Here is a 144,179-nt window from a genome sequence, read left to right as displayed (position 1 = left end):
GAGCTCTAGCTCTGTCACCAGCAATGCTTTCTTTCACTAAATGCCTGATATCTGCATTCTTTCTATCTCTTCCCTCTATTGGTTTTAACTCCACTTCCTTTCCTGATTCATGTACATCGAATCCAGCAACACTGTGTCTGTTTCCCACTGTGCCCAGTCAGAGGCAGGACAAGTGATACAGTCATCGCTGGCCTCCTACCTGAGCTCAGAAAAGACTGCTCCCTCTTAGAGATTGTCTCCTCTGAGCAGTGGGATTGGGCGGGTCCTTCCTCACCCTATTTCAGATCACATGGGAGAGGGGTAGGATAATGGGGATACTTTTAGAAGACTGACAGCTCTTGTTAAAAAAAGCTAAGTTAATTTGTGTGTGAAATGGCAGGATGCCTTGGGGCATGTGCAGCAGTTAGGGGGGAAAAAAAAGAAATGATAGGTCTCATAGAGAAGAGAAAAGAAAATGGGAAAGAGAAATGAAAACAAAACAAAGCAAAAATCAAAGGGAAAAATAAAAGCACGTCACAAGGAAATAGATTCTCTGAGAATAATTAAATCATAATCAGCAGCAGCATCCCTTACAGGCTACAAAAGAGAAACAGGTGTCTTCCCCTTCTTTCCTCCTTTCTCTTATAAAAGACTTTGTTAGATAAAATGCAACAACAATAACGACGACAAATCATTAAGGTTTGCTTTACCTACTAAACTTAGAATATATTTCTTATTTCTACATTTTCATACAATAGGGATATAACTATATAAATGAGCATATTTACTCTGCATTTTATCCTATTTCCTGATCAGAAGAAATGAAAATATGAGAAGAGCAGACCCACTGAAGGTTAGTTAATATCATTAGTCACTATATTAATGAAGCCAAGAGATGCCACAGTGCATCCCGGGGGAAGAAAATGCCTGAATAATGCCAGGACAACACTGGCCATTTTTAGCTCTTAAAAAAATACAATGAATCAGAGACAACATCTAATACTCCATTGGACTTCAGTAATTTTAGGTAATAAGCACATAATTTTATTCATTCGTATTTGTACCTAGGCAGTGAAATGCTTTAAAATAGAATTGTTCCCCCAAATACATTTGAAGATCATTTGTTTTCCGGGACCTTTCAAGGCTCCTTTAGAAACAGTTTTCCTTCTCTCCGGTAGGAGCCTCTATTGTGAGATGGAGGCTCCCTCTACTGGACATATGTTTAGTTGCAGGTATGAGTTCGCACCTGCTTGGAGTTGCTAATTCCTTGTGATGAGTGTATGATTATGACTAATGAAGCGAGCACCAATGATAATGTCTAATCAACATACATACATACCATTCTTCTCCAAAAGTCTGGAATGTAACAATTTATTATGAATAATTTAGCATCATTTACTCTCTATCTTCTTTGTGCTTGCTCACTATAGATGTCTAGTATTTTAATTTTTTCTTCTTATTTCTATAACTAGACTGTAAAATTTAAGGGTTGGGTTTTCATGTCATGCTGGCCAAAGCTCAATTTACAATTTTCTACTTATTGGATTAAAATCATGTTTCTCCCCACCACCAATTATTTGTGTTACCTTAGCTAAGTTAATTAACTTCTCAGAGGTTGGTTTCTTGATGCTAAGAAAGAAAGAAAATAATGGGCATTTTTAGGCTTGTGAGAATCAAAAAAGAAAATATATATCAATATATACATATTTTTTCCCTGGCACAGTAGGTATGATTGTCTTGTTAACAAATGCTAATTTCAGGTTCATTAACTGACCTCCTCTTGGGGGGAGGTCAATGGATTTAACCAGAAAAATGTTACTCATAGTAACTAAAATAGTAAGAGTTGAACTTGTCTCAATATTGACAATTTCTCCTCCCATGAGCAATCCTTACTGGCCTCTTTTCTGCCTAAGCCGCGTGTAGGAGCACAGGCTGCGGCAACGGCGGGGGTCGGGGGGCGGGGGGCCGCGGCCGGGTTCCCCTCTCCCTCCCTCCAGGGCCACGTGTGGAGAGAAGGTCATGTCCAGCCTCTGGCTTCATTCCTGCTCTGAGGCATTTCTAGTACTGCTCATTGCAATTATTTAATAGATGTTTATTGAAATAAACTTTACCATCTATCTTGGTCTTTACCTTTCCCTCTGTGAAGTGTAAAATACATATTTAATACAAATTTATTTTTCTACTTCACATCCCTTTTTTTCCCCACTCCCTTCTCTCAACCTTTTAAAATTTACTGTAATGGTGCTGGTTGTCATTTACTACCTTTCATGTTGGAAGTTTAACACATACTCTATTATTAATCCCCATGCCTGTTGTTAATGATTCTTCCTTTTGAAGTATCTTATTCTATAATAAAGACCATGACATAACAGCATAGAAAAATAAATATGTGAGGATTAGACTCAGCCAGACCTATAGAATGCAGTTCATTCTCTTAACCTGCCTTGAACAAATAGCAGAAATACAACTGAATCCATGATAAACAGAAAATCTCTGGATTAGTGTATTGCCACCAAGACTCAGGAGTTTGTATCGTCTGGAGTAATAGGTAGCATGGTAAGCAAAGTCTGATACACATGTCACTCCCAACAACTTTCTTTAAGATATAACATAAATTGCACTTTAGAAACATGCCCTGTATCAGTGTGTTGTAAAAGCAAAACAATAAAAATTATGTAAAGTGTACACTCGGTCACACATCTAAATAACTCCTTATCGACATATGCCTTTGATAAATCAAATAGTTTTCTCTGATGTATTGACTGTTTGTTTCTCCCCAAATCCATACACTGAAATGCTAACGGCCATTGTGATGACATTAAGATGCGCTGGACAGGGTGGGCTGTGGGGAGTGATTAGGTCAGAAGGGTGCAATTCTTAAGAATGGGATCAGTGTCCTTGTAAAAGAAATGGGAAGAGGACCTGAATACACATTTCTCCAAAGAGGACATACACATGGCCAACAGACATATGAAAAGATGTTCAATGTCACTATTTGGCAGAGAAATGCCAATTAAAACCACAATGAGATATCACCTCACACCTGTCAGAATGGCCATCAATGAATCAACAAACAAGTGCTGGTGAGGATGTGGAGAAAGGGGACACTTTTGCACTCTTGGTAGGAATGCTGATTGGTGCAGCCACTGTGAAAAGTAGTACGGAGATACCTCAAAAAATTAAAGGTGGAACTGTGTTATCACCCAGTGATTCCACTTCTGAGAATATCTCTGAAGAAACCTGAAACATTAATTCAAAAGATAAATACCATATGATCTCACTTACATGTGGAATCTGATAAGCAAACTGATGAACAAAATTAGAGGCATAGATACATAAAACAGACTGACAGATCTGAGGATGGGGGGTTGGGGGGCTGGAAGAGATTAGCTGAAGAACATATATACCTATATGTATTATGCATGGCCCATGGACATAGACAACAATGTGGTAAAGGCAGGGAGTGGTAGGGCTGCAGGGGATGGGGCGAAGGGGGAGAAAATGGGGGACATCTGTAATAACGTAAACAATAAAAAAAATGAAGTTTCAAATAAAATAGGATTATACTAAAAAAACCTCACAAACAAAACAGAAATAGACTCATAAATAGAGAATAGATTGACAGTTGTCAGAGGGGAGGATGGCTTTAGGGGGTGAGGGGGACAGAGTGAAAAAGGTGAAGGAATTAAGCAAAGAAAAACTCTCATAGAAATAGATACTAGTATGGTGATTTCCAGAGGGAAAGGGCGGTTGGGGAGGTAGAAGAGGGTAAAGGGGAGATAAGTGATGATGAAAGGAGACCGGACCTGGGCTGGTGAACACACCATACAATATAGAGATGATGTATTATGTACACCTGAAACCTATATAATTTTATTAACCAATATTATCCCAATAAATTCATTAAAAAAAGAAAGAATATATGCACCCCTATGTTAATAGTAGTGTTATTTACAATAACCAAGATAGGGTAGCAACCCAAATGCCCATCAACAGATGAGTGGGTAAAAAAACATATATATGAAACCAGCCATATAAAGAATGAGATCTTACCATTTGCAACAGCATATGGTAAGATATATATCAACAGCATATATATATATACATGGTTTCATATGTATATATGAAACCAGCCATAAAAAGAATGAGATCTTACCATTTGCAACAGCATAAATGGACCTAGAGGGTATTATGCTAAATGAAGTAAGTCAGACTGAGAGAGACAAATACCATACAATTTTATTTATACATGGAATCCAAAGAACAGAAAAAACAAACGAAGTAGGAACAGACTAATAGACACAGAGGACAGACTGACAGTTGATGGAGGGAAGGGAGGTTGAGAGACTGGGTGAAAAGTTGAAGGGATTAGGAAGTTTGGGTTGGTAGTTAAAAAATGGGGAATATTGTCAATAATATTATAATAACTATGTATGGTGCCAGAAGGGTACTGATAATATTGGGGGAACACTTGGTTAAGTGTATGTTTGTCTAATGACTATGCTGTACACCTTAGAGCTCATATCACTTGTTTATGTTGCTAACATAAATTTCTCTAGAAAATACATCTTAAATGCCATCTTGAGGATTGGACTGCAGACCTCAGGAGGGCAGGCCTGGTGTGAGCCTCCGTGTCTGAGTGCTTAGCACGATGCCTAACCCACAGCAGACACACACTCCATGTTTATTGAATTCAATTGAACAAAATTGAATATCTTTCCTTAAAATATTTTTTTTTAATCCGGGCACAATTGTGTGATTGTGTTAAGAGCAAGATTCTGAAATAAACCAGTAGAGGCCTCTAGGGCTTCGAGACAAGCTGAATCTAGAACATTTACTAAGGTTTGGTTTAAAAACCTTGGGTGATTGGGGTGAGGGAAAGAATCTGCTATTGCAGAGATTTTCTGTCATTTACTCCTTCATGTCTTTCTCCTTGCAGTCTTTTGAGTTTTTATATTTGTTTTTCTCAGGTACATATAACAACTAGAAGAGAACAATTGAGTCAGACATCTTCTGCCACAGTTAGAATTTCAGCAAAACATGCTTTAAATATGGTTCTGATGAAGAGAAAGACATTCAAGTCCACACTCACTCTTAATACCCATCAAAGTTTCATCTAGCTGTACTAATTGTACCTCTGTAGACTGACTATGTGTCTCTCCTGATGCTTCTACCTGGTAACCTTATTTGGCCGGAAACTATTATATTTTCTGGCATTTTATCCCTGCACAGAAATCACAAAGTTCAAGAAACACTTCTCAAACCCTGCTTTTATTTGATTTCTAAGCACCTTTCAGCAGAGTTGCTTTTCCCTTTCTTCTTGCAGCATTTTCTTCACTTGGTTTATCATGTCCTTTCTCCTTACCCTAACAAGGGTAAGACTGGGAACTAGGAGAACCAGGGAAGGGGCTGGGCTCCCCGTAGGAATATCAGCCATGAGATATTTTGAATAAATTCAAAGGTCTGGGCAGGATGAAGAGCATTGTTGACATAGCAAAGCCGAGAGCCTGGAGCCAGTCTAAGGGCCATGGTCAGACCCGAGCTTAGTATTAACAACGCGGGAGGCGGAGCCTCACACACAGCAATGAATTTTTTACAAGACCTGTTCTAAGTTGGGTTACAGGGAACAGAATTAAGAGGATGGCACCTCACATCCATTTTTGACTCACATTAATATTCTATTAATCTTTCCACTGACATGCTTCCTTTCCTTTTCTGTTTTCTGGCCTCCCAACTTTATATAATTTCTTTAATTTATGCCTTCCTGCCTTCCCCTCCCCCACCTCTCTCATGTGTCTGTACCCGCATGTGTGCCTGTGTCTGTGTGTGCTGTGTTTTGTGGAGGAAGTGTTCGTTCTCCACTTTCCCAATATATTCGTCATGCAGCAATCATTACCAGAAACACCATGCTTATCTGGGCCTCAGGCTGTCAGGGGTTAAAACTAATACCTCTCCTAAGAGACATTCAAATGGCTAGGATAACCATGAATAAAAATTAATCAGAAGAATTCAGAGAGAACAACCTCTGCTAATTAGAAAAGGCACCATCATTGGTTAGTCCATTAACTGTAAAAAATCGCATTAACATCATAGCTATCATGTAAAGGAAAATGGCAGAGTTGCACCGAGAGGAAAAGCATTCTCCCTTTCTTCTCAAAGTCATTGTCATTTATTCTCAGAATTACATAGTTCTTCTAGCCATCTACCTACAGCGGAAGTCTTCAATTATCCAAACAGCCCTGAGCATTGAAACTCATGTAATTGACATGGTTGTTGAGGAAGGTGGGTATTGAAGTGGTTTTCCTTCTAACCTATAGGCGAGCCCCTGTGCCCAAGTGGACATAACACATGGAAGCTGGAATTGTGAATCTTGAGCTCAGAAGAAAACTGAAGAAAATGCAATATTTTGGCTTACATGTCATCTATAAAAACCAGACGAGTGGGTGATATGGTCCAATAAGACAACGTTGTTCAAAAAGAAAAAAGGATGCCAAATTGAGGTCTGAGGCACTTTAATATTTAGAAGTTGTGGGGAGACAAAGGAACCGGCAAAGAAAACTGAGGAGCAGACAGAAGATGAAAATATCATGGCAACAGGACATGATAAACCAAGTGAAGAAAATGCTGCAAGAAGAAAGGGAAAAGCAACTCTGCTGAAAGGTGCTTAGAAATCAAATAAAAACAGAGTTTGAAAAGTGTTTCTTGAACTTGGCAACATATTAGCCTCTGGTGAATTTAGCAATAAACATGTCAATGTAATGGTGTGGGTGTATGCCAAGTTGGAGAGGAAAAAAGAATGGGAGGGAAAATCATTCCTAATTCAAATTTAAAATAATAATAATTTTAAAAGAACATTGCCAATAATGAGTGGGGAACAGCATGTAGCAGGACTGCAGCTTGAGGGAATGGCATTGTAGGGTCAAGGGTTTGCATTTGCTTATCTTGTTAGACAGAGTTTATTTAAATGTGAATGGAAAGATAGTAAAAATGAGAACATGAGTGAAGATTTAGAAGATCATGTGTATAATAACTGATGGAATTATTACTCTCAGAATGAGGAGGGTTTTAAGATTCAGAAAATTTAATTTCAGGTGAAGGCAGATTTGTAGATTAGGTAATGGGAAGGCAGATAAGGAGCTGGTATTTTGCTTAGGGAGAGTGCTGCTTGGAATAGGACTGTATTTCCCCATAAAAGTACATGCTAATACCTCCAATATGGTTACAATGCCATGTGGATAAGCAAAATAAACGTATTGGAATTCTAAGTGGTTGGGATGTATATAATTTCAGAACTTTGGTGTTAGCATCTTACCTAACCTACAGCATTAAAAAAGGAAAGATAATAAATATTAAGAAATACTTAGCAGTTATACAGCAGGAGAGTTTTCTGAACTTTTCAGAGTATTTATTTTTGAGCCCAGTCTTCCCCCTAAACAGCTTCCCACCACTATGTGAAGGAGTCTCATTTGGTGGTATCATCAAATGTTACTCCAGTAGGTGCCCATTAACCACGCTGCCCCTTGGTGTAAGCAAACAACAGCATGCAGCGTGTGTGCATGTGTGCGCATATATTTTTAATCATGTGCTGATATGTCAGTGTGTTGTGACTGTTCAAGGCTGGACAGGTTCATGGGATTCATGCAAATTTGGAAGAATATTCACAGAGCTATTGGGATCCCAGGCGTGCCTTTATTCAAGGGTGGACAATCCGCACATGCTGCAAGCTGTGAGTCACACTGCATGTCACCTATCCCCTCTGTGTGGCTCCCAGTGTCACATGTGCATTCCCCCTGAGTGTCTATGTCTGTGCATAGACTGGGAAGCCCCTACCTTCTTAAGTACTAGAACAAATAAAGCCAGCAGCAGGCCAAACTGTGAGGTAACATAGTATGATTCTGCGCATGCGAGCCCACTTCCTGTTATGGGAACCGTTTATCGGACCCAGTCTCAAGGCTACGAGACTCAGACTCAAGGCTATGAGAACACTACTTTATCAGACCCCTTCAAGGTTGTGAGAAGCTGCTTCCCTTAGTTACCCAGATACCTGGGTGAGGGAGCCAGACTGCCTCTGTTTACCCTACAGTCAGCAAACAGAATTTTAGAACCTGGAAACTGTAATCATCATGTAATAATTTCTACTTATAGAGTATATTCATAGATGGATAAAAACCATTTGTTCACTTTTTCTAAACCTGTGATTACCATCAATTTACTCAAAAAGGACAAAGTCATGCTATTGCTTGTCATGCTTATAATGTGGAAACAAAGTTAGTCGTTAATGTTTTTACATTTTTATGTTTGATGATATCATCTACTTATATTTATCAGAGGACCAAAGTATTATTTAAAACATCCAATATTTTTATAACTAATGTTTCATAATGCAAACATTATGGTATTATTAAAGATTCAACTTTGAGTGTGACTGAATTCCTAGAATTATATCTGAAGTTCAACATTAAGAATCAGTTCAGGAATAGAAAAACTGCCCAGGACTCATGCTTATGGATAATTCTGATAAAGGTAGTAATAGTGATGATGGTGGAGATGTTACAGCTAGGGATGATTATATAAATTATACAAGCTCAGGGTAAACACTTGTTTCCAAAACACTCTCATAAAAACAGCCAATGTACTGAAGTGCACTCTTCTTTCACAGCCAATCCACAATCTCCAGGCAAAGGAGACAGAGTTAGGAGCTGAAGCGCCTCCATATGTTCTGCAGATTTATAGATAAAAATATCCCCATGCTGCTGACAAAGGGCTATTATTGGCTAACCCATAAGGAAGGGGAATTTTTTTAGGTGACAAATACATCTTTTGAAAAAAAAGATACTTCAGACTTTGATTTAATACGCTTTTCTCTAGAAAGGCTGCCCTACATACCACCAAGCGTGCATTACACCTGGTCTTTATTCACTGTGCAACTATAGGGAATAAGTGACTGTCCAGAAATTTAGCTGATAAGAATGTATTTCCGGGGAGGAAAAAAATAGGTCAACACATAGATTCAGTTCTGAGACGGTGTCAATATCTATATCTGGAGATAGTAGATACAGAGTCTAGACACTGTCATTTTCAAATGAAAATGAAAATAATAAATTATCTGCAAAACTTCAATTAAGACATTTTTATAACATTTATACCGGAAATAGTAGAATTTGAATGCTCATTGACAAATATGGATACATAAATTGTGGAATATTCACTTCATGAAATATTATACATTTACATTGATGAGAATAAATAAGCATAATGCTGAGTGCAAACAGAAAGTCCCATAAAACTACATATATTTAATATTATTTATCAAGCTTACAAATAAAATTTATTATTTTAGCATATACATGTATACATATGCACATTTGATATATGTGTATATATGTACATACATATATACATATAAACAGGTATTTTTACCAAAAAGCAAACAAAGAGTAAATGTAAAATTTCAAAAAATGATTATTTCTGAAGAGAGGAAAAGGGATGAGATATGAAAGTAGCATATAGATAAATGCAAATTTGGGCAATGTCCCAGTCCTTGTGTTGGTTATTCATTATAAAATATCCCTTTATAATTTACCTAGTATATACGAAGTCTGTCTAGAAAGTATCCATTAATGTAGAATGAAAAATTGAGGAACTTCAAGATGGCAGAGGAGTGAATGGAAATCACATGGACCTCCTCCTGGGACCAATCTGGAATTACAACTTAATTGTAGAGAAATCACATGGAAAACAACTGAACAATAGTGAGAGAGGAGCCTTAAGGCGTCAGACAAAGGAATCGGCTTTGGTACAACGCAGCTGGTAAGGAGTGCAGCAGAGGCTCAAGAAGATGGAATAGACACCCACAGGCTGCAGTACCAGAGGGATATTGAAACAGCCAGCTGGATTCCCCTGAGAAGAGTGGGGTCTAAACTATAAGTGGGGCTCTCTAGCCCGCAGCACCAGAGCTCAAAAAGCACACAGATAACAGCCAGCTGTGAAAAGCGGCAGGATTGCTCTCTGCCAGAGACAGGCAGCTGGAGACACAAGAAGCCATTTAAAAGATCAATGCAAAAATTTGTAGTGGCAGGCACTGCTTCCCGTGGGCTCTGGTGGAGGTGGGGGCAGCATGGGCTGGAGCAACCTGAGGAGAAACTGGAGAGGGAGGCTTTGGGGAAAGAACTGAGAAAGTGGAAAGTGGAGTCTCAGTGCTGACTCACCCCCCCATTCCACAGTTGCCATCGTGTTCAGGCAGACCACTTCTCTGAGTGCCAGCAGCAAGGAAGGACACAAAGCCACACTCCCAGGAAGCACGGCCCTGGCCTGGTGTTGTGCAGGCCCAGGTGCTGAGTACAGAGCAGCAGTCACAGATAGTAGATCCTTGGCACAAGGGGATGCAGAGTGGTCTAGAGATACTTGAGGAGAGTCTGGTGATGGAGGTGTTGGGGAGAGAACTGAGGGAGTAACTGGTGGTATCCTGGTGCTGACTCCTCCCCTATATGGCAGCAGACATCTTGCCCAAGAAGACCACTTCCCCCCAAGTGGCAGCAGCATGAAAGAACACAATAACCCTGCCCACAGGAGGGATTCTGCCCCACCTTGACTAGAGTGACTAGATTAACAACTGGAGGACACTGACACAGACAGTAGATTCCTGAAAGTTTCTTAAAGAGTAAAGTCAGAAGGGGTCATTAGCTGACAGCATTAGAGGCATATCAAGAAAGACAAAAAAAAAGTAGTCTCCTACCATAGAAGTTCACACCACAAAGTCAAAAAATCAAGACAGATCAATATAAGAAGCAGAAGCAAAAAAGGAGAGTCTCACAAAAAATGGGAAGGAAAAGAAATGTCCCCCAATTGAAGGGAAAGGAGGAATTCTCACAAAGAGAACTAAATGAAATAGAGACAAGTAACTATCAGATATTGAGTTCAAAACAATTGTTCTAAGGAAGCTCAGTGAGCTCAAAGAGAATTACCAAGAACTACAGGGAAACTATGAGGAACTTATTGCAAACTATATCAGCATGAAAAAAGAAAGACATGAAAACTATCAATAAGAAGCAAGAGGAAATGAAGAATATGATTTCTGGAAGGAAGAATGCAGTAGAAGGAATCAAAAGCAAGCAAGATGAAGCAGAGGATTGATCAGTGAGCTGGAGGGCAAGGTAGAAAAAAGCTCCCAGAAAGAGCAAGAAATTGAAAAAAGACTCAAAAAGAATGAAGAGGCATTTCAGGAAATGCAGGACAACCTGAAACGTAATAATATCCATACAATAGGGATACCAGAAGAAGAAGAAGAGGAGCAAGTGATAGAGAACCAGTTTGAAAAAGTAATGATGGAAAACTTCCCTAACTGGAGGAGAGAAAAAGTCACACAAGGCCAGGAAGCACAGAGGGTTCCATTTAGGAGGAACCCAATGAAGCCCACTCCAAGATACATTTTCATTAAAATGGCAAATATCAAAGACAAAGAGAGAATCTTAAAGGCAGTAAGGGAAAAACAAGTAGTAACAGACAAGGGAGCCCCGATATGGCTAGCAGCTGACTTCTCAACAGAAACACTGCAAGCCAGAAGGGAATGGCAAGAAATATTCCAAGTAATGAAAGGTAAGGCTCTGCAACCAACAGTACTCTACCCAGCAAGGCTCTCAATTAAAATGGAAAGTGAAAAAAGGAGGTTCCCTGAAAAAAGGAGTCTAAAAGAATACACCTCCACCAAACCAGCATTGCAAGACATACTAAAGGGACTGCTTTAAGAAGATGAAGAAAAAGAGTGAGAAAGAGAGGTTCACAGGTACAAAGGGCAAAAATGAATAAGGACCTATCAATAATAACTTTAAGTGTAAATGAATTAAATGCCCCAATCAAAAGACATAGGATAGCTGAATGGATAAGAAAATATGATGCACACATATGCTGCCTACAAGAGACTCACCTCAGAACAAAGAACCTAAACAGACTGAAAGTAAAGGGATGGAAAAAAAATATTCCAAGCAAATGGACAGGGAAAGAAAACAAGGGTAGCAATACTTATATCATACAAAATAGATTTCAAAACAAAGACCATAAAAACAGACCCAAAAGGATACTTCATGATATTAAAAGGAAGAATCCATCAAGAAGACACAAACATTCTAAACCTATATGCACCCAACATAGGAGCACCCAAATATATAAGGAAAATCTTGGAGGACTTCAAGAAAGATACAGATAGTAACACACTGATAATAGGGGATTTTAACACCCCACTGTCAACAATGGATAGATCTTCTAAACAAAACATCAACAAAGATATTGTGGAACTGAATGACACGTTAGATTAAATGGGCTTAAGTAACATACATAGAAACTTTCATCCCAAAGAAGCAAAATACACATTCTTTTCAAATGCACATGGAATATTTTCAAAGATAGACCACATGAAGGACACAAAACAAACCTCAACAAATTTAGGAATCTCGAAATCATAACAAGCATTCTCTCAGACCACAAGGGCTTGAAACTGGAAACCAACCGCAAGGAAAAAAACAAAAACATTCAAACTCATGGAGACTGAATAGTACACTATTAAACAATGAATGGGTCAACAGTGAGATCAAAGAAGAAGTCAGAAAGTTTCTGGAAACAAATGAAAATGAACACACTACAGTCCAAAACCTATGGGACACAGTGAGGGCAGTCCTGAGAGAGAAGTTCATAGCAATACAGGCCTATCTAAAAAATAGAAACATTTAAAACAAATGACCTAACCCGACAACTTCAATAACTGGAGAAAAAACAGCAAAGCCCAGAGCAAGTGTAAAGAAGGAAATAATCAAGACCAGAGCTGAACAGAATAACATAGAGACTAAAAGAACAATTCAAAGGATCAACAAATCCCGGAGCTGGTTCTTTTAAAAGATAAACAGAATTGACAAGCCTTTAAGCATATTCATCAAGAAAAAAAGGGATAGGACCCAAATAAATAATATCAGGAACAAAAAAGGAGAAATTACAACTAATATCACAGAAATACAGAAGATTGTAAGAAATTACAATGAATAATTATATGCCAAGAAATTTGAAAATCTTGATGAAATGGACAAATTTCTAGAAAAATATAACCCTCCAACAATGAATAAAGAAGAAGCAGAAAGCCTGAACAGACTGATAACAGCTGGTGAAATTGAAGCAGTAATCAAAAAACTCCCAGCACACAAAAACCTGACAGTTTCCCAGGAGAATATTACAAAACATTTAAGGAAGAGCTAACCCCTGTCCTTCTCAGACTATTCCAAAAAATCCAAGAAGAAGGAAGACTCCCTAACTCTTTTTATTAGGCTAGCATCACCCTAATCCCAGAATCAGATAAAGACACAACAAAGAGAGAAAACTCTAGGCCAATATCTCTGATGAACATAGATGCTAAAATCCTCAACAAAATATTGGCAAACTACATACAGCAATACAGTAAAAAGATCATCCACCATGATCAAGTGGGATGCATCCCAGGTATGCAAAGATGGTACAGTATTCACAAATCAATAAATGTAACATATCACATAAACGAAAGTAAAGGCAAAAAACACATGATCATGTCAATAGATGCAGAAAAAGCACTTGATAAGGTACAGCACCCATTTATGATAAAAACAGTCAGCAAAGTGGGAATAAAGGGGGCATAACTCAACATACTAGAGGCCATATATGAAAAACCCACAGCCAAACTTATACTCAATGGACAAAAACTAAAAGCTTTCCCACTAAGATCAGGAACAAGACAAGGATGTCCATTTTCACTACTTCTGTTCAACATAGTACTGGAAGTCCTGGACACAGAATCAGACTAGAAAAAGAAACAAAAGGCATCCAAATTGGAAAAGAGGAAGTAAAACTATCATTGTTTGCAGATGACATTATCGTGTATATGGAAAACTCCTCCAAAAAACTACCCAGCCTAATAAGTGAATTTGGCAACACAGCAGGATATAAAGTTAATATTCAGAAATTGAAGGCATTTTCATACACCAACAATGAAATATCAGAATCAGAAATCAGGAAAAAAATTCCCTTTGCTATAGCAACAAGAAAAATTAAGAACCTAAGAATAAACTTAACCAAAGAGGTAAAAGACCTGTATGCAGAAAACTACACAACACTGAAGAAAGAAATTAAGGAAGACACAAATAAATGGAAGCATATACCATGCTCATGGGTTGGAAGAATTAACATCATCAAAATTTCCATCCTACCCAAAGCAATTTATAGATTCAATGCAATCCCTATTAAAGTACCAATGATACATTTCACATATATAGAATAAACATTTCAAAAATTTCAATGGAACCATAAACGACCCTAAGTAGCCACAGCAATTTTGAGAAAGAAGAACAAAGCTGGGGGGATCACAATACCTGACACCAAACTATATTACAAGGCCACTGTAATCAAAACAGTCTGGTACTGGCATAAGAACAGACACATAGATCAATGGAACAGAATAGAGAGCCCAGAAATAAACCCATGTCTCTATGATCAATTAATATTTGACAAAGGGGGCAGAAGCATAAAAAGGAATAAAAATAACCTCTTCAACAAATGGTCTTGGGAGAGCTGGACAGCTAGATGCAAAAAATTGAAATTTGACCACCAACTTACACCATCTCCAAAATAAGCTCAAGATGGATAAAAGACTTAAATATAAGTCACAACACCATAAAAGTCCTAGAGGAGAACATAGGCAGGAAACTCTCAGATATCCCACACAGCAATATTTTCACTGATATGTCCTCTAGACCAAGTGATATAAAGGAAAGAATAAACAAATGGACTTCATCAAAATAAGAAACTTCTGCCCAGCTAAAGAAAACATCAGCAGAATGAAATGGGAACCAACCAAATGGGAAAACATATTTGCCAATGATACCTCAGCCAAGGGTTTGATCTCCAAAATATAGAAAGAGCTCACATGACTCCACTCCATGAAGACAAACAATCCAATTAAAAAATGGGCAAAAGACCTGAACAGACACTTCTCCAAGGAGGACATACACAGGGCCCAGACACATGAAAGGATGCTCATCATCACTAGCCATCAGAGAAATGTAAATTAAAACCACAATGAGATACCACTTCACACCAGTCAGAATAGCCATCATAAATAAACCAACAAACAACAGGTGCTGATGAGATTAGGGAATAAAGGGAACCCTAGTCCACTGTTGATGAGAATGTAGACTGGTGCAGCCACTGTGGAAAACAGTTTGGAATTTTCTGAAAAAGCTAAAAATGGAACTGCTTTTGACCCAGCCATTCCACTGCTGGGATTATAGCCTAAGAATCTCAAAACACCAATTCAAAAGAAGCTATGCACCCCAATGTTCATAGCAGCACAATTTACAACAGCCAAGTGCTGGAAGCAACCTAAGTGCCCATCAGTAAATGAGTGAATCAAAACACTATGGTACATTTTCACAATGGAATACTATTTAGCAGAAAGAAAGAAAGAGCTACTACCTTTCTTTACAGAATGGATGGAATTGGAGAGCATTATGCTAAGTGAAATAAGCCAGGCAGTGAAAAACAAATACCATATGATCTCCCCTATAAGTGGAAACTAATCAGCAAATCAAGCAGGCAAGGAAAATATGACCAGCAACATTGAAAGAGAGAAGAAACTGATGGGGACAGGAGGGACGAGGAGGGTGGTAGCCAGGAGGGGAAGGGGAAGGGTCAGATCAAGGAACAGGTGTGAAGGACACATGGATGAAGACAAGGTAGGGAAGGAGTGAGTGGGGGAGGTGGCAGTGGTTGGGGCAAGGGGTAGTGGTGGTGGGTAAATGGGACAAATGTATTTGAAAAATTTAAAAAAAGAAAAAAGAAAGAAGAAAAAATTGAGACATTTATCAAAGAAGATACATAATGCAGGGAACATTGTAAATAGGATAATGATACCTTAGTCCCCTTCAAAGTAGGCACCTTGGGACCTCACCCAATTCTCCCAATCTCTATCAACTACCCCATCGTATTTTCCTGAATCTAATTGATAGTCTTAAATCTCTTCCCTTTCAAAGGTGATTCTAGTTTTTGGAAAAGCCAGAAGTTGCAGGGTGCCAAATCTGGGCTGTAGCAGGGCTGAATCACCTGGGTGATTTGATGTTTCACCAAAAAACTGAAGAAGATATGGTACATGAGTGGGCACATTGTCATGTTTAAATTGCCAATCACCAGTTGCCCATACCTGCAGCCTTCTGAATCATCGAAATAGTTTCCGTAGAGGAATGTTCAAGTTTATATTTGATGCAGATTCCTTGCTCTACTCACTCATTCATTTTGAATGCAATGGCCTCATAGTACACATGCTCACTCAATGACATATTCCACCCCCAGACTAGTACAGTGAGGTTGTCATTGTTCACTGTTCACACATGCACATTCCAGTCCGTTCTCCTCGGCTACCAAGTTATATCAGTGTTGCACAAACTGTTCTCATTATATTAACAATGATTGGAATTTTCTGGACAGACCCCATATGTGTGTGTGTAATATATATGTGTAAATAAACATAAATGTATGTGTATCCACAATTATTTAAACACAAAGTAAAGCAACGTCTCAGCATTAATAGGTATTTCTCTAAAATATGAAAACAAGATATGTTAAAACCCTTTAGTCACTATTCTCAGTAACTGAGGATTTACTATAGAATAAGCAATCAATGAGCACATTGAATCAGCAAAGTAGCATTTATGTCCCATCATGTGTTTTGCATCATCCTGTTAGCATCTTTTCCTAAATGTCTGCAGTATCCAGTATGCAATACTTAGCACTACATAATGATACCAAAGAAGCACATGTTTCATTGAGTACTCTGATGAAGGATGATGCAATCCAGATGCTAAAATACAATACTCCTAGCAGTTTATTTTCTAAACCATTTATGCAGCAACCGTATATGCTCCAGGTTAAGGTATTATACTGTTTTGAGGCTGTTGACTTCCTTTGCTATTCTCTAAAACACATAGCATTCTGATTGCATGTATTTCCTATGCTAGACAGTCATTTCCAATCTGGATATGTGATTCTGGAATTGGGAGATTAGGTTGACAGTAGGCACATGTGCATAACTCTACACATAGGACACTAAAATTAGTACTGCATTTCTGTCATAGCCGAATGAACTAGAAATTGCTCCCCAGCCCCCAAAACACCTTTAGACCAAAGCCAATCTCAGAGGCTGCCTTCCCAGCAGGGCTGTACCTTACTAGAAAGGTACCTGGAGGACCTGTTCAAATCTTCCCTTGGGGTTTAAATTCAAAACATAACAACAAAGGACTCTTACAGTAGCCATATTCAGTAGAGCGTAAACTCCAGCCTTAAGACATAAAAGAGTATAGGATCGAGAGGACACAGACCTCCTTTGCCAACAGACCCTAATCATTGCCTTTGGTGCTAGGAGGTTTCTGCAGGCCTGGGCAGCTGGCCAGGGACATTATTTTTCTTACATTGACCATAGTCAGCAACTGCCACCATATAAATGGGAAATTCAGGTGCATCATTTCACATAGGTAGGTCTATCTGCTTTTAAAATAATTGACTTCTTGGTTCTGGAGAGTTCATGCAACATTATTAAGCACCTATTGCATGTATGTCAAACACTGACCTATGACATTTATAGAAAGTTAAAAGATATAAAGGAAAGTGTTATTGATTGATAAAATCACATATTGTAAAAGTAGAGGCTAGTACCAAGATGTAAATTATTAAAAAAAAAACAATGTAAGCTTATGACATTTGAAATAAAATTTTGTAGCCCTTTCTTTGATACTAACCTCAACTAAAGGGAACCTGGACTCCATGTAAGGCAGCTGATTCTATTTCTTGGGATAGGAGAAGCCAAAATGTGTCTGAAATATCTGGTTGCCAGAAACAAACACACACAAAAATCCCCCTGAAAATAGCAGGGGTGATACTGAAAGAACAAGAGTCAGCTTCAAGGGTGTCCCACTGTCTAGTTTGTGATAAGTTGAATACTTTTTGGATGCTCCGATGGGTGAGCAGACATCAGTTTATAATGATACTCAGAGAGAAAAAATCATTTAAATTATGAAAACGTTACAATGCAAAAAAGGATGAAAACAAAATGTTAATGTTTTATTAATGCTATAGGTATGTACATATTTATTACAGGAAAAAAAGACATAGTTCCTTAAGAGTAAAAAGTTATAGGAGTATTGAATATACCCCAACAATCTTCTTAAGAGTTAAGATAAATTGGACTCTGCTGCTGTAATGCATCCCAAAAATTCCAGCACCTGCTGACCAGACCAAGGGAAGCCAATGAAATGGGAATTTTTCCATGCTTCCTCATCCTCACCTCTGAGAGACTCTACTTCTAAAATTGTATGAATTGTTACTAAAATTCTTCTGAGAGAGCCATGAAAATTACCACTGCTTCTGCAGAGTTACAAATCTACTACCTAGTTTTCAGCCAAAAGAGACATGATTCAAAAAATCATTTCTCTTGTATGTAAAGCCCTGACCCAATTATCCAGGAAGACTGGCTTCCCCTTGGTGGAGAGTTAGGCACTAGGGAAACTCTTGCAAACTTGTAGTGCAGCAGCCTTAAAATATAGGGAGACTTCCCTGTGAGAATACTTTGTATGTACCTTCTCAGTAAACTGCACATACCTACAGGCACCAAATGTTTTCACTTTCAGGGGCTTAAGTGTTCCTGAAGCTCAGCTCCAGGCTAAGGATCTGTGGACTTCCGGAATGGTTTTCCTGATGACTGCATTTTCTTTGTGTCAATGTGAGTAATAAAGGTGAGGTTTAGATTGAGTTTTTATCATTACTTGTTTGAATTGTCACAACAATCCCTTATTTGGTCTCTCTGCACTTCAGTGCCATCAATCTCTTGAAAATGAAGATTTAACCATTTGACATGCATAAAACTACCACTCCCTGATGAAAGTTTTTCAAAAGTTCTTTATCATCATTAGGGAAAAAAAAACCCAAAAACCCAAAAATTCCTTTGAAAAGTATCCAAGATTCTTGATGATCTAGCCCTTTCTTTCCTTTTGAGTCTTTGCCCATCAGACCTCATGTCCTATGCACTTTGCCATGTAATATCATAGTATGGTCCTTTGTACATGTGTTCCCTCTGGAATATCTCTCCATTCCTTTATTCTCAAGAAAATAATGATTAATTATCTACTTTCTGTACATCTCAGAGTGGGTTTCATCTCTTTCAGGGAGCCTTCTCCAGCTCTCCCACTGTGTGTCAAATTCTCTCCTACTCTGTGCCTGTACAAACCTATGCAATCTCTTATTATAATGTTTATCAACATGCCTTATAACAGACAGTCTCACTCTCCAGGCTGTGAAGTTTTTAATAGTATGGACAATATTTTTGTCACTTTATCCACAATGGCTGCAGAAGTATGCTTGTCATAATAAAAATGAAAAACAATGTTTGCATGCAGTGACTAAGGGAAAAAAGTAGCTGTCAGGAACAATATAGTTTAGAGAAAAAATAACTGAACAAGTTGTTTGAAGATTTTTTTTCTGGTCTGGGATTAGCTAATTCACTGAAAACCCTTGAAAAAGGCATTTTCTTTCTGAGTTTTCTTCCCCTTTATGGAAAAATGAAGTAGTTGAACTGGATACTCTCAGAAGTCTCTTTCAACTCTAAATTCCAATTTTTATAAAGCTTTCTGTTTAGTTTCTTCATCTACCTAAGATGTGCATTACTGGTATGTTACATGATTTGAGAAGAGGGAGGAAGAAGATGGTTTACAATACATGTACTCAACCAGAAGACACCCAATACTGCCCCCTGGTAATACTGATAACAAGTTTTTTTCCAGTTATTTTTTCCTTCTGTGACACAAAAATAAAAAATAAATTTTTTTCTGTCATTTTTTTTATTTGAAAGAAGTAATCAGAGGGGGGAAATATAGTTAACAAGCTTACAGTCCTCAATTCTTTTTAAAACAATTATTTAGTTTCAAAAATTGGAATTTATGACATAAAATAAAATAAAAAAGATATATTCTTAGCATAAAGCTTTGTGAGGAAAGGACCTTTCTGTTCGACTATGTTTTCCCTGGTACCCAACATATATTGGTTGCTCAGTAAGTTTTTATTAAATGACAGGTATTTACCACCATTCTTTTCAAATGGGCCAAGGAGATCACAGTTCAGGTGAGGCATGTAGTACAAAATAATTTTATTAATTTGATCTCAAATATTTCAAAATAGATGTTTGGCTATGACCTGGATCCTTATAAAGGGTTTGCTAAACTTACCTGGCTGTTTTTGATATATTTCAGAATGCAAGTTTAAAAACAATAAAAAGGTGATCAATATACTAACTATATTTGCTTTTAACCTGTTCACTAAAGCAATCACCCCAAATAATTGCCTTAGCTCCCCCTTTAAAACCTTTTTCTGTATAAGATGCTAGTATATCTTTCAGCAAGGTATTTAGTTGAAACTCCTGATTTATGTGAAGGATAAATTAGAATATAAGTATTTTCTTTATAAGTGCATTTTTTCCCTGAACAAGTAGATTCAAATTAACAACATAAATAACTACTTCAGATTTAAAGAGCACTAAATATTTAAATGCTTAATAGAATATCAGGATGAATGCATGAGTCATTGTCTCTGGCTTCAAATACATACAATCTAGGTGGAAAATGAGAGATACACTCACAGGATAAAATGCAGCATATGTAAGGCATAACAAATATTACTTTTTTTTTTTTTGGATAGTAGGTCGGATGCAGGGAATGTGGAATCTCTTTCTTTGCATGGCATTCAGAGAAGTTATTAGAAAGGAGGAAGCATATAAATATGTCCTTGGAGAATGGGTATAGTTTCAGTAAGTGAGAGGGGACATTTCTGATAGAGAGAACCTCATGGCAGAAATCTGGAATCCAGCTAACAGAGATGCATGAGGAGCAAGTTCACATAGGAGATCACAGAGCAGGAACTTTGGCAGCAAACACAAGATTCTAGAACACATTGAAAACCTCCTTTGGAAGACTGACTTTCATCTGGTACTTGGTAAGCATCCAGTAAGAATTAACTATCAAATGCAGAGACCAGAGCAGCACTGAGTTACAGTGCTGTTCCATAAACTGGTTACGGACCTGGAAGGAATTATAGTGGAGGCAGTGTGAATGGGAAAGTGAGGATGGGGAGAAAATTTGAGAAGAATCAATATAACGCAGAGATCTTTTTGGATAATAGATGCAAGACAGAAAGAGTGGTGAAAAATTAATTCATTACTGAAAAAAATGATGAAACACAAGTCAGGAAGGGATGTGAATTCACCAGGAAAATGATAAGACTGTTTTGTTCATTTTTTAATATTTATTTTCAATGTGCTGAATTTCAGGTTTTTAAAAAAAAGGCCAGTTGGAGGGTGTTAGTGTAGATTTAGGTCAGGACTGATTATAGCAATTCTTCAGAGACTTGTGACAACATGCTTATTGTCACAGCTCAAGACCAATTACATGGCACAACATAATCATATGTCTTGCTAGGGAAACATATCTAACTGAGGGCTTAACCCCCCTCACATCTACTACCACATTTTTCTCCTTAGTCACTAAATTTTTGCCTAAAGTAGTAAATCCCATTGTAAGTCCAAATGAAGGCATCATAATTCAGCAGTTTGAATTAAAGTGTACATGTGACATTTGAAAGATAAAAGTATGAATGGCTTTTAGGAAAAAAAATAACAGTTGATATATTATTGATATGAGCACCTGAGGCTATCGATGTCTGGCTGCTCTTAATGACAGCCCAGTTGCCCCCAGTTAGCCCATAAAGAAAGAGCTCCTGTTTCCCTTCCCAAACAGCCTGAGGCCCCAAACAGAGATCTCACTGTGGCCACTGTTAATGCATATTTTGAGTCTTCCCCTCAGTGGAAGGGACTGACTTGTGGTTTGGGGTCCCTCAGACTGCAGGGAGGACCCCTACCATACTTACCCATGGTCAGTGTGCTCAGTATCTTTCCTGAATAGTGAGAAATTACATCTTTTCTTCCCATTCAGTCTGGGGATGTCAGAAGCAACACACAAATGCTTATTTCCATCTTAAGATTTAGAAAGTACTAAATCAATTTAATGCTGATTTCCTCCTAAAAAGCAGACAGGTGAATTAGAGAGCCAAATGAAAAATAGTGATGAGTCATTCTCTTATTCTTTTCAGAGATTTTTATCACGGGCCTGAAACATGCCTACTAAGAACTTATACCTCTGTCGACTCCATTTAGCTGACTGTCTGGAAAATGCCAGTGATAAGCAGTATTCGTTGAGGGGCATGGTATATATCTTTCTTCTGCTCTTTGATAATTCAAGAATACCATGGAAGGAGTAATGATATCTACAATAATGAGCATGCCTTGGGAAACTGTTAAACTTTAGAATTCTCAAGAAAAACACATTTTCACATATCGGAACAGATTCTCTCCTGTTTGCTATGCTCAAATTCAGGGAACTTCAAACTGTCGCCATCTCTCTGGCCAGCTGAGGGCGCAATTGCTCTGCTTTTGTACAAACATCCCAGTTGGAAAAGCGTTGACCCCAAGCCACAAATAGGTCACAAAGAAAAAAGGGACTGGGAGGTGGGGAAAAGTAGGCAGGCAAATCTAAAAGCTGCAGCACGGAACGGCCCCACACAGTTTTGAGGAGTATAAAACATAATAGTTCATACATAATACTCAACAGCTTTCATGAGATGGAGTGTATTAGACTTACAGAGCAAACAGGGTGATTTTTTTTGGTTTTGTCTCTGTGTGTGAGCAGATATAATAAACACTTATTTTATGTACTTTTAAACACCTACCTGACTTTCCCATATCCACATCAATTAAAAAAACCAAAAGGCTGACTTTGAGTTTCTCAGCTGAGTAAATACATTGATAAGAGCTTTATTGGTTTGATAACTTCTTATCTTAATTCTGGTACGAAACAATGTAAGAGGGAAATCTAGTGTGTTCTGGGAGTATGTATTTTCTCTCACTTTGGAAGTATACCCTGGCTGTTCATAATTCGTTAATATAAAATTAAAATAACAACTTTCCAGATCTCACCAAATATCTTCATAATGTACAATGCCTAAAATATTTATTTGGTGGTCTTCATTCCTAGGGAGAGTTGAGATTATTTGCAGTTGGTCAGTATTTGCCTAGTGTATACATGGCTGCCACCATTCTCAGATTCAGTTCCAGATGACAATCTGGAGCAACCTGGGTCTGACAAAAATCACTTTTGCTACTGGAAACTACATGTTTTTGCAGAACAGTGAAGCCTATGAATTTTTTGGTTTCAATACTTTTTGAAAGTCCATGGTATACCTGTTGAGTCATGAGGTATACATGCAACTGAGCCATAGTCTTCCTTTAAAAAGTTGTATCTGTTGAATTGATTTTGTGTCCCTCTAGAGAAACCCTTTCAGTAACTAGGTTGATCATAGACCCTGGAGCCCACTCTCACTGAGGAAAGCAATATTGTCCAAGAAACTTCTGCAAGTCTCAAGGTCCAGGAGGGGTAAAGGTCTATAAAGATACCAATTCATCAAAATTATAGATGTGAGGCCAGAACTGAGACTATAGGCAATTCAATTTATATTCTATTGCCAGACTAATCTTGTTGAAGTGCAGATCGATTCATTTTCCTTCCCTTCCTATTACGCACAGCATAAACCCTCTGGCCTTGGCCTAATGTTGACAGCACTCTCTGAACTGGTACAAGCCAGCTCTCCCAACCTTCTTCCTACTGCCCATCACACTGAGCCGAGGGGTTTCCACATTTACGTGCCTGCACCCTGACCCCTAGGTCGGCCATCTTCTCTAGAGTTCAACTGGAGTGAAGGGTGACCTGGGTTTGTAAAGCTGTTTACTTCCCCGGCTGCATGCAGATGCATTCTTGTTGACCCATCCTAAATACAGCTTCTGCTGTGTTTCCCCTAATGCCCTCAGTTTCTCAAAGTGCATCACACCTAGCCTCTCTTAATGACACTTAAGTCTTCCTCCCTAAAAATATAGATCTTTATGGACATACCTTTTCTACCAGCCACAACTGATTGAAGGGAGAGTACATAGTTGAGGCATTTCTTTATCCTCTAAGATTTATTTCCTGTAATTCCCAGCACATGTAGCATTCAATAAATGTCCACTGAATGAATTCACAAACAAATTAATTCATAGTTTCTGCTAAACCAAAGTTACTTCTAGAGGGGTGTCTGAAAAACCTAATGGTGTTCAAGCACAAAATTAACTAGAAGTCAACTGCAGTTTCTTAATCCAATGGGTAATTTCTCATGCAGTTCCTTTGACAGGTGAGGGCTCAAAACACAGACACACACAAAAGTCTAAGAAGCCCTTTTACTATAAACCCTCAGCCTTCTTTAAAAAATTATGGAGAATTTAATGAATTACTGCTTGGTACCCACAAATCCTTACAGTATTTAAGTTCTCAACCATAGAATCAGCAATAGTTCTACTTGAAATGCTTTTCTCCAAGTCCTGTGTTTAGGAAACAAATAGAACCTTTATAGAATTTTATATATATATGATATCATATATATATATATAGATAAAAAACATATATATTATATATATATATATGTAACATACGGGTTTCAGCACAAATAATGCTCCTTTTTATTACAAAATATTTTATTACAGAACCATAAGCATGTAATTCTGTACATAACAATATTGCGCTCAAGCACAACATATGACATTTTAGGTGAAATGTTCAAATTAAAACTATAAATTATTAAATCCATATTATTACCCTACAAACCATACTCAAGTAGTCGTTACTTCGCTAGACTCTGTATATCATATATATGATATGTTACATATAATACATTATATATTAAATATAAGGAAGAAAAGAGGTTCAGTACGATTTGAGATTTAAAACATTCTTCAAAAGGAGACAAGTAAAAAAAGTAGATTTTAATTTGGCAATAAAGTTGAGTTTTGAAGTTGTGTTCAAGTCTTCTTTTAGAACCTTAGGAGAAATTGAATAAGTATTTACTTGCAATATCTAGCCTCTTATTAGCCAAATATATAGTTTTGTGTGTTTCTTTACTACTTTCAAAATAGATGCATATTTGAGCACCTAAAATCAAATATTACATTTTTCCATTCAATAGTTATTTTGGACATTGTAATGTGTACAATACAATAGATATGCAAGATACGACCTCAGCCCTCCTCATTTAGGTGGAAAAACAATTTTATTAAGGAAACAAATTAGTACACTTTTATGCCAATATATAATGAAAAAATGGCATGGATCAATGTGCACTCCAAAAAGGAAGAGTTATTGATGATTTCAAAGTTTTTAAGAAAATTGATTGGAATTTTACCTGAGTCAAGATGGTTGCTAGCAGGCAAAGACTGGGTAAGAAAAGTATATTATAAGGTGTGGTCAACTGACTAAGGAAAGGTTGAAAATGGCATATTTATTCAATAATAAGGAAGTTAAACGGATATTATAGTAAGCATTTATTGAGTGTTTATAATGTTGTAGGCATTGTACTAAAGAATGTGAGTGACTAGATTGTGTTAGGGTTAATTGTTCTTAAAGTGTGGTGTCCCTGGGACACTGGCAGCCCTGGGAACTTACAAATGCATATTCTCAGGGCCACCCAGACCTACTGAATTAGCAATTCTGGGGCTGTGGCCTAGGGATCTGTATTTTAACATCCTTTCAGCTTACTCTGATGTTTGTTAAAGTTTGAGAACTGCTGTATTAGAGGAAAAGAAGAAATAACCCTGACCAGATAGCATTAAACCTAAATTCCAAGCAGTACAATAGCATTAAATGTATTAGAAGCAGAAAGCCACAGATGGATTTTAATAAGACAAGTGGCATCAGGAACCTGATGTTTATTTTGTTTAGGTCACTCAGAAGAAATATTAATGGAGGCTAAAAGCTTGAAAAGAATTATTATTAGGAAGTCTGAAATCTTATAAAAGTTCTTTTGAGCCATACAGACAAGTATAATGAAACTGTGCCATCTTTTAAGAAAAACAAGTCACTCTTTTAAAAGAAGTGTTGTTAAGATATCTAATTGCTTTGATTCTGTATTGTCTTTACCTTCTTTAGAGCCCAATAGAGCAGAGTGAAGAACTCTGCACTCTACTTAGAATGACGGGAAGGAACTTCTAGCATATCATTATTTTTTAGTGAACTTACAGTTTTTACATCAACTTGAGCTACTAACATGAGGGACAGTTAATTACACTGCTTGGAATTTATAGGTTTTTTAAAAAATTAAATATTAAAATAACTCTAAATCTTAGTTATTTATCGCAAATGCAACTATCTTTTTTATTATATCTACTTATAAAGTATATATTTCTGTCTTTAATACACACACACACACACACACACACAGGCTTTAAAATCCCCCTCACCCCCACCACTGTAAAATACACTGAGGAAGGGTGAGGATCTGTCAAGGGTATGGGACTGAGGGGGAGGGCGCCTTTCTAGAGAGCCACAAAGGATAGGGGTGATTATTGGTTATTTCAGGTAGGAAAGAAAAGCAAGCTTTAAACTAGCAATAAGCTAATTCTGAAATGCAATGATAAACAAAATTTTAGACATTTAAGTAAGAAACAGGAATTTTAGAAGCTAAAAGCTGGATGTTACTGCTACAAGATAAAGGTTAAATCACACATCCACCAGACAATGGATAGTTCTAGATACCCTGTTGTCTGCAATGCTTAATTAACTTTCTTTATGAGTCCTGAGCTATTTGGAGAAGCCTCTGTCTCTTGAAAGGGTTTTCTGGGAGATAAAGGAGATTGACCAGATCATGCAGGGCTAAGGAGGTGGAGATCATCTATTCTGTAGGAACCTGAATTGTCTGGCCCTTCAGTCTACATTGCAAGTTACACTTGATCCTCATTATTGGGGGCCCCATTACTTGCAAATTTTCCTTCTCACTAGAATGTATTTGTAATCCCCCAAATCCATACTTGCTGTACTTTCAGGTCATTCATAGACATGCACGGAACAGTGAAACACGCAGTGTATATACATGTTCCCAGCTGAGCATCTTTTAATTCAGTTCCCATACTATAAACAAGTATCGTTTTTGTGCTTGTTTAGCACATTTTTCAACATTTTTGTGTGTATTTTTTTGTTGTTGTTGTTGGTAAGTTTGCTGTTTAAAGTGGCCCCCAAGTGTAGTGCTGAAGTGCTATCTATTGTTCCTAAGTGAAAGACGTGGTGGGTCAGATGAGTTTCATTCATGCTTAAGTTATAGAGATGTGGGGGTAAGTTCAGTGTTAATAAATAAACAATATATTCAATAAGATGTCTTTAAAGAGCAATACATTAACCAAGATTATGTATTGATAAGTGGAAAATGTTGTGGCTGAAGGCTTGCAGGACCTTTATCTTGTATTCACCATAGGATCAATCGTTCATTATCTTCTAATTTAGTGTTTATGCCAATTTTATAGAACATAATGAGTGTGAATAATTATAACCAATTGTATGTTGCATGTAATTTTGAGTCTTAACTCAAACAATAAGTGCCCCAATTTTATATGCCTTCAATCCTATATATTTTTGCCATCATGGTTCACAATTCCTTGGAAGGAACGGGGCCAGGGGAGAAAATACTGTGTAGAGGGTGCTTTGCTGACGTCCACCTAAGTGTTTGGAGCATTAAGAATTACAGTTTTGTCCCTATTATTGGACTGGCATGGAGACCTAAATCATGATTTATGGGTGCCTTTGTTTGTAATTAACATCTTAGAACCTTAACCAAATATTAGTAAGAAGAAGCCTCTGGGAGTTTTCTGATTAAAAAATATATATACACATATACACAAAACAAAGCTTTGATACATCACTGCCCAGAGAGTAAAATAAACCTCATTATCTTAAAAATTTACCACACACAGTCCAGTTGGGACCCTCAGTATCACAATGACTACTGGAGAAATACCATTAAATGTTTTCTTGCAGGCACCAACCAGCAACCCCTAGGCTGATTTTTGTACAGAAAAGATACAGACGGATGTAAACATATTCATATGTGATTAAATGCAATAGCTAGAGACAAATTCAACCTGGTTCTGCATCAGACAGTTAGAAAGTCCCCATGAGTGTTATTCTGATCAGCGTTAGAACAAATGACAGTATGGCAACTAGTATGGAGAAAAGCACAGGCCCAAAGCCCACAGCTGATGCACTGCCTACAATTTGGAGGCTTCCTGAAGCAGACCAAAGTTCCTTTAAAAGCTCCAGAACCACAGTGAAAAGGAAATTAAACAAATCAAAATAAAATTGCAGTCCCTATGTGTGGTACTTGTTAATCTCCCATTCACAATAAGAAATTATAAAAGGTAATTTTATCTTTTTCCTGCCTTACAGTTTTCTCTCTATATGAACACTTTAAAAAAAATGACAGTATTAAAATCCAAATCATTTCCCAGTAATATCTCTGTCTCCATAATCTCTAGAATTTTTAACAGTCTGGGAAACCAGACACTGGTGAGACAAGTCTCGGTATGTGTATGCACGCATCTCTTGTCTTGGTCTCTCCTCCTTCGCCTTCACCCCCTTCCTCCCACACATACTTCACACCATCTTTGTAATCGAAACTCTGCAGACCAGTATAATGGTGCTAAGAATCTGGCTCAGTTAATATGGTGATTTAGAGCATGTGTGTGAAATACTGTTGCCTTTTCCAATTTACCAGTGAGAAATATATTTCTGGAAAAAATTAATCTGCAAAATCAAAGGGCTCCCTCAGATTAAAAGAGTAAGGATAGTGGTGAGGGGAGCCAGCATTAGTGAGGCATTCTGCCTCCAATTGCTCGATCTGCATTAAGGATACTAAGACAAGAGGACTTTAGGGCTCATTCCATCTATCGAAGACCTAAGTCAGGGGGATTAGAAGAGTGACACAGCTCTGTTTACAGGGCTTTGGGAGTTTATTTAGTCTGCTAGGTCATTTTGTGGTGGAATGAAACCCTTAGGATGAATATAGACTTTTAAAAATGATCACAGAGGGCAATTTCCTACTGAAAAATTTTCTTTTCACTGCATTGCTAGACTATACTGTCCAGCCTACTCACATCAGATGTGCCATTGAAATTTTACAGGATAGAAACTTAACATACTAGTAAGTATTAAGATAAGGGGAGGTGTTCCAACTTTATAAAAGGTGGTGACACACAGTATCTAAGGAAGAGCTGCTGCTCTGAGAAAAGCAAAAAGGGAGCCATATAGGCTGGCAGAATGCTTCAGCTCAGAGAGTAATTTCCCCAACAAGAGGTAGAGGTATCACCCTCATGGAAAAAAGTGAGAGCAAGAAAGCCTTTCCCCATGGTGGAGGTGGCACAGGGGGAGTGATGCCTTTGAGGTGTCCTAGATAAAGGGAAGAGTCTGCTCATTAGATGAAGGTGGAGGAGGGACACAGATCTGCTGGAACCACCAGGCTGCCACTTGGTGCCACCGGGCTTATTAATAGGGATGTGTCACATCAGAGGACTTGGCCACCGAGATCTGTTTCAGAATTTAGGCCCCAGTGTTTTTCAAGCAGTATCAGAAAGATCAGGATTTGGAGAAAGGAAGTAATGAAAGGTGTCCTTGAGACATATTCTTTAAAATTTTTTTTTAAAAATTTTTACAAGATTTCAACAATGACGGAAGAACAAAGAAAATGTCAGAGGTGGGTTTTTCTTCTACTCTACAAACTACTTCTCCTTTTCCAGGATATCGTAACTATGCATAGAGGACTTCTTTTGCAAGTGCATTATTGATATTCACAAAATAACAGATGTTCTTACTTTACAGGGAAAGAGATATAATAGAAAAGAACCTAAAGTAGCCTGTATTTTTTTTTAACTATTTACTTTTTTAGAATAATAGGAGAGGGGAAAGGAGAGAGAAAGAAAGGAAGAAAAGCATCAACGTGAGAGACAAACATCGGTCAGGGTTGCCTTTTGCACAGGCCACAACCAGACACTGGACCTGCAACTCAGGCATGTTGTCCTGACTGGGAATCAAACTCGTGAACTCTCACTTTGTTGGATGGCACCCAGCCAACTGAGCCACACTGCCCAGGGCATGTAGCCTGTATTTGAGGATAATTTTTAAATTATATTTTACTTTGAAAGCATCTCTAATTCCAAATGCAAACACAAACATCTATAAATGCTCATGTTCACATAAATGTTTCATGTATACCTTATGTAGTAGTTAAAACAAATTTAGTCCTCAAGGACATTGTAGTCTATGATCAATATGATCTGCATTATAAAGACACTTTTCCATAAAAATAAATATTAACTATATATATTTTTATATTAATGAGATCTATCATGATAAGATGTTTTGACCTATGAGTAACACAAAAGTGAAGTAATGAACATTGTCCCTTAAATAGTCAGATGGAGCTGATTTCATGGACTGCGTTTAATTGGTAAAGTGTTTTAAAATAAAAGTAAATAAAGTAAAAGCAAAAACTTTCCAAGTATAGAGGAACAAGTAAGAAAAAGAAGGAGGTATGATGAGTAACTGTGACTATCAAAGGGTACATAATAGTTAGGCATATACATAAGGACCAAGGAGATAAAAGGGTTTGGTTGGTACAGAATCCCCCATGAGACGTTTTGAAGATGAGGACAAGGATATTGCTTTTATACATTACATGCTGGAAACTAATAGTACTGTTCAAAAGGATGGAGAGAGTTGCTGGGCTTTATAATGCAAGTCGTAAATAAAAAATTAAAATATAACTGTAATATTCAAAACAAGAGAAAGTTTAGATCTTTAGATGTAATACATAGATATAAACAGACATATTGCTCTAGAGCTACAAGGTATTTTGGCCTCATCTAGGACTCATCTCACATTAAATATTGGGTCTTAGACGAGTAAATGGCTAGTGTGAGGTCACAAAGCCAGTCCAAGGCAGAGGCAGGGCTAGAACCCAAATTTCCTGATTTAAAGACCTGGGCTTCCTTCTCTTCTAAAGGCTATTAAATGTTTTAGAACCAAGGGACTTTTCCTATTAAAAAACCTTACACTGGGATCCAGAATGTAAGATAAATGATGCCTTGCTTTGGTTAAACAGGTGGGTGAGTATGAAGGGCTGAGAAGGAGCCTGAAGGGGAAGGGAAGTAAAGTCTGTGAACCCACAAACTTTTTCAAGACTCTCAGAGCGCTTCCCAAGCCTCTAAGATAATTGAAAGACCTTGAAATACAAAACCTTTTCTCTGTCTTCTGTTCAAATGACAAATAAGCCAGAATCCCTAAAGTAATAGCTTCTGAAAAATATCTTTTGAAAAAATAAAATTGTATTTAAAAATACAATTAAGTAGCACCATATCACCTTGAAGAACTGTAATATACAAGATTTATCTTTTATCTGTCTTTCTTTTAATATTCAATTAGTTTGCTGTATTCAATCATTCTTTCTTTCAGTTGATTCAACAAACAGGTAGTTAGCACTTATCACCTGCCAGCCTTTGGGCCAAGCACTTGAAAAACAAAGCCAAGGGAAAGATTCTCTTGCCATCAGAAACCACACACTGAAACAAGTCTATAATTCAGAGTGCTAAGGCCTGGGCTTGAGGTCAGAGAAGATGTTCTCAAAACAGAGAGAGGAATTCAAGTCAGGGAAGTCTTCCTGGTGAAGTTGGTGCTTGGATAAGGATTTGAAGGATATGAAGAAAACAGCTGGTTACAGAATGAGGGGGCCTATTCCAGACAGTTAAGGCAGTAAGTGCCAAGACTTGGAGGGAGGGAAGGCACAGTGTATTTAGGGAGCTTCTGAGTGGGGGGGGGGCTTTTGAAGCCCATGTGGTTCTGTATTGAATGCAATACTGAATATAATAAGTTTAAGCACTGAAACTTTACTGAGTAGTTATTTAAGGATAGTAGGTTAAATAATTAAGCTAGAGAGTGTCTTGACTCAATCTCCCCTCCATAAAGAGGTGAAGAATAATAGAATTTATTTCCCAATTATACTGGGAGATCATTGGCCAGGTTCCCCTTTTATATAACCCTCCTTCAGGTAATGAGAAACACAAAACTATAAGGAGATGCTATTTTTCCTTTATCAGACTGGCAAAACCCAACAAGTTGATGTCGACAAGGAGATGAGTAAAAAGGCACTAGTACATTGCTCGTATGGATATAAATTGCATACCTCTATGAATGTAATCTGTCATTGTGTCTTATTTGTAAAATCATACAAACCCTTTAAGATATTTCTCTTAGGAATTTATCCCATAGACTCAGATATGGAATAAATGTCATAGGCCTCAGCTTGTTGCATGGATATCTAAATATTTTTTTATATCATTTTTGGTTGAAATTAAAAAGATGCTAGAACACCTCATTGAGTTTTATCTGCTAGTGTTCTCAATCTTATAACTTACTTTTTATGTTAAAGAATGCAAAGTACTCTTAGTACCTAAAACAAGGAAATGGTGAGGATTCAATGGGGAAATCCATATAAAAATGTCTTGCTTGGTGTCTATACACAGGTGGGCTCAATAAAAGACCTTGTTAGTTTTAGATATTTGCTGAAGCTATTAGAAGTCACTTAATGACTTCAAGCAGAAACTGATTCAACAATATCTGGGCTTCAGAATAATCACTTGGGCAGTCATGGAAGGACAAGGTGGAGACAGGTGGCCCCGGTGGTCAGCAGATCAGTTGGAAGACTATTAAAACTGTCTAGAGAAGAAAGTACAGCATCAGGGACTGAGAGAAGACAACAGGTTGAAAGATAGAAAGACAAAAAATCTTCAATATATAGTCCTGACAGAAGAGAAGGTAAATATGAGGAATATTTGCATATCATATGCATATTTTGTAGGCAACTTTAACATTAAGGAAAAACATGGGGAATGTCGAATAAGACTGAATCAAGTCAATGGAATGACATCTGTGCTAGCATGATTTTTCCTGGGCAGGATATTTTTATTTCTACTCAGATTTTTTCTCGCCACTATGAAACTCACACTCACAGCCACACATGCATGCACACACATGCACTGACTCACTCATGGAACGTGTTCTCTCCTTTAAGTTAGGATGACCCTAGTATCATAGCACCTCAGGGTCAGAATCCTTACCAAGGTATGTAATCTCCTCTCCACTTATATCAGGAGTGGCAGGGAGATCTTTGCCCTAAAGGGGCAATGTACTTGTGACATTCAGCCACCTGTACTAAATCTGTAAGTCCAACAATTCAGGAGGGTTTGTCCTGCCAGTATCACCATGGTCGGTTACACAATACTTTTTTGTTTTGGGCTTGCTCTATTCCTAGTCTGCTTCTGATGACAGGCATCAGCTCCATCTACTCACTGTGAGAAGGATAATTTCACAACATTTGAAAAGGAGTATAAAACATGACTGTGAACTTGGCAATCCAAACCACCGCAGCTAGTCAGAAAATTGTACTGATAATGTAATGAAAGAAAAAAAAGTAGACTGATTCATATTTATGTCTATTCCCAATCGTGATTTTAACATTATTCTTAGAAAATGTTGCCTTGATTGCTTTCTACCTCTTAACTTTCCACATGCCTCCTTGAGCAACTTCTCCAGTCTTTAATGGGCTCCAGACAGAGTGCGTGTGACAAGGAGGTGATGCTGGTCTCCCACCCAACCTATCTGGGAGAAACTTAAATAAACTTGTAACCCCAAACATTTGCATTCAAAATAAAAAATCTCCCAGAGTTAAGTCATGTCAGGAAAAGTATGGTTCACAGAAAAGTACAGAAGCTGCAACCAGACCAAGCCTCAAGAGGGCAATACACTCTGGGCTGTTTAATCAATAGTTGCGGGTTGACTGACTGCTGGCCCCTTTCCAGCACTGAGGGGCTGCCGTCATCCCTGAGCACATATGCAAGAGCAGAAAACAAACCATTTAGAATGCCGAGCGGCAGGGCTGGCCTCCGAGGCATATGGAATATCCGTTTGACTCTGCAGTTTGATTAGGGGGCTGCTCAAAAGACTACTGCCCCCAAATAGCATTCTTGTTTCAGCACTAGACATGTATATTTCTTAGGTTAAGCATCCAGGCTCTAGGAGTCTTCTGTCATAATGTAGAATCTCTGCAGGAGTCACATTTTAGGCTGAAATACTTCGTAGTGCTTTAAAGTGGGGCTTATCAGGCTGCTCTCTAGTCAGCCAGAGTGGGACACTGAAGAGGCTACAATGGTGAAGGTGAATGAAGGAGAAGGTTGAACCGCTGGCTGTTGTCCAGAAAGTGCAAACCAGTTTGAGACCCCAGAGGAATCAGGAGAAACACTGACCCAAGAGTTGTCATCTGCTTCATCATTTTGCTTTGACAGTACAGTTTTGCCAAATGTACCTCTTAGCAAACATATCTAGCATACCAATGTTTGGAGAAGCTGTTACATTCTCCTTTCTCATTACTTCACCTAGTATAATGGGCAGCATTTTAAAAAAGATTTTATTTGTTTATTTTTAAGAGAGGGGAAGGAAGAGGGAAAGAGGGAGAGAAACATCAATGTGAGAAAGAAACATCAGTTGGTTGCTTCTGGCATGTGCCCTGACTGGGGACTGAACTCACAACCCAGACATGTGCTCCTACTGGAATCGAACCAGCGACCTTTCACTTTGAAGCATGATGCCCAACCAAATGAGCCACACCAGTCAGGGCAGGGAAGCATTTTTTATTTTGCAGGTTACAAATCTGTGGTGAAAGAAATCAAGTACTTCGTTGTTGTTTAAATCATCTAATATAATATAATTTAGGGACACTGTTTATAAAGAAATAGCTATAGGGCAAATCAATATCTATACTCCTCTCTAACTCTATTCCTAATACTTAATTGTAAGTGTTTTTTTCACAGAAAAAAAAATTCCCTTCAAGAGAAAGGAAATCATAATGAGTACATGCAGCCAGAGAGAGCTAGGTAACAGCAGATATACAGTAATAATCCTGGTAAAGGTAGGGTCTACACAATTACAGACCAGCCTTGGAGTGATTACAGTGGTCCTGGATACTTTCTCCCTCACCAGGTAAACGTATCAGGAATTGTCTCCTCACACATTAATCTGTGATCAGTCCTGGAGCCATTTCCATTTGCCTTGGCTCCCACACTAGTATAGCCAATCAATGCATTGTGTCTGGATACTAACTGCTATAGATTAATTACTAATATCATGTTACCTTCTCTTCCATCTTGGAAAAATCGAAGCGATCTAAATATATACAGCAGACCTGCTGTCTTCCAGCTTTAACCTGTGTAAAGTTTCCCCACAGCTCTTATAATAAGATCCCATATCTGTACCTACTGTGACCTGCAGTGGCCTGTTTAGGTTGGCTTTCCCAGAGTCTCCAGGGCCTCTCACATCACTCTCCCCTTGCCCAAAGCACTCCACACATTTTGGCATTCTTTTGTTCCTCAAGTAGGCCAAGCCCATTTCTTTTTCAGAGCCTTCTTGTTCCTTTAGGCTTCAGCCCATCTTCTTCCTTTTCTCATGGCCAACTTCTCATGCTCAGTCACGTTTCATCTCCTCAGAAGTAATGTTGACTCTTTTTAAGTGGCTAACACCATCCCTACCATTATTCTCTATCAAGGCACCCTAATCTTTTTGTTCAAATATTTAACAACATGTAAGTAGATATTCATCGATGTGCTTCTTGCTTAACTTGTATCTTTTGTTTAATTTGACCTGGACGGTAGCTCCTTGAAGGGAGGTAGCTCCTTGTATAATTAATAAAATTCTTAGCCAGTGTCTAGCACAAGCCTGGCATATCTTATTTATTTTTTAAGCATTTGGTCAATGTGTGAATCATGTCAGCTTTTCTCAACAGCTATTCTGTATGATGTTTGGTCAGGACACACAAAATTAAGAAAATCCAAGCATAGTGTTCTGCTCTCCACAGACTGAGCAATAAGCAGAGCTCTTAGATGATTTTTCCCAAATTTTGCATGCTATAGCCAATTTAAGTCAGATTCTTATTAGCTTACATCCCACACACAAGTATAGTAATTCTTATTCTGCTCCTTTGTTCTGAATTTTGATCTGTGACAGTTTCAGATAAAAGAAAAGGAAATTAAGAAAATAAATGAGGCTTGGTGAGAGAATAAAAAATTACTTTTCTTTACTGTCAGCAGTTTATAGATATGCTTAAAATGTATGGTTTTCAAAATAAAATAAAATAAAATGTATGGTTTTCAAAAATTCTTTATTTAAAAAGTACCAACAACACAAGTTAACATAAAATTGTCTAAATGTCTGATGTAATTCTTTATTTTTTTAGAAGATAACTTTTTTTTAAAGATTTTATTTATTTATTTTTAGACAGAGGGGAAGGGAGAGAGAAACAGAGGGAGAGGAACATCAATGTGTGGCTGCCTCTTGTGTGCCCCTTGCTGGGGACTTGGCCCACAATGCAGGCATGTGCCCTGACTGGGAATCAAACTGGCAACCTTTTGGTTCGCAGGCCAGCACTCAATCCACTGAGCCACACCAGCCAGGGCTGATGTAATTTCTAAATGTGCATTTATGCCAATAGTTGTGATTTTATCTTTATACAATGTTTTATTTTGTATAAAAGTGTATTTTCATGTATCAGGTTTCTATAAAGTAGAGAATAACTGGAAAAAAAATAAAGCAAGACGGGATTCTGTTGAAGCATGCTTTACCTTGGCTCTTTATCCTCTTGCTTGACAGTTGCACAGTCTTGAACTAACAAGTTTGGACTATCTCTGCTGAGTTTCAGGTACCCGGACTGTACAATGTGTTTCCATCAGCCTCATAGAATTATTGTGAAATTTAGATATAGGATAAAGTAGAAATATTCAGACCATTGTCTGGTATGTAGTGGGCACTTAATAAAGGCTAATTCAATATATACCTAAGTCTCTTCTCACTTTTCAGGAGTTTTTAATTGGCCCCTCTGCTAAGAATCACCTCCATCTTTCAGTAAATCCAGTCATGTATTTGGGTTCCTTTGAGACTGTATTCCTGTATTCTTAATTGGGTAGTTCAGCCCAAGGTTCAGTATAAAAGCCAGGACTCTACAATCAAATTATAGATCAATCAATAATTATAGGAAAAATAATTAATGGCCAGCAGTGGTTTTGATTATGCAACTGCAGACTTGCCTGATTTGCTTTGCTTTCTCTGATATCAGATGTGCCTATGTGAAGAATCTGCAAGTGCTCAGAATGCACTAGTTACCCCTCTTTACTAAATTCATCTACTGTGGATATCCACCAATGTGATTCTTTCACAACGTATTTCATCTAGGACTGGGAGAAGATGTGTGTTATCATTGTTGGGTGTTTTGACTATAAGGAGAGTTTCAGCGATGTCCTGCGCCACTTTAGAACAGACATACATTCTCAAGAAGGGCAGCGCCATCCTGAAAGGGGTTAAAAAATATCCCAACTGTTAGATTGATTTGTGGCTCACAGAACATATGTAAGAAGCTATACAGTGCATTATTGTATTAAATTTCATGGGGCACAGAATTTTGTTTAAAAAGGCTCTTTGGGTTGTATGATAATATTGAAAAGATTGGGAAGCACTGCCTTAGAAGAATAGCCTCTTCTCCTCTTGGAATGCCTCTGTTTTGAAGAGTATGAATGTAGAACAAAGCTCCTTGCAGAGACTAGATGGATACCAAAGGCCTATAGTCTGGTTCCACTCTTCCTTTGAGTCATGGAAAGAACAGAGTCATTGGGATCAGGCTGACCTGCATTTGAATCCTTGATCTGCCAACTCCTACCTGTGTGAACTTGGACATGCTATTTAATGTCTCTGTACAATGTTACTGATTATTATAGTGCACCAAAAATGCAAGATTAAGTCAGGGATTAGAGGTAGCAGTGCCCTGTGCCTGACTCAGGGTAGGCATGCAGCAAATGGTTACCGTAGTTATTTTCATGAGTGTTGTTGCCAGGGGTAATGGCTAGGAACCAGCAGCTCAGAGTCCTGTAGTGGGAGCAGCCTTGGGTCATGCTAGGTGGGCAAAGGTGCTAAGAACCTGGACTTGCCTTGGCTCCTTGATATTTTCCCTTGCAATTTAGTTTTAGCTATATTCAATAGCTGTAGGCCATGGAATTACTTTATTACTCTCAAATAATTATGTTTTACCATTCTTTCCTCTGGGCCTATAACCTTGCCACTGTGCTAGTTTTATAATTGTGGTGTTTCTGTATATTGCATGAGGAAATTATTTGAAGCACTTGTTTCTACCCAAGGCTGTAGCAAACAGTATTTCAGCCAGGGAAAAGTCATTGCAATAAACGAGGGGGGCTGCTGCTAGCATTTCCCCTGTAGTCACCTGAGAATTGGAGCAGTGCCGATCTCCCTGACTTCTCCCACAGAATGATTTATAGAGGACACACATAGCATAGCAAAGAGATATATTTCATGCTTAAAAGGTTAATTCTTGATTTGATTTGTTTTAGCAGTCCTGGAGATTCAGTGGAGGACGAGAAAGACAGAGGAATTACAGGGCTCGTGCTCTTCAAAGAGAATGATGGGAAGAGATAAAGAAATGTATGGAAAGAATTATTTGGTGTTTTTGTAAATTTATCTGTTTAATTTTCTTATAATCCTCCTCCAATACTGCTTTCTTTTTGCACATCTTTCCTGCTCAGGTACCAGATATCCTTTCTTTACGCTGTCATTTCTCTCTAACTTCTCTCAAAACATATTCATTTTCACAAATATATCTTGTTGAAGGGTGAACAAAGAGAAAGACAGGAATAAGAAAGTTAGGAAAAGTGAATTTTTTTATGTGTAACATAAGGACGATATCTCACATTTTTGGCCAAATATTTTCCAATGCATTCTTTTAAATCTCAATTAAGGATGATGCATGCACATTTCCTGCAAAAAGAGATGTCCACAAATGCCTTTGGTGAATTTCAGAATGCCTTGTTCAAGAACTACTTAAAGTGACAACTGACTTAAAAAAACAGAAAATGCTCTTACAATCACCACTAATATTTTATTCATGTGTTTGCTTCCTTGTGCTGAAAAGTAATGGCATCACTGGATATGTTGATTATAGAAAGTTCACTTTTTCCACCCCTGAAGGGCCAGAGGTTGGGCTATAGATTTTCACAGATATACTGCAGTAATCTCACATCTCTACAGAATCTTTCACCCCCCTAGCTGTCACATATATTTCTCAAAAGTGCATTGTTGCTTCCATGAATTCAAATGAAGATAGTAGTTCAGACATTCACACTTTCCTACAGTAGAGGAGGAAGAATTTTTTAACTAATTGAACCTGTTGGGAGAAATCAATTTTGGAAGCCAAACAGAATTCCCTGGTTTTGAATTAAGCCAAGATATTGGAGCACATTTCTTCCCTCACCATAAGTCTTAGAACCACTGGTAGGAAAAAGACAGGGAGGAGTTTTACATCATGTTTGAAAGCTCACTGTCAAGTATACTTCAGGAAAAGTGGGGATCTTTTAAGAATTTACTTTCCACTAATTATAATTATATATATTATATAATTGCCTCTGTGTGTGTGTGTGTGTGTGTGTGTGTGTGCATGTGTATGTGTATGTGTATAATAGATGTGACCTGGCAGCCAAGGAGAGTGGATTAGAACATGCACGCATGCACAATTATGACTTCACTGTACTAGTCAGTGGGGTGGTAGACACCATTGAGTGATCATGTATACTGTGTGACCATCACAGTCAAAATGACCGAGCAAGCAGAGCAACGAATCTGCATCAAATTTTGCATTCAGCTTGAATATTCCTCCACAGAAACTATTTGGATATTTAGAGGACCACAGTTATAGGCAACTGGTGATTGCCAGCTTAATCATAACAATGCACCCACTTAAACATCATGTCTCATGCAGAGTTTTTTGCTGAGACATCAAATCACCCAGGTGACTCAGCCCCATTACAGCCCAGATTTGGTGCCCTTCAGCTTCTGGCTTTCCCCAAAACTAAAATCACCTTTGAAAGGGAAGGAATTTTATACCATCGGTGAGATTCAGGAAAACATGATGGGGCAGCTGCTTGTGATTGGGAGAACTGCATTAGGTCCCAAGGTGCCTACTCTGAAGGGGACTGAGGCATCATTGTCCTATGTACAGTGTTTCTTGTATCTTTTATCTTCTTCAATAAATGTCTCTTTTTTCATAATACATGGCTGGATACTTTCTGAACAGACCATTACACACACAATGTTTTGCCAAAAAACTCTCTATGAGACATGATGCATGAATAGGTGCCTTGTTGTGATGAAGCTGTCGATCACCTGTTGCCCATAGCTGCATCCTTCTAAGTCATCCATATAGGTTCTGCAGAGTAATGTTCAAGCTTAATGCAAAATTTGCTGCAGATTCGTTGCTCTACTCAGTCATTTTGAATGCAATGGCCACACAATACACGTGCTCACTCACTGGCATCTACTGCCCAACTGACCAATACAGTGCAGTCGTCATTGTTCACACATGCACATTCCAGTCCACTCTCCCTGGCTGCCAGGTTATGGCAGCTGTACTGGTTATGTTAATAATGGCTGTACTTTTTCTGAACAGACCTAACTCATATATATCTCACTGTCCCTGATGTTGTTTATTAGTTAGCAGGCACCATCCCACAGTTCTTCCTTTTTAGGAAAGCAGCTGGCAGCCAGTTTTTCCTTTTGGGCACCCAGATCTCAGTGGCAGAGTCTGTAGAAACAGCCTCAAGGCCCCTTTCAGCTATCTCTAGTAAGCAAAGGCCCTGCATTAGTAGGAGCACCTGTAGACTCACATGAGCTGTTTGTTTTTTTTTACCAGATTACTTCAAGGATGGCTCTATCCTCCGAACTCTTAATTCATGTATACTCCCTGTATACTCCCCTTTTAACCTGTGATAGTAGCTTTTGAAGCCTGAAAAAATGCCTGGTTTTCTCTGACTCTCTCTCCTTCTTTTTGTCTATTGAATTATCGTAGCAAATACTCTCACTAACCAAAGTTTAGACTTCTTAAAGAAATTAGGAAAAAAGGCTTTTTGTTTGGGATCTTCATGATGGCAGGCTGATTGATGCTCTGCGGGTTATTATTGACAAAGTCAGCCTCACACATTTACACTCCATTTTCTTTTTAAATAACACCTTGGTCTAAATCCTGCTTGTGACACTTGTTAGCCTACGGCTCTGAGCAATAATTTCACTTTATTGGCTCTTAGGTTTTTCTTCTATAAAATGGTAATCATGAGACTAACTCTTTCTCATGTTGGTGAGAATTCAATGCAATAATACTTGTAACAAGCTGAACACAGGCTGGTGCATAGTATATTATAATTATTTATTATATTATTAATATTTATTTATAATTTTTTATCACTAGCATAAACTTATAGTCTCCCTTGCTCTTGTTTCCACAAGGCTCTTGCATAAATCTTTAAGAGACTTTAGGGATCATCTAGGACATATTTACCAATATTACTAAAATAACAGTCATTCAAAGCCTACCATGAACACTGTTATAAAAACATCAAAGAGAATTAGATGCTTCCAACTATGTGTGAGACATCAGCTTCAGTTGAGTATGGGATCCTAAGCTGTTTCTTCTCCAATACAGTTGTTCCTAATGCCTACTCCTTTTTCCGAGTGGAAAATGTTCTCCTTCCCGCCATGCCAGGGTACAGTTCTCGGAATAATCGTCCACTCATTTGCCATTGAATTGAATCTAAATTGTTCAGTAGTCATCATCAAAGTCACATTATATGGCATTCAGTGTTTATTGAATAAAAGAATAAAAAATGAAATTGAACCAGGAATGAATCTCTCTTTTCAGGATTCCCTTATGATTCCACTCACTGGGTGTTGCCTTCTCCACAAATCATTCTTAGTTGGGGTATGGTTAGACTTGCCCAAACATGGATAAACTGAGTCAATCTGTTCCTACAACAACCAGCCTGCCTGCCGTACTGCTCAACAGGAAGCAAAGACCATGGGGCAGGATGAGTGGCCAAAACACAGGACTGAGATAGACCTTCACATGGATTAAGTTCAGCCTTCCGTTACTTCTTAGAACAAACAGGAAGAAAGTTTCCGTATCTCTCAGCCTTAAAGCTAACACTCCTATCTACCTAAAGTCTTTTGTTTTAGTGCCTTGGAGAGCTGTGAAGAGCAAATCCAATGTCTCCACTAGCTGATGGTGTTTATCTTATTTTAAAGAACACAGAAAAACTATTTTGTTGGAGTAAAGGGGAAAATACAGCATGAATCAAACTTAAATATTAAAAAAATTGGCCAAAGTGATCCAAACTGAATGGCAGCTGCTATCTTTTGTAATGATGTATGTCTGGAGCTTGATGAAGAAGAAAGGGGGAAAAAATCAGGTCTGAAAACACTTTCCTTAGCTGTTAAACACTTGTGGCAATTTTCTCCTTCCTCTCATTACAGCTGTAAATTACAGCAAGGTGAGAGCCCATTTTCAGTCTCACAGAATGAGCTTCTTGCTACCATCCTATTCACAACTACCCCAATTAGTCACCACCTGAATGACTACACAACCACAGATTTAGTAAAAAACTGTTTTAATCTCAAGAGTAATTGTCACAGGAAGAAATGTTCCTCTCCTCACCCCATGACCCTTCAGAATGCCATTGCTACACAGGGAATAAGATAGGATGGTGCCTGCTCTCGGCATTTGTCTTATCCTGGACGTCAGCAAAATTTGGAGGAAGGTGAGGTCAGAGGTGGGGGAGCAATGTTCTTTCCAATTTTTGTTCTCATTCTAGGCCCTCAGCCAGTGCATGTGGACATTGCAACACTGTGCTTTGTGGATGGATACAGAAAGAATTGAGTAGGTGTGTAGAACATAGAAAAAGAATGCTAAAAAGGAAAGTAAATCTTTAAGAGCGTGTTTTAATAGTACCCAGCCAAGAACAGAAACATGAATGACTATGGATGATGCAAGAAGCAAAAACACAGAGTCAGAAAAACAGGGTGTGAATTCCAGCTTTCTAAATACATCACCTTGAGAAAGTCACTTAATTTCTCTGATGCTCAATGTTGTCTCATATAAAAAATGAAGATTATTACACCTCCTCTGTCTTCATCATAGGGGTATTATGAGGATAAAATGAGAATATGCATACATAATAGTGCATTTAAACATAAACAGCTATGCAAGTATCAAGCACTTTTATGATCCTTCAATGCAATGCCCCACCACATAGTACTACTTGTAATTTTAGAGTTTAAGGAGATCTCAGATACCATCTGGTAACACTCCAATGCATGCTCCCTCCACTAACATAGATGAGCAATAGAAATCAGCCTCTGTGTAGATGCAACCAGTATGTGTAAGTGGGGTAATTCAATACCTTATAATTAGATACTTTGAATATTGAAATATGGTTCAATACCACTTAATTTATTAAGAAATGCTTTTATTTTCCTATACTTACTATGTACCAGGAAAGGGCTCTACTGAGCAGTTTACAAATAAGATGTACTACAGTCATCTCCCCAATGCTAATAGAGTATATCATTTCCACTATTTTAAATGTGAGGAAACTGAGGTTTGGAGACTTAAAATCATTCACCTGAGATTACAGATTAGTGAGTGTTAAGAGATGTAAGCTTTTTAGATTGTGACAAGTTCAAAAGAACAAATAATGCCGTAGCCCCAGGGGTCTGATGAGATGTCAGGAGAGGTATGTAATTGTTCCTTTCTTCTCCCTGCCTCCCTCATTTCAGTGTGAACATAAGAAAATGTGGCAGTGTTTTTCTTCCTCCACTTATGAAATGAAATGAGAAAAATAATACTTTCTAGGAGCCTCAGAGGGATGCCTGAACAAATTAATGAGTTAATATTTGTAAAGAACATTGTGACTCTTTAATAAAAGCATGTTGTAACTGAGAACCAAGTATTCCATTACATGAGTGGGTAGGCAGATAGCTCAATAGTAACACTATAGCCTGGTTTTAAGTTTGGTTTTAATAATAGCATTGTATTGGGTTAACAGAGAACAAAGCACCCACAGGAACAGAATCCAAGCAATTAGAAAAACTGAAGAAATAGAACCATAGGATACTACCTGTGATTTTTGTTGTTTGCTGGCTGTTAATGTTTAAACCATAGATCTCTGTTCAGACCTGTCAGTATTTCAAATTGTATACTGCCTTGGAAGTTGGTAGAGGAACCCATGTAAATACATGTGAAGCCTGACCTTTCAGTACAGTCCAGACCAAATGCTTCTATCCTCCTCTGGCTCCCTGGCTTCCTACCGGTCTTTGAAGATGTCATGAGGCCAGTACACTACAGTCAGATAACCAGTAGACTTCAAAAAAGTCCAGACAACTGGGACATAATCTATACTCACAAACTGGGTTTACACTTCATTTCAAACTGAGATTAGACTGTCTTCTAGCTTTTAACATCCAGGTGGAAAGAAGTTATTGTATTATTTCCTATATGCCTGCTGTAGCCTTAAATATCAGAATTCTTGTCTATTTTAATGATGACAAAATATACATGGAGGGGGATTATCTCATATGTAGTTCACCATGATTCCTGGTATTTTTCTGTTCAGTCATCCCTAAGATTGAGTACAGAAAGTTCATTCTAAGGTCACGTCCTCCTTACTTCAGAAAAACTAGAATTAAGGAGTTGTCTTTTAAGATAAGACACCACCAAAACAATTCAAGATCCATATTCAGCTTTAACTCCCCTCTTTTGTTTTTTCCTCACATTCACTGAAATAGTTAAGGCATGACATCAACAGCAATAGTAGTTGTATAAGGAATAGATATAATAATGTTTTTAAGACAAAAGAGGAATGGAGATATTTAAGAATAAAATGTGTAAAATACCTTGTCTCTTAGTCCCTCTTTAATCTTATGACTTTTTCAATATTATTTAGAATCCTGGATATTAAAAATTAGATTAAATATACAATAGAACAAAATCAGAAATGATGTATCATTTAAAAAGTCACTATAAAGTAAGATCTTCTGTCAAATTAGAATCAGGAAGCTTGTTAAGCATCTCTTAAGTGCCCAAAAAGTAGTAGAAACCACAAAGATTTGGTTTTATAGAAATTAGCATAAGGCTACAAAGAAATTGTTTAAAGAAAGGGGAATAGAAAAGAAGAGCATTACTCAGTTTGTAATGTTTTATTTATAAAAGCAATTAGAAGTAAATATGACAATGCTAACACTTGTTCACTTATTAATTCTGCATGGTAGTGAAAATTTGTGATATAAACTTGGCAATATCACATACATAGCTGGAGATATAGAACTGCTGTTAATTTGGAAATTAGGATGAGCTATTTACTTTGGAGACACCCTTCTATTCTCTAGTATTCTAATTTCTTTACCAACGTTGTACTCATTAGTACATAATTCCTAAGAATTGGAATTATGAAGCCAATGAAGCTGTTTTTAATTTAAAGCAACAAGTTTGCCTATCCTTGAATTTATCAAAACCCACACATGATAGTCATATAATTCTAATTATTTATTTACATTGACCTTTCCTAGGAACTGGATCCTTCTTGATCTCGTATCTTTGACCTATTTTTCCCCATGGGCAATTTTGAAGAGGGAATATCCCTCTCAGTAAACCCTGCAAGAAAGGACCATTGGGTTTATCAGTCTTCTTTTATTTTATGCATTTTTCTTTTGATACCTTATCTTCAAAATTTCCATGTGAGACAGTTTAAGAAGGTACGAATTAAGAGATTTGGGGAAAATAAAAGTAGAATAGGTAATCTTATTTTTCTGTGTTTGAAATTAAGAGAACTGAATTCTATTCCTGACTTATCCACTATTTTGCAAGTGAGTGTGGGCATATAACTTGATTTATTTAGGTGATAGTTTTTATCACATATTATAATGAAGATGTTATACTAAAAGCTAGTTAGAAATTTTTTTGCTGGGATATTATTTTATTTCCATAATATGTGAAGTATACTAGTTAAATAATCAAAGAGCAAGCCTAGTTTTCAAGACAAATGTTAGCCTCAGAAACAGTTTACAGTGGATTTATTTGGCTTTATGAACCAAAATTTAAAAAAAAAAGATTAGTTCAACTTAACTATATTTCCAACTTTTGGGGGTAAAAAGTCATGAAAATTTTATTTACTATTCCAGCAACACTACAAAGTGGATAACACTTTACATATTTTACATTTGAGAAAGCAGGTTGCCAAAGTCATGGCCTGCTACAAGTCCCACAGTTGAGAAATGGCACTGCTGAGATTTTAGCTCAGATTTTTATTTTGGTTGTTTGAATGAAAGAATGGGTGAGCAGATACAACAGAAACACTGTGTTAGGGCTAAAGTTTTTCTATAGCTATTCAAAGGCAATTTTCTGTTGTAAGAAAGAAGACAGGCAGGATTAACTAATCTTTAATATCTATTATTTGAAGAGCATCTAGCCTTGAAACTAATAAATATAAATTTCATAAATATTATCATTATTTGTGTTACTACTTTTTTTCAATGGCTTAACAGATGAATAGTCCCTTGTAAAAATGAAAATGGCAATACCTGTTATCACCAAAAACATGTTTCATTTATTATTGCAGAATGAAATACTAAAAAGCTGTGGACATAAGACTGTTAAGAATATCAACATAAGTATAAATTAGAGGAATGAGGAGAGAATTAAAAATAATTTCTGAGTAAAATTTCTAGTCATAAGGACAAATATGTAGCACATTAGCTAAGAATAATATGCTGAGCTACAGGCATAGGCATTCTGAGTGGATACAGCACCTAAAATTTCTCCAGCTTCAGCTTTATTCTTGGAAATCTGCTTCAGATGCAATTCCACAAAACAAAATATTTTATATACATACATATGCTCTGTGTTTATTAAAACAGGAATATGGTATGAATGAACAGTTGATCCTTAGAAAGGGTTGATTTGAACCATATAGGTCAATTTACACCTGGGTTTTATTCAATAACTACACAATCAGCTCTCTATACCCCCAGGATTTACATCCATGGATTCAGGCAACCATGGATCAAAAACAGTATCTTTCTGTCTGAGGTTGGGAATCTATGGATATAGAAAGCTGACTGTATACATTGTTCTATGTATGCCATTTTATATAAAGGACTTGAGCATTTACAGATTTTGATATCATCAGAGGTCCTGTAACTAGTCCTGCATGGATACCAAGGGATGACTGTATTATAAATTTTATTTATTAACTAATTCCAAGGAACTTTCATAGTAGCTATTTAATTATATTTTATGTCTTAACAAAAGCTGTTTTTCAAATATTTCAATATTCAAAGGTGAAAAGAGTAAGCATTTATGTATCTATCACGAGCCAGGAATATGTCTATCTATTTAGATATATTAATTTTTTCTAATTTTAAAACAGCTCTGTGCATTTTTCATTCCCATTTTATAGATAAGAAAACTGAAGCACAAAGATAGTAAGAAACTTGTTAAAAGTTACACTGCTGGGTAGTGATGAAATAGACTGTCACAGGGAGACCAATTTCAGAGTTTCTTCTCTTAACCACCAGTGGGCTAGGTGTTTGTAATGTCCAGGCATTCTATTTTAGGGCACATGGTAAAAAATTTTGGGGATCCAGTAAGGAAAGCATAAGGCGTGTCTTAGTTGAAACAAGTCAAGACAATGAAAAAAATCTTAATAAGACAATGAAGCAATATTTACTTAAAGTAAACTATATTAAAAAAAAACTTAGTTAAAAACCAGATGTATTGTACAGAGATGACTACTTTTTTATCTTAAATTTATAATTTCTTTTTCAGTGAATTAACAAACCAGTGGAGGAACTTACATTCTCATGGAAACAATCAACTCTTGTCAAATGTGTATTGCTAAACTCCTATGAAGAGTGCTATATTAAATTAAAAGGAGGAAAATGCCATGAAATCAAGATTGTTACTATTTCTTAAGACCATGTATATCTAAAATACCCGATTAATCCTGGAAATTTAAGAAGTATGTAATCTAATATATTTTTTATGGACAATTACATATCCTGACAACCTTTTTTTTAAAAGAATAATTCATTGGGTTTCCCAAAAATGTCCTTTTATTTTCTGGAGTCTTGGTCATGGGATTTTTCTGTCTAGTGTCATTCTAAACTGCTTACCATGAAATTTCCATCCACCTTCCATTCTACTCCTGGCTCATAAGTAATTATTTCATTAAGCTTTCTATTCTTTTATTTCACAGAACCAATATAATTTTTCTTGCAGTTACAAGGCTCTACATATTCTTTTTTATATACATTTATGTGTTCTACATTATATTATTTTTATATATAGGTCTTGCTTATCTCCAACACTTTATTTATAAAAAAAAAAAAGACTGTGCTACTTCGAAACATTTTTATTTTGTTCATCTGTATTTTCAACAGTACCTATCATAGTTCCCCATGGTAAAAAAAAGTTTATTAAATAATCGTTGAATTGAATATTTCTGATTTTAAAAAATGGTCTAAAAAGTTTATTTTTAATATGTAATTTCACCAGCATTATGTAAAGAGAAATAATAATTATATTTGTTTATTTAATAACGAAATAATGTTAACTATTGAACATTTTAGCCATCCCACCTCCTATGCGTATATATGTTATGACATCTATATCTATATATAACTATACATTATGATAAATATAGATATAGACATAGACTTTTAATTTTTTTATTGTTGTTCAATTATAGTTGTCCTCATTCCCCCCCCATTACTTTCCCCTGCCCTGTCCACCCCCCACCTTCCACATTCAATCCTCACCCACCATTGTCTTTGTCCATGATATAGATATATTTCATTCTTATCTCAAGTTACCTTATGTTGAAAATTACCTAACTTCTGTAGTTTTAGATTTGCCACTCAAGACTGTATTATTATAGAATTTTGCATTTGTTTATAAAATTAGATGCAAAAATATGCTAATGTATCATTAAGACTGAGATTATAATTACACAGGAGTCAGAAAACTCTCTGTTCAAGTTCCCAAAGCAACTATAATTCTTTTCTTTGAAAATATCAGTGAAAATACATATTTTTAAAATGTGTTCTCCTGTGGTGTTAAAAGCCTGAACACAAAAGAAACTTCAGGTAGTATTTGAGAAATAGAGAATAAAGTGCAAAACTTAACCATGGAGAAATTTCACTATCTTGAATAGTAAAAAAACTTTTATGAAAAGAAAATAAATTATGTGGTTGATGAAAAGCCTATTTGAATGTAAAATATCTTAAAGTTTCAATAATGCAAGGTGTTAATAACTGAGAAAATAATTTCTAAGATCTATAATTTGGGTCTTGTTGCCTGAGATACTCGAGTTATAGAGTTGCTATTACAATGCTACTAAGAAAATTAATGTTTGTAATTAGACCAAAGCTTTAATACCATAAATCCAAATATGGCTATTAATTTTCAAACTGTTAAGAATCTATGGCTCTTTTTGGGACTCAGTGATTTAGATTTGTATTTCCTGTTTCAGGGCCATCATTATGGCAATCTAGAAATTGTTTAGTTAACTCCATTTAATACACTGATTTGATTGGTATAGTCCCAATAAACACACACACACAGTGCTAACAAAAATGTGTTTGAGTGTTCTATACTTTTATAAAAAGTGCAGCAAATGTTTGAGTTTGTTTATGACCATCAGAACAGAATAAGAGATATTGAAAAATCTCTATTGGTATAATGATCTACCAGAAAGAGAAACTAAGAAAACAATCCCATTTATTATTGTAACAACAACAGTAAAAGAATTAAGGTACTTAGAAATAAATTTAACCAAGGAGGTAAAAGATCTGTACCTGCAAAACTACAGTACACTGAAGAAAGAAATTGAAGAAGATACAAATAAGTGAAAGCACATACTGTGTCCATGGATTGGAAGAATTAACATCATTAAAATGTCCATATTACCCAAGGCAATCTAGATTCAAAACAATTCCTTTAAGATGCTAATGGTATATTTCACAGATCTAGAACAAATATTCCAAAAATTTATGTGAAACCAAAAAAGACCCCAAATAACATCAGCAATCTTGAGAAAGAATAAGGTTGGAGGGATCAAAATATGTGATATCAAAGTATAATGTAAGGCCACTGTAGTCAAAACAGTCTGGTACTGGCATAAGGACAGACACATGAATCAATGGAACAGAACAGAGAGCCCAGAAATAAACCCATGTTTTTATGGTCAATTAATATTTGACAAAGGAGGCAATAGCATAGAATGAAGTAAAGATAGATTCCTCAATAAATGGTTTTGGGAGAACTGAACAGGTACATGAAAAAAATAGAACTAAGATGACCTGCTCACACCATATATCAGAATAAACTAAAAATAGATTAAAGGCAAATATAAGTTGCTAGACCATAAAAATCCTAGAGGAAAACATAGGCAGTAAAATTTCAGATGTATGTGTAGCAATATTTTTGCTGACAAATCTATTAGGCCAAGGGAAACAAAGGGGAAAAAAAAGCAAATGGGACTACATCAATTTAAAAGCTACTGCACTGCTAAAGAAGCCACCATCAAAATGAAAAGGGGACCCACAGTATGGGAGAAGATACTTGCCAATGAGACATCAGACAAGGGATTAACCTCCAAAGTATATAAAGAACACATATGACCTAACACCAGGAAGACAAACAATCCAATTAAAAAATGGGTGAAGGACTTGAGTAGACTCTTCTTCAAGGACATACAGATGACCCAGAGATATATGAAAAAGTGCTCAACATCACTAGCCATCACAGATATGCAAAAAAACCCCACATTGGGATATCACTCATACCTGCCAAAATGGCTATTATTAATAAATCAACAAACAACAAGTGCTGGTGAGGAGAAAAGGGACCCTAGTGCAGTGGCGGTTGCAATGAAGACTGGTGCAACCACTGTACAAAGCAGTATGGAGTTTCCTTAAAAAATTAAAAATGGAACTGCCTTTTGACCCAGCTATTCTACTCCTGAGAATATATCTTAAGAATCCTGTAACACCAGTTCAAAAGAATATATGCACCCCATGTTCATAGCAGTGTTATTTGAAATAGCCAAGTGCTGGAAACAATCTGAGTGGCCATCAGTAAATGAGTGGATCAAAACACTGTGATACATCAATACAATGGAATACTATGTAGCAATAAAAAAGAAGAAATTCTTCCTTCTTTTAGCAACATGGATGGAACTGAAGAGTATTATGCTAAGTGAAATAAGCCAATTGGCAAAAGAAAAATACTGTATTATCTCAAGTATAAGTGGAATCTGAAGAAGAAAATCAAATAATGATGAAAACAGAATCAGAGGCATAGACACATGGAACAGACTTAAAGCTATAAGGGGAGTGGGAAGGTGGGTATGGTTAAAAAAAGGTAAAGAGATTAATCTAAGAATATATATAAATGACCTATGGACATAGAAAACAGTGTGGGGATTGCTTGTGGGAATGTGTGGGGCACTTGGTAGAGGTGAGCAAAAGGGAGAATAATTGGGACAACTGTAGTAGTATAAACAATGAAATATTAAAAATAAATTTTAAAAAATCTCCATTGGTTAAAAAAATCCCTACAAATTGTAAGCTCCATCCTTTACTCTTTATGAAGTTACTATAATGGCCACTGTTTTAATCCTTGATAGCTATTTAAGTAAATATGCATTCTTTCTATATCTATTTATCTGTCTCTCTATCATCTGTCCAATTATCCATCCATCTATCACTGAATCTTATATTGATGAAAACAGAGTAAATAATAAACAAGTGAATATCAGAAAAGATAATTTAAGTTAAGAATGATAAAGAAAAGGCATTTTAAGTGCTTTAGAAAGTATTTCTAAAATGTGTCATTCATATTTTGCCAGACTACAATCATACAAAGAATTCCTGATCATTCAAAATGCATTTAAGACACATCCTGAAAAATGAAAACCAGAATGACATAAATATGTAACTGATATAAATGAGCTGTATTGCTCTACTGTAGAATTGAATACCACTATTTTGCCTGGCTAAGTGTTGGAAAGAGGGGCATTTGGCTTTTAAGACCTCAACAAGATCTGTCAGACAATACCCCATGAAAAACTCACAAGAAACTGCATAGTAAATATAACTTATGCAAACAAATATTATAGTCCTTGTGTAACAGTCTTCAAATGACCGCTTGACTAATATAAGATTATACCATCAGACCATTAGATTCTTAAATAAATGAAAACTTTGAATTCTGCGCAACTAAATCTCTAGCTAAGAAAAATCAGGCAAATAGAAGCAGTTACCTGAAGAAGGAGAATAGAGAAGCCATAGTAGAACAGTTATGTGACCCATATATATGACTTTTTCCAGGACAACAGTGTTTTAAAATCAGGATTGGCAACTTACCTAAGGAGAGAATGAGAAAAAAAATTGGTTACCATAAAAGAATTTTTAAAACATCTTAGAAGAAGCATGGCATATGTAGACAGGCAGAGCTAGGTCTGTTTACATAGATAAATTAAATAAATTTACTATATGCTCCCATTATAATTTTCTATTCCTTAAATCCCTTTAAATGTCCCTTATCCTCCTATCCTCCTATCCCAAGTCTGCTTTCTCCTATCCACTACACTTCACACCAATGTTTGTAGGCATTTCCTTGTCAGGTTGATTTAACTCCACTGATAATTAAGTGTTCCTAAAAAAATAGATAATTTCATCCAAAAATAAAGAATTGGGAAATTTAGACTAGATTCTAAACTTTGCCTCTTACTAGAGTGCCACCTTTATCAAGTGACTGTGAAGGAAGGCGACTGCATAATTGAACTTAAGTCTGCTTCTATCTTCAGGGTTCTCTGCTGTTGAGAGAATGAAACGAGAGTGACCAAAAGGAATAATTTCTAAATAAAAATATTAGATTTAACAGCTCTCAGAATAAAATTTGAGGGATAGCCCCTTCCCATGCCACTTACTTTATTTTAATCCCTTAATATTGGCCATCTTGTGTGTGGACAAGGATGACTTGGCAATCAAAACTTGGGGCTTAAAAAAGTTTACATAGAGGCAAGATGGCAGAGGAGTGAATGGAAGTCACACTGACCTCCTCCCAGAACCAATCTGGAATTACAACTAAATTGTGGGGAAATCACTGGAACAAACAACTGAACAATAGCAAGAGAGGAGCCTTATAACCTCAGACAGACAGAAGAATCAGCTTTGGTACAACCTGACTGGTAAGGAGTGCGGTGGAGACTTGAGAAAGCGGTCTGGATGCTGACAGGCAGCAGTGCCAGAGTGATATTTAAAGGGTCAGTTGGATCCCCCTGAGAAGAATGAGGTCTAAACCATAAGCGGGCATTCCCAGCCTACAGCACTAGAGCCCAAAAAGTACACAGATAACAGCCATTGAAAAGCAGCAGGGTTTCTCTTTGTCAGAGATGAGCAGCTGCAGATGCAGAAAGCCATTTAAAGGGCCAAAACATAAATTTTCCTTTGCATCAATTACCCTGGGCTCCAGCAAAGGTTGGGGAAGAGTGGGCTAGAGACGCCTGAGAAGAGACTTGGGAATGAGGCTTTGGAGAGAGGAATGAGGCTTTGGAGAGAGAACTGAGGGAATAGCCAGTGGAATCCTGGTGCTGACTCATCCTCCATATGGCAGCAGCTGTCTTGCTCAGGCAGACCACTCTCCTGAGCCACAAAAGCGTGAGAGGACAAAATAGCCCCAACCCCAGGAAGGACTCTGCCCTGGCCTGGTGGTGCTAAAGCCTGACTCCTGAGTACAGAGGGGCAGCCACAGAAGGTAGATCCCCAGCTAAAGGGAGTGCAGAGTGGTCTAGAGACACTTGAGGAGAGAATGGAGATAGAGGCTTTGGGGAGAGAACTGAGGGAGTAGCCAGCCGGATCCTGGTGCTTGCTCTGTCCCCATATGGCAGCAGCCATCCGGCTCAAGCAGACCATTCTCCTGAGTGGCAACAGCATGGGAGCCACGAAAACGCCTGCCCCCAGAAGGGACTCTGCCCCACCCTGTGGTGTCTAAGCCTGACTGTTGAGTGCAGAATGACTAGATTAACAACAAAGGAGATAGCCACAGACAGTAGATTCCAGGAATTCTCAAACAGACTCCCTAAGGTCAGAGGGGATCAACATCTCACATCATCAGAAGCTGATCCACAAAGAAAACACAGCAGTAAATACTAGAAGCAACTGAGATGAAATCTACTGTGATCTTCTACATGATTTGCAATATTTTCCTTACTACATATCTTTTAAACATTCATTTTGGGTCCATAAATTTTGTGCATATTAAATCATTAGAACTTATACTAATAGTTTATTTTTCTCCATTCTTATAATAGACAATCTCTTTATAGTCTTATTAATACTGTTTCATTTGCTATTGATAATGGGTTTGCAGGGAGGAGTTATTTTTACAGATGTGGGTTTGTTTCCTGGGCTTTGAGGCTTTGTTCTGCCAACACCTGCAGAAATACATACAAGGTGTGATGGGCAGAGTGACTCCCAGTCAACCAGTGGGAAGGTAGGACCCACCAAAGAACAATCAAAATCCAATTACTTCCAGAGTCAACATAAGCAGCATAAAAGGCATCCAAAGAGCAGCAAGTTCAGGAGATCAAGGAGAAATAGGTTGTAACATATAAGGGAACCCCAGTATGGCTAGCAGCTGACTTCTCAACAGAAACAATACAAGCCAGAAAGGAATGGCAAGAAATATTCCAAGTCAAGAAAAACAAAGGCTTGCAACCAAGACTACTCTACCCAGCAAAAATCTCAGTTAATTGGATGGTGAAATAAGGAATTTCCTAGACAAAAGAAGGCTAAAAGAATACACTTCCAACAAACCAGCATTTCAAGATATGCTAAAGGGATTGCTTTAAGGAGATGAAGAAAAAGAGTGAGAAAGAAAGGAATACAGACACAAAGGGCAAAAATGAATAAGGACTTATCAATAACTTTAAATATAAATGGATTAAATATTCAAATGAAAAGACATAGGGTAACTCAATGGATAAGAAAACATGACCCGCACATATGCTGTCTACAAGAGACCCACCTCAGAACAAAGGACCTACACAGACTGAAAGTAAAGGGAAAAAATATTCCAAGCAAATGGTTAGAGAAAAATAGCTGGGGTAACAATACTTATGTCAGACAAAATAGATTTCAAAAAAAGAACATAAGAGGAGATCCAGAAGGACACTTCATAAAACTCAAAAGAATAAGACATAAACATTGTAAACCTATATACACCAAACATAGCACCCAGTATATATGTGGAAAATCTTGGAGGACTTCAAGAAAGATAGAGACAACACTCTGATAGTAGGGGATTTTAACACCCCACTGTCAACAATGGATAGATCTTCTAAACAAAATATCAACAAAGACATTGTGGAACTGAATGACACATTAGATCAAATGGACTTAACTGTCATACATAGAACATTTCATCGCAAAAAGCAAAATACACATTCTTTTCAAATGCACATAGAATATTTTCAAAGATAGACCACATGATAGGACACAAAACAAGTCTCAACAAATTCAAGAAAACTGAAATCATAACAAACATTTTCTTGGGCCACAAGGGCTTGAAACTAAAAACCAACCTCAAGGAAAAAAATAAAAAACATTCAAACTCATGGAGATTGAACAGCATGCTATTAAACAATGAATGGGTCTATGATAGATCAAAGAAGAAATCAAAAAGTTTCTGGAAACAAATGAAAATGAATACACAACAGTCCAAAACCTATAGAACACACCAAAGGCCATCCTGAGAGGGAGGGTCATAGCAATACAGGCCTACATAAAAAAGATAGACATTTCAAATAAATGACCTAACCCTAGAGCTTCAAGAACTGAAAAAACTACAACAAAGCCCAGAGCGAGTAGAAGGAAGGAAATAATCAAGATCAGATCAAAACTGAATAACATAGAGACTAAAAGAAAAATTCAAAGGATCAACCAATCCAGGAGCTGGTTCTTTCAAAAGAAAAACAAAATCAACAAGACTTTAAAGAGACTCATCAAGAAAAAAAAATGAGAGGACCCAAGTAAATAATATCAGAAATGAAAGAGGAGTAATTACAACTGGTGCCACAGAAATACAAAGCATTGTAAGAAATTATTATGAATAATTATATGCCAAGAAATTTGAAAACATCGATGAAATGCACAAGTTTCTAGAAAAATATAACCTCCCAACATCGAGTGAAGAAGTAGCGGAAAGCCTGAACAAATCGATAACAGCTAGTACAATTGAAGCAGTCATAAAAAAGACTCCCGACACACAAAAGCCCTGGACCAGACAGTTTCACAGACAAATTTTACAAAACATTTAAGGAAGAGCTAACCCCTGTCCTTCTCAGACTATTCCAAAAAATCCAAGAAGAAGGAAGACCCCCAAACTCATTTTATGAGTCCAGCATCATCCTAATCCCAAAACGAGATAAAGACACAACCAAGAAAGAAAACTACAGGCGAATATCGCTGATGAACAGAGATGCTAAAGTCCTCAACAAAATATTGGCAAACCACATCCAGCAATACATTAAAAAGATCATCCACCATGATCAAATGAGTTTCACCAGGGATGCAAGAATGGTTCAATATTCACAAATCAATGAAAATAATGCATCACATAAACAAAAGGAAAAACAAAAAACACATGATCATATCAATAGATGTAGAAAAAGCATATGATAAGATACAGAATCCATTTGTGATAAGAACACTCAGCAGAGTGGGAATAAATGATGCATACCTCAACATGATAAAGACCATATACGAAAAACCTACAGCCAACGTCATACTCAACAGGCAAAAACTAAAAGCTTTACCACTAAGATCGGGAACTAGACAAGGATGTGCACTTTTACCACTTCTATTCCACATAGTATTGGAAGTCCTAGCCACAGAGATCAGACAAGAAAAAGAAATAAAAGGCATCCAAATTGGAAAGGAGGAAGTAAAACTGTCATTGTTTGCAGATGACATGAAAGTATACATAGAAAACTTCATAGACTCTACCAAAAATCTACTCAGCCTAATAAGTGAATTTGGCAAAAAAGCAAGATACAAAGTCAATATTCAGAAATCAAAGGCATGAACTATGAAATATCAGAATCAGGAATCAGAGAAAAAAATCCCATTTGCTATAGCAACAAGAATAATAAAGAACCTAAAATAAACCTAACCATGAATGTAAAAGACCTGTGTTCAGAAAACTACACAACACTGAAGAAAGAAATTAAGGACGACATACATAAATGGAAACATATACCATGTCCATGGATTAGAATAATTAATATCATCAAAATTCTCATGCTACCCAAAGCAATTTATAGATTCAATGCAATACCTATTAAAATATTAATGATGTATTTCACAGATATAGAACAAAAGTTTATATGGAACTATAAATTAGTCCTGAATAGCTGCAGCAATTTTGAGAAAGAAGAACAAAAAAGGAGGGATCACAATACTTGACATCAAACTGTATTACAAGGCTGCTGTAATCAAAACAGTCTGGTACTGGCATAAAAGAACAGACACAGATCAATGGAACAGAATAGAGAGCCCAGAAATAAACCCATGTCTCTAAGGTCAATTAATATTCAACAAAGGGAGCAGAAGCATAAAATGGAATAAAAATAACCTCTTCAACAAATGGTCTTGGGAGAACTGGACAGCTACATGCAAAAAAAATGAAATTCAACCACCAATTACACCATACTGAAAAATAAACTCAAGATGGATAAGAGACTTAAACATAAGTCACGACACCATAAAAGTCCTAGAGGAGAACATAGGCAGGCAACTCTCATATATCCCACACAGCAATACTTTCACTGATATGTCCTGTAGAGCAAGGGAGAAAAAGGAAAGAATAAACAAATAGGATTACATCAAAATAAGAAGTTTCTGCATGGCTAAAGAAAACATCAGCAAAATGAAAAGGGAACCAACCAAATGGGAAAACATATTTGCCAATGATTCCTTGGAAAAGGGTTTGATCTCCTATATATATATAAAGAACTCACACTCCACCACACCAGGAAGACAAATAATCCAATTAAAAAATGGACAAAGGGCCTGAATAGACACTTCTCCAAGGAGAACATACACAGGGCCCAGACACATATGAAAGGATGCTCAGCATCACTAGCTATCAGAGAAGTGCAAATTAAAACCACAGTGAGGTACCGCATCACACTGGTCAACAAGCAACAAGTACTGGCAAGGTTTTAGAAAAAAGGGATCCCTAGTACGCTGTTGGTAGGAATGCAGAGTGATGCAGCCACTGTGGAAAACAGTTTGGAATTTCCTCAAAACGCTAAAAATGGAACTGCCTTTGACCCAGCAAGTCCACTACTGGGATTATAGCCTAAGAATCCTGAAACACCAATTCAAGAGAACCTATGCATCCCAATGTTCATAGCAGCACAATTTACAATAGCCAAGTGCTGGAAGCAACCTAGGTGCCCATCAGTAAATGAGTAGATAAAAACTATGGTACATTTACAGAATGGAATACTACACGGCTGAAAGAAAAAAGAAAGAGCAACTACCCTTCATGACAGCATGGATGGAACTGGAGAGCATTATGCTAAACAAAATAAGCCAAGCAGAAATAAGCAAGTGAAAAAATGAGAAGAATACTACTTGGCCATAAAAAAGAAGAAAATTTTACCCTTTGCAATGGTACAGATGGACCTAGAGAACATCATGCTAAGTGAAATAAGCCAGTCAAAATAAAACAAAAACCATATGATTTCACTCATATGTGGAATCTAATGAACAAACTGAACTAACAAGGAAAACAGAGACAGACTCATAGATAGAGAGGATGGCAGCTAAATTGTAGGGGAGAATAAGACGTGGAGGGACTAAGCAAAAAGAAAAAAGGATTCATAGACATGGACAACAGTGGGGTGATATCTGGGAGTGAGGGGTATGAGCGAACTAAATGGTAAATGGTAATGGAAAAAATGCAATAAAAATTTTGTAAAAAGTCTTATAGAAAGTTATGAATTGGAATTAATACAACTATAATATCATTTGTGCAAGGCAGAAGACTGGGATTGAAGGTAAAAGATGGAATTGTGAAAATGAACTGAGATGACTTGGTAAAATGGATCTGGTTGACTCTAGACCACTTTATAACTTTTAAATGTAAAGGCCAATATTGCTCAGTGCACTTGTCAGGCAGATTACCTACCAGCCCATATAGGAAATTTGTGTGCCCGCAAGGATACATAAGCAGGCAAACTATGGTGCTGGGAGCAGGCAAAGTGCTGGCTCTCCTGGGAAGGTGCTGTGATGTTTGCAGAGCACCTAGTGCAACCCCCATTTCCTTGGGAATCAGCTTGGAAAATTCTCCAGGTGCACAACCTTAATGTTTCTCCTGCTGGAAGCTGAAGTGCTCATTTTATGCATTAACTAATTTATGAGTTTAGTGAGAAATTCTTTGTAAAATAAGTTCTGGAAAAGAGAGGGAACCTGAAAATGAATTCCCTCTGCACAACATGTGTGTATGGTCCCATTAGCAGTTGCACAGTGGGCAATCGATTAGGGAGGGAAAAATGGCTTTTTTTATGGTAATGGATTTTGAGCCTCCTGGTGATAATTTATTTACTAGAAATTTTGCAGAGCTAGCTAGCACACTGATGAAAACCCTCAGAACGTGTTCATTTAAAAAGAGGGAAAACGTGCCTTGGCTTATTTTTGAAAAATACTGTTATTAAATCATTGAAAGCATATTGATAAAATATGCCTGAAAGCTATAGTCCTGTAATTTATAATACAAATTACATTGCTATTGACAAATGGCAATTTAATCCTGCAATTAACTTTAACAATTTAAATTTCTCTGTTGCTTTTTTTTTTTTTTTTTTTTTTTAGCAAAATCTTGAAAGACATTCAATAATGCTATGCTAGGCTAGTCAGCAGTGCTAGCTTTCTTTAAAAGCAGTTCCCATCTTCTTTGTATTTCTTTGTATAGATTTACTTTATCCACCTACAGACCAAAGAGTAAAACCAAGGTCTTTTTACCCTGACATCCAATCCCTTGAGAATCCTGAGATAAAAGGGACTCCTGTACCAAAGTGCCCTTGATATGAGAAGAGAGAAAGACAGCATAGGTGAGGTCAAATAATGTGAATTTCAGTATCAGAATGACACATGTTTCTATTTCACTTCTATCACTTACTGGCTCTTTGACATTGGGTAAACACAGTTTCTTCACTGAACCTCAGCTCCTTTGTTTGTAAAACGGAGAAAAATATCACTTATTTTGGAAAAGGAGAGGTAACATTCATGTGCCCATGCTCAGGTTTATAATTCATATCCATTCAGCCATGTCTTATGTCCCCCTTCAAACAGTGAGACATTCCAGGTGCGTGGGTCTTTTTTCCATTTTCCTTTAGGGGGAACCTCTATTTTTGACTCTACTCAGAATATGGGAGTGTTCACTAGCAGGGGCAATTAAATATCCATTTCTTCCTACACAAATGAATAATTTACTCTCTCACTTGGGAAGCATATGAATACTGGGCAGTAAAAAGAAAAAAGTTAGACATAGTTATTCATAAAGGGGCTTTTTCGGTTGGCTTTGTTAATATCTGGCTATGAAACAGTTATAGCAATATAGCAGAGAAAGAACAAAAGGATAATAAAGGCTCCTGACTTTAGAGATCCATAGATTTTATGCAAATGTATATGAGCCTATCAAAAATATAATAAAGGACTGAAAGAATTATTGTCCAGAATATATTAAAGAGATAAAAGAAGCATAAGCATTAATGAATATAACCATATATCCTCAAAATAGGTAAACAAACAAGTGACAAGTGAACTAAGGAGAGAAATACATATTTATTTGTATTTCAACTATTTATTTGGAGATTTAAAGCACACCCTCCAGAAACCAACAAAATAAGCTGACAAAAAGGATAAAAGATATGAAAATATTAAGAACATGATTTAAATAGTTTTATTTAATAGACAAATATAGAACTTCATCTCCTATAAACACTGAATACATATCTTAATCAAGTACATGTGGAACATTCATAAAAGTTGATTATATACTCACCAAACAGAGAATGCATAAATAAATTCCAAAGATTCATTATCATTCAGACTATATTCTCTGACAAAAGTATAATAAAATCAGAAATGATTCATAAAAGGAGAACTAAGCTACCACAATTTGTCTGGAAATGATAAAAAATCTTACTATCCCCTAAACAACTCTTTGGCTAAAGAGAAAATCTTAAGACAAATTAGAAAACACTTAAGTGGCATTTAAAATAGTACATTTAGAAATGTGTGGGCACAGATAACTTGTAACATAAAGAGTAACTTGATGTTTTAAGTGCTTTTATCTGAGAATAAAAATTGTTGGAAAACAATTGAGTTAAACATGTAAACTCAAGAATTTAGTACATCCAAAAACACAAAATTGAAAAAAATAACAAAGATAAGGTCAGCAATTATTGAAATAAAAAGAGATATAATTAATAAAAATAAAAAATGGTTTTCTGAGAAAATTATTAAAATAGAAAAACTTTGCAGAAAAAGGCAGAAGGAGAGAGGGAGCATTCCTCTAATGGAAAGTGAGGGACACAAAAATGAAAGAAAAAAATAAAATGCCTATAAAAACAATTATATGATAATAAATTTCAAATCTACACAAAACTATCTGAGGAGTAGAAAATGTCTAAATTTGAGCAAGAGGAAATAAAAAATTTTAAACAGATAATTAATTATATAATATAATAAAGATTTTTCTTCCGAAAAGAAAAAAAGCTAGACTTTTTCACCCAGTCCCCCAACTCCCCTCCCACCTGGCAATCATCAGTTTGTTCTTGGTATGTATAAGCTTGTTTGTTTTGTTTGCTTACTTATTTGCTTTTTTAGATTCTCCATATATGTGAAATCATATGATATTTGTCTTTCTCTCTGACTGACTTATTTCACTTAGCATAATACCCTCTAGGTCCATCTAGGTTGTTGCAAATGGATAAATAAGTACAAATTGGCAGTTACAAAATAGTCTTGGGGATGTAAAGTACAGCATGGGGAATATATTCAATAATATTGTAATAACTATGTACTGTGTTGTGGTGTGCTAGACTTATTGGGGGGATCACTTCATACGTTATATAAATGTCTAATCACTGAGCTCATGGGACAAATGAATAGGGAATAATCCCTAAATGGTTAAAACCATGTGAAGGCAGATTTAAACTCTATAGTAATGAAAAAAATAAAAACTGAAACATTGAGCCATCAACTAACACTCATGAGATTGGCCAAATTTAAATTTGGATGATTCCAAGTGTCAGACAGGAAGTGGGAAATAGGGAATCTCAAACATTGCTGGCGGGTCTAAACTATTAGTACAATGTAATGGAAAGCAACTTGGTCATACTTAGAGCAATTAATTAAACATAAAGTCTCAACTCCTGTGTATATATTTAGAGAAACATTTTCACAGATCTAGGAAGGGATCTGAAAAAGAATATTTACCTCAGTAATGTTTATGTTGGCATAAAATTAAAGCCAATCTATATGTTCACCTATATGAGGACAGATAAGAAAAATGCATTGGAGAAATCCAGTAGAATATTATGCAGTTACTAGAAGAGCTACATTAAATGTTAATACACTGAATAAATAGATTCTAAATACTATACTCAGGGAAAAAATTAGAAACAGAGACTTTTTAGCACAATATCACTTATGTAACATGACCCACAAAACATCATTATTAATTATACAAAAACAGATACATATTTAAGGAGACATATTTAACATATTAGTATAATGATTATGTATGAGTAGGAATAAGGGAAGTAAATGAGGAAAAAAATTAAGAGTCCATGCACAGATCAAGGGTGAATGTGGGCCATGATATGAATTATATGATTCAATATTCTGCTCCCATTGTTAAAGAAGTGTTAAAACAAACAAACAAAAAACAAAACCACAGTGTGAGTATACCCCAGGACCAAGAATTCATGGTCAAGTAACCCAATTTAAAACTGTCCTGATTTCCCCAAAACGCTGACTCTTAAAAAAACAAACAAAAAAACAAACTTAAGCTTTATTTATGGCAGTTTGACCTCACAGCCTGGGAGGTAATCAGCTGTTACAGATGAGTAACTTTATTCAATGGAAAAGAATGTAAATTTTAGTAATCAGTCACAATAAAAAATGCACTTACTCATTCATGCTTTATAAACTGAGCTGTAATTACTGAGAGTCTAGGTGCTTAAAAATTTTAATTGGAAGTCTCCATGTTCTTTTTTTATTTTTTATTGAATGTATTGCGATGACACTGGTTAACAAAATTATACAGGTTTCAGGTGCACAATTCCACAACACATCATTTGTGCATGTATTGTATGTTCATTACCGCAAGTCAAGCCTCCATCCTTCACTATTTACCTATACCTTCTTCCACCTCCCTCCACCAACCTCCCCCACCCACCAGCAATCACCACACTGTTGTCTATGTCCATGAGTTCTTTCTCTTTTTTGCTTTATCCATGTTCTTGAATAGTTTGTTTCTAGTTCAATAAACTATTCATATCAAGTGAAGCTCTCTGAATTTTCTTTTGTCAGAAGGAGGGAAAAGCTAAGAAGAAGAGAAAAAAGGAGGAAGAAAGGGTGGAATAAGGAAATAAATTAAAGAAATATTTGGTAGTTATGTAAAAAGAGCTCAGATATGATTAGACAAATGTAAGCATTCTGTATATAGTGCTCTGGTTAAAGATAAGACCCAAGATTGGCTCAAATAACTCAAGATTTCTAACTATTGTTACCATTATTAGATGAGAGGGTCCTCAAATTTTTGGAATCTAGGAAGACCTATCTCTGATTCTTGAAGAGACTCAGCATGTGATCTACAGACATACCTTGGAGATATTGTGGTTTCTGTTTCAGACCATCATAATAAGGTGAATTGTAATTGTCTTGACTTCAATTCATTAAAAAAAGACACACGAACACACATTATCTGTGAAGCACAATAAAAGTGAGGTACAATAAAATGAGCTATGCCTAAACGTTCTATTTCCAAGTATTTCGGCCTCAGAGTCCTTCTCATATTTGGTGAGGAGTCAGAGACAAAACTAGTTCTCTTCACTGCTCCATTGGAAGCAGGTGTTGAGGAGAATTCTAGAACTGCTAAACCTGAAGATCCCTCTAAGTTATTCTACTTTAATGATCCCTAATCTTAGCTCTTCCTCAGAGTTATCTGAGGAGAGTGTTTAAACCACACATGTCAAAACCCTTTATCAACTCTATTGAGAAAGACTATCCAGAGATGGGGACTATACATCAGTCTTCTGATAAACTCTTCTGGTATTTCTAACGTATTCAGGCTGGCATTGTAGGACTGGTTATTGAGAACCACCCATCTGTTTTACCCTCTACTCAGTGCAAGGAATTTTCCCACTAGCCATCCAGCTCTTTTTAGAGAGACTCAGAGAACAATGGAAGAGTAAAATGTTTACAATTTTACAGGAGGGTGGGATCTTATATTCTTGCTATATAAACTTCAAGCCCTTCCATGATTAGTTAGAGTAACCAAACTTTACTGACAGCCACCTCTCTATGTGACCAAGGTTGCCTGAGGCAAGAGAGAGATAATTTTGTTTAACTCCAACCAATGTTCTGTTAATGACAAATATAGCAAACAGCCATTAGGAAGAAGAGTAATGAGCCTTTTGGGGGAATCTGGATATGAACGATTAGGTAGTAGGTTTGCTTCTTGTCCTTAGCCTGCTAATGACATTTTGTCCAATATGGGTATTGGCTCCTTTAAAAGACATCAATAGTAGACTTTGAATATTTAAAATGCACATAAAAAATGAAACTATTTTGACAGATTTACTCAAATTATATGCAAATGTAATACATATTTAATGTAAATATACATGTGGTTGTCTTAACTATTTCCTATGCTTCACTGTACCCCTTAGTAAAATGCTAATAGCTCATCTGTGCTTCCTTATTGTATTCAGCAATTGTTAATATAACTTGTGGGTTCCAAAAAATGGTTAAAAAAAGAAATTAAAGAAAAGGTCCCTGACTTTGAGAATATTAAATTCTATTTGTGGAATGAATACATGCCTCAAACCACCCAAACAGGCTCATATTCATGAATTACTTGTCCTGTTTAATGGCACTACTCTGAGGACCAAGAGGAAATGCTGGAAATTTTACCAGACTCCTTTCTCATCTCATGTTCATGTCAGATAAGTCACCAAGCACAAGTTATCTTTCAAATCAACTACCTTTTCCCTCTTCCAAGACTTTTTTAGTTCAGCTTGTTGGAGAGAATTTGATAACTGTAAGAACATTGTACCGGTTTCCGTGCCCCCACATTTGACCCATGCTCTATTTCTGCTACCACAATCATCTTGGCAAAACTCATGGCTGACCCATGCTTAGAATTCTTCAATGACTTTCTAATTAATATCCCCAATCTTCTCCTTGGCTGGTGTGGCTCAGTGGATTGAGAACTGGCCTGCAAACTAAAGGGTCACGAGTTCACTTTCCAGTCAGGGCACATGCCTGGGTTGCGGACCAGGTCCCCAGTAAGGGGCATGCTAGAGGTAACTACACATTGATGTTTCTCTTCCTCTCCCTCCCTTCCCCTCTGTTTAAAAATAAATAAATAAAATGTTTTAAAAATAAATAATACCCCAAATCTTTTGTATAACATTTAAGCATTTCATAATAGTTCCCTAACTGGCTCTTTTGTCATTTTTTGACTTGCATCCTGTTCTCAGGTCATAAGCCAAGATTTACAGTCCTATTTTGCACCAACAATTAAGCTTCTATTAATGACAACACTTCTACTTGTAATGGCTTCCCCTGAAACCCTCTCTCCTCTTCTTATCTACTTGGTGAACTCCCATTTATTTCTCAGGAGTCAGCACAAATGATCACTCTTACTAATATCATCCCATCACTCCCTGAGGCTGAGATAGATGGCTGGTTCTTAATATTTCGAAAGCATTTCAAGAAAATCTCATATCATTTTTTCTTCTGTTGCAATGTAAATAAAAAGGAGATCATATTTAACTCTAATAATATGTTATTTCATGTATGTCTCCTTCTTTAGCAACAAGTCCCATCCAATCTTCACATCCTAACAATAATGTGGGGAGCTAGTTTAAGGCACATACATGTACCCCAAGTAACCCAGGGTAACAAACTTTCAGTACCTCCCCTATTATTCTATAACTTCTGTTGTTCAGTACTATCAGATAAGAGAGAACATAGCCTGCAGTGCATTTTTGGGCTTCACAACTTCAGCTAACACCACTGCCAGCACCATATGACCATTGCTACCACCACAACCACTAATATTGTCCTCGAGGATCTTTACCACAGAAAGCCATGGCTACTGATGAAATTGCTTTCTATCCCTTGAGGGCTGAGACAGGGGCAGGACATGAATATTTATTTCCTATAGGCCCCCTTTAGACCATATTGTTCTTCAGAGTATAGGCTAGGCTTTCTTTCCTCTACTTTCTCAGAACATAGCAGAAAGTCTGGCACATACTAGGAGAATTCATTGGATAACTGATGGATGCATAGATCTGAGAGTGGGTGGGAGGGTTGGTAGATGGATATTAATAAAATATAAAGCAACTAGGGGGTAGTTTTCTCCTATGCCCCTGGGGTCACATTGCTAAGAGATTTTATCAGAAGGAAAGAATCTCTGTGGCATCAGATAATTAAGGAGAGATTTAGAATGAGTGAGATTTGAGTTGGATCTTACAAAAAATATGATTTAAATAAACAAAATTAAAGAAAGAATTAGGCTAAATATATAAGTGAATAGATTTTCACTGTTAGGGGCAAATGCTATATTGAGTATCACGAGTATACAGGACCAAGAGAAAGTATAAGTAAATGTCTTGACTGCTAGGTTGAGGAATCAACGTTGATCTGGAATAGGTGGCCTAGGTAGGAAACTGGGATAATCATGTCAGTATTTAAAGACTTGATACATAAATCTTATATTTTATTTCTAAAATCAGGGGAGAATAAACTACACTAAATCTATTATACAAGCAGAGAGTTATGACCCCAGTTTATCATAATTAATATACCACTAGATATCCCAAAAGTTCTGAAAAGCACTTTTTGAATTGTGTATAGTAGGATCTCTTTATTGGTAACTGAAATGTGTGCACTATGAGTGCATTATAATTGTTCTTTAACAGACAGCAAGAGCAACTCTGTATGATAGGGAAGAGTTGAAATTGAAGGTTATTTAATATTACCTGCAAGAAAATATAGAAAAGTGGAATGTAATTTCCCAAAGGGAATTGGTAGTCAGTTACCAGTTCAAAGCCATATATCATTAAGTTTTTAATGGCTATAAATGATCACCTTGGTTTTACATTTAATTTGAAGAAAAAGTACCTTGAATTACCCCTACATGTTATATGTGAGCCCCTATTCAGAAATAATTCATAAAAAAAAAATCATTGTTAATTGAATTACTTTAATGTCTCACAGGAAAACTTTGCTTTGTTTTGAAGTGATGGCCTTTCAAAGTACAAATACCAAGCAGTAGGTGGAAAGAAATACAATTAAGAATAAGAATTATGCCTTATTTTACTTGATATCATTAATACCTGGCACTTATTAAGCATAGAATGAATGATTGCTGAACGAATAAATGAATAAATCAGTAATAAGAAGACAGTCTGGATAAACGCAGCGCAGGACAATCTTAAAACTTGATAGACTGACCAATTAATCACCAACTTAAATCTAAACATCTATGGAATAAACATCTATGAAATGTGAAGTCTCTTAAAATGCAGTTATCTGTAATTGTAAAGAATAAGTCAAATTGTCTGAAAGGAACACAAATAAGAAAAAAGGAAATTTTCTGGTCCAACAGATGCAGAGTTCAAAACACTGGTTATAAGGATGTTCAAGGAACTTAGTGAAAACCTCAACAGCATGAAAAAGATCCAGTCAGAAACAAAAGATACACTAATTGAAATAAAGAACAATTTACAGGGAAACAATACTAGAGTGAATAAAGCTGAGAATCAAGTCAATGATTTGGAACATAAGGAAGAAAAAACATTCAATCAGAACCTCAAGAAGAAAAAAGAATCCAAAAAAATCCAAAACAAAACAAGGATAGTATATGCAACCTCTAGGACAACTTTAAGAGGTCCAACATTAGCATCATATTGGTGCCAGAAGGAGAAGAGAAAGAACAAGTAACTGGAAATTTATCTGAAAGAATAGTGAAAGAAAATTTCCTTAATTTAGTGAAGGAAATAGACATGCAAGTCCAGGAAGCACAGACAATCCCAAACAAGATGGATGCAAAGAGGCCCACCCCAAGACATATTATAATTTAAATTCCCAAGGTTAAAGATTAAGAGAGAATCTTAAAAGCAGCAAAAGAAAAGAAGTTAGTTACCTACAGGATAGTTCCTATAAGACTGTCAGCTGATTTCTCAAAAGAAATTTTGCAGGGTAAAAGGGACTAGCAAGAAATATTCAAAGTTATGAAAAGCAGGCGCCTACAGCCAAGATTGCTCTACCCAGAAAAGCTATCATTTAGAATCAAAGGGCAGATAAAAAAGCTTCCCAGATAACAAAAAACTAAAGGAGTTCATCATCACCAAACCATTATTACATGAAATAATAAGAAAAAGAAGATCAAAGCTATGAATAATAAAATGACAGTAAATATATATCAACAATTTAATCTAAAAAAACTAAGCAAACAAGAAGAATGGAGACAGAACCATGGATATGAAAAGGATTTTGATTTTTGCCAGATGGGAGGTGTTTTTAGGGGAATGGGTGAAGAGGTGAGGGGATTAAGAAGTACAAATAGGTGGTTACAGAATACTCAAGGGGATGTAAAGTACAGTATAGAAAACAGAGTAGCCAAAGAACTTACATGCATGACCCATGGACATGAACAATGGTGTGGGGATTGCCTGAGGAAGTGTGGGGTGCTGGGTGGAAGGGGGGAAAGGGGGAAAATTGGGACATTTGTAATAGCATCATCAATAAAATACAATTTTAAAAAAGAAAAGATAATTTCTTTCTGCAATTCAGTCATTGATAGTTTTCAATATCATTATAATCAATTAAAACAAGTTGCATTTGGGATTTTTTTTTACTTTATTTATCACAGAAAGACCTGTTAACTGTCCATTACAAATATCTACTGCACATCCACTTCCATGCTGTGATTCAGGCCAAGTCTTTGTAGAAAATGAAAGCGATATAAAATATGCAGAGAACATTCTTATCCCTTCCGGCTCAGGATGAGTTGAGCATCTCTGAAAATATTATGCAAATACAAAAATGTTTTCCATATAGACTATTTAGCTTATGCTTTCGGCACCTTGAGTCTTGAATAAATATTTGAACCAGATTTCTTTTCATTAGGTGCCAAGTTAGTGTTCAGCTAATTCTACCAAGGATATTCTCCACTGACCCATCCTACTGCTGCTTAAATTTTCAATTTTTGTCATCAAATAATATTATAAGGAATGTTTACATTGTTCTAGACATTATATTAGACCCTACACTGAAGAGCACTTTGGGCTGGGGTATATAGTTAATTCATTAACTTTAGTTATTTTCACAATCAATCCTGTGGTTATAGCTCAATTCATCATTTTATAATATGTATTGATTGGTAAGATTAGACAGACATCATTCATTTTTTAAAAGTAGGCTGAACTGCAACCTCCCTGTTGGTCTATATAAACTATGAATATGGCAATTTTCGCAGATGAAATGATTTTTGGATCCATTTTACCAGATTGTCTAATTGTCATTCAGGCTCACTAAGGTGAACAGATACCTCATTCTGCCAAGGAATCATGACCTTGCAGAGCATATATAAATCTTTTTTAACAGCAGAGTAAGATGTTTTCCATCTTAGCATTCTACTGCTTCTTTGGTATAAGGAAATTAGCACTAGTACCTTTTCCCATTGTAAAGAAGGAGGTAGTGATTTGTTTTTCATATGTCCCTTACTAATCAAGAACTAGGAAAAAGTCTTGTCCTCAAGTCCCCCATACTTAGCAGAGTCACCTACATTCTCCAAAGTGTCTACTGTGTCCCTGTTTTTGCAGGACACTTTGGACTCTATAAGAACTAGTTTGCAGATTTCTGAGCTGGGGCAGCACCGTATAAATTCAGAATGCCATAACTGAAGAGTTACAGATGGGTTTTTATCATGCCAGGAAGAACTGTTTTTATGATAGTGGTGGTGTATGCCTTTATTTATTTGTCCCTTAGGTGCAACTGTTCTAAAATCAGAACTAATGTCAGCCCTCAAATTACCCTTATTAGGAGTATCTTTGTTTATAAGATCCAGGAGAACATTGCTTCACTGTGAGAAATTTCACTTGACTCCATTAGTATGTAACAGCTTTTCTTACACACTTTCTTTATACAGTCAAAATATACTAATGATCATCTAAAAAGGAAGATAATAGTCAAGTATTTTTCTTTGCGCTGTATAAAATTCCGTATAGGGAGACAAATTTATTACAGATTACAATTATTTTATCATGTTGTTACATTTTTAAAGAAAATTACTTACTCTAAATTACATCTAGTAAAGACTACTTAATACAATTAATCATTTGCTGCCAAGAATTATTTACTTAAAAAAAGAATTTGATGAAAAGCATCACATCATTTTTACTTATGCCATCAAAGGTAATTTGGTAATTAGTAACTGGTTTTCTGAAGCATGTTTTTCACATAATGCTGATAACCCATGTCTAAATTGCCCTTTCCATGCAAGACCCAAAAGCACTTTATAAATCATTGTATTTAAGTCTCTACTTACACCTGCTCACACCCACATATAAACTACAATAGGGTATATTTAAAGAGGCCATTCAATACTAGGATAACTACTGCAAAGTATTCTCCATTGAGGTGAAATGAAGCAAAGTTTTAACAGATGCTCAGAAACAATAGACACCAGTTGAGGTAAAAAAGAAAAAAAAATAATGTCATCTTCAATTAAAAAGACAGGAAAGGTTTAACAGGAAGAAATGTAATTACTCATTTGGGTTTTGGCCAGGATACTTGAGATAATACCCTTCGCAACAGGAAAACTTTCTCTAAAGCTTTAAAAAACATGTCCATATAAGAACTGTGACTTAATACCTCAGCTAAAACTGAGTTTTTAGAGAATAAGACAGATGGAAGTGCTCTCTATCACCATATCAATTTTATGTATTGTCTAATCACACCCCAATCAAAAACACATCCATGTGTCCAGAAGTTAAGAATGAGGGATCAGAAAAATTAGACCATGGGCAGTGAACTAAAAGAGCAAGGAAAGGAGCTAGAATTACTAGATTGACACACAGGAGAATGGTTGATAATGAATTAAAGTAATCAAATATCCTTTTGTTTTCTAATCCTGTGCTTTATTTCTATATCAAGCATTGTTGTGAAGATAATGCTAACAAGTTAACTATGAAAATAATAATGGCATACTTGGAAAGGACCTTAGGAACCATTCCTGGTTTGCTGAAGGAGAAACTGAGGCCCAGAGAATGGAGACATGTGCCCAAAATCCTACATAGCTGTAGATAACGCCATTCTGTTCTCATACATTCCTATTTGGGAAATTACATGATTATGACTAAGGTCCTTGCCACTTCAGGTAATTTGAACCTTTATCAAATGTTCACAATTGTTTAGCCCTGTGGGGGTGAGAGCCAGGGAGATTTGTGTGCATGTGTTTATGTGGCTAAAGAGTAATCACCTTTCCACCTTATATGTAGGATCAAAAACTACTCCCATATTTTTGACTAACAGATGGTGGGGAGAGCATGAAAGCACAAAGTGACACGAGGAATAAATTGGAGAGAAACATTCAAAATAACTATGATTAGAAGAATTGAGCACAGTCCGTAGGAAAATGCATGCCTGCCAAATCCAATTGCACTTTTACTTCAAACTCCTATTCCACCTCCCTAAATATAACACTCAGGGTCCTTAAACACTGGCTTGGAATTAAAATGGATTGTTTGCAGCTGCTCACATGCAGGCTTATTGGTTTGGCTCCACCCAGTGTTTACATGTGGCTTCCCTTCCCAGCCTTAGTTCTTGATAGGGAAGGCCATTTGAGAAACAACAGGACAGCAAACTGAACAGAATGCATTTTATGAGTCAGCTTGATCCTCATCCATGGACTGAGAGCTCATAGCGTTAAGCCATTAGCCCCATTGCCTGATTCTTAAAGAACTTGCTATCTTTGGTTACCCCCCTAAGAGTGGTAGCTGCCGGAATCGGGCCTTTTGCTTCTTCGATTTAGTTTCTGTCAAGTTTCCCTTTCCTTCTGCCCATCTTCTATGAATTCCATGATAACTGAGTAGAATTTTAGAGCTGAAGATGAATACAGTACTGCATGATGTCTGATTGTGGCCGTGACTAATAATGTTTAAAACCCTGTTTTTAGGCAAATAAGAATGAAATTGTTCTTGCATCTGGCCAAGTGCAGCCAAAGGATGAGTACTGAGATTGGATGGCTGACATGCCTAAGCATATGCTGCTGACTGAAACAGGAAAGCCCTGGTCTGCTGTGGAGAGGGCTCTATGTCTTCGAAGAATAAAAGGCACCTCAGCCCAACTGGTACTTCACTTAGGACAATTACCCCAGTATTGTGAGAGTATAATTAGTGTATATATCTCTGGTTGAAAGTTAAAAATATTTTTTCCTCTAGCAGACAAAAAATATTAATAAAATAATTTTTAAGCCCTGCTTTATAGGTACTCACAGTGAAATGACATCTGAACAAGAATACTGATATTGTTGCAAGTAAGAGAAAGCATTATAAATGCTCTGCTTACAAAATTTTATTCTAGGATGGGCTTGACATTGCCCTAAACTTTCTGAACTAAACAGGAAGAAAAACATGCCAATTTTTTTTCCTAGTTCTAAATTATGGAGTTAGTAGTCACATATTTGGATGATAATAAATTCCTTTCAATATTTTTTCTTTTTTTTTTTTATCATTGACTCAATTACAGATGTCTCCATTCCCCTCACTCTTTTGCCCCTGTCCTCCCCGCCCTTGCTCCCGCTCCCTTCTTGCTATCACTGTTCCAGGGCCTCCTCATTCTTTCAAGAATGGCAATCATTCCACTTCAGGATTAACTATAGTAATTGGTAAAGCCGGATGAAGTGTTCAGGCTATACCTTAACTTAACCATTTTGTTTCAGGGCTTTGAATAATTGTCCAACAAGATCTGAGCCCACAGATATAAGAAAAAGGAAATATTCTTGGCTGCCCAGCACTAATTGTTTGTTTGTTTAAATAGAGAAAACCTTATTGAGATAAAGTGGATAAAAAGTTGGTCACTTAAACTGTGAATATTAACCCCTAGCACATGTCATGGAAAAGCACAGTATTAGGCATGGAAGGCATAACAACTAAAAGAAACCATTTGGTATCATCCTGCAAAGTTTGGGCTCCAGCCAGCTGCTTCCACAGCCCTGTGAACTTGCTTCTCTCATAGGTATAGCTTATCACATTCCATTGTCAATTTCTCTCCCAGGGGAACTCTGACTTCCTTCATGAGATCTTGATAGCTTTCGTCTTTGTACAATATCTTCAGAATTTTACCATTATTATTGCCACATTGGGGAAGTACCTAAATTAAAGAGTGTTATGTGGATAAATGTGGGTGAAAACTAGCAGCAATGATCATCAGGATTTTCTTTAATATCACACATCCAGGGAATGAAGTATTACGTTGTTAGGCCACGTTCCTGAATGAGATTGTGATGAGAATAGTCTGGTTTGGAAAGACACAGTGTAGACAAAATTCATTAAAAAATATGTGCTGAGCTTAACCTACCCCAGGTGCAGAGTACTATAAAACTACGTATAGTAGACTCAAACACTGTCCTTGGCAAATCACCGTCTAATGGCAAATACATATAATAATGCCAAATTTGCCTCTGCCAAGTGGTTTGCAGTAGTGGTATGGTAACACGTACTTTTATTTGAAATGTCTCCTGAAAGCCACTTGTTAAATGCTAAGCTACCTTACAAGTTGGTTGTCAAACCATTAATTTACTGATGTTGGCCATTATGGGAAGGAAATGAGCAAACATTACAAATCTGGGACATTTTTCCTTTCACCAAAGTCAGTCAGTAGCCCACCACTACTGTGTGCCTAACTCCACATCCCTTCATCTCCTTTCCTCATCCATACCCACTTTCTCCTTTAGAAGGTGGTAACATAAAACAGAAGTACATTTATAAGAGACTTTATTTTAAAAGGTTTTATGTTTAAAATTTTTAAAAAGTGCATGAGTATAACTTTTAATAATTTTATAAAACAAAGCCCATAAAATAAAATTCTTTTTTTCTTTTCTTTTACATGTACTGTAACCTAAAACATATAAAATACAAACTAATTATATTTAGTTCATGCATAATGCCTTACATGTAATAGTATTCCATAAATATATATTGACTTGAAATGAATCAAATAAAATTGAATTGAATTGAAACGAATTTACTGGACTAATTTTAACATCTGTAATAATGCAAGATACTTTTATCTTCGTATTGAAGTAAAACTATCTTTAGTACTAAAGTATTACTTCTTGTGTGCAAAAATTATTTATGCTTATTATTTATGAAGCTATGTGGGTCTGCTGTGAATTATATACTTTTTTTACGAACTGGTCATAGCTTGATAATCTGTGCCAATTTATATCTTATAGTGCTCGAAAGCAATAAAACTGTAATTCTAAAATATTTTTCAGTCTGAACTTTATACTTACTTGAACCACACCTTGCTTTGATTTGATGTTTATTTATTTTATATACAATTCTTGATTTATATGCACTACCATGGTCTCTAATTCTTCTACATTTTGGAGTAATTTTTACTGCATGTTACTCTTATCAGTACATGGGAGATCCCATGAGGCTTCCTGCCATAGTGTGGTAGATAAGAAGAGACCATATTACAACTGAAGCTAATACAACTGAAACTAATGCAGTTTATTCAATGTAAACCTCATTTTTTTAAATTAAATAAACTAAAAATAAATAAATAAATAAATGTGGGAAAGAAAAAGAATAGAGGTCACTGGGTCTGAAAGAGTTGGACTTGAATTCTAACTGGTAGAGTTTGATCAAATTACTCATCTCCTCTAGACCTTAAATTCATCATCAGTTAAGTAGGTATGAGGGATTACCTATGTTACAGAGGTATGTGGTGATGAAATTAAATGATGGATGTAGAAATTTTAACACAGTGAGATGAACATATGTAGATAAAGCTGTATAAATGTTAGCAACTGAAACACATGTATAAGCAATAAAAAAGATGAAAATCTGAAGTCCAACTATTTTCAAAGTCAACAATATATCTACTGAAAAAGCAAAAGAATTAGATGTAATTGGGGGCATTCTAAAAACTTAGAACTAGGAAAAGAAAAAAATGATATAGTATTTCTAACAATAATTCTAGGAGAGAAAAATAATAATAACTTAATTAGACATCTATGTCCCAGGCATTTTTCTAGCGCTTCATATGAATGAGTCTTTTAGTCTACATAACAGTCCTCTGAGGTAGATACTCTTGCACATATTCCTACTTAGAGATGTGAAAAGTAGAATAGAGAGATGGTCTTCTCCAAGGTTGTGTCCGATTAAATGGTGGAGCAGTTTTGAATCTTGAGTGCAGGTAATAGCTTTATAATATTTATATCCTTAGAGTGTATAATATATGCATATATGTATCGTATATAAATATATCGAACATATATAATATATTTAACAAACACATAATGTTATTTATAGGTTCTGTCCTAGCCTTTTTCAGAAAAGAATTGATTTATTTAATATTTATAATAACCCTATGATATAGGTACTATTATTATCCTCATTTTGTAAATAAGATAACTATAACTGAGGCACAGATAGGTGAAATAGCTTGTCCAAGGTCACACCGCCAGTACATGACAGCTGGACTCAAACCCAGGCAGTCTGGCTCCAGAATCAGCTAACCAGATGACTGCTCTACAACCCACTCAAAAGTTATTTTAACAGTCCAGTTCCATTAGTCAAAGACATATCTATTGTAAAAATAATTAGGTAGACAAAATTTCTCTGTGTATAAAAAATCCTGTAATTGTTATAATCTGGTTATGATTTGTGTTTCTACATTCCTCTCCTTACAGATTACTTGAATAGTTTAACATTTTAATTCCTATAATACAGCTGCATTTCTCAAAAATAAATAATAAACTGTCATTCTGGCTTTATATTTCATTCTTTTCTGAGTTTGATTAATGTAAGTCATCTCCTGGGAGATCACATTTCTGATTCTGATGGACTTTTGGCCATATTGTTAAAAAGTGCAAATTCTCTAAGGTAATACAAACTATGAGGCCTTTAAGCATTGAATACCTTTCCCCTTGTGATTATTGTCTCTCTAAATCTCTATTTGCCATGAAAATGAAAATCCCTTTTCTTAATTGTATTATTACTATTAGAAGAAGACTTAAAAGAACATTTTAAAAATATTTTTTAAATAGTTAACATTCAGCTTATGTTAGGTTTAATTAATTTTGGGTGGATAAGTCCAATACATTGGTTCGAACCTGTTTCTTGGATGGTTGACTGCTTTTAATTGTGTACATTGTCTCTTTATCTAGGTCTACAGTCTTAATCATTCTAGTTCCAAGGATTTGTTTTGGAGCCAGACAACCTTTCACTAAACTCTAGAATAATCCTCTCTCTGAAGTCTGCTCTCCATCTGTGTTCTTAAGTTTAAAATTCCACCCCCGCCCCCCATCTGCTAAATTCAATGACTGTAACGCCAAGCAGCAGGTAGAACCAATATGCTAGCTCCAAACTGAATCCTGAAAATGAGTCTGGCATCCCTGCTGCAGAATCATCTGTGTTTGCTGATCTGCCTACATTAATCTCTAGGGAATAAGAATGAGAAACACCACATCAGATAAAGGGGGCATTTTTCTAATTAATTGGAAACAATAATAGCATAAAAGTCATCAGCCTTTTGTCTGTGAAAGGACAGCTTTGCAAAACAAGAAAATAACAATGCTGCAGCTATAGCTCGCAAGTTGGATGGGAAAGTGCACAAATGCACACATACATCCAACCCATACCACATATACCTCAAAATTCCAACACAGAAACTTATCTTAAAAGACAAAATTCCCATATGCCAAATTATTAACTATGGACAGAGAGGGTGCAATCACAAGAACATAAAAATAAAAAGTCAAGAGATTAAATATTATAGTACTGAAATTTCATGTTTCTTTTAAAAAATTAATTTCCTTAGAATGACTGCTGGAAACATTAAGTTTTATTCCTGAAATGCCTAATCCCTTGTTAATTTGAAGCTCAGAATGTGTCAGCACGTTTGCACTGTCTCTTCCAGCTGTTTGATGTTTTAAAGTCATAAATTGTTCTTCTGTTCTTGTATCCAATAGTTAAATAAAGAAATTAATCCTGAACACCATTAAGGGCACATGTAAAGCATGTATATTCTCTTCCCTCCTTTCTGACTGCAGCATATTTTCACACTGTGTGTATTCAAAGGGGCCTTTTTGCCACAAGTTTTTTTAGTGAAAGACCAGCTGATTGAAAACAAAACAGGAAATAAGCTGAAGAAAAAGGCAAATTTCTTCTGCTCGTTCCTATACAAACTTCCTTGAATTTTGCTATTATTCAAAAATGCAGGCTTAAGTACTATTTACGGGTCATTGAACTTTTAGCAAGCTTTTTCATCTTTTTTCCCCTTTTCCTGAATCATAATTCTGACTCCCTCCTGTAGGTCTTATTTATCACTCTCACTTATCATCTCATTTATTCACATCGTTCCCTCCCGATTCCTGTCCTCCTGAAGGCAAGCGATGACTGGAATTGTCTTGGACTCTTCATACTTCTAATTTGATTATAAGCTAACTTATTTTATTGTTTTTGTTTGTTTGTTTTTTGCAAATGTATTCAGCCACCTCTACTTTCTCCAGACTTCATCTCATGGTATTAATGTGTTATTTTACGTATATCATTTTTATTTCTCTTATTATATTTCTTCCATTACTTTTATTTTTTAATTCCACTAATAGCAATTTATATGCCAGTAGGTAATAATATATTTTGGATTTATATCTAAATTTACATTTAGCAATAGCCAGGTAGCTCAGTTGTTGAGCATCATTTCAATACTTCAAGGATGTGGGTTTGTTCCCACATCTCAGTCAGGGCACATAATGAGAATCAGTCAATGAATGTATAAGTAAGTGAGACACCAAATCAAGGTTTTTCACTCTCTCTCTCTCTCTCAAATCAATAAGTGGAAACTTAAAATAATAATAAATTACATTTAAACAATTACTTATATAAAATGCAAGAATATTTAAAATGTGATATTTGGCTTATAAACACCAAGAGGGCAAGGAGTGAAACCAATATATTTAATCCATATAATAGTCAGCATCATATCTATACTTCTAAAAATAGCTGTTGGCAACTATCAAAGTGGTAAAAGAAAAATATGGTATCGAGACTTAAAGGAAGATGATTGTTCACTAATGATTGCGACTCTTTCCTCTAGCTCTCTGTCTCTCGTTTCTTTTCTTTGCTTTTTTCCTCCTTTTCTTTGTTTTTTCCTCCTTTATATTTTTTCCTTTTTTCTGTTATTTAAATAGTTTTCTAAATTGTTTAATGTCTATTATTGTGTTTCTAACTTGTTTTTACACTCTCTTATGTTTTATTCAGTTCTCTTTATTTCAGGGAAGCACAGGATGTAGTAGCTAGGCCATTTGGTAGGAGTACAGTGGCTTTTCTTCATACACCTATGCTTGAGGGTATCTCACAATTTTTATAAATGAATAACTAAGTCAATATCCTTTTTGGTTCGCATCTTAGAGCATGATATTTAAAGAAATAATTTAGAAGTTGCACATATGTATCTTTCTTAGTAAACACATTTTAAACACTGCTTACATCATTCATATTCACAACTCATCCTAAATGTTAAATTGTTGACAAAATACTACCTGATAAGTTTAGCCTCAACCCTGATTTTATATGTCCTATGATTGCAAGAACAGGGTAATAAAGGAGAGAAACAAAGTAGATGAGATCAATAGATATTACCGAGATTACTTTCTGCTATTTAAATTTATATACTAAATTGGGTTGTGTGTTTTATCCTCCCTTATTCAATCCACATATGATATAATCCAAAGAGCGAGAGTTCTGGAAAGATAAGCTTAAATTAAAATCCCAACTCTGCCACTTAATAGCTTTATTACCTTGAATAAGAAATTATGGTCTCTATACTTTTAATTTCTTTAGCTATTTCTGGAAATCCTTACATTAACCTTAGCAGTTGCTAGGATGATTAAAATAGAACAACACAAATAAAATCTGTGACATCTGTAATTGCTCATTTATATTAATTTTCATTCCTTTTTGAAGTGATTAGTTAGCTTCTAGAGTTGCAACAATATTTTAAAATATGACTCAGAATAAAGATATAAGCAACATTTCAACAGTGAAATATATTAAAACATGTATCTATACCCCATACAAGAAAGACACTGTGGTCAGTTTGGAAGGATTCTCTTTTGCTTGGTCATTTTGGAGTCTAATTTAATCTGCATTCAATGACTAAAGTTATTGCCTTTGTACCACTTTGTTCAATTCCCATAGTAGGCATAGAAATTGTTGTTTTTTTAATAAACAGTGTTCTAGGTAGTTAAAGCTATATGTTAAAAAACATAGAAAACCAAGTGGTATTCTATATTTCTAGTATAATATATACCTACTATAATTCTTAAATTAATTTGTCTGTGTTAATTCAATAAACAAAGTTGATCTTATTGACATATAGAATGTTGTTTCAAACAATTGTATAATACATGCTCTTTTTATATGTATATGGACAATATGACCACAACAAATTATTGAAATCATATGTGAATTTAAGTTAGAAATCAGCAAGAAGTTACCTGGAAAATACACATATGTTTGGATAATTATCAATGCATTTCTGCATAATCCATGAATGGAATAAATTATACTGATACTCAGAGAACATTTTGAACTAAAAAATAATAAAAGTGTAACATACCAAAACTTGTGAAATATAGCTAAAGTTATGCTCAGAGATAAATGTATAAACATAAATTCAGTCATCAGAAATATAGGAAAATTAAAAATGAATTACCTACCCATCATCTCTAAAAATAGAGAAGACAATATAAAGAATTAGAAGTCGGAAATAAGAAAAAAATTAAAACAAACATATATTAGAAGGGTTCAACAAAGCCAAAAGTTGTTTTTTTGACAAAAATATTTATATATTAGCAAAGTTGTCCAAGGGAAAAGATGCACAAAAACTAATATCAGATGATAAAACTGACACCACTATAAATAACACAGACATTTGTTGTAAAATATACATATTACAAACAAGTTTATTCCAATGATTTGATATCATGGATAAGATATAGAATTCCTTAAAAAAATAACTCATCAAAATTGTACAAGAAAGTAGACCCAGCATCCAGACATTGGGTTCTATCATTCTCCAAAAAGAAAAAAAGAAAACAAGATTCCATTTTTAATTTTTTAAGGTAACTCTATATTGCTTTCCTCAGTGGCTGCACCAATCTGCATTCTCACCAACAGTGCAAAAGGTTCCCCTTTCTCTACATTCTTATCACACTTATTGTTTGTTAATTATTTGATATTAGCCATTTTGACCTATGTGAGGTTTTAATTTGCAATTCTCTGATGATTAGTGATGTTGAGCATCATATCATATGTCCATTGGCCAACTGTATGTCCTCTTTGGAAAAATTTCTATTCAGGTCCTTTGCCCATTTTTTAATTGGATTATTTGGGGTTCTTTCGGTGCTGAGTTTCGTAAGCTCTCTATAAATTTTGGATATTAACCCCTTATCAGATGTATTGGTGAATATGGTCTCCCATTCAGTGTGTTGTCTTTTTATTTTGTTGATGGTTTCCCTCACAGTGCAAAAACATTTTAGTTTCATGCAGTCCCATTTTTTTCTTTCCTTATTTTTCTGTCTCCCTTGCTTGAGAAGATATACCAGAAAAAAAAATATTGTTATGAGCAATGTCCTAGATTGTATTGCCTATGTTTTCTTCTATGATTTTTATGGATTTGGGTCTAACATTTAAGTGTTTAATTCCTTTTTAATTTATTCTTGTATGTGGTGTAAGAAGGTGGTCTATTTTATTGTTCCTCATGTACCTGTCCCATTTTCCCAACACCATGTATGGAATAAACTATCTTTTGCCCATTGTACGTGCTTGCTTCCTCTGTCAACTATTAGTTGACTATAAAGGCATGAGTTTATTTCCCAGCTCTCTTTTCTGTACCATTGATCTATGTGTCTGTTTTTATGCCATTACCATACTGTTTTGATCATGATAGCCTTATGTTATAGTTAGATATTAGGTAATGTAAGTCTTCCATCTTTGTTCTTTTTTCCTCAAGATTGCTGTTGCTTGATGGGGACTTTTGTGGTTCCATATAAATTTTTGAAATATTGTTCTAGTTCTGTGAAATACCATTGATATCTTGATAGGAATTTCATTGAATTTATAGATTTTTTTTGGTAGTACGGACATTTTAATGATATTAATTCTTCCTATACATGAACATGATATGTGCTTCCAATCATTTATTTCTTCCTCAATTTATTTCTTCAATGTCTTATCATATTCTGAGTACAGGTCTTTTTGATTCTTGGTTAGATTTATTCTTAGGTATTTTATTCTTTTTGAAACAATTGTGAATGGGATTATTTTTTTTTAAATTTTATTTACTTTTTTATTTTTTTAAATACATTTGTCTCTGCCTCCCCCCCACCACTTTCCCTTGTCCCTTCCCTCTTTCCCTCCCTCAGCTCTTCCCCTTTGGTTTTGTCCATGAGTCCTTGCTATATGTTCCTTGACTTTCCCCTTCCCTTCCCTTTCCCTGCCCCCCCTTCCCTCTTGTCTCTGTTGACATCTAATATTTGACAAAGGGGGCAGAAGCATAAAATGGAGCCATAATAGCCTCTTCAACAAAAGGTGTTGGGAGAGCTGGACGGCTACATGCAAAAAATTGAAATTGGATTATCAGCTGACACCATACACAAAGATAAACTCAAGATGGATAAAAGACTTAAATATAACTCGCAACACCAATAAAGTCCTAGAGGAGAACATTGGCAGGAAACTCTCAGATATCCCATGCAGCAATTTTTTCACTGATATGTCTCCTAAAGCAAGGGACATAAAGGAAAGAATAAACAAGTGGGACCTCATCAAAATAAGAAGCTTCTGCATGGCAAAAGAAAACATCAGCAAAATGAAAAGGGAGCCAACCCTATGGGAAAATATATTCACTAATGATACATCAGATAGAGGTTTGATCTCCAAGATATATAAAGAACTCACTCGACTCCACTCCAAGAAGACAACTGATCCAATCAAAAAATGGGCAAAGGACCTGGGCAGATGCTTTTACAAGGAGGAGATACAGAGGGCCCAGAGGCATTTGAAAGGATGCTCAGCATCACTAGCCATCAGAGAAATGCAGATCAAAACCACCATGAGGTACCACCTCACACCGGTCAGAATGGGATTATTTTCTTAATTTTCCTTTCTGATGTTTCATTTTTGGTAAATAAAAATGCAACTGGTATCTGGATATTAATTTGTATTTTGCTACTTTACTAAATTTGCTTATCAATTCTAGCAGTTTCTTGGTGGAATCTTTAGGGTTCTCTATTGTCAGTATCATGTCATCTGCAAATAATGAGTTTTACTTCTTCCTTTCCAATTGTGATTCCACTTCTAGGAATTTATCCAAGGAAACCCAAAATACTAATTCAAAAGAATATAACCACCCTTATGTTCATTGCAGCATTATTTATGATAGCCAAGACGTGGAAGCAGTCTGACTGTCCATCAGTAGATGAGTGGATAAAACAACTATGGTACATTTACACATTGGAATACTACAAGCTACAAAAAAGAGAAAGTTTTAGCCTTTGTGAAAGCATGGATGGACTTGTAGAACATTATGCTAAGTGAAATAAACCAGTCAGAGAATGACAAATACCACATGATTTCATTCATATGTGGAATCTAATGAACAAACTGAAATAAAAACAGAATCGAGACAGACATCACTGGGAGCAGGCTGAAAGCTCTGAAGTGGTGTTTGGGGAAAAGGGGTTGAGCAAAAAAAAAAACAGCACTTTCATGGACATGGACAACAGTGTGGTGATTGTGGCAGGAGGGGGATGAGTGGAGGTGGAAGAGCGTATAAAGGGGATGAATGGTAATGGCAAAACATTTTTTTAAAAAATGAAGAAGAAGGAATAAAGAAAGCAAGATTTCCTGGTCAAGTAGCTGATTTTAAGACAGGGACAGGACAGGAAATATATAAAATGAACCTGGAGTATGTTGTGGTGCCAGAAAATAAGAAATTTTTTGGAATAAAAATAAACAACCAACATCTAAAAACCTCACATTGATATGAATGTATCAAAGGGATACAGGAGCCCACTGAAAGATTTCCAAGAGTCAAAGCCAAAACAATTTAAGCAACAAATAAAGTATTATTATATTATAACACAAAGTATAAAATAAATATGCACGAGACTATACTGATATAAATAAATGATTGAATAAATAAATGGGGGAGACTAGGTCAGTCTTTGGCACAAAAACCATCCCAACTTACGTAGGTTCTCTGACCTTAAACTGTATACCTCCACATTTTTAAGTATGGGCTGCACAACATGGCCTTTTTTTTTATGAAAAAAAATACAATATGTAAAGGGAAGAAAAAAGGTAACCTTATCAAGGAGATTTTGGCAGAGACTGGCTTCAGCCAGGTGATCAAGACTAACGTCTACAGTGATGTCATATTGATGGTATATATCATTCATATGATGTAAGGAGAATGGCATTTTACTTTTGTGGTCTTCTCTTTAAAAACACATTATCCCAGTCTAAACATAGAAAAAATAATTTTTTAAAAAATCCCACTTGAGAGATATTCTCTAAGATACTTAACCTGAAATGTTCAAAATTACCAAAGTCATCAAAAACAAAGTTTGAGGAACTGTCATAAACAAGAGGAGTCTAATGAGACATAATCATTTAATATCATGTGATATCCTGGATAAAATCTTGGAAAAGAAAAAGGAACAGTAGGAAAAAAACCTAAGGAAATCTGATAAAGTATAGGACTTCAGTCAATTTTAAAAAATCATGGAGAAAATGAAAAGGGAAAAAGAAAATTATAGAAAACAATGATAGGGTGAGAGAGTAAGTCATTGACTAAGAAATTAAATATTTTTGTTTCATGAAGGAACACAATATACTATTTATGCTCATATATCTCACTTAGATTAGGGAGGAAATACCTATGAAGAGCCTTGTAAATATAACACATGGCTGAGAATCTTAGAATAGCTGAACATATTTTGTTGCTCTCAATAAATATTAAATATCACATTGAGAGGAGAAAACACTGCTTTATAATACAGAAAATAAACTTTTATCTTTTATATTATATGCATTATGGGCATTCCTTTCATTTTAAGAATAGTGTGAGATTAATTAAATAAAATAAAATTTAAAAAAATACACACACCACATTGGAAAAATATGAATAATGTTCTGATGCTAATAACTTTACATGCCTTACATAATTATATTTTATTCTATATAGAAACAAACAAGCAAATAAATAAAAATCTTCCCTACAAATAAACTCTAGACCCCAACGGCTTTATCATTAAAAAACAGAAAAATTGCCCAAGATGTTTTGTAGAGGAGATATAACTCTGCCACCATACTCCCCATGTAAAAATATATGTTTATATATAAAGTTTATATACAGTCTTCATAAATAGAAGTTTTATATATTAAGTTTTATGTATATAAAGTTTATTTTATATAAAAGTATATAAAAGCTAGCAGAGATGATATGTCTCAAGGCTATTTCAAGAAAGGAAAATAAAAGGCCAATTTCTCTCAAAAACAAGTTGCAAATTAGAAAAAAATAGCAAACAGAATCTTGCAATATATAAAAACAATAGTATATTACAGCCAAATTATATTTGTAATGGAAATGTAAAAATGGTTTAACATTTGAGAACCAATTATTATAATTTACCATATTAACAAAAAAAGTAGAAGGAACACATAATTGTCAATAGAGAAAAAAAAGGTAATAGAATTGTACTTCAGTCTTGCTTAAAAACAAAAATGACCAAATAACACTCCCCAAACTAGGAAATAAAGGGGAACTACTTAATACGATAACATACATCTAAAAAAAAACCCAAAATAAAGCAATTACTGTATTTTATAATGAAATATTGGCCCCTAAACCCCAAGTTTGGAAACAAGAAAGAATACTAACTATCATTATTTCTATTACTCATTGGAACAGAGGTCCTAGTCAGGACTAAGAAATAATGAATCTAAAAAAAGAATTAGACATCTTTGTTGGGTAAGGAAATCTTAGCTGTAGGTCTCTTGACTGTAGGTCCCTGTTTTACATGACTTTGAATATTTCTTGTTCCTTCCAGCCTGCAAAGTTTCTTTTCAGAAATTAGTTGATAGTCTTATGGGAACTCCCCTGTAGAAAACTAACTTCTTTTCTCTTGCTGTTTTTAAGATTCTCTCTTTATCTTTAACTTTTGGCATTTAAATTATGATGTGTTTTGGAGTGGGCCTTTTTGCATACATCTTGTTTGGAACTCTCTGTGCATCCTGGACTGGCATGCCAGGTTAGGAAAGATTTTTTTTATTATTTTTTCAAATCAATTTCCATTTTCTTTACCTTTCTCCTCTCCTTCTGCCACCCCTATGATGAAAATGTTGTAATGCTTGAAGTTGTCCCAGATGCTGCTTACACTATCTTTAATTTTTTGGAGTCTTTTTTCTTGTTGTTTTTCTGATTGGTTGGGTTTTTTTGTTGTTGTTGTTTTTTTTTTTTTTGCTTTTTTTATGTTCCAAATCATTAATTTGATTCTTTGCTTCATCCACTCTATAGTTGCTTCCTTGCAAATTGTTTTTTTATTTCAATTAGTGTATCCTTTGTTTCTGACTAGATATTTTTCATGTTATTAAGGTCTTTGCTAATTTCCTTAGGCCTCCTTATAATCAGTGTTTTGAATTCTGCATCTGATAGATTGCTTATCTCCATTTTGTTTAGTTCTTTTTCTGGAGTTTTGTTGTTTTCCTTCATTGGGGCCATGTTTCTTTGTTTTATCATTTCGGCAGCCTCTCTGTGTTTGTTTCTATGTTTTAGGTAGAGCTGCTTTGACTCCATTCCTTGGTAGTGTGGTGTAATGTATGTAGTAGGTGTCCTGTAGGGTCCAGTGGCACAGTCTTCCCTATCACCCAAGTTGGGTACTCATGGTACACCTTCCTCTTGTAGTTGAGCCTTGATTCCTGTTGGCAGGTCAATGGGAAGGGTTTAACCTGGCCAGTCAGTTACAAGGACTGGCTGTGACTACTGACCACAAATCTCCACCCTCCATGGTGGATCAGCTGTGCAGAAGCAGGGTGGTTGTGCTCTGAATTGAAAGGCAGATCAAGAACTTCCCAGACAAGAAAAAACTAAAGGAGTTCATCATCGTTAAAGTATTATTATATGAAATGTTAAAAGGATTTACTTAAGGAAAAGAAGAATATCGAAACTATGAACAATATAATGGCAATAAATACATATCTATCAACAACTGAATCTAAAAAAACAAACTAAGCACACAAGAAACACAGACACAGAATCGTGGATATGGAGACTATTTTGATGGTTGCCAGGTAGGAGTGGAATGTGAGGGAATGGATGAGGAGGTGAGGGAATTAAGAAGTACAAATAGGTAGTTACAGAATAGCCATGAGCATATAAAGTACAGTATAAAAAATGGAGTAGCCCAATAACTTACACACCTGACCCATGGACATGAACAATGGTGTGGGGATTGCCTGAGGGAGTGGGCAGTCCTAGGGGTACATGGACAAAGAAAGAAACATTGGAACAAGAGCAAAAACATAATCAATACAATATAATTTATAAAAGGTTTAGAAGGAAGAAATAAAAATATCATTTTTTAGACAATGTAATTGTGCATGAAAAAATCCAAAGGCATCTTGAGAAAAATTCTCCTTTAAATGTATAATTGGATCAAGGTCACTGTGTACAAGATCAATACATGAACACATGTAATAAAAATACAAGATAGCAAAATAAAATAAAAATAAAATATCCATTAAAAATGCAAAAAATGTCAAATATCTGGGCATACCTCTACAAAAGTTATACAATACTTCTACACAGAAAGCCCTACATCATTATTGAGAAAAAAAAACTAAAAATACTCCAATAGAGAAATAAATCTTTTTATGAATCTAATATTATAAAGACGTACATTTTCCAAAAATTAATCCATAGGTTCAGTGCAACTGCAAATGAAAATCCTAACAAGGGTATGTGATTGTTCTTGTGTATTTGTGTATGTCTATAAATTGAAGAGCTAATTTTAAATTTCATTTAAATTGCAAAGGGTCCAAAATAACCAAGAACTATAATTTCTTGAAAAAATATCAAAGAAGCTATGCAATCATGTTCAAGTCTTATATAGATACAGTGATTAGCCCTGGCTGGTGTGGTTCTGTGGATTAAGTGCTGGTTTGTGAACCAAAGGGTCACTGGTTTGATTCCCAGTCAGGGCACATGCCTGGGTTTTGGGCCAGGTCCCCAGGAGGGGGCATGCTAGAAGTAACCACACATTGATGTTTTCCTCTCTTTCTCCTTCCCTTCTTCTCTCTCTAGAAATAAATATCTTAAAAACAAAGATACAGTAATTAAAACATGGTATTATGCAAAATAAAAAAGATAAGTAAACCAATGAGAAAAAGGAGATAATCCAGAGATAAACCCAAACACAAATGAAGAAAAGATTACATTTTCAATAAATTGTCTGGGTCAATTGGATATCCATAAGCAAAAAGAAATTAATTTTGACTCTAATACCACATATGAAAATCAATATAAATTGGATTAAGGATAAAAAATAAAAGTGAAGATTCAGAAGTTTAAATATAAGTGAATAAATTCTTGATCTTGGAGTAGGAAGGCATTTATAAAACAGAACAACTAAAAGCATTAATCATAAAAAGATTAAAAATTGTACTTCTCTTTATCAACAGTTACGATTAAGAGAATAAAAAGTGTTAGAGATGTTAGCTAATGCTTCTACAGCAATCATATTGCAATATAAAGCAATCAAATCAATATTTCTTCAACTTAGACTTACACACGTCAAATACAAATTTTAAACAGGGATAAGACAAAAAAAAGGCAAGCTACAAAGTGGGAGAATTCATATAGCTGATGACACCATTGCAGTTGTTAACTGCTGTGTAACAAATTACTCCAGAGTTAATGGCATAAAACTTCATTATAATATACTAATGTATTCAGTTGTCAGAAATTTAGAAGTGACACAGTGAGGATAGCTTGTCACTGGTACTCAACATCTTAAACCTAAGCTGCGAAGACTCAAAGGCAGAGAGTGACTAGATGGTTGAGGGCTACATGAGTTCCTGGTGCTTGAATTGGGGCTGTATTGCCTAAGTGTGACCTCACCATGCTGACAGATAGCCTATATAGCATCATCAAGGTGGTAGAACTTCTTACATGATGGTTCAGGGCTCATAGGCTTATATGGTGGCACAAATGTCCCAGCAAAAAAATTGGAAGCTACATTATTGTTTATAACCTAGCATCAAAGGTCACATGGTATTATTTTCACCATGTTGTATTGGTCAAAGTAATTATAAGCTCAACTGAAATAAAATGTAGGAAACAAAGATCTCACTTCAAAGTAGAAGAAATGTCAGTAAATGTTATGGTCATTTATTTAAACTATCCAAACACATATAGAATACATAAAATGCTCCTTATACATCAATATGGCAAAGACAGGCAACCCCCCCCCAAAAAAATAGAAAGAAAAGAAAATAGCCCAAAAACTTCAAATTATGAGAATAAATTACTGTTATATTTTATATGAACTCTATTAACCTACTTGTATATTCAGAGACTTTTTAAAAAGATATTAGATAATATACAATTTTGAAGTGCTAATAGAGGAAATTGTTATTTGCTGGATGTGAAGAATGCATAGAATTTGAAGAGGTAGGAAAGGGAAATGATTTAATATCTAACCTCTTCTCCCAGGTAAAGACGGGTCTTTGCAGCTGTGCTTGGGAATTAATGTTGAGCAAGTATTGATAATAAAAGGACATCTATTAAGTCATATAACCAGGCTTCACTGTTTCCACCTTCTGGAGAAAGCTCCATTTTCAGCGACATGGGCCATATATACGATTAAAGCAGAAGCAGTCATGTGCACATAACATAACTCTCCGTTAGTATAAATGATAGATTAAAAGTGGGCTCAATATTTAAGCCAGGATAACCATCTCTTCCCCTAGTTTGACCAGTTGGTTATTGTGAAAAGTCTGTGTGTCACCTTTCTTTGGATGAGCAGACTGGGAACCAGAAACCTCATAAACTACTTTCAGCCATATCTTTCACTCTGTGGATTTGCAAGCAGAATAAATTAGTCTGAAAAAATGGAGAATAATGAACTAGTTGCATATAATGAAAGATATGCAAAATTGAGTCATCAAACCCCGAGGCCCATCTTTTTCTTCATCACAGGATATTTCCGAACTTTGTTAAACAGTACCATATACTTATAATGGATTGTTGTTTTTTTTTGAACTGTGTTTGTGAACACAAATCAAATAACATTGGTTAATGCAAGAACAAAGGAGAGCTGAATGTGTAGTCCCAGGCAATTGTAGGCTCAATGAAAATTATATTAATAACACTTATTGAGGATTTACCTGATGCCAAATGTTACTTCATTTAGTCCTCCCAAAGGATCATACATATAAGTAATATCCCCTATTAAAGAAGAAAAGAACTGACGCTTAGAAAACCTAAATAATGTACCCAAATTTGCACTAGACAATAGAAGAGCTGAACGTTGAACCTAAGTAGGTTTCAAAGTCTTTACTTTTTGCTTGTATATTCTACACATCAGATCCAGAAGACTAAATAATAAGCAAGAACTAGATTTGAAATGAAATGCTGAATAAGTTGTAGTCTGAAGAGATTCCTGGATCCAAACATACACTTTATAGAAGAGTTTTGAATAAGCCTTGGGGCAGGAGAAGCTATAAAGCAAGGCAAACCTGATTAGATTGTTTTTCAGTTAAAACATTTTTATTGCATTTTTTTCTATTGCCATTTAGTCCCTTTACACCCTGCCCAGCAATCATGTTGTCCATAAAGTCCTTTTTCCTTTTTCTCAATCCCTGCACCTCCTAACCTCCCTTCACCCCGTTATCTGTCATCCTGTTCTCTGTGAATCTGTCTCTGTTTTCCTTGTTCAGGTCGTTCATTAGATTTCACATATGAGTGAAATCATATGGTATTTATCTTTTTCTGACTGTTTTATCTCACATAGCATAATGGTCTCCGGTTCCATCCACACTTTCACAAAGGATATTTTATTTTCTTTTTTATGGCCACGTGATATTACATTGTGTAAATGCCCCATGATTGTTTTATCCGCTAATCTACTGGTAGATAATTGGGCTGATTCCATATCTTGGCAATTGCAAATAACGCTGCAATGAATATAAATGTGCTTATGTCCTTTCAAATTAGTGTTTTGTATTTCTTTTGATATATGTATTTCCAGAAGTGGGACTGCAGGGTCAAAAGGCAGATCCATTTTTGATTTTTTTGAGATATTTCCATACTGCTTTCCACAGTGACTGCAACAGTCTGTCTTCCCACCAACAGTGCAAAAGGATTCCCCTTTCTCAACATTCTTGCCAGAACTTATTGTTTGTTGATTTCTTTAAAGTATATTTTATTGATTATGCTATTACAGTTGTCCCATTTATTTCTCCCCCTTATTCCTCTCCCCACCCTTAGTTTATGTCCATGGGTCATACATATAAGTTCTTGGGTTTCTCCATTTCCTATACTATTCCCCTGTTTTGTACATACCATTTATGCTTCTTATTCCCTGTACTTTTTCCTCCATTCTCCCCTTCCCTGCTGATAACCCTCCATGTGATCTCCATTTCTATGATTTTGATCCATTTCTAGTTGTTTGCTTCGCTTTTGTTTCTGTTTTTAGGTTCAGTTGTTGATAATTGTGAGTGTGCTGTCATTTTTCTGTTCATAGTTTTGATCTTCTTCTTTTACTTAGATAAGTCCCTATAACATTTCATAGAATAAGGGCTTGGTGATGATGAACTCCTTTAACTTGACCTTATCTGGGAAGCATGTTATCTGCCTTTCCATTCTAAATGATAGCTTTGTTGGATAGAGGAATCTTGGATGTATGTCCTCACCTTTCATGACTTTGAATACTTCTTTCCTGTAAGGTTTCTTTTGAGAAATCAGGTGATATTCATATGGGAACTCCTTTGTGGGTAACTCCTTTGCTTTTGCTGCTTTTAAGATTCTTTTCTTATCTTTTAATCTTGGGTGATATAATTATGATGTGCCTTGGTGTGTACTTCCTTGGGTCCAATTTCTTCGGGACTCGCTGAGCTCTCTGTACTCCCTGGAAGTCAGTTTCTTTGCCAGACTGGTGAAATTCTCCTTCATTATTTTTTTCAAATAAGGTTTCAATTTCTTGCTCTTCCTCTTCTCCTTCTGGCACCTGTATGACTTAGATGTTGGAATGTTTCAACTTGTCCAAGCGGTTCCTAAGTCTCTCCACTTTTCTTTTTTTGAATTCTTGTTTCTTCATTCTGTTCTCGTTGAATGTTAATTTCTGTCTTCTGCTCCAAATTGTTGATTGAAGTCCCAGTTTCCTTCCCTTCACTGTTGGCTCCCTGTATATTTTTCCTTATTTCACTTTGCATAGCCTTTACTTTTTCCTCATTTTGCAACCATACTCAACCATTTCTGTGAGCATCCTGATTACCAGTGTTTTGAACTCTGTATCTGATAGGTTGGCTATCTCTTCATCACTTAGTTGTATTTTTTCTGGAGTTTTGATCTGTTCTTTCATTTGGGCCACATTTCTTTTTCTCAGCACTAGTGTTACATTGTAAGAGGTTGAACCTTAGGCATTCAGCAGGATGGAGCAACCCACATCACTGTGTTGTGGTGCTATAAGTGGGAGAGGGGCTAGGGAGGGAATTATACTGCTTGTTCAGCTCTTGCCCTGCTTTCAGTCACTTTCCCTGGTACTCACAAGCAAATTGGGACCTTCTGGTGCTGATTCCTGGGTGGGTGGGTTTGTGTATGTTCTGGGACCCTGTGGGTCTTTCCAGTGATCTCTCCTGTGAGGCTTAGGAGTTTTTCCTGCTGCTGCAACCCCCACAGGTTTTTATAGCCAGGGGTTTTGAAGCTTTCTTTTCCCAGGCTGGAATCTTTGGTTGTGTGGTGTGTCTTGCTCCCCAATTATTTATCTCTGTTTATCCACATGCAAATTTGGGATCACCCAATCTGCCAGCCACTACTTTTCCTGCCCAGTCCTCCAGCTGCTGCCTTGTCACATCATCTCTGCCCAGGCTGCCTGTCTCTGTGCCTTCTACCAGTCTGGATGAATGTTTCTTCTTTAACGCTTTGGTTGTCAGACTTTCATACAGTTTGATTTTTTTCTGGCAGTTCTTGTTGTTTTTTGTTTTTAAATTTGTTGTTGTCCTTTTGGTTGTGCAAGGAGGCAAAGTGTATCTACCTGTGCCTCATTCTTGGCTGGAATTCTATGTTGATTTATTGATTATGGCCATTCTGATAGGTGTGAGATGTTATCTCATTCTGGTTTTAATTTGCATTTCTTTGATGATTAATGATGTTGAGCATAATTTTATATGTCTGTTGGTCATCTGTAAGTTCTCCTGAGAGAAGTGTCTATTCAGTTCCTTTGACCATTTTTTATTTGGGTTTTTTGTTTTTTGGTGTTGAATTTTGTAAGTACTTTATAAATTTTGGATATTAACCTCTTATCAGATATATCAGTGAATATTTTCTCCAATTCTGTGTATTGTCTTTTTATTTGGTTGATGATTTCCTGTGCTGCGCAAAAACTTTAGTTCAGTATGGTCCCACTTGTTTATTTCTTTTTCTTTCATTTCCCTTGTCTGGGGAAATATATATGATAAAATATTGCTATGATCAATGTCTGAGTTTTTGCCACTTATGTTTTCTTCTGTGATTTTTATGGGTTTGGGCCTAACATTTAAATCTTTAATTCATTATGAATTTACTCTCATGTGTGGTTTAAGAGAGTGGTCTAGTTTCCCTTTTCCGCATGTGTCTGTCCAATTTTCCCAACACTATTTATTGAATAAAATGTCTTTAGCCCATTGTATGTACTTGCTTCCTCTGTCAAAAACTATTTGACTATAAAGGTGAGGGATTATTTCTGGGCTCTCTGTTCTGCTCCATTGATCTATGTGTCTATTTTTATTCCAGTACCATGCTGTTTTGATTACTAGTATGGTCTTATAGTATAGTTTGATATCAATTAGCATGATTCTTCCAATTTTTTTCTTTCTCAGGACCTCTGTTGCTGTGGGACTTTTTGTGGTTCCACAAAAATTTTTGAAATATTTGTTCTAGTTCAGTGAAATACATCATCAGAATCTTGATAGGAACAGCATTGAATCTATAGATTGCTTTGGGTAAAATGGACATTTTTAATTATGTTAATTCCTCCTATCCATGAAGATGGTATGTGCTTCCACTTATTTTGTATCTTCTTGAATGTCTTTCTTCAGTGTCTTATAATATTTTGAGTAGAGGTCTTTTACATCCCTAGTTAAGTTCCTTCCTAGGTATTTTACTCTTTTCAAAGCAATTTTGAATGGGATTGTTTTCCTAATTTCCCTTTCTGTTCATTTGTTACCGGCTTATAAAAATGTAACTGATTTGGATATCAATTTTGTATCTTGCTACTTTGATAAATTCCGTTGTAAGTTCTAATAGTTTCTTGGTGGAATCTTTGGGGTTATCTATCTACAATATCATGTCATCTGCAAATAATGACAGTTTTATTTCTTCCTTTCCAATTTGGATGCTTTTTATTTCTTCTTCTTGTCTTATTGCTGTGGCTAGGACTTCCAGTGTTATGTTGAGTAAGAGAAGTGAAAGAGGACATCTCTGTTTTGTTCCAAATCTTAAAGGGCATGCTTGTAGTCTTTTCCCATTGAGTATGATGTTGGCAGTGGCATTGTCATATATGGCCTTTTTTTATATTTAGGTATGGTCCCATTATTCCCATTTTGCTGAGAGCATTTATCATAAATGGGTGTTGGATTTTACAAATGCTTTTTTTTCCATCCATTGATATGATCATGTGTTTTAAATCCTTTATTTTGTTCATGTGGTGAATCACATTGATTGATTTGTGAATGTTGTACCAACTTTGCATTCCCAAAATAAATATCAGTTCATCATGGTTTATGGCCTTTTTGATGCATTGTTGTATTTGGTTTGCTATTATTTTTTAGGATTTTAGCATCTATGTGTATCAGGAATATTGGCCTCTAATCTTTGTTTGTAGTGTCTTTACCTGGTTTTAGAATTAGGATAATTCTGGCCTCATAAAATGAGATTGGTAACCTTTTCTCCTCTTGAGTTTCTGGCAATAGTTTGAGAAGGAAAGGTGTTAGTTCTCAAATGCTTGGTAAAGTTTACCTGGGAAGCTCCCCAGTCCAGGATTTTTGTTTTGGGGGAGCTTTTTGATTACTGCTTCAGTAGGTGTAATCGATCTATTTAGGTTCTCTGATTCTTCCTGATTTAGTTTGGAAGATTGTGTTTCTTGGAATTTATTCATTTCATCCAGGTTGTGAAGTTTGTTGGCATATAGTTGTTTGTAATAATTTCTCACAATCATTTGTATTTGGTGTCAGTTGTTATTTCTCCTCTTTCATTTCTGATTTTATTTGTTTAGACTCTCTTTCTTCTTTTCCTGATGAATCTGGTTAAAGGTTTGTCAATCTTGTTTATCTTTTCAAAGAACCAGTTCTTGGACTCATTGATCTTTTGTATCATTTCTTTAGACTCTATTTTGTTTTTTTCCTGCTCTGATCTTTATTATTTCCTTCATTCTACTTACTTTGGATTTTGTTTATTGTTCTTTTCCAAGTTCCTTTAAGTGTGAAGTTATATTGTTTATTTGAACTTTTCTTGTGTTTTTGAGATGAGCCTGCATGCTATCAAATTCCCTCTTAGGTTTGCTTTCTTAATGACCCACAGATTTTGGATTGTTGTATTTCCATTTTCATTTGTTTCAAGGTAATTTTTGGTGTCTTCCTTTGATCAAATTGTTGACCCATTCATTGTTTAATAACATGTTATTTAGCATTCTGTCTTTGTGTGTTTTTCAATGTTCTTGTGATTGATTTCTATTTTCATAGCATTGTAGTCAGAGAGGATGCTTGATGTGATTTCAATCTTCTCAAATTTTTTGAGACTTGTTTTGCATCCTATTAGGTGGCCTATTTTAGAAAATGTTCCACGTGCACTTGAAAAGTACATATATTCTGCTGCTTTGGGATGAAATGCCCTGAAGATATCAGTTAAATCCATTTAGTGTGTGGTTTAAGGCTGCTGTCTCCTTGTTGATTTTCTGCCTGGAAGATCTATCCATTGAAGTCAGTGCTATGTTAAAATTCCCAACAATGACAGTATCTCTGTTGATCTCTCCTCTTACATCCATCAAGATTCGCTTCACATATTCAAGTGCTCCTATATTGTGTGCATGAAAGTTTACTAAGGTTATATCTTCTTTTTCAATTGTTCCTTTATGATTATGTAGTGCCCTTCTTTGTTATTGTAGTCTTGGTTTTAAAGTCTATTTTGTTGAATATAAGTACTGCTACTCCAGTTTTTTTTTTATTTGCATGAAATATCTTTTTCCATAGCTTCACTTTTACATTTGATCTTAGCCATAAGGCTGAGAAGTGATCCATCCCTTTACTTTTACTGTTTGTGTCTTTTGATCTGAGATTGGTCTCTTGGAGGCAGCATATATATGGGTCTTTTTTTCTTTTTTTTTTTTTAAATTTTATTTATTGTTTTATTTATTAATTTTTAATTAATTAATTTTTTCCAATACATTTGTCTCTGCCTACCGCCTTCCACTTTCCCTTGCCCCCTCCCTCCCTCAACTCTTCCACTTTGGTTTTGTCCATGAGTCCTTGCTATATGTTCCTTGACTTTCCCCTTCCCTTCCCTTTCCCCCACTCCCCCCCTCCTTCCCTCTTGTCTCTGTTGGGTTTTTTTTTCCTTTCAGTGTTGCTGGTCTTCTTTTCCTTGCCTCTTTGTATTGTTGGTTAAGTTCCACTTATAGGTGAGATCATATGGTATTTGTCTTTCACCCCCTGGCTTATTTCGCTTAGCATAATGCTCTCTAGTTCCATCCATGCTGTCGTGAAGTTTAGTAGTTCTTTTTTTCTTTCTGCTGCATAGTATTCCATTGTATAAATGTACCATAATTTTTTGATCCAATCATCTACTGATGGGCATTTAGGTTGCTTCCAACACTTGGCTATTATAAATTGTGCTGCTATGAACATTGGGGTGCATAGGTTCTTTTGTATTGGCGTTTTGGGATTCTTAGGGTCTTTTTTTTAATCCATTCAGCTACCCTATGCCATTTGGTTGGATCATTTAAATCATTTATATTTAAGGTAATTATTTATAGATACATATTTAGTGTCATTTTATTGTTATTTTCCTCTTTTCTTTTTTCTTTCTCTTTCTCCTTTTTTTCTTCTTCTTAAAGTTAACCTTTTAACATTGGTTGCAGTACTAGTTTGGTGTTAACAAACTCCTTTAGCTTTTCTTGACTGGGAATCTTCTTATTTCTTCTTCAATTTTAAATGATAGCTTTTCTGGGTAAGTAGCCTTGGTTGTAGGTTATCGCCTTGAATATTTCATACCACTCCCTTCTGGCCTGAAACATTTCTGTTGGGAAATCAGATGATAGGCGAATTGGTACTCCCTTATATGTGACTACATGCTTTTCTCTTGCAACTTTTAGGATTCTTTACTTGTCTTTAAGCCTAAAAAAATTAATTATGGTGTGTCTTGGTGTAGGCTTCTTTGGGTCCAACTTGTTTGGTACTCTTTGAGCTTCCTGGACTTTTGTGTCTTTTTCCATCAACAGATTTGCAAAGTTTTCAGTCATTATATGTTCAAATAGGTTCTTGATTCTTTGTTCATTCTCTTCTTCTGTTATTCCCATAATGCAAATGTTATTATGTTTTATGTTCTCCAAAATGATTCTTAAGCTCTCCTCATTTTTTAAAATTCTTTTTTTCTTTTTGCTGCTCTGCTTGGGTGTTTTTTTCAACCTTTTCTTCCAAATCACTGATTCAGTCCTCTCCTTTATCTAACCTACTGTTTAATCCTTCCAATGTATTATTTATTTCAGATATTGCATTCTTTACTTCTGACTGGTCTTTTTAAATGCCATTGAATATCCTTGTAAGCATTATTCTAAACTCTCTAGCTTATAGATTGCTTGCCTCCATTTCATTTAGTTCTTCTTCTGGAGAATTCTCTTGTCCCTTCATTTAGGGCCTGTTTCTTTGTTTTCCCATTTTGGCTGCTTCTTTGTATTTGTTTCTATGTATTAGGTAGATCTGCCAAGACTCTGGTTTTAGCCTTCTTCAGATACTTCTTGTGACTGTCCCTGGTCAATCTTTTTGGAGCTCTCAGCAGTCCACTGTTTGTAGTTTCCTCTGCTGGGCTAGGTGTGTGTAGATAAAACCAGGTCACACACCAACACCAGCTTTTATCAACACCAGGCCCGGGGAGGATCAGCTGAAGTCTCAGAGATGCCAACATCCACCTTAGTTGTTAAACTAATCATTGGTATAGCCTGCGGCTGTACTCAGCAGCCCTGCTTAAGCTCCATAGGGTTGGGTAGAGTGATTCCTGTTAGTGGGATTATTGTTTCCTCTGAGGTTTATGCCACTTCAAGGGAGTGCTCTGCCTGAAAAAAATGGTCTCTGCAATATGGGGGAATGACTCAGCACAGGGAGCTTGATGGCTTATCCTTCAGTTCTCACCCCAGGGCCACCAGCTCCAGACATTCCTCGGTGACTCTAGCCCACTCTGCTCTCTCCTTGCCAGAGTTTAAGGTAAGTAGTTGTAAATGAAATTTTTTTTGTGCTGGCCCCTTAGGAGACTCTCTGTATCTCCAACCATCTCTCCCTGGTAGGCAGAAACACTGCTGTTTTTCACAGCTGGATGTTATTTGGGTTCTTTTCCCAGCCCAGGTGTCATAGGCTAGGGAGCCCAGCATGGGATTTAGACACCACACTTCCCAAGGGATAGCCCCAGCCTCTGAAATATCTCTCCAGCATTTTAGCTGCTGCCTGTGTGGGCTCAGCCAGCCCTCTCATGCCTCCTCCACACTCTTTACCAGTCATGCTGTAGTGAAGTGACTTCTATCTGTCCACGAGTAAAGTTTGTCTCCAGCTAGTTTCTAGTTGGTTATTCAGGACAATTTCTTTACAGTTTATTTGTAATTACAGATTGGTCTGAGAAGAGTTAGTGTCACTTCTACTTACATCTCTGCCATCTTGGGTCCTCTGATTAGATATGTTAAACCAATGTTTTGAAAATTATTTTTAGGCTGGGCAATTGACCAATTCAGTATGTTACCACTTTGAGGGGGTGGAAATAATGATGTATCATGGTACAATTTTAAACATTTTGTATGCATTTGGAAATTAGGATATTTTGGATACATATTTTAACTGCAATCTATATATATCTTAAAATTTAGTAACTAGATAGTTATTAGCCAATGTTTTTGATGATATCAGTATATACATCACTACATACTATGGGTTAATGAGTACACTCACAACAAGCTAAATTAAATGTTATGGAACTAAATTAACACAGATTTCTAACTAAAAGTAAACATTTATCCAATTGAAAATGAAAACCATGAGAAAATCACATTGATGTTACTTTAAACCTATAACAACCAATACCACATCCTTGTGTAGTATTCTGAGCATTTCAACACTGTTTCACATAATTTAGAAGCTTTACAATGTTGACACATGCAACATTCTAAATAAAATAAAATAAAAAATATATATACATCTGTTCACTATAGTAATTTTTTGTTTAGAAATTCAAACTTCAGTAATTATGAATAACTCAATGGCTTTGTGGTGACTTTTAGTAGTTTGAAAACTGAAGAATAAATATCTACAGAAGTGGACATCATTCACCAAAAAGATATAAAGAAAGGGCTTATATGTGGGGAATATCTCATAGGCTATCAGATGCTGACAAGTAAACCTTGGTCTGAAATTCAAGTATTGCTATTTTTTTAATATAAAAATCATTCCATTAAAGAACAAGGTGAAAATATACATGAAGATATCCTAACTAAAGTAGACACTATATATTGGAAATTAATTGAAAACTATAGTCAATCAAGCTTTGATTTGAAGCACTGGCCTTTGGGAACCATGGGAAGTTCTTAATCAGAAAACTGACACGATGGAATTTGTGTTAGGGAGATTTGTGGGGGCAGCAAGGTGGAGGCTGAATGGGTGCAGGGCGCAGTTAAACATTGAAACCATGCAGAAAGCCTTCCCAAGAGCTGACCACTGAACTACAGTGATCACACAAGGCCTAGAGAGGAGTTATCTAATGTGAAGAACTTGATAAAAATAAATGAGGGAAAAGGAAAATAAAAGAGTCAAAATCCAGCAGAGCATGAGAACAGTGGTTCTACTCATGTGAACAAAATAAAAAAAGTGATTGTAGGTGGGATACTGCTTCCTGGGAAAATGCTAAATTTGAGGCAACCGTAGAAATTCAAATAAGTACATGTTTTAAGCTAGTGGAATAAGTAACTGAAAGATAAAGAGGACAAGGGTAAAAGTCAAGGCTGATGACATAGATCAGAGAATTAGATAAGAGTGGAGATGTTAATTGAATCCCTGAAGAATAAATATATCAACAGATTGAGTACATAGAAAGAAGAGATTTGGGCACATGGGAATCTTCATTGTTAGTGGGTAGAAGAAAAGAATGGGTTCTTGTGAAATATAGAACCAGAAGGAAGGGCCAGAGTTGGGAAGAAAAATGAAAAAAGGATATACTTGCAAAAGCCAAAACAGGAAAGTATTTCAAAAGAGAGGCACATGGTCACTGACACTGAATGCTAGAGTTCAAATGAAAATAAAACCTGGAGGAATGACACTGCATAGGCAGGAAACATAAGGGCACTTTTAATATCTTCCAAGTTAAACATCTGAATAAAATGTGGACATAGGAGATTAAATAGGGATTTCAGAAAATAAATAGGAAGGTTATGGAGGCAGAGGTATAGATGGAAGGTTCAGGGGGTTGGCAGAAGAGAGAAACTCTAAAAAAGCATTACAAAGATGGAGCTGTACCAAACAAATACTGTTTTTAAGAAAGGTTATTGTCTAAACACAAAGGGTACTACAGTAGCAGGAAGTTCTTTCTTAATGATGCTATTCAATGTCCCATTTTGTCAATTAGAGTTTTAATAAAATAATTGATTAAAAACATCTTGACATTTCAGAGTTTGTAAACTAATGTTTTCCCTTTAAGGTAAAATGAAAATATTAATGCTGAAGGAGATATTCCTCCATGGCATATTTAGTAAAATGGTGTCTTATTAACAGCTTCATTAATCTATGCATCCAACCATCCTACAGCGTCTATCTCAGTTTTTATCATTCTGAATGAGGGCATTTGTTAATTTTTCCATTACTGAGCCATTTTATATTTGTAATAAATGAGTTTCATCCTACTAATTTTAACCAATTTCTCAAATTTAACCAGGGTACAATGTGTGCTGATCTAAATTCACATCATGCTACAATGCCCTTATATTTGTTTTGTATTTAAATTATGCTTTTGCTATTTCTTCACTGGGTCCTATGAGTTGTTAATGACAATACTCATTAATATTATATTCAGAAGTATCTTATGAGAAACTCAATGCATGCCCCTTCAGGCTGACAGTATGAGTTAGAAAAGTTGGCCTAGCAAATGTTCCTAGAAGGGTTATTTCAAATTATTTTTCTGTGGTACAATTCAAATGGCTGTCACTTCTTTCAAATCAGCATTGGTACTTTCCTTATGTTAATTCTGTTAGACCTGCATCTCATTTATTCTTTTGGTTTCCATTATTGCACTGGGTGAAAAAATGAACTTATTTGGACTAATTTGTTTGCCTCAAACATATTTGGCTTCACAGTGATAGCAGATGGGTATAAAAATACATGCATGTATACACTTCGCCTCTCTTCTTGGCAAGTGAATTAGTTCACAACACTTTCTGTAGCCCACCTCACATTTAATGTCACAGAAGGGATTCATCTTTTGGCAGTGAACATTAGTAGCCTAAATAAAGGGGGTCATAAATTCCATTTTAATTTTTTATTAAAATCATACTATGTCAGGGTGTAATTATCATTTTTTGATGCATTATAATTTATTCAGTGACCTTGGACCATGTTCCTTTGCTAATCTGAAAAGTTGAATCAGTGTACTTATGATTCCTGCAACTTCACAGTTTCCTCTAATATAAGACCTTACAAAGCTCAGTTTTTAGGTGAATACCTCTTTGACAGAAGGAAAATATTCATGAACTTTAATAGAAAAAGCAGAGACCATTGTGAAGCTTTTAAAAGTGAAACAAAATCTGTAAGTTACACAGAAAAAAATAGTTTATTTTTTTGTTTTTATAAATTCACTGTCTTTAGACTGAGTGTTGTTCTAGTAAAACCTCATTTAATATATTTAGTCTCTCAGATTCAATCATTACTTATCCTATTATACCTTTTCTTGAACAAGCATGAAGAAAAGAAATATTTAGTACAATATATGAATAAATACATTAAACCTAATAGTTTCAGATAATAATTTTGATATTCTTTTTAAATAAATGTTTAACCATAACTGAATACTTTGTTTCAAAACTCATCCATTTATGGACATGGGTTTTGATGCAAAATAGTGTGAAAAGGTAGAAAAAAGTCAGTCACTCTTGCGGCTGATGGTGATGGTTACATAATTGTTCCAAACTGTGCCCAATGTGGTCCCTCTTCTAGCACAGGCTTGTTACCACTAACACTCCTGCTACATCCAGCCCTGATTCACTTCAAAGTCCCACCACCTTTTGTCATGCATTATTTTATATCCATCTCATCTATTTGGTAAAACCCAAACCCAGATTAATTCTTCATTCGGTCTCCATTATAATCTCAAACAACTGTTCCCTGGTGGAAAAAAATCACACTATGCCATATACCCATAATTTCATTATAAAAATAAACCAGCAAGCTAAAGTTAAATATTTGTGTGGGTATGTATATTTACTTCAAATCTATAAGTTATGTTTTTTAAACTATAGGTCAAACTTTTAGTAGTAATTAATTTAGTAGTTAAAACATGCACTTTTACTTTTTAGTAAAATGTAAGAGGATAGAAAACAGACACCACACTGCCTTATTTGTAGGATACCAAAGTACTATTTCTTAAACCACTTTTTAGTTTTTAAACTAAATAATATAAACTTAATAGTTTTTAAACTATTGTTTAGTTTTAAACAATAGTTTAGTGTGCATCATGGGTTATACTATAAAATGAATTCTTACTGTGATTCATTATCAAAATAGTTCACTAATCTAGAAATACACAGTATTCTGGTGGGAATGAGAAGCAACTGGAATGCTCTGACACAACTGGTGGAAATGCAAAATGGTTTAACCACTTTGGAAGGTATTACAGTTTCTTACAAAGTGAAACATGCACTTATCAGATGACTAATTCTAAGTATTTACACAAGAAAAATTAAAACATATGATCACAAAAGGATTTGTATTTGAACATTCATAGGTGCTTTTTTTCATAGTCCCCAAAATACTAAAAACAACCCAAATGTCCATCAACTGATTAATTGATAAACAATTTGTACATCCATACAGTGGCATACTTTTCAACAATTAAATATCCTAACTACTGACATATGCAACGACATAACTGAAATGGTAAAGTATTATGTACTATGAAAGAAGTGAATCAAAACATACTCTGTTGTATTACTCATTTATATGAAATTCTAGAAAAGGAAAAACCATAGTGACACAAAGATTAGTGGTTGCCAAGAATTGGATATGAAGGAAGAGTTCTGTCTACAGAAAGGCATGAGGAAACTTTAGGTTAATGGAAAAGTTCTACATCATGATTACCATTGAGAATACAAAACTGTACCCATTTCTCAACACTCATTAAAATGTACAGTTAAAATTAGTGAATGTTACCATATGTAAATTATACCCATACCTCAATAAAGCTATATTTAAAAATATTAAGAAAAAGAGATTTTTATAGATCTTTTTAGATGCCTGTAATGATCAAAAATATATTCCCTGACAACTACAGTATTGCTTAACTCAATATTACAATAAAGGTAGTATATAGTACTTTGCTTCACTTTATAATATTCTTCTACTTCAACTTACATTCTTCATAATTTATCTTCCATTTATGTAAATATAAGTATAGTACATTAAATTAAACTTTAGCCATTTCTGAATATGTAAATGGAGGTGATATAAATTTTTCCTATAATGTATTTTTTCTCTAAAAGCAAGAAAACCATTGTTTTTCTTTAGAGTGATGTTTTATGGATTTCTTTACACCTGTTTGACAAAGTTGCATGAAACAATATGAGTCAACTTAAAAATTAGTCTTCTGAATAGAAAATATTAAATACATTTCCTATGACAATTAGTTGAAAGGGTAATTTTCTGATTATTGACCTTTTTCAGAAAGAATTTACTTTTAATTATTTCTCCCTTTTCCCACTGAAAATTGCTTCAATCTTTCCCTTAAAGGAAAAGTCTATCAATCTTCCACCCACTCACCTTCCATAACAACTGATTCCAGTAGAGTCTGAATAGCTGACTAAGCAATAATCATCCTTTAGCAGAGGAGGGTCTTTACAAGGGAAGAGCAGATTTTACAGCAAGCTAAAGTAAAGCTTCAAGTAAGCATGTAAAACTGAGTGGCATCTGACCTTGAATAAAAACAGTTCTGGGAAAACAATCACCTAAAACATAATTACAGATGGCTTGGCAAAAACTTCGCTAAAATAAAAGTGAACCTCTAAACTACCTGGTAATTTGTGCCTTAAAATTAAGTATAAGAATATACTGTATGTGTGTGCCATTTATCTTTCCTTTCTTTGGTCTTTAATTTGGAATTCCACACACACAGACTGTGCTGTTGACTGCAATGGCATCAAAGTTCATAGACTACAGAATTTCATATGCCAGTCTTAAGAAAGATGAGACATACTATTTATGATAATGTTGATTATTTTAATATGTAGTTTATGTTCTGGGTCAATACCTTTGTGTAACATTTTAAAATTATATTTTATGGATTTTGCTATTAAGCTGTCCCAATTTTTCTCCCTTTGACCCCCTCCACCCAGCACCCCCACTCCCTCAGACAATTCCTGCACCATTGTTCATGTCCATGTCCATGGGCCATGTGTAGGTTCTTTGACTACTACACTTCTTATAATGTACTTTACATCCCCATGTGTACTTTGTAACTACCTATTTGTACTTCTTAATTCTCTCACCTATTCACCTATTCCCCAACATCCCCCTCCCATCTGGCAACCATCAAAATGCTCTCCATATCCATGATTTTGTCTCTGTTCTTATTGTTTGCATGGTGTGTTTTATAGATTTCATTGTTGATAGGTATGTTTTATTACCATTTTAGTGTTCACAGTTTTGATCTCTTTTTCTTAAACAAGCCCCTTTACATTTCATGTAATAAGGGTTTGCTGATGATGAACTTTTTTAGTTTTTTCTTCTCTCAGAAGCTTTTTATCTGCCTTTCAATTCTAAATTATAGATTTGCTAGGGTAGAGCAATTTTAGCTGTAGGTCTCTGCTTTTCATGACTTTGAATATTTGTTGCCAGTCCCTTTTACCCTGCAAAGTGTTTTTTGAGAAATCAGCTGATAGTCAGTATGGGAATTCCCCTATAGGTGACTAATTACTTTTCTCTTCCTGCTTTTAACATTGTTTCTTTATCTTTAATATTTAGCATTTTAATTATGATGTGTCTTGGAGTGGGCTTCTTTGCCTTTATCTTGTTTGGAAACTTTTGTGCTTCCTGGGCTTGCATGCCTATTTCCTTCATCAAATTAGGGAAATTTTCTTTCATTATTTTTTTCAATTTTCCAATTTCACGTTCTTTCTTTTCTCCATCTGGCACCTCTGTGATATGAATGTTGGAATGCTTGAAGTTGTCCCAGAAGCTGCTTATACTATCCTCATTTTTGGGGGGATTATTTTTTTCTTTTTGTTGTTCTGGATGGTTGTTTTTTGCTTCTTTATTTTTAAACTCATTGATTTGATGTTTGGCTTCATCCACTGTACCATTATTTCCCTGTAAATTGTTCTTAATTTTAATTAGTATTTCTTTCATTTCTTACTGGATCGTTTTTATGCTGTTGAGGTCCTCACTAAGTTCCTTGAGCATCCTTATAACCAGTGTTTTGAACTCTGCATCTGATAGATTGCTTATCTCCATTTTGTTTAGTTCTTTTCCTGAATTTTTGTTCTATTCTTGCATTTTAGCCATGCTTTTTTGTCTCCTAGCTTTGGCAGACAACCTCCTCCCTCCATGGGGGATCAGCTGTGCAGGTGCAGGGTGGTGGTGCTCCAACATGGTCTGTAGCTGTCCACTGGGTGTGCAGGCTCTGGGGTTTCCTGGGTGGTACAAGCCAAGGTCAGTCCCCACTTGTGTTTTTGCCAGGGCCATCCTGCCTGATCTATAAAGCAATCTTAGATGGCTGCTACTTGTGCTGGGCTTGGACATTCCCAGATGAAGCCAAGCAGTGAATCTAAACTGGATGCTGCTAGTGTCATGCCTTGGGCACTCAGGAAGAGGTGCAGGGGCTGGAAGCTCACTGAGGTGGGCTGTTGCTTGTTTGAGAAGATTTAGGAAGTTGTGAAGCATGAGCCAAGACCAGCCATTCATGTGGAAAAGCAGCTTGGGTGGGCCCATGAGGTGGGTTGGACAGAGTCTCTGGGGATCTCCAGAGCAGGGCTAACAATTTTAGCCAGGTCGATGGAGCCTCAGATATGGCACCAGCCCTCCTGGTCTGTGTCTATGTTGGAGGAGGACTCAGAAAATGGACAGTGGCCTCTGCCCACCTTTCTCTCTGGGAGAAAGCTCTCCCCCAGCTCTCACCTTTACGTCAGACACTTTGGTTCCTCCCTGTATGCCACTGGTGCCTTATAAGTTGCTACCCTGTTGTGGAGATCAGAGGGAGTGAGTCTGTATAAGTCTGTGTGTAGGTTATTAAAAGGGACTGCTTGGGACCTGAGCAGTTTCTTCCACTGACTCAATCCCTGCTGTTTTCTTCAGCTAGGTGTTACGGGGATTTATCATTCTGGTATTGGAACCATGGGCTAGGGGGCCTGGTGTGGGACTGGGACTCCTCATTCCTGAGATAGCTCTCCCAAATTTTTATCCACTCCATGTGGATATGGGGCTAGCCCATTCTATGTCTCTGTCCCTCCTACCAGTATGGATGGATGTAGTTTCTTAAATTCTGTAGTTGTCAGGCTTCCAGTCAACTCAATGGGTTCTGATGGTTCTGAGTGATAGTTATTCTATATTTTAGTTGTAATTTTGATGTTGTATGAGGAGGCAAGCCACATTTACCTGTGCTGCCATCTTCACTAGAAGTTTATGACTTTTCCTCTGTGTAACATTTTCAAAGAATCTGTAAAAACACATATGTTCACAAGGTACTAAGTGGAAATTTTCTTTTTCCTAATTGCTCATACAAGCCTTAAAATACCAGATGATGGAAAGTTGCTGAGTTATGATACTGTCAAGAAATGGCTGTGTGGGACATGGATGCTCTCACATCATGAGTAGGTCATCCTGGTTTATGGTTTCTGATACACATGACTGACTCTGTCAAGATGCCACATTTTTTTTAAATATACAATAGGATGACTCCTTTTGTGTGGGTTATATTCTACAGTAAAGCAAATTCTTGTAAAGCCAAAATTAATTCATTCATAAATTACACACATGGTTGAGGGAATACAACCTATATGGCCTTCTCATAAGAATAAAAAGGAGAATGAAAGTCTGGACAGATATCTATGCATTTAAACTACTTGTGGCAGCAATATACCATTATATTTAAAGGTCCAAATATAGAGAGGTTTCTGAAAGTTTTACTGCATATTCCTTAAATATTATGCCTCCCTAACTTTAATACAACTTAACAAATATGTTTGTTGCTATAAGGAATAAATGAAACATGAAGTTCTACTTTATAGGAAGTTTGACACTAAAGTGTATGCAACCTAAGAAAAATTATACATGTAGTTCTGCTCTACTGTATTTCTTTTTAATTACATGTAAGCGAAAATAGCTTGTATAAAAATAAGAACACCAAAGAATTTTTATTATTGAATTTTCAGTCATGATCAGGTAGATCTAAAAATTAATAAGTCTAATAGGCAGGAAATTTTGCTACAGAATTCATGCTCTAATATAGAGTCAAAAGAGTTCAGAGTCATACTAAGAAGTACAACCTGCAATCAATATCACATTTATCAACAATCATCATCAAAATAATAGCAAACTATCTCTGTTGTGATATGTTCTATTATAGGATAATAAGTATAAAAACCTATTTGAATGTTTATATATTTTCTACAATCTTGAATTTCAGATTTCATAAGAAACCCCATTTGTGAATTGTGAGAAAGCAGGTCTGATAGACAGAAAAACGTGTCTGAGTAAAGGCACAGATGCCAGTGGACAGGGCCACCAAAGCAGGTATAAGAAATGTCACAATAGTGGACATACCTCTTCACAGTTTGATTTATCTGTTGTACCTTATTTGTCCAGAAAGCCCAACCTTTGGACACCCTTATTGTCAATCCATTCACTCATGGGGGCTTTACCTTTTAGTTGATGGGGAACTGTATATTTAAATTGGTCTCATGTTATCTATCTTTTCCCACTGCTAGCATCACTTTCAGCTTTTTCCTACCTGCTGAGCAATTTGCTTCTGTTCTCCCAGCTTCCTACATTCAAAATATTCTTACTAACATTAATAAGTATTGTAATGAACATTTATTGCTATTATTTTGACATTTATTTATTGTTAATATTATATGATATAATTATTAATAATATTAATTCATTTATATACTTGTTACTTTTTAAATATTATTATTGCATAATAATATTAATGTAGTTACATGATAATGTGTAATAACAACAATAACTAGCATTTGTTGTGGTATTATACTGGCCTGCAAAGTAGTTTCAAGGGAAGGGTGGGGCCCCAGTGTGTAATGGTTGGGGGTACACAGATGGTGATGTGTGGTGTGTGAGAGTGACTGTATCTTTGTGACAGAGTGAACTATGAGGAAATATGAGGAAATAATTTTTTTGGATCTAAATGCCAGGTCTTTTCACTAACGTCATTTCCTACTCCTTTTTTAAGACTTCTGGAAAGATGTTACATTGATTAGTTCGTCAACTGTGCTTCTAGAGAGGTTAATTTTTTTTAAACCAATCGCCATCCAGGATATCTGTCTACCCATCTTTATCCCCAACATAAAAATGACTCACTAGCACATCTTTCCAGAAGCCAAACCAGGTCACTGTTTTGCACAAAAATTGTCTAGTGTTTAAGAAAGTGAATGTATTTAATATAGTCAACTATGGTCCATATCAGGCCCCAGAATGTAATACAATCAATATATCAATATAACAAAGTTATACATTCTTGACCTTTAAAATGTATTCTCACCTCTTCTTCCAAGGGGCATATCCTTCCCTAAATTTTTGCCTTGGATACTTGAACATTCACTTGGAAGAAACTGTTTCTAAATTGATATTTAGCGGCACCCAAGCATGTGTTTCTATTTTCTGATTAATAAAAATGAGTCACATGCTTATATTGGAAAGAAGTTGAGTAATATTGCATTTTGAGTGTCATTATAGAACCTTATATATAGAAGACTCTAGGGACCTGATTCTAGTCACTAGAAGTTTAGTAGTGAAGTCAGTTATGAGACCAAGGTTGGGTTATTACTACTATGCTGGTAGTAATTCGCTCCTCAGAGAGAATTTTTATCATGACTTTAACAGAAATACAATATGATGCAAAGAGAACTGCAAATGGAATCTGTGCCAACTATTATTTCAGCCTGTTTTCTTAAAAAATATATTCTATTTAAATTTTCTCTCTTTTAGGGAAAGTTTAACTTGATTCAATAATGTTTTTCCTTTGCAAATGTATTTTCCCCTTTATTTCTATTTGACCTAAATTTCTGTATTCCTTTAATTACTTTTAATTATCTTTTGGTTTCCATCCATTGTTTGTATTTGATTTTCACTGTTGGTATTAATGTTAAAATAAATGCGTTTTGGATCCACAAGTAGTGTACCACAGGTAGTTTTCTTGCCTTGAACCTCTTTCCTGACCTATACCCCTACACCAATATTGTTCCATAAAGGTGAGGTTACCAAAAATGGTAATGATAACTTTTAAAGTGTTCAGAGTCATTTAAGAAACAATTTTTCTTTCCATATTTTGGTAACTCATTATTTTATCTCACATAATGACGACGACAATACTAATTGGTAATAGTGACAGCCATGAAGACGGTAGCAAGTAGTAGTAATGGCGGTGGTAGTAGTGATGATTGATGGTAGTTGCAGTAGCAGTGCTGTAGAAGTAGTGGGGGTGGCGGCGGCGGCACTAGTGGATATGGCCACAGCAGCAGTGGTGACGATAGTGGTAACGGTAGCAGTAACAAGAGCAACAACAGTCCCGGCAGCTAATACACAATGCTAAGCATTCAATCATGTCTTTTTAACACATTTCTATAAACATTATTTTTATTAGATTGAGCCATTAACCTGCCAATATCCAACCAATTTTGAACTACAAAATGGAATTATATAATTATATACACAAATGAGAAAGTGAGGTGTCAAGAAACTCAATAACTTATATGAAGTTACCTAGGAAAGTAGTTGACAGAGCTCAGTCATTGGTATATTTAATTCAAAAGTCCATGTTCTTAAATTGCCCTACATCTTAAGTTCTCATGTTTTATAAGTCATTCCACTAAGATTTTCCATTTGTATAAAGATAGGAAGGGTACAAGGTATAACTTCTCTTTTTTAAAAAAATTCAAATGTTCCGTATATGTCAAGGATTCAAAGAGTGTTTAGCAAAAGTTAAAGAAGAGAAAGTCCATGTCATTCATTTTATATGCTCCAGGAAACCTATTAAACAGCTTGTACAATCAGTGGTCACAAAATTGAACTGAATTAGATGACTGGGAGAAATGAATTTCTCTATAACATCTACCCTGTTGGAATGTAGTGCTGTTAATATTCAATTAGTTGCTCTTCTCATCTCAGAGAAGGAGACTAGACAGTGTTAATGACATGGTAGCAAATGTGTACAGTCTATTCTTTCCATTTTGTTCTGGCAGGTAACACTGCCAAGTAGTATAATCTGCTTACTTTGATATTATTGGTTTTATTTTTCTTTAATTAAACCTTTTTTGTTTGCTTGCTTATTTTGTTATCAATGATGAGGTCTGAGGTTTGGAGATTTTCACAGAAAAGAAACAGTTCCCAAGAGGACAGTCTAGTTCAAGGAAAATAAGAAAGATGAGATCCATCTGTCCATAGCAAAGCAGTCCAGAATTAAGCCTACTTCCCCAGCTGTTAAAGGAAAATCAGCCATAGGCACATGTACAAGCAATGCAATAATTACTGTGCTTTCTTGTACCTTTGCCAAGAGATATTAATGTGTTGGATGAGTATTGATCCCTTATGATATACATCACAGCAGCATCCATATGTATGATATGGATGATATATCCCTGTTCACTGCACACATGTAGAAACTAATACATACAGAGTGATCACACTCTACAGCTACCCAGCAGAGAAGTTGAGAGGAGATCTAGAAGAGCTTCTGGTCATAAAATAACAGTATACCACATGTACACACTCAGCCCTTCATTAATTATGTCTGCTAAAATTGCCCTCAATACATAGTCTCTGGCATAAGATGGAGAGGAAAAAAAGGCAGCCAGCAGGAAATAGAAATACCTTCCGATTTGATGCTATTTTCCTACAAATAAAAAAAGAGTTACCACAGGCAAACTTGAATAAAAAAATTATACAAACACAAAAAGCAATTTCCTTAGCTACTTATTGTCAGCCTTGTCCCTATTATTTTAGTACTGAGTTAGAAAACAGCTTTGATCTTTACCTCCTCATTTTGTCTTGAGCTGTATACTAACATCAAGGTGTTATGAGGTGGAGGACAGGAGAACCTACTGTTATAAAATTAGCATGGGTCCCTAAAAATCTAACCTTTGGTCAACCAGTAAAAAGATATAGAGAGTGAAGTCCTATCTGTAAGCTAATATTGTCCTAGGGCCTCAATTTATAAGTGATTGAATTGAAATCCAGAAAAATTAAGTGATTGCTAATTACAGGTACTCTTTGATTTATGATGGGGTTATGATCCTATAAACCAGTCTTAAGTTGAACACATTAAGTCTAAAGTAGATTTAATACACCTAACCTACCAAACATCACAGCTTAGCCTAACCTACCTTAAACATGTTCTGAACACAATTTCCAAAAAAGTGCTGGCACCACAGTGCACTGCAGAGTATCCATTGCTTCACGCTGTGATCATGTGCCTGCCTGGGAGCTGCAGCCCTCTGCAGCTGCCAGCCTCATGAGGGACTATCTTACTGCAGATCTCTAGTCTGGGAAGAGATAAAAATTTAAAATTTGAAGTGTGGTTTTACTGAACATGCATTGCTTTTGTTCCATCATAAAGTCAAAAATTCTTAAGTTGAACCATCATAAGTTGGGGACTGTCTGCAGTGTGCCAGATAAATGCTGCACATTACACAAATATAGCAAACTATAGGAAATCAACCTAAGGAATTATTTTAGGCCATAGATCACAAAAGCGTACAAAGACAGAAAAACACATCATTCAGCCAGTTCCACCTCTGACATAAATACAAAGAATGGGCCCTGGCCAGGTGGCTCAGTTGGTTGGAGTGTCATCCTGTACACCAAAAACTTCAAAAAGTTGCCAGTTCTATTCCTAGTCAAGGTGTGTATGCGAGGCAACCAATTGATGTTTCTCTCTCACACTGATCTCTCACTCTCCCTCTAAAAGCAATAAACGTGACCTCAAGTGAGGATTAAAAACCCTACAAAGGATGTTGTCTTGCAAATCATGGTAGTAGTTAGTCCTAATAGGCACCAGCCTCTGAAGGCTGTGTTTTATTTTTAAGCCACAACAGATAAATCATGAACCTTATTAAATTTTTTATTTATGTGCTTCTTGAAGTAGTCCAGTACTTATGGTTAGTTTCCTAGGAACTAGGAACTAGATGAACAAAGATGAATAATCAATCCTTAGTCCTTAATCTCAAGAGATTCATGCTGTGCTCTGGAGACAGATTATTCCTGTGAATTGAGGGAGTTAAAAAGGAAGCAGTAACTTAATGGCCAGTTTAGAAAAGCTGTAGAACAGCATTTCTTTGTTCTTGAATTCACCTGTTACAAACTTCAAGAAGCTAGTAACAACATTGGCTGGTTTGGGCCTATATTCTCCCCAGAGAAAGCCTTCATTACTTAATAAGCAAAGTCATTTATTCCAATTCAACTTTGCTAGCCTTTTATATCAACCTCATATATCTGAGAATGCCAGTTCTGGAGAGGCAGAACTTCCCTGTTAGAATGCTTGCCTGTTCTCTGACTGGGCCTTGCTGAGGTAAGGATGGTTAAATCTCTCCCTATAAGAGGAAGAGCTGCATACCTTTATAATAAAAATGAAAGAAAAAGTTTTTCTCTTATATGGTTTCAGAAGGTCCTTAACTGTACACTTTTAGTAAGTTGGAGGATTTTTCTAAACACATTGATAATGAGTCTAAGAAAGGTATGTAAGACATATAATTATGGAGAAATCTGATCATATTTTAACTAGTCTTTTGAATACCTGTTTGTTTTCCTTTACTGCTCCTTCATACTAAACTGCATGGTAAGGAAGGGAATATAAGATATACTCAAAACATAGGCCCACTATTTTACATGTGTTCTGTAGAAAGAGGGGTGAAGAATAGAATGACAAACTTCACAAGTGATCTATTTAAATATTTAAATATAGAATACATCATGATTGACATTCTCTCTAGTCTAAAGACTTTTAGTTCCAAATTCTAGAGCGTTTTAGTAAAATAAATCAATTCATAAAATGTTCAATGAGGTCTCAGAATACCTGCAAATCTATCACAAAACCCTATTGACAGAAAGGTCACCTACTACAAGCATGATGTAAAAATCTGTTTTCTGTATAAATAAAGTTTTAATATATGAAAAATCTCTTTTAAAGAAATAAAAGAAACTCCCTGTTGGTTAAGATTTCATCTAAAATGGCCTAAATGTTACAAAATATTATTCCTAGAGATATTTTTTCTTTGGGTTTTCTTTGGGGAAAAAATAAATTGGTAAATCAGTAGTGGCCTTGAGATAGGTGTATATAACTACCTTTTATCGAAAGCTTAATATGTACAAGGCTTTGTGCAAAGCACTCACTTTATATGTTTTTCCTCATTTAATCCTCTTAGCAATATTATAAGGTAAGTTTTATTACTTCTACTTTACAAGTAAGAAAACCAAGACTTAAAAAAGATAAGCTTCTGGTCCCAGGTCAGATATTCAGTGGAAATTCAGTGGTGGAGGAATGATTTAAAATAAGCAATCTAACTCCAAAGACAACGTTTGTAATTTCCTCTTGCTGTCATAAAAATAAAGAGACCCTGCCCCTTTTTTGCAATGTTGTCATGAATGATTAATGTTCACTGATCAGAGGAATCCCAGAGATAATTTTAACCAACATCCTCATTTTACAGGTGAGAAAATGTTTTTAAACTTCTATTTTTATTTCTATTGACATAACAAATTATAAGAACCTCTATGACCAGGATGTTTACAGTAAATACTATTTACTATTTAAATACTTATTTGAAAAACAAATTAAAAAATGTAAATAATATAATAGCTTCCTAAGAAAACAACTATTTACGGGTGGCCTCTTCCAAGCTCCATGTATAACAAATAATATAAACAAAAGTGATGATCATATCGTCAAACTGTGTATTACTTTTTCCACAGTCTGGAGTTTTCTATGTATCTATATAGTCTGCTCATTCATCATTTTAATGGCTATGTAATATTCCATCAAGCTGATGTACCATAAAACGAACTCAATGTTTTTATGAAACATCTGACTTTATTTAGTAAATGCAAAAATAAGTTTGTGTGAATATGTATTAAAAATAGTTAGACATATTTTCAATGAAAAAAATCTTTGCAGAAACAGATTGTTATCTATGTTTCATAAACCAGGTTTGAAAGTAACACTTTAATGAAATGCATGGAGCTTTATTTACTCTCATTTGAAACGTTGAATTCAGGAATAGTAATTCTTTTTCTGTCATCTGTAATACAGATTATTGTTATTATGATTATATATGAAGCTTTGTGGATGTACCCTGCCCTTTGTGAATATATCATAGAGATAAAGTATGTCTCTGCCCCAATGCTTGTGAATAAAAAGAAAAAAATGAATAAAGTACAGATAATTGTGAACATTAAACAGAGATACATTTTAGTAGATAAAGATTTCACAGAAAATGTCAGCTTTGGAAAATGATTTTAAATGGAAAAGGAAAGATCCTAGATAAAAAATAAATTTTTGTAATGACATCTCCAAGTTTATTTTTAACCAGCGGATGGACTTGATTGAGTGCTTCTTTGAAGCACATGATTTGACTTCTGTAATTCTCCGTTATCTGAGAGGTGCTTATCTGTCTAAAGCGGACAATTTAACTCTCTTTTCTGTTTATTTATCCCCAATTAGACTTGTTTCTGCCTTCCCTAACATATTAGCACTTGTGATACTGAAGTTGACTTTTGTTTAATGTATGTATCTGGAGCTATTAATCTTTTATATAATTTGTTTCAATTTTCACTTGCTGAAATTTAAAAGGTCAAGGGAATGGGGGGGATGATGACACTGTAGTCACAGAGACTGAGTGATAACAAAGTGTTGCATAAGGAAATTAATGTTTGATCTGAGTCCTGAAGGATGGTTATGATACCGAAAACCCATTAAGGAGGACAAGGAATCTCACAGAGAGGAGCATGGAGGCATGAAATATCATGGGCATCAAACATGGTGTCCATAATGTCTGCGAACATAGATGAATATGCATATAAATGTTTAAAAATGGATTTTTCATATTGCATTAAGGCATATGGCATATTCAGAAGCATCACATGGTATGTTCAATATGATACCCTTTTTTAATCATACAGTTAAATGGGTTGGACAAACTGCAATGGATTGATGAAATATTTCATCAATCCTTGCATATGTATCTAAGATTCATTGCCTTGGATGAATTATACATCTGATTTTAACTGAATAAAACTTCACATTTAACATGTTCCATAAAAAGCCAGAATTTTCATAAATAAATATAAATAATAAAAATGCTCTTACTCTATTTGTTTTCGGATTTTATGAAAATTAGGAAGGAAGGAAGGGAGGGAGGGAGGGAGGGAGGATGGAAGGAAGGAAGGAAGGAAGGAAGGAAGGAAGGAAGGAAGGAAGGAAGGAAGGAAGGAAGGAAGGAAGGAAGGAAGGAAGAAAGGAAGGAAGGAAGGGGAAGAGGGAGGAAGGGTACTTGGAAAGAGGCCATGGTTACTCCAGCCATCTCAGCTGTGTTATTTTCCTTTCACTGCTGTAACAAATTCCCAAAAATTTAATGGCTTAGAATAGTATAAAATCATTCTCTTAACAATTCTGAAGGTCTGAAGTCTAAAATCAAATTCACGAAGCTAAAATCAAGGTGTCAGTAGTCTGGCTCCTTCTTGAAATTCTAAGGGAGAATCTATTTCTTTATCTTTTTCTGCTTATAGTGTCTGCCTTTATTCCTTGGTTTCTGGTCCCCTCCTGCATCTCCAAAGCTCACCATTGTAATCTCTGATTCTGTCATCATATTACCTTCTCCTCTTCCATAGTAGCATCTCCCTCTGGCTCCCTCTTATAAAGGCATCTATGATTAAATCATTGGCCCACCTGGATAATCCAGAATAATTTCCCAATCTCTAGATCTTTATCTGCAAAGTCACTTCTGTTATATAAGATGATATACTCACGAGTTCCAGGGACCATAATGTGAACATCTTGCCAATGGGAGGCATTATTCTATCTCACCAGCAAAAGTCATTCTAGACCAATTAGCCCTCAGATATTTGCCGGTTGACGTCAGCCACATGATTGAAATCAGCTGAATGTAGTCAGATCAGAACTGCCCCGTTTGGCTGAGGCTAAATTATCAAACAGCAGGATATTGTTTAAAAAAAAATGATTATTATTTTAAGTTACTAAGTTTTTAATTGCATGTAGCAAAAGCTATCTGGCACAGATTAAAAAAAAATGTTTTTAAGTTATTGTTGAGGAAACTGTGGGGTCATCCAGGTGGCCAAATAGAGAGCTATTGGATGTTGAGCTAGAAATTTAAGGTCAGCTAATTGAATTTTAAACTAGTAAGGGAAATGCATGAACTTGATTCCTGTAATATGAGTTCATATTAGCAGCATCATGCTTACCACTCAATGGGAAGAACATAGGACTTTGAGAATCTCTTATTCTTAAACACTTACATGTGATTTCTCTCTTATGAAAAGGCGAGTCTAATAGTTTCAGAAGAATGTATTCCTTTACAATAGAGATTTTACTTTCAACTCCTTTCTTCCAACTCAGAGCCCTACCCTGAGAAGTGGTTGTGAGGATACATGAGATACACGATAAAAATAACTTATAATAGAGCCAGACACTAAGTAAAATGCCCCATAAGTGTTACCTGTTATTGTTATCATCTCTTCACAGGGCTCATCATTACCCAGGAAGCCACAGGCTACTTCTACTGTGTGAGCCTTAGGAGTGCCCTGTGCACAACCCCATGATATGACTACCTTCTTTGTATTTCTGAAACCAATACACAGTCTTCTTATTTCATCTTTGTTGTGAGAGCTTCCTTGTGTTAATTCTGTAGAGAACTAGAAAAGAAGTGAACTAGACTTCCAGTCTTACATCTGTTCCAAACTAGCTTTGTCAATTTAAACAAGTCACTTAAACTCTCTATGCCTCACTTTCCATGGGTTCTAATATTTGTTTGGTCTGCTTCACAGATAAATTGGGAGGAACAAATGAATCAATTGATCAATCAAATAAATGAACTGAGCATTAATGATTGCCTTGGCCCTGTGCTGGTTATTCTGAAAACATAGAAGTAAGTGCCTCACCCATCGTTATAAGCTATTTTCTTTGTCTTAGTCCACATAGGCTACTCTAATAGAATACCACAGACTGAGTGGCTTATAAACAACAGAAATGTATTCTGCAGGAGTTCTGAAGGCTAGAAAGTCCAAGATCAAGGTACTGGTAGGTGTCTGGTAGATCTACCAGACACTGGTAAATCAGTGTCTGGTAAGAGCCCACTTCCTAGCTCATAGATGTTCTTTTCTGTGTCTTCACATCATGGAAGGCTCAAAGGAGCTCTCTGGAATCTTGTAGGTAAGGGCACTAATCTTATTCAAGAGACCTCTGCCCTCATGACCTAATCTCTTCCACATACCCCACCTCCAAATACCATTACAAAAGGGATTATGTTTCAACATATGAATTTGGAGAGACACAAACATTTTGTCTGTAGCACCACTGCTCATGCACATACAATGGATTACTGTTCCTGGATTAGTAATAAAGTCTTAGAAAAAATAATGCACCTTCCAGATTCCATGGGCATAGATCAAAGGGGCCTACCATAAACACAGACATTAAGGTTTGTATTTAATATTAAAAATTCAGTTAAAGCGTGACAGAGAACACAAATTTATATATTTTTCTACAAAGTTATAATAATTACAGTAAAGAGCTTGAAAGGATAAAAATCATCTCACCCTTCAAAGACAAAAGTAAGCATAGACGAGGAAATAACTACAGTTAAGACATCAAGGAAATTTTGGAAGCTAGAGGCAAGTAGACATGTTTTTACTGATTTTGCAAATGAAAGAAGAGTGAGTGTTTTTAAGAAAGAAACCAACAAATGAGTCAATTCCTGTTTCAAAGCCCAGGAAAGTTTCTAGCATTATAGGCAGCACATATATCTAAAGATTCAATGGGGAAACAACTGTAAATATTGGTCAGAAGCCTATTTATTGTTAGATCCCTGACCTACTCCTGCATGCTTAATAATCACACCCCTTTCCAAATCTTACACACACACATACATACACACCAAAAAATACATACATACATACATACATACATACACTTATTCTATGGAGTATTTGAATAGGAGGACCTCCTTGTGTGTTCTTAACCAAGTTTAGTTGGCCTCCCAAGGGACATTTTTGTTTATTGCAAAATGGGGGAAGGGGAGAGAGTTACTGATATCCAGCTGGGAAAGGTCAGGGATGCTGCTAACATCCTACAATTCAGAGGATGGTCCAAACAACAAAACACTATCTGAACCCAGGCATCAATAGTGCAGAGGCTGTGAAAGTAGAATATCAGGAAAAGTTGAGGGTGGGATGAAATACTAAAATCAGAAAATTAAAGGAACATCTCTACACTGAGCTGTGCAATCTAACTCAGCTCTGAGAAACCTGGCAATTTGTTCCACAACCTCTAGGCAAGGTTTCCTCCAGAGGAAAAAACTGTAAGAGCAAAGACCTGTGAATACCAACAGCAGGAGTCTCCCTCCAGCTGATTGCTCTAAGACAAACCCAATCAGGATTGTGTCACCTTGTGCTTGAATATGAATGGGCAGCAAAGAATCAGAAAATATTGAAGAAGACTTAGAACCTGAAAGATATAGATCAAAGAGTGGGAAAAAAGAAAAAGAAAAAAAAACTTGAAGGAAAAACAAAGAAGGCAGGAAGTAGAAGATAAAACTTAATGTCATCACAGATATTAAGTGAGACTATTGAGTCTATCATATAGAAACAAGATGCTACCAGGAGAGAATATCAGAGAAAAAAATTAATAGATAATTTAAATTCCCCAGAAAGAACAAACACAGTGAGGTTTTAGATATTGTCACAAATATTCACCAGGGCTGGTTCTTATGAATTGGCAACTGCTCTTTTTTTTTTTTTTTTAATTTCCTACATAAATACTATTTACATTATGTTTAATTATACTTCATATTACTTCACAAAGAACTTCATGCAAATAATTCACTGTATATTTTGTACAAATAAAATGTATAATCATGTGTATGGGCAGCAAATAAACAGAAGGAAAATCAGTACAAAGGAAATTTAAAACACTTTGAGAATAAGTCAAAAGAGAAATTATAATTTAACTTCAAATTTACTTCAGACTTTCTTAATTTCTTCAGTAAATGTGTTAAAAATGAATGAAAGGGAAGTAATATAAATCCTTGTTTGTGAAAACACAGGACACATTTATTTCTTCTTATCCCTTCTTATATTTACTTAGACAAATATCAGAAATCCCAATTTCCATAGCTTTGTTATTGCAAGAGGGCTGAATAACATAAACTTGTCTAGGGCATTTGAAATGTGCTTCACTTTACAATGATTCCACACTCATGTTACTTTTCAGTACAACTCCAACATACAGCAAGTTACCCTGTACCAAGAAGTTTTCTTCAAGCTAGTGTTAGATATGGTTCTTGTAAAGCTCTCCTAAAAGGGTTTGATACATACACACCTCCATTTGTCTGACTCTTATGAAATGAAGGCTATCTACAACTACCTTACTACTGATTCTCAAGGAATCAGTAAGTTCAAGGAAGACTCCACTATGAAGGACTGATTTAATTAGTAATTAACCTAAGCTCTGTACTTTAAAAATACTTTGCATAAGAGTCCTGAAATGCATTGCAATTTAAATAAATTAGGCTCTAGAACACCATTTGAGCTATAAAAGACTCACTTTTTGAAATAAAAAATCTAAGAAAACTATGGAGTCATTTTTAAGCTTAAAAAGTGAAATAAAAATTTTCCTTTCTCTCCTTTCCCTCATTTTCTGTGTTATATCCCACCTCCTCTCTTCTCCCTCACTCTCCCTCCCTCAGCTTCCTCCATCATCTTTTATTTTTTTTCCTACCCCGCCAACATCCTCACTTCCTCAGACCTCCACCCATACATGATGGGGGTCTTTCTGAATGAATTCAAACACGTTTCTGAATCAAAGTGAGGGTGGAATTGAAGAGAAGGGCTCCATTTTCCACACGAGTTTGCTAACTCCACTTGGGAAGGTGGCTACATAATCTTTTCTTTCTGCTAAACTCCCTCCTCTGCCCATAGTCCCATTTGCTGGAGGAGAAAGCAGTGCTCCATTATGAGTTCTGGCTTCTCCTTTCTCCCCATTATCTCTTATTTGAATTTGAAGCTCAGGCCCAGTGATCCTCTAATTCTCAGTGATGGGAAGAAGAGGTAGTTTGGGGATAACCAAAGCAAATCTCAGATCCTTCTAGTCACCTTGTTCTGCTCCTTCAGCCTGGGGGTTGGATCGAGCACTCAGTGACTAACTAATAGCAACCTGGGAACAGAGTACCATTGCTTTTGGAAAAGAGATCTCCATCCACATTAGTCTGAGCAGAAATGATTCTCCCTCTAGTTCTGCAGTAGGCAGACTATACTGGGCTAAATCTGGCTGAAGCCTTGTGAGACTTAATTTTATTTGTCAACCTGGAGAATATTTTGGATGATACTTTCATTTAAATACGTAGACTCTGAGTAAAGCAGATTGCCCTCTATGATATGGGTGGGCCTCACATATTTTTCCTGAATAAAACAAGATCAAACTTGAATTGTAGATTCAGCTTCTTCCTGGGTCTCCAGCCTACTGGTTCACCCTGCTAACCTCCATAATTGTGTAAGCCAATTTCTTTAAACAAATCTTTTTACATACACACTCACCCCCTGACCCCCCAGTCCTCACACACATTATATTGGTTCTGTTTCTCTGGAAAACCCTGACTAATAAAGGCCTGTTTTGTTTTGTTTTTTTAAATAATTTTATTGCAATAAAGCCACATTCATTCCTTTATGTATGGTCTATGGCTGTTTTCTTACTATGGTGACAAAGTTAAGTAGTTGTAATAGAAACATCAAATGACCTACAAAGCTGAAAATATGTTCTATCTGGCCCTTTACAGAAAGAGTTGCTAACCTCTGCTGTAGCTGTTTCCCTGTCTCTTTTCCCACTAAGAAAATATTAGATTATTGGAAGCTACCCCTGCCACCCTGGCCTAATAGCTTTCCCTTATTTAATATACCTCAATAACCCGGCCATGTCATCCTCTCTTAGAGCATTTAGGCTGTAAGTGTGTCCATCTCTGTGTCTTGCACACCGGGTAAGCTCCCTGACATCCAGGGTTGTCTTTCTGTCTTATTTTTCTTTTTTCTTTGAATTTTGTTAATGAATGGAATCCAATAGATGTCTTTTGAGCAAACAAATGACAAATAATAACAGCTGACATTTGTTAATTAGGCCCCTGTGATGTGCCTATTTCTATGTTAAGCTATTTACATACATTATCTCACTGAATTCAGACAACAGCTCCATAATGAACCTCATTTTGCACATGCAGAAACCAAGACTGAGGGACGGCTGTGACTTGTCCATGGTTACACAGCCAAAAAAGTGCAGAGCTGGGATCTGAGTCTAGACAACCTGACTCCAGAGCCCAGACTCTGATCTACTAAATACCTCCTTCCCACAATGAATAACACTGCAGATAAGCAGCTCTGGGTCTACCTTAGACTTTATCACATTGTTGTTTTGACATCTGAAAGCTATTATTTAAGCAAAATCAGCAAAAATAAAAAAAACCAAAACGAACAAAAACCCATATTTTAAAATTCAGGATGTCTGATTTGTCCCATAGTCCATATTTTTTTAATACAGCCAACATATTAGCTTTCATCTTTACAGAAAACTATAGTAAAAACATTTTTGAAAGGAAACCAAAAACACATCCAATTTCATGCTATTGCTAAGATCCCCCTTTTATTATGCATTGTAGTGCCTGTGCCCTGTGCTCTGAGGACTGCCAGTGTCTCTCAGGCATAGCTGATGATCACAGGTAACCTTGTGAATGGAAAAGACCCAGCACAATAAATTTATCACAAGCCTCATTTCTTTGCTTTCTGCCTTATGGCGCCACAGTGCTGCAAACAAAGCATACAAAGAATTATTTATTTTTTGGTTCAGGTAGTTCCAAGTTGTATTCATTTGATTTCAGTACATCAGAAAAAAATCTCCTGATTATTGGAGTCATCAGCCATGGAAAAAGGCATTTACTGCAACAAGCAAGCCTGGTCCCGAAATTTCTGAGATGCTCTGACGATAATAAGAAATTACCTGATCACATAGAAGCACTTACTCTAATACATGTAAGGATTATAAAACAGGACAGTTTCTTTATGTGGCCCTTGACCTGCCACTGCTATTGTGGTGGGAGGAACAGGCATTAGGTAAACAATTGGGGAAATGCATGCAACCTTCTTGGAGCCTATATCATACTGTGCTTCATGCTAATACCTACTCATTGTTAGGGCTGGCCCTCTGAAAACCAGTCTAGGACAAGATCGATTTCTAAGACCTATAAAAGATATAGCAGTAACTACTATGTTCTGCTGAGAATTCTAGAAAGTCCTTATAAGAGCCTCTTTACATATATCACCTGGAATCCAAAAGGAAGAAAATCTTTAATTCAATAAATTTCTGTCATCCACTGTACAAAAAGCAATTCAGTTTCAATGATTGAATGATTCATTTAAGACCACACAGCTAATAAATGAAGGAAGTGTTCTGTCCATTTCCTAAACCTGTCTTCATGGTTCTCCAGAAAGAACAGAATTGTCAAGCTCTATTTCCTAGAAACAGAAAACACCATAGGATTTACAAATTAATATGTTTGATGCTTCATTGTGATCTCTCCTTAATGCTTAAAGTTTTTAAAGCAATCGGATATCTGTCTAGTACTCTTTATATCCCTCTGTACACCCCAAATATCCCCAAAGCAAAAGGTTACCACATGACCAGAGAATCAACAACTTATTTTCTAACTTATTCTTCTGGTGACAGTTTATAGCTCAGACAAGGAGAAATTATTTTTCTGCCTGGCCAGTTTAAAGAAAGGGCTAAAGGTATCCAATTTAGGGGTATAATTATGAACAGCTACAGGGGAAACAGAAGAAATAACATGGAATTGTAGCCAGAAAAGTTCATAGTCCCAGTTTCTTTACTTAATATATAACTCCAGCAACCCTAAACTTTGTGAGTCTCCATTTTCTAAAATGAAAAAGAAAATAATGATAATACTGACTCATAAGATAGTTAACAAGTGAGATGTGATAATAGAACTTGACAGCTCTAAAGTGTAATACAAATGTTAGTTATTGCTATTTTAATTTCAATACCATTTTTTATTATATTAATATAATGTGTTCTATGGCTAGGCATGAAAGTGTCAAAGAGACCACAGAAAGTAGGAGCTGACAGAAAACATTGCTATAGAAGAATATTAACTTTAACTCATTTTATTCAAAACTTACATAATACTATTAATTTGTTTTTCTATAAAATGGATTGATGTGGCAAATTTAACCTCACCAGGAAAATATCACTAACTTCCTGGGTCTGATACAGTGCCATGAATGTTCAGCATTACTGTGGTCTCTTAAATATAGTATATTTATGGAATGCTCTTTAAGCTGAGAAGAGTATCATTAGTGTTTTTATACATGAGTTTCCTGCACTTTTCAAAAGAAGTATGTATTGTTTAAGGCATGTTTCAAGAAAGTATGTTCAATATAAATAGAATCCTAGGTTTGTGTCTTTTCAGCCTCCCTTTCTAATGTTCTCTCATAGAAAGCTCTAAAAAGGTAATCCTTTTAAGTTGAAGAAAAGATATTCTCTGGGAAAGCAAAGTTTTCTCTAGTAAAACCTTTAGTTTAAGATGAAAAACTCATGCTATACTAGGTGAGTTTTGGAGACAGTTAAAGGGTATATTTGGGTATTGGATATGGTTTTTATTATCTGGGGCCTTTGTCTCAGATAGTATGTACTACTGGGCTGGCCATGATCTATTAATGCTTAGATGAAGAATATCTCAGAATTTTCGCGTCCACTGCTCAAGTGATTTAGAGACAACATTGTTCTTTCCTCACTCTTATATTTAAATTCCCTCTCCAGCGTCTGTCATTGGTTGACCAGTCTGTTCTTGAATGTACTCACAGATAGGACATTGATCCATACATGCATTCACTCATTCATACTAGAATCAGCATTTGCCATGTATTAATACCTGACATTAACAGGAGATAGTAGGGTACACAACCTAAGGATAGGAGATCATCTTTGACTATCAGTAGATAGAAGAGAACAGGGTCAGTTCATTTCTTCTAGTTTCATGTAAATAATTAAAAACATTCAGTCAGTCAGAGAAACACAAATACCATATGATCTCACTTATAAATGGAATATAATGAACAAAATAAACTGACAAAGTAGAAGCAGAGGCATGGATACATGGAACAGGCTTACAGATGTCATAGGGAAGCAGGGAGGTGGGACTGGATGAAAGAAGGTGAAGGGGTTAGCCAAAGAACATATGCGTGACCCATAGACACAGACCATAGTGTGACGATGACCAGAGGGAAGGGGAATGGGGGCTGGTTGGAGGTGGGCAAAAGAGGGGGAAAAGGAGTGACATCTGTAATAGTGTCAAAAATAAAAAATAAAGTAAAGAAAAATCAGTTAAAAACTTCTTTCAACTTCATGTGCTTTGAAGTTCACATCGAGTAATCCTATTTTTCTGTTCTAATTCAGCATACATTTAAATTTACACTTAATTGCCTTCTACCTGCCTAAAACCATGCTTTATGCTCTCTCACTCAATTTCTTAATTAATTATACTTTTCATATGGACTTATTTTATATAAATAACTGAGTCTTCTGTCCTCCCTCCTAGACAATTTCAACATCTATGTGGTTGATAAATGTAGCAATGTCATCTCATGGCTTCTTAGACTCTTATTGATATCTGCTGACCTCATTCACCAAGGTGTTTGTATATCATTAGCCTAAGAATTTGGGGCAGTAAATCTGCTCTCTTCCTTACCTGTTACCCCCTCACTACAATTTAACCACCTCTCAATTCTGAGTTCTATCCATTGTATTCCAGCCTTCAGGTTATTTCAAGTCACAAAGTGTTCCCTTCTTACCACCCACTTAATGATTAGTGATCCTTATCTTCTCTAAAAGTTCTTGCTTTCCCACACTTACATGAAGCCCAGCTACTCCTCATACTAGCCCTCTTCTCCATGTGGTTATCTTCAGCTCTCAGTGCTGAAGATCAACTGCCTCTCAGGAAACAAGTCCAGTTTAGTCTCAGGTGAGTGGCCTCAGGCTCTTTTGTCAGTAATATTTTCCACATCAATTAATTCATCTTTAATAACTCCAAACACATCATCTTTAATATCTTCAATATCCTTTTAAAATTACATTTTTCCCTTTGATAACACACATAAGCCTCTCACTTGTAAAAGTCTTCGCTTAAATTGCTCCCCTACTTTTTCTAAGAACTACTCAAATTTTCTCCTTTCTACATGTTTGATATCTGCCATTGTGGAAAATCAATTTTCTAGAATCACCTTATAGCCAAATGTGGTGGTCATCTCTGTGTCCATCTTCATTTTTTTCTGATATATATTTTATAGACTTCTTTGCTCTTACTTCTTGAAGCTTTCCATTGGATTTCCAAAAGACATTGTTTTCTGTTTTTTCAACTTCCCACTGTCATCTTTTCTCTCCTCAGGACCAGACAGAAATAATATTGTAATTACAATAATAACCACCATTCCTTCAGTTCTTATGATTTCCATCACATTTTAGAAATAGAATAATGTTATTTAATCTACAATTTTAAGAGTATGTAATGTTATTCCCATTTATAGGTGATAGAATTAAATTTCAAAAGGGTTAAGTAATTTGCTTAATGTCTACCTGAAGGTGTGAGTGTGTATTCTCTCTTCAACCTCTACAATTTGTTCTAGTCATTCCCATATATTAAGAACAACTTAATGCTGATAGAAAACAAATTGTTATCTCTAGCCCAGACTTCTATGTTGAAGACAAAGCTTGTATACCATCTCTCCGTCTGACATATCTGCTTGATGTCTCAAGGCATCTATTTTTATAATAATATATTCTTGATTCTTATCCTCTGTATCATTGCAACCTCTTTCACACACAAAAATACAAACTTTATCCTTCCTCCATTTTATTTCTCAGCAAATGGGACCACCATCTGTCCACCCACCTGCCCAAGCCAGTAACCAGAAGTCATCTTAATTTTTCCTTTTTTTTTACTCCCTAACCTCAATAACTAGCAATTTCTATTGGTTCTTCATTCTAGCTAAATCTCCCATCTGTCTTTTTTTTTTTATATCCCATGTCTTCACCCTTAGCAAAGGGTGTTTGTTCTACTGATCTACCCACTTTCCTTCTTGTCTTCCCCCATTTGACTTCTGTACAAAAGCCAGAATGAGACTTTTACAAGTATGATAGATCCTGTCACTCCCTTGTTTAAAGTCCTTAAATGGCTTTCAGCTAGACACCTACATGTATGACCTCTGTGTATTGCTCCTACTTTATATCTTACCATTCTCCTCTGTCTCACTAGGATAGAGATGTTTTGCTTTTTTGGTTCCTGGGATACTCTAAGGTCTCACTGGTCTCTGGTTTTTCATATGTGCTACCCCTTCCACATTAACCTCCTAATCTCAAAAGTCTTCAAATAGATATGGTCTTGAAACCATGATATCTGGATCTGCCTGGAATCCAGAATCAGAGATTTCCTTTAAATAGGTTAGTAGCTCATAATATCTATGTACCTTTTTGTTGACAGTCATTGTAAAAAAACAATGATAATAATAATAATAATAATGCACTGTGTCAAACCTTGATTTGTACAACATTCACAAATCAATAAATGTGATACACCACATAAACAAAATGAAGGATAAAATTCACATGATCATATCAACAGATGTAGAAAAAGCATTTGATGAAGGGGAAGGGCCAAATCAAGGAACATGTATAAAGGACCCATGGACAAAGCAAAAGTGGGGAAAGATAGAGAGGGAGTTAGAGTTGGGTGGGGAGGGAAAGTGGTGGTGGGAAAATGGAGACAAATGTATTTGAACAATAAAAAAAAAATTCAGTATCATTTATGATAAACACTCTCAGCAAAGAGGGTATAGTGAGAACATACTGAAACATAATAAAGGCCATACACAAAAAAACAACTGCCAGCATTATACTCAACAGGCAAAAACTACAAGTGTTCTCCTTAAGATCAGGAACAAGACAGGCATGTCTGCTTTCACCTCTTATTCAACATAGTATAGGAAGTCCTAACCACAATAATCAGACAAGAGGAAGAAATAAAAAGCATCTAAATAAGAAAGGAAGAACTAAAACTGTCTTTATTTGCAGATGACATGATACTGTACATAAAGAATTCCAAAGATTACACAGAGAAACTACTAGGATGATGAATGAATCCAGCAACATAGCAGGATACAAAATTAATAACCAGAAATCAGTTGTATTTTTATATACCAATAACTAACAGAAAAGGAAATTAAGTAAACAATCTCATTCACAATTGCTTCAAAAAGAGTAAAATACCTAGGAATAAACCTAACCAAGGATGTAAAACACCTGACTCAGAAAATTATAAGATACTGAAGAAAGAAATTTAAAAAAATACAAATAAGTGGAAGCACACTGTGTTCATGGATAGGGAGAATTAACATCATTAAAATGTCCATAGTACCCAAAGCAATCTATATTCAATGCAATTCCTATCAAGAGTCCAATGACATATTTCACAAAACAAGAACAAATATTTCAAAAATTTATATGGACCCACAGTAACAGCAATCCTGAGAAAGAAAGAACAAAGTTGGAAGAATCACACCACCTAATATCAAACTATACTATAAGGCCCTAGTAATCAAAGCAGCATGGTACTGGCAAAAAACAGGTATATAGATCAATGGGACAGAATAGAGAGCCCAGAAATAAACCCACACATATACAGTCAATTAATATCCAACAGAGGAAGCAAGCATATACATTGGGCTAAAGATAGTTTATTCAATAAATGGTGTTGGGAAAATTGGACAGATACAGGCAGAAAAATGAAACTAGACCACCTTCTTATACCACACACAAGAATAAATTCAAAATGGATTAAACAATTAAATGTTAGACCTGAGACCATATGAATCATAGAAGAAAACATAGGCAGCAAAATCCTGGACATTGCTCATAGCCATATTTTATCAGATTTATCTCCCTACACAAAGGAAACAAAAAAACTAAACTGATGGGACTATATCAAACTAAAAAGTTTTTCCACAGCATAGGAAAACATCAATAAAAATAAAAAGACAACCCACAGAATGGGAGAACATATTTACCAATACATCTGATAAGGGGTTAATATCCAAAATTTATAAAGAACTTACAAAACTCAACACCAGAAAAATAAACAACCCAATTAAAAAATAGGCAAAGGACTTGAATAGATACTTCTCCAAAGGGGACATACAGATGGACAACAGACATATAAAAAGATGCTCAGTATCACCAATCATCAGAGAAATGCAAATTAAAACTACAGTGAGATATCATCTCACACCTGTCAGATGGTTATTATCAATAAATCAACAAGCAGCCAGTGCTGACAAGGATGTGGAGAAAAGGGAACTCTTTTGCCCTGTTGGTGGGAATGAAGACTGGTTACAGACACTGTGGAAAGCAGTATGAAGGTACCTCACAAAAGTAAAAATGGATCTGCCTTTTGCCTCAGTGATTCCTCCTGGGAATATATCTGAAGGAGCCCAAAACACTAATTTGAAAGACTATAAGGACACCTGTGTTCATTACAGCATAATTTACAATCAAGACATGAAAGCAGCCCAAGTATCCATCAATAGATGAGTGGAGAAAACAACTATGAGACATTTACACAATGGAATATTACTCAGACATAAAAAACAAGAAAATTTCACTCTTTGCAACCGTATGGATGGACCTGGAGAACATTATTCTAAGTGAAGTAAGCCAGTCAGAGAAAGACAAACACCATATGATTTTACTCAAATGTGGAACCTAATGAACAAACTGGACTAACAAGCAAAATGGAGACAGACTTACAGATAGAGAGCAAGATGACAGCTAAAGTAGAGGAGAAGAGTAAGGGGATGGAGGGATTGAGCAAAAGGAAACAGTACTCATGGACATGGATAATGGTGTGGTGATATATGTGGGGAGGGAGGTACAGGGGGAATAAATGGTAATGGGAAAAATACAATAAAAATTAAAATAAAATGCAAAGAGAGGGAAAAAAATGAAAAAAAAAAGTAAACATGCCTCACCTTTTCCTGGAGAGAAATGGCACAAACTTTATTACAATGGTTACTAAACAAAGCTACTTTTGGCTTTGGAAGGAGAAACTGTCTCTATATCTTTATTTCTGGAATAAAGGCAGTCAGTACCTCTGCTTACAACACTTGCAGAACTGCAAGAGACCTATGGATAACAGGCTTTCAAGACTGGTCTAATCAGAAGACAAGGAAAATGTGAATCTGAGGTGGTTTATAATCTGAGTCTCTATTTCTTCCTTTTTTTTTCCCCCAGAGAGTTACCTTTGCAAATGTCATAAACGAGTACTAAATATGTAAACAACATTTTGCACCCAGTAATTGCAGGTTAGCAAATACATTTTGTAAAGTTTCAATAACCAGTGGACTATGAGAATATTTTGCTTAGTTCCAGTTTTTTCTTGACTAATTTTTCTATTAGTGTATTTAGGTAATCAGAGCTATAGAAATTTTGAGATAAATGCTACCTTCATTCTATAGCTCTAGAGACAGTGCCATCTGCATTTTAAAGTGCTATATATGCATATGATATGGAAAATAAGGGTAACATGAGAAACATAATTAAACTACAGAAAAGAGCATAAATATCTATAATTTCATTTGTAACTAAGGATTTGAAAACACTCTCATTCCATTTCATAGATTAGGAATAGAAAACTTAGGAGAATTAAGAAACTTAGATAAAGAAGGAAACAATTTTTATTCCCTGAAGTTTAAAATTATACCCAATTTTATATTTGATGTCTATAACTTCCCTCTTTAAAAGCCTATGACAAATTGTTTTAAAAAGATGTTCTAAAATAAACACAACCAGTCCTCTCCATTTTCATGTTTTAAGATAGAGCCTAAAATCTAGATGAGGTTAAAGAATAAAATTAACTCTTGACTTTAGTGTCATGTACAAAATCATCTTTAAAGCCTTCCTCTGTGAATTCTGTATTGTTTTTTGGTCCTGATCATTCTACATGGCTCATTGGAGTAATTCACTATGAAGAGTTGCACGTCCTGGTGTGCTTCACACTAGCATGCCTTCCTGTGGTATCTGTTGTAAATTTCCAGCTCCAACTAGCAATCTTTTTTTTTCATAACAGAAACACATTTCACCGAGTTGGAACTCAACTATAAACATTTTATTGTCTGAGCGATTTATAGGCACCAAGATGCACAGCTTTTAGAATTTTAAGAATGCTGGGGCTGGGGGGAAAGAAAGAGAAAGAAAGAGCTGGTTTTGTCATGCCCCTCCTGATTCACAATACTAACAATCTATTTGAAAATCTAAATCTGTAATTCAAATCAATGATATTCCCCCAAACCATTTATTTTAAAAAAAATATGCTTTTTAATCAATACATCACCAGATTCAGTCAACACATAGAGGAGTCCAAGTGGTTTTGTAAAGGCTTAAATCTATGCAGCACTGTTCAGAAACCAATCTCTGTTGCTCTAATATCAGACCAAAAGCATGGAATACATTTCTCTGAATGAAGTATAAATTATACAAGTACAGAATTGTTGTGCAAAAAAAGATAGAGACCTCTGACTCATATCTTACCCTGTATCACTACTTTTCTAAATCCCCAAACTTCTTCCATTTCTCTTTGGTTGCCTTGGAAATGCTGCAGTTCATAACCTTTCAACTCAACTCTCCCCTGGCTGCCAATGGGAAGAAAGAAGATGAATGATTTTAATTCTTACCACTGCGTTGCCTAATGCAGCTCTGCTGCCAGCTGGTCTGGTGGCAGCCCTGGTTATGGGAGCTTCAGTTCCCATGAAAGTTTCACACAAAGACTACAGGGAAGGGAGAGGGAAGGCCAATGAGGAGGAGGCTTGCTGCTCATGAAGTAAGATGAAGGTAACACAACAGGGCAATCAGCATGGCAGGTACAGTTCTCCTTCTCAGTGTTCCATGGCCAGAGGGAATGAGTGTTGATGTTAGTCTAAGACAGAAGCCTAACTGAACCCTGCTTAAAACAAACAAACAAACAAACAAGTAAACAAAAAAACCATAACACACATATACAAGAGCCTATTAAGAGATGAAAACAGTGTATGGGGTAGTATGGAACGGCCTGGTGAAAATGAATATCCTGGACTTCATTTTGTTAATGGCTATCTCATTCATTAGGAGGGTCAAGTGCTGAGCTAGGTTGATGGGAAACTGCACAGGACAGGCTGAAAGATACAAGAACAGCCATCAAAGACGAAGGGGTAAAAAGTTAGTGAGAGAACAGTCACAACCAGGCGACTCGACTTACCTGAATTCTGTCCCTGAGTGCAATCTTATTATGGGAACTTTCCAGGTCTTTGGAGCAGATTCAGTTCCTTTTTCATAGTTGCCCTTGATGCACATAGATACACACTCACAAACATGCACATTATGAGAAGCAGGAGATATGGATGTCAGGTGATTGAAGTAATAGGTTGTTTATCCTGGAGAAAGCATGGAAAGCAGAAAAGCAAGAGAAGAAAAAAGGCAGCCACCCAAGAAGGAAGTCAGACAGTGACAAATTGGGAGTTCGGTGTGGTGTTGTTACTGGTAGGAAAACACCGTAGGAATCGGGACCTGGGCACTTTCTTTCAGATGTATAAACATTTCCCTAAAGCAAATCTTTAAAGACTTTGAACATCAAACTGTCAAGGCAGAGGGCAGCAGGGAGAAATAGTGTTCTCAACCCCAGCTCAAAGGACCTGTAAAGCCTGCTTTTTTGAAAAGTCTTTGTGAGACACCCAGGTGCACAAGGGGCAAATTCTGTGATCTCTGTAAAATCCTAAGAACAGACATGTTCTGCTTGGAGCTCAGAACCTGCACCTGCCTTTAGACAAGTTTAATAATAACTGAACCTGAACACCTGTCTGTCTTCCATTCATGCATAATGCATATAAAAACCAAAAAAGTACAAAAAACACTGTTCAACTCAGGAAATGCATACCAGGAAAAAAAAAATCAAGTCTTGACCAGTAAATGCTGGCTCTAGTCAGTAAAGCTAGCATGTTTGCAGTGAGTTTTCCGATTTCAGCCAAGAGATGAGAGAGAGAGAGAGAGAGAGGAGAGGGAGAGTAGGTGGGTGAGGGGGGAAGAAGGAGGGAGAAAAAGGAGGAACAAGGGAGGAGAAAAGAGAAAAAAGATCTTGAAAATTGTCTTCCTACTTTGCTGACTCAGATATTTATATTTTCCTTTCTCCTTCCTGCCTATGCTATTTCCCCTCCTACTGCTTTCATCCATTTCCCTACATCCTCTGTGCTCCAACAACTCCCACTCCTGACAAACTATTCCATTCTTTGGAGATTTGTTGCTGCCTCCTGCACAAGTCCAGCTGCATGTTTTCTCTTTCCTCTGCAGGCTCCCTCCCCTTTGCCCTTCCTCCCTCTATTTCTCTGCATCCTGAAGTGGAACATACGTGTATGCACAGCATCCACACACACACACACACACACACACACACATACAGCTGTCTGGCACTTTCCAGTGACGGACACTCCAAACGGTTAGCACAGCATGCAGAAATGTTGATGTAAAAATGAGAAGCTCTTCACCTGCGATGCTAATTAATCATCAACAAGCTCTTTTCAAGGTAGGAGTTCTGGCAATGATGCCTGGGGGAGAGATTAAGAATCTCTTGTTAGAGAAACAGATTCTCTTCCCTTCTGATGCTAGGTGGCAGTGTTAACTCACTCACAGGCTCATCCCTAAAATTTACCAAGTCACACATATAGTTCAGTTTGAGTGAGACCCACATAAAAGTGGAGAACTCGGAGAGATGGGCTGAAGCGAGGAAAATAAGTTGCAGTGACTGTCTGTGAAGAAGTTCATAAACATGGAAAGCTGGGAGTCATTTCTTTAAAAGGGTTCAGCAAAAGATAGTTGATATTTTGAGTATGCTTTGTGATTTCGGCATCATGATTTCTAAGAAGTGTTGCCTTTTAAAAATCTGATACTCATACAGAGATACCCCAGGTGTTTAATATTTTTCCTGTTCCATCTGAGTTTCCCACATGGATAATAGTAATTAATATTCAGAGCAACTGGAAAGTGTCTGAACACTAAGCAGTGCTCTGACCACGAATGGATTTCATGGACAGGTTCTTACTCTTTCTCCATGTGATCATAGCCACAATACCTTCAGTCCCAAACTTCCTAAGATAGTATCCTCAGGGACATCTTTTACTTTTTCTCTTTTTCCCCTCCCAATTAATCACCTAAACTTGTGATTCACTCAGGTAAATATTACTGAAATCCATACTCATTGCTGCTCCTGCTCTTGGGTTATAGATAAAAAACTTTGATTCTTTATTTTCCTTCTTTAGAAGAATGTGGTAGATATTTAATTAGACATCCTTCCTTTTGTGTTTTCCCCACCATATACCAACCAGAGATGAAGACAGTTCTTCCAAAAACATGTGTCTGAGCATATGAGTCGTTTCCCTTCAAAAATGGAATGGATACAACTCATCAAGATAAAGTCTATACATGTCAATGGGAACTACAAGGCCCTTAATGACCTGGCATCATTTATTACACTGTTTTTCTCAGTGCTTCTCCTTGAGCATTATATACTCTAGATACTCATAACCACTCATTGATTACAGGCCCAGAAAAGACTTTACTTTTGAAGCAGTTCAGATCTAATCATCCAGGTTTTCTCAGAGTCAAATGGTATTCTTACCTCAGATTGCTGACCAACACAAGTAAGGATTAAGGTAGCTTTATGAAGATAGAAGATGAAATGTGACTGATCGTCCTCTGTAAGCCTTACATTCAGTTCTTAGAGTCCACTTCCCAAATGTTAGTGAACTCAGGTGTGAATTATTTGGGTAGTTACAGGAAAATCCACAATGGCTACTTCTTATCTTTGCCATTTTTCACCTGTGCAACAACTAGAAATTGCCCAAAGATAGCTCTTGGCAATTCCTCTTTTCTTTCTCTTTCCCCCTTTCTTCTGGCACCTGCTCTCTATCCCTGCTTAACCCATCCTTTCCTATCTCTTTTCCCCAACTGCACTTCCTCCACTAGTTTGCTCTCACTATCTTGTAAAAATTTTACAAATTAAACCTACAGCAAAAGAAACCTACAGCAAACCTATAGCACTAACAGTGTGAGTGGAAACATGGCTTCAGTAACTAAAGGGAGAAACAGAGGCTTAACTAGACATGGAAATGATACAGTAAACTAAAACTATAACCAAGTTTGGGCTGCAAAGAATGTTTTATTTCCTGCATATTATACTTTTGAAGTGAAAATGGAAGTCTCTCGGTTTACTCCAAGATCTATGAATTGAACAAACAATTTTATTAGGATGAACAGAAAATGGATACAGGTGTAAGATAAAACAGCCAGGTACTTTATGCTCCTGAAAGGTTTTGTAGCCCAGTGTACGCACACTGTAGTAATTGTCTGAAAGTGAGCTGATGGCACTACAGCTTGCCCCATAAACAATTATTACAGCTTCTTCTTTTAGTTTTCCTTGACCCTTCATGGGGTTCTCTCTGTGAACACCTTCATTAAATGCCAAAGGCTTTAAGCTAATATATTTTGTTCCCATCCATATAAAATGATTCTGTTTACTTTTCCAAGGGTGCTGCTTTTGTAATAACACCAGACTATGAGATGTTGGGTGGGGGGTGGAGAAATAAAATAAGAAAGAGAAAGGTCACAAATTTTAAGCCATATGGGGTTTTTTATTGTTATTTTTGAAGTGTGTTTAACACAGAGACAAATTGTACATTTACTGTGAGTCACCAGGACCTAACGAGCTCCTAATGTGTCCCATACTTCAAGGTTTTTCAGAACAGGCCAGTAACTTAGCAACCATGGCTAAACCTTGACAGGAATAATCATTATTTGTGTTGCAGCTTCAGGCTTCCCCACTATAGGTTTATTTTTTCTTTTTTCCTTCCTGCTTTTTTTATTTTTTAAAGACCCCAGGACAAGGTAGAACAGCTACGCTGGGAGGGGGCAATTTTCCTCCTGCTGCTTTAGGTCATAAATGACATGACTGGAACATAGGCCTGAAGTTAAAAATTACTTTCCTGGGATAGTAAGGAAGGTAATGGGAAAAGGCTAGATGTGGTCATTGCAGGTGAACTCCAGGTATGTTTGATATCTTAGTATTTATGAATTTAACATTTGCAGCATTGGCAAGTCACAAATCAATGTGAAATTCTCTTATGTATAAAATATTTTACTATTACTGAGATATAAATTTCTGAAATAAACTGATTAACAGTAGCAAGCTCTATGTTCAGTGAGTGAACCTAGATGACTATCCAGCATCTTTACTACCATCCACTTATTGCTGCTGTCCACTGAACTATGGTAAAAGGGAAGCGCTCATTAGGAATGGCCTTTCCTTTGTTATCCCTTTGGAAACAAACAGAACAAACAAATAACAACCTCTTATGAACATGATAGAAGAAAAGGTGAGAATCTCTAAGATAATATTAGTGTCCAACCAGACACAAAATTTTATAGAATAAGCCATAAAAAGTATGGAGACTTATAAAGAATTCTGTAGGTGTTACTCAAAAACTTCAAAGGTCTGCCATTGTTTTCATGGTTTCTGCAGAATTGAAGACATTATGTCACTGGTAGGACATTTTAGTAGATCATTATTATCAGGACAGTTGTAGCAATGGTGAGGAAGTTTAAAAAGCAAACCTGTTTCTGATCCCACAGTTTGATTTACAGTCCACACAATAAGTGCAAGTTAACGAGGCCCCCAAAACAGAAGAGAAAATGTGCCATAACCAGTCACTGTTTAATAGGATTTTGTCACATCAAGGAAATAAATGTAATATTTCTTAGTTTACATCTATTTTGAAAATATAAATTATATAATGGTACATGTATCCAGAATCACTGAACTCTAGACCTCATCCTGCTGTTAACTAGCTAGGTGACTAGGTTTAACCCATAGTCACCTAGCTAGTTAGACTAAGAATCTCTCTTAAATTATTGTAGGCCTGGATAGTCCCTTTAGTTTTCACATATGATGTTGTAAAGGTAGAACAAAAGGGCAGGTTAATGCATAAAACTGTGAATGAATATAACAGTGTTCTGAATATCACACTGCAAAAATGAATGCTAGTTCTTTCTTTCTTTCCTGAAAGAAGAATAATTATAATTGTTTTCAGCACAAGCAGGTGCTTATGGGACCTTCCTAGCTAATATATTCTAAATTTTGTATTAATAATTTAAAAGATTGATACTGTGTAAGTCTGGTTAATAAAAATGGCTCCTGCAGATTCTCATGAAAAATAAACTTTGGTGAATGCTAACATCTAATCTTCATATGTATATATATTTGGCATAATCACTTTACGGTAATGTTATTATTTATATGAAAAATGGTTAAGATATAGCTGATAAATAAGAGAGAATTTTATTTCTTTCTGGGCATAATATATGTTTCTATGTGGCAGGAATAATAGATGGGAGGTGAACTCAGACAGCTCAGTGGGAGGTAGAGGACAGTTAGAGAATAAGGACTGTAGAAGAAGCTTACAACTAGCTACAAGGGGGGATATACATCTTAAAAAAATAAAATAGAGAAATATAATGCAGTGAGAAAATGCAAAATTTCAAGATGCCTATCAAAAGGAACCTGGGTATGGTCAAAACTTTAAAATTAGACATTGGTAAACAGACTGTAGAATCTCAGCAAGACCTGTCCTATAATATGAAAAAAAGTTTATTGTATTTTGTCTATACCCCACTTAATTGACTGAGTACACATTGTTTAGATCTTTGCAAAGATGTCCTTTTACCAAACTCTATGGAGTAGACATTTTCATTGTATTCTATGTAAAAGGTTGTGCACTGCACACTCTATGGGGGTGCAGTTCTTACTGACTTTACTGTAAATGGTAACCTGAGGAATGTGCAATATGGAGGACCAGTAGACTCTCTCTAGTCAAATATATCTGTCTCTGAGTATAAATGGACTTGTAGCCACCTTCTACTATGAGAAAGTGTTGGAGGTTTGGGGGTATATGTATGATGATCATGAGAGAGTAAGGAGACTGATATTCTAAGTCTATAGGCAATAGAAACAGCTAAGTAGCCCTGTGTGAATGGGCAACAAGGATTATCCTGTGATGCCACAAAGAAATGAAAAGAACAGCTTGTAGGAAAGATGACAATCTGATGGAAGGGAGAGGACACTGGGAGCTTACTACATGAACCTTGCATATTTTTTCCCTCAGGATTATCCGTATTGCAAACTATAATTTGAGAACAGAATTGATAACAATATATGGGTGCTCCTTCAGTAGAAGGGGAGGGGAAGACATAAGGAAGTCTTGAAGTCTTGGACAGTGGTTTATTATAATGTATGAGTTTTAGTTCGTAAAACACAAGTTAAGAGTTCCATAGCCAAGATAATAAATGTTCTCTGATTTTGGAAATTGTGGTCTACTGGGCTAAAAAAGGGTACAACAATAAATTTTTATCTTTAGTTCATTATTTTCCATTGCCAGGGCAAATTCTGAGAAAACAGAAATATGACTTCCTCTCTTCTGTATTTACTGAAAAACATAACAAGACTTTGAAAAGAAATTGCTATAAATTTTTATGAGGTGAAATAAACATATTTATCCTTTGGGTTAAAAGATATGGGAAGTTGGAGGGAGGGGAAATAAATCTCAGAAATGATCAGCCAAAGACAATGCTCAAATTATAATTTAAAGAGAAAAAAGGAACAAAAATTAAATGTTGCCTACATGTGGTTGGTTTATGGAGTGCTCCAATTTTATATTAATATGTTTGATGGTCATCAGCTTTACAGTAAGTATGTTTATGCAAGTCAAGCAGCCAGGATGTAAAGTATTTTAATAAATAAATACAAAATAAAGTAAAGGTAATTCTGTGTTTCCATTGACTGCATGACAAATTTTTTTTAAAAAGTATATAGAAATGATGAGCAGTAACTCATGGTAAGAAGTTTTTAATACAAGAGTTTGACCAAAAATAATATTTGTGGTCCCGTACTGGCAACACATGACTGCTTTCAGAAGCTTCTGATTTCCCTTTCACCACAATCACCTCGATGATTCATTTAGAGAAAGTCAACTATGAGAGTATACTGAACACTTCATGGTGAAATGGGAAGAATACTGGACTCAGTTTCAGAATTCTTGGATTTGGTTGTGGCTCTGCTATTTACTTGCTATTTGACTTTTATTAAATAAATTTACCTCTTTTGGCCACAGCTTTATAATGTGTAAAATGAAATTCTATACAAGTAGTGAGGCCCTTTCAGAGGCAAAGACACAAATATGAGCGTAATACTTTATTGGAACTTGAGAGGAATGAAAGTAGATGTATAATCTGAGACTCTGTGTCACTTAAATGTTAACCTGACACAGTCTGCTCTGCCCATTTGCTTATTTGTCTCAGATCTATTACTTGTTCCTTCTCTGCCTTGTCTATATCATATTTCTTGTACCCTTTGCTTTCTGGTTTCCTGGAGATTTGTCTAATGGTAGGCACTGATGGAAAACTGGAGGGTGAGATGAGGAAAAAGTCAGAATAATGTCCTAACTCTCTTTCCGCTTTGGGTAGTGTCCTGGGCAGCAGCTCTAGCTCCTGTTGGACAGCCTCTCTTCCATAGTCCCAGCTGCCAGAAAGCAGGCAAGGTGATCCAACTTCCACTGCGAAACTCCTGGGATCTAGTAATACAACCTACTCCCTTAGATTGGCTAGCTCAAAGATAGTGGTAGCTGTGTCTCACTTGAATGCTTTCTGGGCTGCTTCACCATATTTTGATTGGCCTTTTAATTCTTCTATACCAATTGCAATTGAGTTTCTCCATTTGAAACACTAGAGTAGTGTCTAGTTTTTTACTGGATCCTGCACAATTTACAATGAAAAGACAATGGCTTTGTAGAAAAAAAAAGTGACAGGTCTGAATCCCTAATCTTCCTATTAACTCACTAAGTAATTGTGAGTGAAAGTTATTCCATCTCTTTAATTTAAATTATTGGAATAATAATACTTAAGTTACAAGATGTTCCTGAGGATAAAATGAGAAAACACATGTGAAATGGTGACTGGCACATGTTAAGTGTCTAATAAATGTTAATTTCTTTTCTTTTATTCTAATGTACTACTCAAGAATTAAAAAAAACGGTGCTCTTAAGATAATTATAAAATAACACAAAGGTATAAACAATATATAAGGAAATGCTAATAGAACATAACTTACCTCTGTTAACTACCCTGCAGCTCTAATCCAACCCATTGATGTTTTCTCTTCTGTGGAACATTTTGTATTAGTCTGTCTATGTTGCCATTACAAAATACCACAGATTTAGTGGCATAAACAAAATATATTTAATTTCTCACAGTTCTAAAGGCTAGAAGTTCGTGATCTAAGGGCCAACTGATTTCGTGTAAGAACTCTCTTCTTTGCTTGTAGACAACCACCTTCCCACTTTGTCCTCGCATGGCCTTTCCTTACATGTATATGGAGAAAGAAAGACAGAGCTCAGCATCTCTTATATGGACACTAATCCTATTGCATCAGGGCCCCACCCCATGACCTCATTTAACCTTAGTGAATTCCTTGGAGGCACCATCTTCAAATATAGCCACACTGGGTTTAGAGCTTCAGCATAGGAAATTTCCCAAGGGACACAAACTTTCAGCCCATAACACCTCCCATATATACTTTTATGCCGTTAGCAATTGAAATATCCTTCCCTATTTAAAATAACCAATAGAGTTCTAGTTTGAAACCTAATTTTGCCAATATTCTTTAATCTAAATTTTCCATATATTTTAAATATAATTTATTGATTATGTTATTACAGTTGTCCTTTTTTTTCTTCCCTCTATCTCTCTCCACCCTGCACCCACCTCCCACCAGCATCTGGCCCCCCTCTTAGTTCATGTCAGTGGGTTGTACATATGAGTTCTTTGGTTTCTCCATTTCCTATACTATTGTTACCCTCCCCTTCTCTATTTTGTACCTATCATTTATGCTTCTTAATCCCTGTACCTTTCCTCAATTCTCCTCCTCCCCCTTCTCACTGATAACCCATCATTTGATATCCATTTCTGTGACTCTGTTCCTTTTCTAGTTGTTTCCTTTGTTTTTGTTTTTTAGGTTCAGTTGTTGTTCAGTTCATGAGTTTGTTGTCATTTTACTGTTCATAGTTTTGATCTTCTTTTTCTTAGGTAAGTCCCTTTAACATTTCATATAATAAGGGTTTGGTGATGATGAACTCGTTTAACTTGACCTTATTTGGGAAGCACTTTATCTGCCCTTCCATTCTAAATGAGAGCTTTGCTGGATAGAGTGATCTTGGGTATAGGTCCTTTTCATGACTTTGAATATTTCTTTCCTGCTCCTTCTTGCCTGCAAGATTTCCTATGAGAAATCGGCTGAGAGTCTTATGGGAACTCCTTTGTAGGGAACTGTCTCCTTTTCTCTTGCTGCTTTGAAGATTATCTCCTTATCTTTAATCATTAGTAATATAAGTATGATGTGTTTTGGTGTGTTCTTCCTAAGGTCCAACATCTTTGGGACTCTCTGAGATTCCTGGACTTACCAGAAGTCTATTTCCTTCGCCAGAATGAGCAGATTTTCCTTAATTACTTTTTCAAATAAGTTTTCAATTTTTTGTTCTTCCTTTTCTCCTTCTGGCTCCTCAATAATTCAGATGTTGGAACGTTTAAAGTTGTCCTGGAGGTTCCTAAGCCTCTCCTCATTTTTTAGAATCTTTAGGTTTCATAAAACCAGTAGACCCTGCTTTATAAATCTTGAAAGTTTAAGCCTATAGCTAATAATGTACCTTCTCCCTAGTCTCCAAACTCATTTTTATGTTAGTGCTACATTTAAATTTGGAAAAGCAGGGTTGTTTGACTTTGGGGGCCAGATTATCTTCTTGCTGTGCAAGAAGATACTAAGCTCTCTTTCCTTTTAAAACAGTGTCTTAGGTTCAAAGAACACTGTACTTCCCTTTGAACATGAAACTTAATTTGACTGGTTACACATAGTTACTGAAACAGAGAAGAGCCTGAGGTAAATGATTGGGTTTAGAAACTAGCTAGATAAACTAAGTGCTGAAGTGTGGCAGAATTTGGCACACTTGGGGCAAATCACTTATTCACAGAAAATTCACTTCCACTTATCTGAAAAGGAGACATGTAAAATAATCTAATTTTTAGGGATATTATATTATTATTATTAAATTTATAAAATACTTTCAAAATCTATGTCTGCATAGTGAGATATACATCAATAATATTTGTATTAACTGATTCCATTTCTAATCTATAGTCAGTAAAACTTCAATTGTGAATGCTGACATCATAAGATAGATCTTTTTTCATAGGCAAAGCTCTTAAAAAGCTCAAAAAGAATTTGGGGCAGTATTGACACAAATTACTTTCTATATTTACCTAAAGGCTGTGAAATTCTTGATCAAATTTCAAGTGGATACCTGAAGAAGGAACATAAGTAATTCCTGTGTCTGATTATCTACAAGAAGATGCAATGTCAGTGGTTAGCAAGGAATAATAGGTTTCTCAGATGTTTGTTTAAAGTTTTGTATTGGATTTCCCCAGGTAATCTTCCCAGGCAAAAACATGAGGAGCCTGGTCATTGAATCTTACTTCGAAAAATCAGTGGGAGATAACTTTCTTATGCCAACATCTGAAAGGCATCATAGGACTCCTGAACCCAGCCTGCTGCTAAGGCTGTGCTCATTGTCACACTCCCAATTTCAACAGAAAAAAAAGTCCTCTAAAAGTCATCTTACAACATGTATCAAGAACCTTAGAAAGTGTTATTCACTTTGATCACATACATCCATTTCTATGAATCCAACCAAGGACCTATGAATTAAGACTCATATATAAAGATGTTCATTATCCCTAGCATTTATAATCATGAAAAGTCAGAAGAACCTAAATAGCCTACAAAGAGAAATTATTTAACAATGATATATTCTTTTAATTTCCTTTATATAGGCAAGGTAATTCAAGTTATATTTAACAAAAGTAATAGGAGAGCAAGTGTTCTCATCTTTTATATGGAGCATCTACTGTCCTTTCACTTTCTCTCATTTCATGAGTTTTCATCTATGAGATCTTACAGATGTTTGCAAATTCCAGATGTAACTTACTGGAATCATGAAGTCCAAGCACATATTTACTTCCACTTGCCACATAATAATTGCATGCCTCATAAAAGGATAGGTATAAAAATCTCTCCCTGGATACTTCTTTCAGTCCACCCACCTTTCCTCACAAATGCCAATGTGGTGCCTATACTTTCTAGACTGACATCTTACTAAAGTTAGGCTCATGTTTTTTCAACTTCTAGTTGGGGCCCGCAGTCCACATCATGAAGTGGCAGGGTGTGTAGGGGTTAAGTACATGAACTCCAGCTTCAGACAATGAGGTTCAGTACTCAGCTCTGCCACTTACTCAGAAACTCTTCTCAGTTTACTCTTCTGTAAGTCAGTTTTACTCTAAGGATTGCATGAATATGTATGTTACATAGAGCAGTAACTGACACATGACATTCAATAAATGTTAGCTGCTATTATTATTACCATCATATTATTATTATTATTGTCAGTGCCAGACCTTATATGTATCTTCTTTATTTGCATTAAGTAATATTCTAGTAGTATTTTGTGTATTGAAGAACAATAACTTATTGCATTTTGAAAAGCAAGAAGATAATGATTATGGAATCAAGGAACATATTTTACAAGTAGAAGACAATTTTTAAAGTGTTTAGCAAAACTGATTTTTTTTTAAAAAAGATATTCAGCAATTTCAACTTGCATAAGTTATACATTCAACTTTTGGTCAACTGGAAATGACAACCAGGAACCCTGGCATCTCATGTCTTGCTTCTTCCACTAGGAGACACTGGACCCTCATGATGACAATATACCTTTGAAAAGGCTCTGAATTATGGACAGGGAGAATGGGAAAGAAGTGACTGTCTTAACAGCAGATGAAGCAAAACTAAGAGAAGACTCTTGGTATATCATTATAAAATTTGAGGTGAATGAGACAATCTCCCTTTTCATTTAAAACTGTTGTCAGATTCAACAAATAGAGCTACTAGCTTAAGTGCAATGGACACCTGTTTCTCATTGAGAAAATATTTTAAACATCAGATGTGAATTAAAATGTTTTACATATTTCAAATAGAGTATAATTCATAAAAACTGTTTACATGTTGCAATAAAGTAAAATCTTAGATTGGCAGTTTTGATTTGGTATTTAACAGACATCTCTGCATAATTTTGGTTTGGAGGTATAAACACTACTGGTATTTCCTACATATGAAGTGATTCTGCATCTCTAATATTGGTTTTACACTAGAATGAAACC

The sequence above is a fragment of the Pteronotus mesoamericanus genome, unplaced genomic scaffold (genome assembly GCF_021234165.1).
Source record: "Pteronotus mesoamericanus isolate MK-2021 breed Mesoamerican mustached bat unplaced genomic scaffold, CSHL_Meso_final contig_228, whole genome shotgun sequence".
NCBI lineage: Eukaryota > Metazoa > Chordata > Mammalia > Chiroptera > Mormoopidae > Pteronotus > Pteronotus mesoamericanus.
Note: the sequence above shows the minus strand (reverse complement) of the source record.